The 140,829-nt window shown below is 51.0% G+C and overlaps 2 protein-coding genes and 1 long non-coding RNA gene across 7 annotated transcripts in view; 2 read left to right on the forward strand and 1 right to left on the reverse strand.

The window, feature by feature from the left end:
- Positions 1-1,302: 1,302 nt before the first annotated feature.
- Positions 1,303-5,492, reverse strand: LOC131821841 (uncharacterized). The gene is made up of 2 exons (XR_009349996.1): positions 4,218-5,492; positions 1,303-2,982 (listed from the first exon to the last, which is right to left on the reverse strand). It is a non-coding gene; the product is annotated as an uncharacterized LOC131821841 (long non-coding RNA).
- A 2,367-nt stretch (positions 5,493-7,859) lies between these two features.
- WWC3 (WWC family member 3) lies at positions 7,860-118,888 on the forward strand. Of its 4 annotated transcripts, none has more exons than XR_009349769.1 (23): positions 7,860-8,176; positions 47,055-47,164; positions 52,350-52,553; positions 60,837-60,913; positions 62,030-62,109; positions 72,921-73,050; positions 75,462-75,608; positions 78,387-78,460; positions 89,064-89,306; positions 91,926-92,015; positions 93,234-93,799; positions 99,106-99,226; positions 99,973-100,047; positions 100,406-100,492; positions 101,411-101,603; positions 102,700-102,867; positions 103,215-103,366; positions 104,202-104,367; positions 108,159-108,323; positions 110,933-111,025; positions 113,632-113,974; positions 114,408-114,535; positions 116,106-118,888. XR_009349769.1 is itself a non-coding variant. In XM_059156462.1 (23 exons), exons 1-23 carry the CDS (start codon positions 7,893-7,895, stop codon positions 116,170-116,172), a joined length of 3,648 nt encoding a protein of 1,215 aa, XP_059012445.1. In that variant the 5' UTR covers positions 7,860-7,892; the 3' UTR covers positions 116,173-118,888. The 4 variants fall into 4 exon arrangements, 3 of the variants coding, with proteins under 3 accessions (XP_059012445.1, XP_059012447.1, XP_059012448.1); XM_059156462.1 differs by having other exon boundaries at positions 113,747-113,974; XM_059156464.1 differs by having other exon boundaries at positions 99,109-99,226; positions 113,747-113,974.
- Positions 118,889-138,548: 19,660 nt separating this feature from the next.
- CLCN4 (chloride voltage-gated channel 4) overlaps positions 138,549-140,829 on the forward strand; it is a 59,373-nt gene continuing 57,092 nt past the window's right edge. Inside the window, exons 1-2 of one of the 2 annotated variants that reach the window (XM_059157312.1) lie at positions 138,549-138,629; positions 140,058-140,312. The gene's annotated coding sequence lies outside the window, so the exon portion shown is untranslated. Of the gene's footprint in view, positions 138,630-138,695; positions 138,858-140,057; positions 140,313-140,829 lie in introns of those variants that run through there. The other variant, XM_059157311.1, reaches the window with a different exon arrangement.

The raw sequence follows: 140,829 nt of genomic DNA on the forward strand, positions 1-140,829 counted from the left end.
CCAGGGCCACGCTCCCTCCCTCTGAAGCCTCTCAAGGGAGCGTCTGTTCTAGGTCTTTCTCCTAGTTTCTGGTATTGCCGGCAGTCTTCGGCATTCATTGCCTTGTCGCTGCATCACCCCGATCTCTGCCTCCTTCATCACATGGCCTTCTCCTTGTATATCTGCATCTTTTCTCTTCTTCTAAGGACACCAGTCATATGGGGTTAAGGTATGATGGTGTGATTTCATCTTAATTTAACTAATTATATCTGACCCTATTTCCAAACAAGGGGATGTTCACCAGGACCAGGCATAGGACCTGAACGTATGTTTTGGGGAGCATACTTCAACCCACAACACCAGGGAGCTCAGGGTGTACGAGCACGGGACGTTCTTCCTGCTGGCAATGTCATGCTGACCTTGGGGAGGTAATTGGCCAGGCAAAGAAGCCTTGGGGAGCAAGTGGTTTGATTTGCAGAGACAAGGTCTTCCTGCCCCCCAAACGATCTTCTGTGCTATAACCAAAAATTGGTGTCCCCACGGAATGTTCAAGGGACATGGCAGCTAGAAGGTATGGACAGGGCCCTGTGCTCCAGAGGACTTGTGCTAGATTTAATGCTCTACTCTCGCCATCTTGAAATTCTTCATATTTTTTTTTTTTTTCAAAGGAGGCATCTGCTATGGTCTGAATGTTTGTGTGCTTCCTGAATTCATATGTTGGAATCCTAACCCTCCGTGTGATGGCACCAGGGGGTGGGGTCTTTAGGAGGCATGGAAGTCATGGCGTTGGAGTCTCGTGAATGGGATCGATGTTCTTTTAAGAGAGACCCAGAGTTCCCTCACCCCTTCTGCCATGGGAGGACACAGAGACCCAGAAGACTCCACCATGCTGGCATCCTGACCTTGGACTTCCCAGCCTCCAGAACTGTAAGAAACAAATTTCTGTTGTTCATAAGCCACTCAGTCTGTGGTCTTTTGTGAAAGCAGTCTGAACGGGCTAAGACAGGACCCTACCTCTCCACTGTGCGCTACAGAACACAGACCACAAGGGATGTGGCCAGTTCTGGGTAGGAACACCTGGCGGGGAGAGGCATAGGAAACAAAGCAACAATCACACGTTGTTTACAGCATAGCTGGCTTGGGGCTGGCTTTCTGCCCATTTCTTCTTCTGTGTCAGGTAATTCTGGCTGGACTTCACGGAGGCATGGCCTGAAGTTGAGTGACTAACAGAGCCAGTTCTTAAATGTGTTTATCACGCAGAGAAAGTGTGAACGTGGCCGTGATCATACTTTGCTCACTGACTAGAGTAGGGCTTGGCACCTCTTCTTTTCTTTTTTTAAAAGATTTATTTATTTATTTCTCAGACAGAGAGAGAGAGAGCGAGCGCGCACACACAAGCAGGGGAACGGCAGGCAGAGGAGAGAAAGAAGCGGACTCCAATGAGCAAGGAGCCAGATGTGGGACTCGATCCCAGAACTTTGAGTTCATGACCTGAGCACAAGGCAGATGCTCAACTGACTGAGCCAGCCAGGTGCCCCTGGGCGTGGCACCTCTTAAATGATCCATAAACCCCTATTGATTATGAAGTTAGGGAAAACATTACCCAGATGGCTCTTGGAATCAATAGTGGGAAATGGCCCCTCCCCCATCCCATCCCCTCTGTGTGTGTGACACGGGGCTTGGCGCACCGACGGCTCTGGGCTGGGGGCTTCAGTGAGCTCCCCACGATGCTGCAGCAGCCGGCTTATGAACCACTCTTTGAGCAGAAGGAGTTGTGGGAACGCCGAGCAGCTGGGTGTAAAGTGGACAGATACGATTGCTCATTTCCACATTGACCTGACTGGACCACGCGGCGCCCAGATATCTGGGCAAGCGTTGTTCTGGGCGTGTCCGTGAGGTTGCTTCTGGACGAGCCGTGTTTGAGTCAACAGACTGAGGAAAGCAGATGTAGGTGGGTCTCCCGCGGTTCGTCGAGGGCCTGAATGATACAGAAAGAATGACTCTCCGTGAGTAAGGGGCAGCTCCTCCTGCGTGACCGTTGGGCCGGGACCTCGCTTTTCCTGCCTTTGGACTTGAACTGAAACATCAGCTCTTCATGAGGTTCGAGCCCGCTGGCCTTGGACCAGCTACACCATTGGCTGTCCTGGGTCTCCAAGCGCTGATGGCCGATCCGGGGACTCATCAGCCTCCGTAATCACATCAGCAAATTCCTTAATTCCTTAGAATGAATCTCTTTGTCTAGCTCTCTGTGTCTCTGGAAAACCCCGAGTAATACGGAGGTCAGCTGGGAACACTGAGCTTCCGGCTCAGGGCAATGCTTTATAGCTGTGGTCAGATCACACTCGACTCGTTACTTACGTTCTCTGAGCCTTGGTTTCCGCGCCATAAAAGCCTAGGCAGTGCAAGTGTCCCTCCCACTTTGCCCGGGGAGGGGTGTCTCAGCCTCGGCACTAGTGGCACGTGGCGGGGATCGCTCTCTGTGGCGGAGCTGTCCTGTGCCCCGTGGGGTGCTGAGCAGCCTCCCTGGTTTCTCCTCACTGGACGCAGGGCAACCTCCTTCCAAAACTGTCTCCAGGCACTGCTACGTGTCCCCCGGGGGCCACAGTCGTCCCTGGCTGAGAATCACGGGTACATAACAACCACCTTGTGGATTTGCCGGGTTGTCACTCTAGGATCTAGCGAGGTTAACTGTATTTCAAAACTGTTCCATTCATGTTGCAGAAGAGACTCATTTGTAACACTAGTGTTGTCAAATGGAAAAAAAAAAATGGTTCATGACCCAGAGGCTGCTCCTTTCTGTGTTGCATAAATCCTCCTTCTTGTGGGAGACTTCCAAGCTGCTCGGCTTGGCTCACGAGGCAGAGGTCTGCAGTGTAAGAATCTGTTTTTCCAAATACACAGGGGACCGGAGTCATAATCCTGAACCGGAGAATCCAGCCAGAAGGAAGTGTCCTGTAGTACGCTGGCTCACGGCGGCTGTGTTTTCCTAAAATTACGGTTTGCCTGGAATACATTTTCAGTTTACTCGTTAGCATTTTGTTGAACATAACCCACGGGCTGGGAAGGAAAAGAGGTAAAAATGTAGCCTTGGCGGGGGGGGGGGAGACTTGGAGAGGAAGGAAGTGGGTGATTCTGAGCGTTCTAAGATTGGGAGAGAAATCGGTCTAACATTTTTTTTTAATCTGAATTTTAATTACTCAGAAACAAATGGGGTCCACACAACAGCCACGATCAATCCCAAGAACACTGCTTGGGGCTGAGAAGCCGACACACAGCAGAATACTGCACTGAGATGGACCAAACACAGACTGCTTGGCTGTCTTTCCAGAATATCCTGCACGTCTTTGGAGTGGAAGATTAGGAGATGAGAAAACCCCGAATCTCCAAACTGGCCGCACTTACACTTTTGGGAAAAGCGCTGTCAGGCTCTCAGACCACATTCGAGATCTAAACAACAGCTTTTCTGATCACAGGTCAAGTAAGTGTCTAAAGTTAAAGTCATAAAGCCACAAAGTAAAACATCAGGGAATAGCCCCACCCTGTCCCCATTCCAGTCCCTGAGCCTGCAGAGGGTTCCCAGGTTAAGAGTTCTGGCATTTTGTCCCTTCCTCTGCAGTCCCTAAGCCCGCCAGACAGGAATTGGCAGGAACTCCATCTAATGTCCTCCACAGCCTGTGGATTTGCATTATTTAAATATATGGGAAGTGCCCATAATTGAGTAATCATTCCAGCATTTAAAGAATGCCAAACAATGAGCCGTTTCTTCTTCAGACCCAATCTTTCCCACTTCCGGTTTCCTCTCAGCACAATGTGCCGAATTAGCCAATGTGTCATTTCCTAGAACACTTGATTGTTTACACGAGTAAGCGAGACTCCTTTGGCAGTATTTATTTCTCTCATTTTGGATGCGATGATTGTGGCCTTCATGGTACTCCCTTTTCTAAAAGTTTCTCAAGCATCGAATGTGTCTAGCTGCAATTCCGCAGTTTGTTTTTTAAAATGAAGACTTTCCTTTGGGAAGAGGAGTGGGGACAGAGACAGACTCTAACGGGAAGAGCAGAAATCTTCGAGCTCTGTGTCGGCTCGTCTGGCATGCAAAGAGCGTGCTGCTTTTACTCCTTAGCAAGCATTTTAAGGAAAATCTTCTGCAAGCTATGCTTCGAGTGCATTTTAACCGTTTCAGAAAAGGGATTTCCCAGAAGGTCGGGGCAGCGAACAAGCATCTGCTCCTCACTTACCCAGAGCCTAAGTGGATTTTTCCTGAGCTGTTTTTCCATCAGAAACCTTGGGGAGCGGATAGGTCACGGCAACGTTGGCGCTCGGCGTTGGCGAGGCTGTGGTTTCAATATAGAGGCAACGAAGAACGTGTAATTGTGCCGTCAGCTCAGACCAAAGACTTCTTCCGCTCCAGGCTCCGGCGTGTGCCTCTGGTTTCAGTCCCACATGGAGAGCCCCCCTTGACCGTAAGGAAGGTAGGCCTTCTTCTCCCTAACGATCTGTACGCGTGAACCGTTCTCCCGGATTCCCGGCGGGGCTGGGGAGTCCAGCTTCCCTTCCTCCCCCACCGCCTCTCATCTGTCCCAGCTCCCTGCACGGGTCTTCAGGGACCACCAGAGGCTGCTGAGGGCAAACCTTACAAGTCAAAAAGGGCTAATGGTGCTGTCAACAGGCCTTGGGGGCCCTAGATTCTGGCCTCCTTTAGTTAGCTCAGTCGGGGAAGAGGAAAGCACTAGGCCTGCTGCAGGTCTCAAGTCACAGGGGTCCAGGGACCACGAACGCGTGTGTGGACAAGGCTTTTTCAGTGAAGGTCTCCCATCTGTCTTCACTGGCGCGCTGTGTCCCCCTTTTCCGGACTCTTCTCTGGTGACGTGCACATGGAATGAGGAATATCCGCGGGTGTTGTCATGATGGTCAAATGATTTATACTTGCCAAGTGCTTGGAAGAGAGCAAGCACATCTGACTCTCTTGGGTCAGGCTCCCTAGAAGCAGTGCCTGTGGGGACCATCGTCTTGTGAGGGACAGGACTGGGGGGGGGGGTGCGGACTGAAGGGGTTTGGGAGGCCGGTGAGGGTGGGGAATGGCTAGCAAAGCCACAGTAGCCCACAGGGAGCTCTGGAGTGTGGTGGCTTGGACTTTGTCTCACGAAGGCAAGAGGCAGAACTGTCCTGCTGCGGAATCAGTCCCTGGGTTGGGGGGTGGGGGACATAAACCTCTCAGAAGTCTGTCAGCCAAGGGTGAACCTCCACGAATGGTGTGTGCCCCAGCCAGGGAGATCTGGGTGGGATGTCACCATCTGCTACCAGAATCAAGTATTTGGGGTCAGCAGATCCACATGCCAAGGGGACAGGGCTCAGAACTGGGGAATCTGAAGACACGAGCCTCAGTTTCCACATCCAAGGTGTCTTCCTTTGAGTCTCAGGGGCCTCTCTGCATCCTCAGTTTGGGGTCGGAACCCGGACTTCATCTGTAGACAAATCACAGTTGTACGCGCCTTGTGGCCTGGGGGGCACACAGAATCTATCTTACTCTCTTCAGCATGCCCGTCCCCAGCCCGGGGCTTGTACGCAGAAGGTGTGCAGCGCGGTTCCACCGGTACGCCAGACCTCCCACCCGCAGGGGAAAGCCAGTCCACGCCTGCCTCTCAGCACCTAACTGGATGGAACTCCCCCCCACCCCCCACCCCTGCCCTTACGCTTTACCTGATGCTTTCTCTTGCTCTTCTTTGTATGAGTCCTTTGATGTGTGGGTGTTCTTCCTCTCTCTGGAGAGGCTGGCTTCACTCTCTAACACCCCGCAACCCCATTCAGGGCAGATTTGAGCGACGGTATCCAGATCTGTGAAATTCTGAAAGTACATGATGCCTGGGAAGGCGGGAAAGCAGCTTCAGCCCCGGCACCCTGGGTGGCAAAGTGACTGCGGGTGGGTGGGAAGAGAGAGAAAAGGCAGCGGCAGCTCCCTTGGCAATAACTCATGCCAGTCAGGAGGGAAGATGTCAGAGCAGGGAGACTTGGCATCTGGGTATCCTCTGGAATGTGCAAGATCGGGAAGTATTTGCTTTTCTGTTCCTCTCCCTGCCTTTCTCTGGAACATCCAACAATCATCCATGTTTCACTAAATGGACTCTAGTGGTGGGATTTCTGGCATGTAAGTTTCGGGTGCGGGCAGATACTTGGAGAGCAAGGAAGTTTCTGTGCAGTGGTGGGAGGAGGGGAGGAAACACCTTCCTTAGGTTAGGGTTGGGGTTAGCATGTCTAACCAGTCAGCAATCTCCATGCCTTCACAGTCTTTAAAAACATTTTCCCCTCATAAAAGTAACATTACCATTTTACAAACACTTTGGAGGGTAAATAGTTTTTTAAAAAACCATCTCACTGAAGGATTGCCAACTACTGTGAGCTGTTTGAAAGGTTTTCCTTTAGTTTCTTCTATGTATCTAGATTTGGATCGCTGTTTGACTTTTTACTAGCTATTTTTATATCATCATAACAGTGTTTTAAAACCTTCCTGATACTTTCCTGCATTTCCTGGCATTAAGTCTTGTGGCCAGGGAACTGGAGTACCAAGTAGCTGGGACACTTGGAGCAAGAGAGAACCCTAAAGTTGGACTTCAGTTTCTGTAGCTTGAGATGCGAGCGGAACGTAATTACCACCGAAGTTTCGAGGTTTCGGAATTGACCTGGCCACCTCCCCAGCAGTGGCCGACTTGGGTCTCTGCTCAAACTATCAGATCCCGCAGTCCGGAAGGTGGAAGAGCTCAAGGCAGGTCAGGTGGCCTGGTCCAGAGCGGGGACTCCGGACGAGCCCTTCTCGGGCTCTCCGGGCAGGGACGCATAAGCGCCCACCTGCCCAGTTCCCCGCTTCCAGGTGTGTCCTCCCAGCTCCACCCCAGATGCCGGGCCACGGGTACTTCTTCCAGCTACCCGAGCTCCCTCGGCCTCACTTACGGGGCTTTACCCCACTTCGCGGGACCATCTTGGGTATTCGGGAGACCCAGGGCACAGTTCCCCGCATCCCAAGTGGGCGCAGGGGGGGGCTGTCGGCGAACTTCCGAAGCCTGGGAGTGGGTAAAGTGAGGTGACCGCCCTCTCCCCCGGGAATTGTTTGGGTCCCAGGGGTCAGCCCTAGGCCGGCCGCGCCTGCTGCTCGGGTGGGGTGCCGTCCTCCCGGCCCTCCTTCCTCTCCGCGGTGGCCCGGGGGCGGACGGACGCGGCGGCGCCCATCCTGGCCCCCGCGCGGTTTCCCGGCGAGGCCGGAGGAGGGAGGTGATGGAATGGGAAGAGGGAGGAGCGCGCGGGGCGGGAGGGGAAGGAGAAGGAGGGGCAGCGGCTGCGGGGAGAAGGAGCCTCCGGCTGGGGAGCCGGAGGAGCAGCAGCAGGAGGAGGTGGGGGCCCGGGGGTAGAGGAGCGGGGAGCCGAGGAGCCCCGGGGGAGCTTGGAGGCGGAGCGGCGGAGGGAGACTGCAGGACTAGCAGGGAGCGCAGACAGTGCCGCCACGGGCTCCGGGCGGAGGGGGCGGAGCAGCGAGAGGGGGCGGGGCACGCGGGCGCCCCGCCCCCTCCCGCCCCGGCCGCGCGGAGGAGCGAAGATGGCCGGGTGCGCCGCGGGAATCAAGGGGCTGCTGGCAGCAGCGGCAGTGCCGGCGGCGGCGGCGGCTCCGGGGCTGTGACTCCACGCGTGGCGGCGATCCGAGCGACCCGGGCGAGCGGGCGGGAGACGCGGGCGACGACGCGGAGGGCCGGGCGGGCGGCGGGCGGACGCCGGTGCGCGGGCGCCGGGCGGAGGATGCACCGGGTGCGGCGGGCGGCTCCCCGCGACTGCCCCCGCGCCCCGGGCGCCGGGCCTTAGTGCTGGCGGAGGAGGCGGCGCGCGCGGGGCGGCCGGGCGGCGGCGGCGGCGGCGGGGCTCGTGCGGTTATGCCGTGGCTGAGCGGCGGCCGGCGGCGGCGGCGGGGAGAGCCGCGGGAGGCCCCGCGGGAGCCGCCGCCGCCCGCGCAGCCCCCTCGGGAGCCGCCGCCGCCCGCGCCCCCCGTCGCGGCCCCTGCGCCCCCCGCGCCCTCCGCGCCGCCGCCGCCGCGGGCCCGGGAGAGCGCGGAGCTGCCGCTGCCCGCCGGCTGGGAGGAGGCGCGCGACTACGACGGCCGCGTCTTCTACATCGACCACAACACGCGCCAGACGTCGTGGATCGACCCCCGCGACCGGTAAGGGCGGGGGCGCTGGCCGGGGCTGCGATCCGGGCGCTCCATCCCTTGGGCTCTGGGAGGGGATCGAGGACGCCCGGAGGCCTCCGGGTCCGGGCGAAGATCGCGTGTCTTCGGGGCCCCGGCGGGGCTCCGGGCGCCCCTCGCCCCCACCCTGGGGCCTTGGACGAGGATCGAGGCGCCCCCTCTCCGGCCTCGAGGCCCCGAAGTGCGGAGCCCCGGCCGCCTCCCGGCCCCCGCTGCGGGGCCCGCACAGTGACTTGGTTCCCTCACGTCACCCGCTGACCGGCGCCTGGAAGCTGGGCGCCTGGAATTTCCTCTCCCAGGGCTGACGGATGGCCCTCTTTTCCTTTTTCCGCCGGGGCCTCGCCCATCCCTCCCGGGCCTCGGCGGCCCACCGCCCCCGGCCCCGCGGCGGCCAGATGAGCTGTCATCTTGGAGCAGAAACGTGCGCTCCAGCTTCGTGGTGTGGGTTCCTTGTCTGGCGGGCTCAGCCTAGTTTCCAACCAAAGACTGCTGCCAGATGGGCCACTTGAGGGATTCCTAGTTCTTTCGGAGCTGCGAGAGCCTGCTCCCAGACCGTGCTGGTTGCTCTTTAGCGCCTTTTGAACAACCGACTTGAAATTCTGATTGAAATAGCCTTGCGTACTGCAGCCAGAATGGAATATGATTAGACCCATATGCTTTTGGAGTAATCGCAAAACAAAAGTTGAATTTCAGGTTTCCTTTTTGTGCAAGACGTGAATGGGGCATTAAGTTGTCTTATAATTCATGTGAATCTATCCCGTGGAGTAAAAAATGGATTCTTCTAAAAGCACTACCAGATTCCATTTAATTAAGTTCATGTAATGTGCTTTTCCTTAACTCTCTGTGTGATTGCTGCTTTCAGTGGTTCCGCTTTTTTGGAGAGATGCTTTTGTGCGGGGGGGGGGGGGGTTGGGGGGATTGGGAATTCTGTTGAAATCGAGTGTTTCTAGTGGTTACCTGATATCTTGTGCTGTTGGGAGCAACTTCTCACTGCACTGGGCCTGGGTGCTAGAAAGGAAATACTGCAGGCTTCCCAGTGATTTTAAGACTTGAAAAGGCTCAGTGTGATGACATTGCTCCTGCCTCCTCCTTACCTGCACAGGAAAGTGCTGCATGGCACTGGCCTTTGAAAATCAACTCTGGAGGAGGGAAGCTGTGGAATTACCGTTTGAAGAATCTCTCTGGGTTCAGATAGGGAAAAACAAAGCAAAAACGATCCTGTTTCCCCGACATTCTCCCTGAACGCAGCTAGCCTCTGGACTCAGAAACTTAGATAAATCCTAGCCCAGTTTTATGGGTTAAAAAGATGCTTAGTTATTTTGAAAATCAGGTGAGATCATATAATAATTTTAACCAAAGACTAGAGCCACAGCTGTCTGATCAAGCCTTGGATGGTTCTGGAATTGGTAGAACTGCTTGGAACGTAGCACCCTTTTATGCTGTATGTCTGTTAAAAACCGAAACAACTGGAAAATGTACCAATTAAAAATCCTGTTGGGCTCAGAAAAGGCTAAGGCTCATTTTATGAGGGTAATATAAAACAGTTGTGGTTGCCCTGGAGTGGGGATTCAAGATGAAAAATAGAAATGTGCAACTTTCCATTTTAATGGTAGGACCCAGGACATAGTTGAGCAGACCCTACAGGACTCAGCTTGTAGAATCTTCCTTTCTGTGTGTTTCACACACATTTCCTATGTTCTTTTTTTTTTTCCAGAAATCTGTTTGTGGTGCTGAATGACATTTTCACCCTTTTCAGACATCACTTACGTTATCGATTTGTTTTAAAGTCCTGTTTCTAATGCTAAAAGTGTCAATTGAGTGAGCAAAAGTGCATATTTTACATTTTTTGTAAAGTAAAAACATGTGTATACTTTTATGAGACATTGTTTTTATAGTGAGTGAAAATTCAGCAGGGGACAGCTTGCACTTCAGCTCCCATAATACCTTGCCCGAAATATGTATGGAATGCTCAGCAAGCCGCAAACATTTAAGTGGGTTCTACCGAGGGGTGTAAATGGCGTCTGGTGTAATAGCCACTCTTCTTCCTCTTTCAAAACAGAACCCTGCCGATTTTTATGGGTGACTGATTATCCTTGAAAGTTGTAATTGATTTTTATTATATGGAAAAACTGTTCGTTGGAGCACATTTTCTCCATGTGCATCTGCCACTTAAAACCCTTTTTGAGTTGTGTCTGATTCACACAACTGGAAGACGGTGTTCAAGGACTTTCTCCAAATAGCTTCCAAATAGAGAACTGACAGGAGAGTGGCAAATAAATAAATAAATAGGTCTTTAAAGAAAATGAAGTTAGGAAGGAAGGAATAAATGAAGGTAGTAGGCGAGGCAAAAATTGTTGTTGACTCAGAAGATTATTTCATATACCATTTAGTAAAAACTGTATCGCGTAAGATATGTCCCTCTAAACAAAGCAACTGAGAGCCAAGGGTTGTAACTGATCTCTTGTAGAGTTTTATAGTGATTCCGAAATTGTGTTGTGTTTAACGGCAATCTGTATTGGCAGCTCAGGGTGTGTTGGTGAATTAGTGGAGTTGTAATTTCTTCTTCTTCTTTTTTTTTTTTTTTAATTTTATTTATTTACTTGATATAGAGAGAGAGACAGTGAGAGGGAGAAGCAGGCTTCCCGCTGAGCAGGGAGCCTGTCGTGGGACTCCATGCCAGGACCCTGGGATCATGACCTGAGCCAAAGCAGGCTTTGAGCAGACGCTTAAACAACTAAGCCACCCAGGCACCCCTGGAGCTGTAATTTCTTTCTCAGGTCACAACCAAAAGGTTGTAAGTATAAGGAAATAATCTTTATAGATGTGGCATCAGATGTATAAAAAAAAATTTCAGTGTTTTCAAAACGGAGTTTTTTTGGTTTGATTTTCAACCCACCTTAGGCTTCAGTTCACTCTCTCTGCAGATCAGTACCGTCTGTATAATTTTCATAGTTTCCTGTGAATTTTACCTAAAGACCTTGTTAAAAAATACAGAGTTGATTGTTTCTGTGGGTCAGTCTTGCATGTTTTCTATTAGTTGCATGTATGTATTCTGTGTATATTAACTTGGAGTTCAATGACCACTGTACACAAAGATATTTGCTATTTAGGCAGAAAACATGGGAAAAACATTTTTGTCTCCTGTGGAAAAATTTAGTACCTTTGACAGTTGTGTATATGTGTGCTTCCTGCGTGATTGTGTTGATGTTATCCTACAGATGGACTGAGTGATTGAAACTTCATGTTCTGTTTCTTGGAGCTTAGTCGAGATTACAATACTGGAATGCCAACCTCGAGCAGCTTAGAGATGGTGGACCATATCCCATTTGAGATCAAAGCAGAATGTAAATAATCCTGACGATGGTAGAAGACCCAGATTATATCATGACATAAACTTTTAGGGACCCACTTGTTCTTGAGATGGGATTTCACCTGCTCCAACTGGAGAAATTCTGTGGTATATTAACATTCCTTTGAACAGGCCATTGTTTTTTGGGGAAAACAATCCATGGTTTGGGAATTTGCCAGGCCAGAGCCCCATATAACAGAGCCGGATGACATCATGCCACCTTCTTGCGACCTTTATCTAGCATTAATTAATAGGAGGTTTACTATATTTACTCCACAGAGTCTATTTCTGGATTATACAAACTTTTTGATAAACAGTGATTTCTCCATTTTTCATATTTTAAGATTATTGGTACTGTCTGCATGAACATGGACACTTAAAAGTGTCTTAAAAGACACTTAAAAGTGTCTTGCTTTTAAGGCCATAAGGGGTGGGCTCCTGGAAGAATCTTTGTTTAGATTATCAACAGTCATTTCTTGGTCTATTCTTGGCCTAATATCTTTCTTTTTCTTTCCTTCTTTCCTTCCTTCCTTCCTTTTTTTTTTTTTTTTTTTTTAAATGAATAGAAAAGTCATTTCTGAAAATAGAGCCCAGATGTTTAGAAATCTCAAAGTTGCCTTTCCTTCCTTTTCACTACACTGATTTCGGAAGTGGAAATAACATGTTCTACCTTCTCTGGTAGGTTTTGCTTCAGGAACGCACAGGTCAACTGTTGAGTGTCAGAAGGCGCCTGGCGATCCTGGTGAGCTTCTGCTAGCCCAGGTCTTTTTGCTAATGTTGGTTGCCTTTCTGATACATTCAATAAAATTACTCTGATAGAATAAGGCACCGTTGAATTCTCCTGAATTCAGTTATTCCCATTTAAATCCACTAAAATGAAGAAATATTTACAGAGATTCTTGGCCTCCTGCGTCCTGGGAAGGTGGATGGAGGCCCAGGTTTTCTGGGAGTTGGGAGACAGACATATAAAATGAATACAGTGGTCACAAGGTGGTCGTGGTTTCTGAGAAAAGGAGGGAGGGCTCATTTGAGCCTGGTGCTGGGGGGGGGGTGTCTTTATCTTCTTTCATTGATTTCCTCCGTTGAGGGTTTCTCCTTGGCTTTCTGGGAGCTGAGGAGGAAGGGGAGGAATGTGAAGAAAGTGCTGGAGGCAGGAAGTGCCTGTGGGCTATGGCTCCTCGCAATCAGAGAGGTCAATTTCACTGAGCCAGCCTCGTCTTTCTGTGTGAGGTGAGACTTGGACAGGACCGTGAGGGGCTTGGAACCCTCAGCTTGGGAGTTGGAAGTACTTGGACTGTCTCGTGCAGGCTCCTCATTTCGCACTGCAGGCCACAGCTATGGGGACGTCCTGCCGGCAGTTGGAAGGACAGGGACTCCAGCGGAGCCTTCTGGCGGGGAACCAGTGCTCCTTCTGGAATGTCACTCAGCTGCCCAAAGTCCACCTGCTTTTAAGCGTCCTACCTCTGTGTGTTCGTTCGTTCATGCCTTCCTTCCTTCCTTCCACAACTGTTGCACAGCCTCTCGGTCTCAGGTGCTCTTTCAGGGTTTGGGACCCCAGCGGTGAGCACCAGGAGTCTAGTCCCTGCCCCACGGGGCTGACACATCCCACCATGGTGAGGGTATCTCAAAAGGGTGCCTGCAGAGCTGTGGAATCTCCAGTGTTTTCGAAATGGCGGGTCCTCTTTTTATTTCTTTAAAGCTCAGGGGGCTGAGGAAGTGAGAGGGAAGGAGAAAGGGAGCAGGCTGGGGCAGCCCCCAGACAGCAAGCCCGGCACTGGGGTGGGTGGGCGGGCCGGCCATCACGCCCGGCTGGAGAGCCTCTGGGCAGCCGTCCCGTGAGAGCCAGCACTGCCGAGGCGGGAGCAGCCTTTCCGGGCGGTGTGGAGCTCGGTCAGGGCACCAGAGAGCCACCGTGCCCGGTGAGCTGTCGCTGCCGCTTGGAGCCCTGTCCCACAGGAACATGCCCGTGTCCACTGTGCGGGGAGGACTCGGAGCGTAGGGATCAGCTGGATTCGCCCTGAAAAGTGTCCTCACTTAAGAGAAAACAAATTTCCGTAGGATTTCCATATCACGAGGTGCTCCATTTGAAAGTGCACAGTGCAGTGGCGTTTAGTATATTCCCAGGGTTGTGCCAGCACCACCGCTATCTAATTCCAGAACTTTCCCGTCACCCCAGAAAGAAATCCTAGAGCTGCCAGCAGTCATTCCCCACTTCCCTGAGGTCCTGGCCACAGCTCTTGTGCTTTCTGTCTGTAGATTCGCCTCTTCTGGCCGTTTCCTCTCCGCGCAGTCGCGCAGTCGTACACTCTATGGCCCCCTGTAGCTGGCTTATCTTGCTCAGCGCAGCGCGTGGCGGTTCCTCCGTGTCACGTGTAGATCGGTGCTTCGTGCCTTTTCATTGCCAAGTGCTGCTTGGCTGTGTGGCTTGGGCGCAGTTTGGAAGCCGCCCCGAAGGGCCCCCTCATCCAGGTGTTCCCTGCCCAGCAGAGGAAGTAGGCGTGGCTTGAATTGCGTTGTGTCAACTCCAGCTGTTCTACTCACAGAGAAGTGGCCATTCCCATGTTCACAGTGACAGAATGTAAATGCGACCTCGTGTAGTCCTTGAGCAATGCGAGCTCTTGGACGAGCTTGGATCTGCTGTTGTCTGTTCCCATTGCTTTGCTGCTTGGTTTGGCTCCCCGATAGCTGGAGCCAACCTCTCTGGGGCGCTGGGGGTCCCCCGGGTCCTGGGGGCCTTTGCACACGGTGCCCAGGAAGCCCCGTGTTTTAGGCTTCAGATTCCATTCCCTAGCACGAGCCTCAAGTAGATTCCCGTTTCTGAAGATGGTGTCACAACTCAGTGCAGGTTCCTATGCTGACCCGAGGTGGACATTGGTGGTTCTGTCCCTGCGCTTGGTGTTTCAGAATTGAAACAGAAGCTCTTGGTGGCGGACTGTTTGGGAACTGCTCATCCTGCCTCTCGTGAGAATGTTTTCTTGCCTTTTTTCCCCAGCTGCCTGTTTACGTGGGGCAGTGGCCGCTATCCCGCGGATAGACGGGCGAGCTAGGTGAACCTGTGAGGGCTTGGAATGGGGGAGTTCGGGGCTTCGTGGTCTCGGGCCGGCTGGTGGACCTTGGCTAGCGGGCCAGGGCCCCCCGAAGTACCGTGGTGGGGCCGGGCCCTCGGAGACCAGGGCAGAGCTGGTCTGGCTGTAGCTGCACGCGTTTGCTCCCTGCCTCCGTTCTCTCTTGGCCAGACAGGCCCCTCACACACACTGGCCCGCTTCTTAGAGAAGACGGACATTTTTAAGGCTGGGGTGATGCTGTCCTGACAGTAGGCCCTTCTGCAGCCCCTGAGACTTGTTTGTGAAGGGATGTACTGCTTATGCCTGTCCACTGATGGGTGCAGCCAAAGCAGCGGGAAACGCCGTGCAAATTCATGGTTTGTCTTCGTCTCAACTCTCCGTCCTCGCTTGGCGCTCTGCTCCCCTGCGCAGCTGCCCTTTGAAATATTCAGGTCCGTGGGGACCTGGGTGTTTTTTCTATGACATGGGGAGCCCACTGAAACATTCTTGCCATATGAGAATGAAACAGCGCACAAATATGCAGAACACATGGAAATCCCCATCTGCCTCTTCCCAGACGGAACCTCCTGTAGCAGCTTGCTGTGAGTCCTTCTAGTCCCTTCTCTAAACCAACTAAATACATGTGCAAAAAGCTGGACCTTTGTCTTGGAGTGGGATTGTGCTATCCACTTTTTCCCCCCGTGACTTGACACTCTTCATTTAACAGTATGTCTGGGTTCTCTTTCCACTACTGGAGTCTACAGATCTACCACCATTCTTTAAAAATTTCTTTCCTGAGATAAATTTCACATAACAGAATTACTCATTTTAAAGTCAGCGGCTCTGTTCCATTTACTGCAGTCATAGCAATATGCACCCGCCCCCTCTGTCCAGTTCCAGAACATTTCCTTCAATCCAGAAGGCAGCCCTGTCCCCAGGAAGCAGCCCCTCCCCGTTTCCCCTGCCCACAGCCCCAGGCTGCTTTCCCTTCTCTGGCTTTGCCGGTCCTGGACATTCCATCTAAATGGAATCGTGTGATATGTGGCCTTTTGTGTGGGGCTTCTTTCCTCTAGCCTGATGTTCTTGAGGTTCATTTTAGGGGTCTGGTTTTATGCTTCTGCTTTTACTTTAATACAGGGACGTGCCCTCACGTGATCCTAACCGGGGCAGCTGGGCGAACTGAGCCCATGGGAGCAGCCAGCACGCTCTAAGAAAACTCAGTTGACCATTAAACAAAAAGAGTTTAGCTTTTCGTTTGTTCCTTAACTTAGTCTTTGATTTGTTACTTTGAGAAAGAAGTACAGACTCATCCGCATTTCTTTTTATCATTAGGGATGGGGAGCCAAAGCACTAATGTATGGTAAGACTTTTTAATAGTCTAGATGCTATGTCTGTGCTGGGTGCCACGGAGAATAACAAATGAACATCACCAGCCCTTCTTCTCAGGGAGCTGAGATGCCACCAGGGAAGCAGAGGGAACATCTGCAGAGTAAGAAGCCAGTGCCTTGTGGTTACCGGTGTGCTGCGGGGTGTCGGGGGGGGGGGGGGCAGACCTCAGGCCAGTGGCCAAGGCTCCGGCCCCAGCTTGGCTCCTGCCCGCTGCGCCATGCTGCCATGCAAGGTGCTGGTTGTCCCCGTGCCTAGATTATCTCACAGGGACAAGGAGGACCATGATACTTGTTGTTATTGAGTTGATGAACCAAGATTTCAGTATGAGTTGTTTCCCAAGCACCATGGCAGGCCCCAGGAGATCCTAGCCCCAGGGCTGGCCTCCAGTAACCCACAGGCTGAATCCAGCCCACCTGGTGTCTTTATCCAGCTTGCAGGAGAAGAATGGGTTTTCCATTTTTAAGTGGTTGAAGAAAAGTAAAAAGAAGCAAAGTGTTTTGTGAAATTTATGGGAAATTGACATTTTGGTGTTCATGAATAAAGTTCTGTTGGAGCTTAAGTCCACATGCTGTGGCTGCTTTCGAGCTAGAACTGACTATAAGGACAGAGTGAGGTTGCTGGACAGAGACTAGATGGCCCACCAAGCTAAAAATATTACAGTCTGGCTCTTTATAGAAAATGTTTGCTGACATTAGATCTTAGATCTTAGAATACAGGATCTTAGCATACAGGATTCATTAAGGTAACCGTTGGTCAGTGGGCATGTAGAAGGGTGGAGCACAGGAAAAGACCTGAAGGCCCCAGTGGAAAGTCTAACCAACTAGAGGAAAGGGGCTCAGAATCACAAAGGCCAGTGGGGAAGTTTTAGTCAAGGATCCCTTCCATAGAAACTTCTTCAAAAAAGGATGTTGTATCTGTCATAAGACAACCAGCGAAAGTTAGATTAGGTCATTTAAATAATATGTGAATTAAGACTAAGAAGGCAAGAGAATAACCACATTTAGAAAGATTTTCATTAGGGGCACCTGGGTAGCTCAGTTGGTTAAGCGTCCAACTCTTTTTTTAGGCTCAGCTCATGATCTCTGGGCTGTGAGATGGAGTCTGTGTCGGATGCCTGCTTCAGATTCATCTCTCCCTCTGCCCCTACTCCCACATGCACGCACTGTCTCTCTCTTCCTCTTAAAAAAAATGAAAGAAAGATTTCCATTAAAAATATGCATTTAATTCTGAGTATCTACTGTACAACATTGTGATTATAGTTAACTACTGTATTGTATCCTCAAATTGCTGAGAGAGTAGATCTTAAATGTCAGCACAGAAAGGAAGTGGTAATTATGTAATGTGATACTGGCTAGTGATAATCGTATTGCAATATAAGTATCAAATCGTCATGTTGTACACCATAAACTTACACAATGTTTTATGTCCAGTGTATCTAGTAAAGCTAGAAAGAATACACAGTTAAAAATCGAAGGTTTAGGGGCACCTGGGCGACTCAGTAAGTTAAGTGTCTGCCTTGGGCTTAAGTCATAATCCCAGGGTGCTGAGATCGAGTCCCATGTTGGGCTCCCTGCTCAGCCTAGAGTCCGCTTCTCCCTCTCCCTCTGCCACTCCCCCTGCTGGTGCTCTCTTTCTCTGTCAAATAAATAAATAAAATCTTAAAAAAAAAACAACCCCAAAACCACAAAACCCCCCAAACCCCCAAAAACGTGAGGTTTAAAGGTACAAATAGCTTTAGTTCCTAGGAGAATTTGAGTAAGGGACTCATTCTTTTGTGCTCCTGGGTAAATGGACCCCCCCGACCTGTACTTTATGAACTTCAGTGAGTTTTAAAGGCCCATTAAGGGAATTGTGTGTGTGCACATATGCGCCTGCTCAGAACATGCAGCTGGAAAGAAGAAATCCAGCTGTTCCCTACCCTTCCACAACCCCCTTTGCAGACCTTGGAGGTGCAGAAAATACCCTCTGGGACTGGTGTTATAGGGAGAGCCCTTCATTAGCCTGTTCCTTGTCAGAGCAGGCTGAGAGGCAGTCAAACCCCAAACCACCATACGATTCCAGGCAACACAACACACAGAAAGAAACTGGTATGATTCTGTTTATATAGCATTCTTATGGAGAACCGACTAGTGGTTGCCAAGGCTTGGGGATGGGAGGCAGGGATAGATGTGGCTCTAAAAGTCGCTTGAGGGAGGCTTGTAGTGGTGGGATATTTCTAGATCTTGATTGCGGTGATGGAAGCTACACGTGATGAAGTGGCACGGAACTAGTATGTAAGGCGTGCAGCTGCTCACGTACATGGCGACATATGCACACACGCGGACTCGAAGGGAGCTGTGCGGGGCGTACCAATGTCAGTTACCTGGTCGGGCTTTGTGCCCTAGTTATGTAGGATGTGCCCCCCAGGGGGGAAACTGGGTGAGGGACGCTCCCCATACATTTCTTGGCAACTTTCTGTGAATCTATGACTGTTGTAAAATAAAGAGTTAAAAAAGAAAAAAAAGGAAATCAGAGAATGAAGGGACCAAGCACTTATTTATAGTTTTTAAAAAAATTTAAACCATCTCCTTTCCTTTATTTAGATTTTTTTCCAGATCTTCCCTGCCGTTTTTTTTTTTTAAATAAATTGTTTTATTTATTTATTTTTTTTTATAAACATATAATATATTTTTATCCCCAGGGGTGCAGGTCTGTGAATCGCCAGGTTTACACACTTCACAGCACTCACCATAGCACATACCCTCCCCAGTGTCCATAACCCCACCCCTCTTCTCCCAACCCCCCTCCCCCCAGCAACCCTCAGTTTGTTTTGTGAGATTAAGAGTCACTTATGGTTTGTCTAGATTTTACTCTGCTTTTTCTACATAGTACCGAGCACATTGTGGGTCCTCAGTAAATGTTGAATGCAATTATGCATGTAGAAACAGATTCCACTTATATGTGTATTTGTGTATTTCACTTAGTTTTTTCCCTATATTCTAGACTTCTCAAGATCGGTCCCCTTTGTCAGCTGTCAGAGCCCCCATTTTGTTGGAGCGGCTACCCTTGCCTTGATTCAGGGGATGTGACCCTCTCTGCAGCTCCTGGAGAAGTCCCGCTCGCTCAAAGTCAGTGGCTCTCAACTAGGAGTGAATTTGTGTCATTTCCCACCCCCGTCCCGCCCCGGGGGCCATTTGGCAACCTCTGGACACATTTTTGATTGTGGTAACTGGGGGCAGGAGTGGGGTGCTCCTGGCATTTAGAAGGTAGAGGCCAGGGATGCTGTGAAAGTCCTGCAATGCTTAGGACAGTGCAGGTAGGTAACTCCGCCCGCTGCTGACTGTCCTGTCTCCATCCAAGCCTGGAGCAGGGCAGCTAGGTTTACCACAGAACCCAGGAGGGAGCTGGCCGAGAAGCCCAGGCTGGTAGAGGGGAGAGGCTGTATCCTTGGTGAAGGGGGGGCGGTGTGGCTGATTGAAGGTTCTAGAGCTCCTTGCCTGCAGCCCCTTTTCTTACACGAAATGTGAAATGACAGCATCTGCTTCTTCGAAGCCGGCTGAACTGGGGTTTCTTATTTGCAAGCAGTAGAGGTGTTGTCGCTCAGGGGCTGCTAGCTCCTGGTGTGCGCACCTCCCCCCCTGACCTTCTTACTGGGGGTGTAGGCCGCCACCGGGTAGCTGTGCCATCATTTATTAGATAGTCCTCTGTTTCTGACCATGTAGATTGCCTCTTGATATTTATGACTATACAAATACTGTAATTTTAGTGCTGCTTACGTGCAGTGGTTTTCTCTGTAGTGCTGGTTTTTCTATGATCGTTATAGGCATGGGATGAATGCAAACCAGTGGTTGGTTGGTTGCTTTTAATACACATGTATTTTGGAGCGTAGAATTACAGAAAAGTTGCAAAGATAAGACAGGTTTCCCCATTGTTAACATCTTGTATCAGCCTAGGATCTTTGTCAACACTAAGAAGCCAGTTTTGTTCTCTTCCTAGAACTCCAGACATTACTGGATTTTACCAGTCTTTCTACGAATGTCTTTTTTCTGTTCCAGGAGGTTTTTTTTTTTTTTTTTTTTTTTTTTTTTTTTTTTTTTTTAGAATTGTTGTGTTGTTGGTATTTGTAGAGCTCAAACCTAGTGTTTGCAGGTTTTTCCTATAGCTTTCTTCTGTGGGCATTCATTTATCGTTGGTGCATGTGACAGTCCTGTTAGAAGTGCTCTGAGGCTTCATTTCGTTTAGGGCAGTGACGTCCTTGGGCATTCGCTGAGTGGCGATTTGTGGAGAAGCCTCAACACTTTCTCGAGCTCTTCTCCAGCCTTCAGCTGTGGTGCGCAGTCACAGTGCCCGGGTACTGGCTAGATTTCACACAGAACGGGAGAGGCTAGATGGACCTCAGAGGCTCAAAGACACGCAGAACAACATAATGTCCCCCAAAGGCAAATCCATAGAGGGAGAAAGCGGACTAGTGGTTGCCCGGCGCCGGAGGTGGGAAAAGAGAGTGATGGCCAGTGGGCACTGGGGATGTTACCGAGGTGCTGGGAATGTTCTAAGACTGGATTATGTCTCATACAAGTTGGCAAGTTTACAAAAAAAAAAAATCATTGACTTTTACACATAAAAAGGGAGGATTTTATGGTATGCAGATTATACCTCAATAAAGTTGTTTTGTTTATTTACTTTAAAAGATTTGTTCATTTATTTTAGAGAGAGTGCGTCTATGAGCCGGGTGGGGGAGGGGAAGAGAATCCTCTCGCAGACTCCCTGCTGAATGTGGAGTCGGATGCAGGGCCAGATCCCAGACCCTGAGATCATGACCTGAGCTGAAATCAAGTGTTGGATGCTTAACCAACTGAGCCACTGAGGGGGTAGCCCCTCAGTAAAATTGTTTTTAAAAAATCTTTCAAAGTTGGGACGCCTGGGTGGCTCAGTTGATTGGACGACTGCCTTCGGCTCAGGTCATGATCCCGGAGTCCTGGGATCGGGTCCCGCATCCGGCTCCCAGCTCCATGCGGAGTCTGCCTCTCCCTCTGACCTTCTCCTTGCTCATGCTCTCTCTCACTGTCTCTCTCTCAAATAAATAAATAAAATCTTAAAAAAAAAAAAAAAAAAGAATTTAAAAAAAAAAAAAAAAAAATCTTTCAAAGTGAACTGTTCTTACATTCAGGTGGTTACCTTGCTTTGATGGTAGGACAGACCAGGCTGTGCAGATTGGATCTGGCAGCCTCTAGCCGTGCAGGAGGCTTCTGGGCTTCTCTGAATGTTTATACGATATAATCCTGTTTGTTAACTATACTTCCATTAAAAATAAAAAAAGTTTGGGGCGCCTGGGTGGCTCAGTGGATTAAGTGTCTGCCTTTAGCTCAGGTCACGATCTCAGGGTTCTGGGATCGAGTCCTGTGTTGGGCTCTCTGCTCAGAGGGAAGCCTGCTTCTCCCTCTGCCTGCTGCTCCCCCTGCTTGTGCTTTCTCTCTGTCAAATAAATAAATAAAATCTTAAAAAAAAAACAAAAACCCAAAACTTGGGGCGCCTGGCTGGCTCAGTCGGTTAAGTGTCCAACTCTTGGTTTTGGCTCGGGTCCTGATCTCAGGGCCATGAGATCGAGCCCCTGGTCAAAATCTCAAGAGAGATTTTCTCTCTCCCTCTGTCCCCCACTCTCTCTAAAGAAATCGAAAATCAGAAGTAAAAAAAGCTTTAAAACTTTTGGGCGGTCAGCAGGTACTCTTACCAGGAAGCTGTGTATTGGCATTGTCCGGGAGTTTTGCCCACTGTGAGGGGAGAATGTGATCACGAACCGCCTCGTGACCATTACTAGATCAATGAGATTGGTGGTTTCGTGAAGGCAGCTACTTCTTTTGTTCAGAGGAGTTTATCTTCTGGGGCAACTCACTGGCGCTGCTGTTTGTTTTAGAACAGTTGATGTGATGACTGATGATGTGGCAGTGTTGGGAGTGAAATGAAGTTTGTGGCTAAAGGGCCGATGGAGACTTGGGCCTTTACATATCAGCATTCTCACCTTTTGCACATTTTTTGAAGAACCTCTTAAAATTATAGGACATGCTTTTCGTTTCTTAGATATATTAAAATGTGACATTTTCTTGATAGGGTTTGGATGGGTGAACAGGGGCATTGGTATGTCCTGGAGTGTACCACCAACCATAGGGACCGCTCAGGAGTGGTGACCCCCAACTTCAGCCATAGACAGTCTGAAGTCTGACTCCTGGCTCTGCCATTGGATGTGTGCCCTAAGGCAGGATTTGGGCTCTCTGAGCCTCAGTTTACTCTTGCATAAAATGGGGGCACTTAGAGCAATGTCCAGGGCATAATAGACACGTTTTAGTTGTTTTTGTGATCATAGTGAATAGTCATTCCATGTTGTGAGTCTTCAGTGTCTGTTTTCTTTTGCCTATCAAACTTTCCTCCCTCTGTCCTATGACTTGTGCTTCTGAGTTGCTTCCTTATTTTCCTCGTAGCTCTGTGGCCCTGGAGGCCCACCAGCGGGAAGACAGGTGCTCAGATTCCATGATACCTGTTCTTCCTTTCTGCTTGAAGCTGTTCTTTGCATCCTCTTTGGTTTGGAGGCTGGGGAAGTGAAGTTGCTGGAAACGAAATGTTACTAAAGAGAATGAACAGATCGGAGCAGAGCCACCACACTTTTTTGGTAAAGGGCTAGAGAAAAAATAGCTTAGGGTTTACAGGCCACGGGGTCTCTGTCTCCACCACTCAGCTCTGCTGTTGTCTCCCAAAAGCAGCCAGAGACAGTCTGGAAATGTGGATGGGCCAGGCTGTGCTTCAGTAAAGCTTTATTTATAGAGATAGGAAGCAGGCCGGATTTGGCCCACGGACTCTACATGGCCAATCTGGGAATGACGTCATGCTAGTTTGTATACCATGTTAACACCCCCAAAGCTTTCGCATGTGTAACTTTCGTTAATGTCACGCTAGCTTAAGATACAAATCTGAAGGGGCGCTTGGGTGGCTCAGTGGGTTAAGCCTCTGCCTTCAGCTCAGGTCGTGATCCCAAGGTCCTGGGATCGAGCCCCGCATCGGGCTCTCTGCTCAGCAGGGAGCCTGCCTCCACCTCTCTCTCTGCCTGCCTCTCTGCCTACTTGTGATCTCTGCCTGTCAAATAAATGAATAAAATCTTAAAAAAAAAAAAAGATACAAATCTGAAAATACCCCAAATATGTACGGAATTACTCATTTCCAGGTTTTGGTATCGTCCGGTTCTGCAACTTGGTATTTGTAGCACCCAGTGATGCTGGAGATCTCGAAGAATTCACATCCTGTGATTAGACCTCATTCCGTAGTTAATGTTGGATACTTAATATTGGACAGGTGTTAAGAATAGGAGAAGTTGATTGAAGGCCAAGATGTTCAGCTACATCTTCTCAGCAACCTTGGGCAGTATCTGCAAGACAGTGTCTGTGTGTATGTTAATAGCTTTTGGCTGTACGTTGAATGGATGAACTTACTTTTGGGATGAAATTAAGTTTACACAAATCACCATGCTGTTTGGGCCCTGGAGGGGCTTCTCAGAGTCCGGGTCCACATCCATCCTGGCGCCTCAGCAAAGTTCTCACTCTTGCGGGGCTCACATGCTGGTGGGAGACGGGAAGGGGGTGAAACGGACTTAGGGGGAGGCAGTGAGAAACAAGTCATGTCACTTCCGCAGTTCAGGTCGATATTGTCCTAGCAGCATGTGGCCAAAGCTGTAAAAGCTATTTCCACCCGTACATTCACCAAGTCCACTAAAAGAAGCATTGTCGGCTAGGGGCGGCTTTGCCCTCTGGGGGACAGGTGGCGGTGTCCGGAGACAGGTGCAGTGGTGCCCGAACGTAGCGGTTGGAGGCCGGGCGGCGGCTCGGCAGGGCGGCTGCTGCACGAAGACCGATCCGGCCCATGTGTCAGCCGCCCTGGGGCTGGGAACCTGCCCCGGGGGGCACCGATAAACCTTCCCGGGACAGCCCTCGCCCCTTGTGGGGACCACACTGCGGTGGGGGCAAGTGGCAGACACCGACCCCATCAGTGCTCACTCTGGGTGAGGTGGCCGGACCGGGTGGCGGTCGGGGGGGGCCTCGCTGTTAAGGCACTTTGGGGTGATGCTTGCCAGAGGTGGGGGGAGCCCAACCTGTCGGGGGGCTGAAGCTTTCGGGGAGAAGGAAGCACAGGTGCTGTGGCACGGAGGGTGCGGGGAACGCTCGGGGCGAGGTGGCTCCTGATGGGTTTCCGGCACACAGAGGTGTGCCATGGCGGGGACTCTGGCTGGGACTCTGAGCAGGTCAGGGAGCCTTCTGTGGGGTAGACGTACCACTTTATTGGGGTCCCTCTGACTTCTGTGGGGGGACTGGGAGGGGAGGGAGCTGAAGCAAGAAGACTGGGCGGGAGATGGGGTTTGAGATGGGAGGTCGCAGTGGGGGTGCTTTTCGTTTCTTAGATATATTAAAATGTGACATTTTCTTGATAGGAAAAGCATCCCTGCTGAGCAGAGAGCCCGATGCAGGGCTCGATCCCAGGACCCTGAGACCCTGACCTGAGCTGAAGGCAGAGGCTTAACCCACTGAGCCCTCCAGGCGCCGTGGCCCGGCCCATTTAGCCCTGCTCTGGGGGCCCTCCCTCAGAGCCCTGGTGGGCTTGGAGAAGCAGGGGTCGGCTGGAATGGAGAGTGTAGCTGTCACGTTGGGACCAGCACAAAGAAGCTGGGCCTTTTGCCCGGCTTTGCTCCTGGTGGCTGTGAGGGATTCTGTGGAAAAGGGAATGTTGTGCAGCGGATGTGTTTTATTCTTGTTATTTTAGCAGTTGAGCTGTGTGTGGACTTAAAGAGTATGTCTTTAGAGAAGATTCCTCTGTGCTTTGGAAATGCCCATCTCATGTTACAGATTCTAGTGTTTGGAACCTGATATTTTATTATGACTTAAAAAAAGAGTGGTGGGTAGTTGCTTGCTAACGGGTGGATGGTTTGGGATCTCTAATAAGGCACGAGTCCACGGTGGCCAACTCCCAAGAGTTTCCCCGTCGGAACTTTTCTTTAGAAGCACTGTGGCGCCGTTTAGTTGGCCGGACGTAGGCTGCTTCGGGAGGCATCGCTCGGAGATCGGTCTGTGATCGATCTGGCCCAGGTTAGCCCAAGATCGCCATCTCCTTCGTCGCGGTATTAAAAGCCGAGACATCAGAAACCAAACCCTCCCTCCTCCAGTATTATAAACCTCCCAAATGTCACCATGCAGATGGCATATTGACAAAAATGTCGAGGATTACCAAGAATAGCTTCTTGCATTCACACGTGTATCTAGGGGAGAAAGGACAGAGCAGCATTTCCATTTTAAGTGCCGCCTCTGTGGCCAGAACCAATAATTCCTCTCTGAGCCGCTCTCAACACTCAGCTCTATCTTGGAGCTTTCGACATACTAACTTTCACCTTTGAAATACGAACTTGTGTACTTATTATGCCTTTAAAATTATGAATATTTTCCTTACGCCATATATCACCGAGCTCCTTTAAAAATATAAATCACTCTAAGGTTCGATATAAACACAGAACAGATAAAACACACGTTTTCCCTGAGTCATTGTCAGCATCTCAGTCTGAAATCTCCTGCCAGCGCAATAAATATCTGGGATCCACAGTCTGTGCTTCCTTCAGATGGGCTGAGAAACCGGTCACTTTCTTGCCGTCTGTTTCGGGGTGATCGGTAGCCACTTTTTCCTTGGTTGGAGTGGCTGTCATCCCTTTTTTATGGCAGTGAAAATAACAATCTGGCATGCCACTTTGGGGACAAAGGCTGTTTTTGTCATTTTCAGGGTTATAAAACCGTGTGGATTAATCCCAGCCAGGTGGTGAGGAAAGGAGCAAGAGCTAAACTGGTTCTTCTCCCTCCCTGAGCTTGGAGACCAGTTCCTGGAACACTGTCCAAACTCAGGGTAGTTCAGAGATGACTTGGATCGCCCAGTAGCTAGACAGTGTTGCTCGTGAGCTCTTCACTGGTCATGCCTCTGAGTCTTGCCTCTTTTTCCCATGGTCTTTTTTTTTTTTTTTTAAGGTTTTATTTATGTATTTATTTGAGAGAGAGAGAGTGAGTGAGTAGGAGGAGCAGAGAGAGGGGAACAAGCGGACTCTGCACTGAGCTTGGAGCCTGACATGGGGCTTGATCCCATGACCCTGAGATCGTGACTTGAGCTGAAATCGAGCCAGACGCTTAACGGGCTGAGCCACCCAGGTGCCCCTCCTGTGGTCTTTTGTATGTTTCACTGGGGGTTAGGCTGCTTTACCTCTCCACCCAGAGTTAAAGGAGGTGCTTTGGCACAATCCAAACTATGAAAACAAACGAAAATCGAAAATTTTCCATGAAGCCAGTGACATCATGGTACCACAGGCATACGAGTTACTGGAATTGGTTTTGTGGAACAGTTGGCCCGTCATGTTTTCATGTTTGCAAAGCTGGGAGGTGTAGGAAGTGGGTTTTTTGTTTTTTGTTTTTCCTCACCGAACAGGTAGCCCTACAGTAAAGTTGATACATTCTTATACTAATTAATGGGTTTCAAAGAAACTGAAGTTCTTTTTTCCTCCTGTGCAGGTAAAGGTGAGACAGAAGTGTGACCTTCAGGCCTCCGCTCTCTTGATAATTAGGTCTTACACTTGCTAGAAAGAAGTCTCCAGAAGCAAGGAAAAGAAAGTGCTGGAGAAAAAGTGTCCATTGCAGTGCAGTCTGTTTATAAAGGAGCAAAGGAATACTTTGTGCAGTGGTCCCTTAGGGTAGCTGCCTCCCGACTCGGGGAGCTCTGTAATGCAGCAGTGTCTCACCCTCTCCGATCAGCTTTCGCAAAACAAGATTTGGGAGCTACCCACAGTGCGCTGGACTGGAGCAGCCTAGGCTTGAAGCCACGGGCGTATTTCTGTTTCGAGCTGGCTCCTCAGCGTCCCTGCGGAGTCTCAGCCTGCGTGTGGCCATTGACCGTCAAGGGGCCCCGTCCCTTTCTGCCCGGCATCCTCTCCAGCCCAGGCTGGTTAGCCGGCTCCGGGGGAGAGGGGTTTGTCTTTTGCGAGGCCGGCCTGGGCCGCAGCTTCCGTCTCACCTACCCGCTCGAGTCCTGGTTGCTTCCCAGGAAAGCCATTAACACTTGCCCTTGTTCCGTGTTCATAATGAGCACACCACGCTCGGTGCATATTGAGGACACCCCCCATCCCTCCACCCCCCAGTTTGCATTCGTCTACGCGGTCTAACCTCTGGACCCCTCCCGTTGTTCTGGGGGCATGATTTTCCATCCACACTCAGCCCTGGTTATGTGGCTCTCGAGGGCTTCATAGCTGGGAATTTGGGGCCACTTTGTGTTTCTGAGTGTTACATACCTGTTTGTATTTTTAAAAAAGCATTGATTTTTTTTCTCCCCAGAGGAAGGGAGGACAGCATGTCATACTCTGCCTGTGCTGAGTGTAGCATCAGATGAAAGCCTGCGGTCTCAGCCGCAGGAGCGCGCTCATTTCTGCGCGAGTATAGAGCTGTCTGTATCTGTATGTAGTACCCTAACCCGCGGCTGTTCAGTCCTAGATGCCAGATTAACCTGGGAGCTATATGCGTGTGTGTATTTGCATTTACACGCACACAGACACACACATGCACACACACACACACACACACGCACACGGCCCCACCTTAGGAGACTCTGATCAGCAGGGCCCAGGAAGCCCCATTACCCATTTTTCTCCCATTTTGAAAGACCGAGGTAAAATTGACATAACATGAAATTAACCGTGAACCATTCATTTTAAACGGTTTAAGTCTGTGGCATTTAGTACATTCACAGTGTCGTGCAACCCCTGTCTCTGTCTGGTTCCGGGATATTTTCAACACCAGGAAGAAAACCTTGTATCCGTTAAGCAGTCATTCCCCATTCTTCCCTCCTTTCCTCTCCAGACTGCTTTCTGTCTCTCTCGTTTGCCAATTCTGGCCATTTCATAGAAACGGGATCACAGAATATATGGTCTTTTGCGTCTAGCGTGAGGTTTGCAAGGTTCATGCATGCAGTAGCCCGTAGGGGGGCTTTGTTCTTTGTGTGGCTGCTGCACATCATGCCGCTGTGTGGAAGGCACATCACCCCTTCATCCAATGATGTGCATTGGCTTGTTCCCACCTTGTGGCTGCTGTGAACACACGCTCTAAGTGTTGGTCGAAGCCTGCTTTCGGTATCGCTGCTCATGTACCTGCGGTGGGATTTGCTGGGTCGCGTCATAATTCCATGTTTAACCTTTTGAGGAGCCGCAGAACCATTTTCCGTTCCTCCCAGCCGCGTGGGCGGGTTCCGCGTTCTCCACATCCACTTCGATTCTTGTCATTTTCTGTTTTTTGTTTGCTTTTTTAAAAAATGGCCATCCCAGTGGGGGTGCAGTGGTGTCTATTGTGGGTTTAAGATTTTATTTACTTACTTGGCAGAGAGACATCATAAGCAGAGGGAGCGGCAGGCAGAGGGATGAGGGGAAGCAGACTCCTCTCACTGAGCAGGGAGCCCGATGTGGGGCTCGAGCTCAGGACCTCGGCATCATGACCTGAGCCACAGGCAGACCCACCACCCCCAGAGCCACCTCGGCGCCCCCTAGTGTGGTTTTGATGTGCATTTACCTGATGATTAATGACAGTGAGCATCTTTTCCCCTGCTTGCTGGACATTTGTATACCTTGGAGAACTATCTATTCCAGCCTCTTGCCTGTTTTTACATCGGGTTGTTTGCCTTTTTGTTGTTAAATTGGTTCTGTTTGTTTTTTTGTTTTTGTTTTAAGATTTTATTTATTTGACAGAGAGACACACAGAGAGAGGGAACACGGGAAGTGAGAGAAGGAGAAGCAGGCTCTCTGCTGAGCATGGAGCCTAATGAGGGGCTCGACCCCAGGACCCTGGGATCATGACCTGAGCCGAAGGCAGCCTCTTAACCGACTGCCTTCTTAACCGACTGCTTAACTGAGCCCCCCGAGGCACCCTGGAGTAGTGATTCGTGAGGTATCCTACAAGGTACCTAGAAAGCTTTCTAAAACCAAACAAAACCTCTCCAAAACGCAGCCCCCTACCCTCAAGCTACCCAGGGGTTCCAATAAGCTCTCTCCTCCCCCCCAAAACAAATAACTACGTGACAAAGCAGATGTTAGAGGTGACTGATGCCCTAACTGAATGGATAGGTGTCGTTAAAACAGACAGTCCAGCAGTCCTGTAGAGAATCAGCCAGCATCAGCTCCCTGCTCCCCCTCCTCCAGAATGTTCTAGGTAGAGCATTTGTTCGGTGTGCAGTAGGCCTTCCTTCACCATGCTCATGCGCGTCCCAGGATGGCTTGGGCCTCCTGAAGTGCCAGCGCCGAGGCTTGCCATGTTGTTTGGCCTCTCCGGGTAACACTCGTCTGCACATTTCTTCTGTGCCCAGGGGCAGGCTACCTCAGCATTTGCCTGTAGGCCATGGAGCTGGGCACTTAGTATTTCTTTTTACGTTTCATCTGATGGAGAGAGCCCCGTTGGTGCTTGGTTGAAACATCATTTTATTTTAAATTAATTTATTTATTTGTCAGAGACAGAGAGGGAGAGAGCACAAGCAGGGGTAGTGGCAGACAAAGGGAGCAGTAGGCTCCTCTGCTGAGCAGGAGCCGGATGTGGGGCTCACTCCCAGGACCCTGGGATCACGCATGACCTGAGCCTAAGGCAGATGCTTAACTGACTGAGCCGCCCGGGCATCCTGGAAACATCATTTGAATCATGTTAGCGTGGAATGTTGTATTCCACTCTAAAATATGTCATCAGCCTGTTTCCCCCCTACCTTGTATACACTGAATCCCAAAGGATGGCTGGAGGCTTGGCTTTTGATTCTGGGCCAGTTGGTGGAACTTTCTATCGAAAGAAGTTCTCATCTGATAGATCTGATAGGAAGCTGGGCGTGGGTGGGGAGGGCGGGATCCCCAGGGCTCTGCTTCATAGGAATCTCTTAAGAGAAAATACCTCCCGCTGATCTGGCCTGTGTCCTGCGGCACCCTTTATCACCCCGGGGGGGGGGGGGGCCTTCTCTTTCCTCAGTTGGTGGGAGCCAGGAGCGTGCCGTGTTCTGTGGGCTTGGTTCTCCCTGCCCGCACCTTCTGCCCCCGGCCGCCATCGGCCCTCTTCCTCCCACGTCTCCAGCTGGTCGGAAATGACTAACTTCCGAGCACACTTTGGGAACCACATAGGGGCTCCCAAGGATATGATTTTGATGAGTGGGAAAGGAAAAGAGAAAGATCGCCTCAAAAGGCTTCAGTGCCGTGGAACTGCCCGTGTTTTATGAAATTCCAAGTTAGGGCACAGGGTGGTTTTACTGGGCAGTTTTTATAGGGTCCGTATGTGCTGCATCAAGTTCAGCCTCAGAGGACGGTGGCCGCACCGTCTGTTTTGCGTAACTGCCTGGCCAGCCACACGTCGCCTGCCTCTCAGCGCGTGCTCTCTGTGCCATGTCCGACATCGGGGACTGTGTCAGAACTGCCATCTCCCTGCGAGAAAAGGAGAAGCCGGCCCTGTGCAGAAGAATGCCCTCCCAACGGCGATGGTCCTCATCGGCTTCAGTCGTCATTTGTCTTTGGGGACTGTGATCCCCTGTGCCAGTTCTTCAATGTTCAAGAGAGTTAGAAATTCCGGCGTTTGAAATGAGATCTTCTGAGTTTTAATGTTGGCAGCTCGCGGCGCCTGGGTGGCTCAGTGGGTTAAAGCCTCTGCCTTTGGCTTGGGTCGTGATCCCAGGGTCCTGGGATCGAGTCCCGCCTTCGGCTCTCTGCTCAGCAGGGAGCCTGCTTCCTCCTCTCTCTCTGCCTGCCTCGCCACCTACTTGGGATCTCTGTCTGTCAAATAAATACATAACATTTTTAAAAGAAAAAAAAAATCTTGGCAGCTCAAGGGGGTTTTGGTACAGCACTCCGAGGCCCGGCACTGCAAACCAGACAGACCACGTCTGCAGGCCCAGTTGGCCCCTGGCTTGCCCTTGTCCCAGGCAGAGAGGCGGGAAACCGAGCGGAGTGCGGCGGTGGCCACACTTGCCTAGATGGGTCGTGGGAAGAGGTGGGGAGACCAGGCTCTGTGGGATTCTGGGTAAACTCTCCCTTTAAAAAATGCTCTATTTGTATAAACGTACCACAATTCAGCCCAGCCCTCTCTCTACAAATACTGCTGTGCTCACTTGTCTTCTCTAGCATTTTTGCTTTTCGTAAACAAAGGAACCAAAATGTGATCATATATCCACTGATTTTATAGCCGCTCTTCCTCCCTGACCAACAGTCAAAGCACTTGCAAGTCACTGCAGTGTGTTAGTTTTTTAAAGATTTATTAGAGTTCAAAGATTTATTTTAGAGAGAGGCTGCACGTGCACACGCGAGCTGGGAGAGGGGCAGAGGGAGAGGGAAAGAGGGACTCCTCAAGCTGACGCCCCTGCTGAGCGGGGAGCCCGGTGTGGGGCTCCATCCCAGGACCCCTGAGACCACAGCCTGAGCCGACGTCAGGAGTTGACACTGAACCGACTGAGCCACTCAGGCGCCCCTGTCACGATGTTATTACGTATTAAACGTACTTTACAATTACCCCAGGTAGGCCTCACAAGGGCAGGAATTCCGTTTTAGTGATTCCATCGGCAGCGCCTAAGCAGAGTCTGGAATGGAGCAGGTACTCCGTGAACAGCTCTTGAATGGTCGTTGGTGTGCAGGAAGTTACTGGGTCCTATTGTTGACCATTTGGCTTGTTTCTTTTTTTCCTGTTACTGTGCATAGTACCGCCATGCGCCTTTTTACACATGACGCTCTTCACATATTTTAGGTAATTTTCATAGGCGGTGCTGTTGACATGACAGGCTTTGGGGTGGGGGCTGTCCCGTACACTGGAGGACGTTTAGCGGCGTCCCTGGCCTCTGCGCAGCCCCTGCCAGGTGTCCCTGGGAGGCAGAATGACTCCCGGTTGAAAGGCACTGGGCTAGTGGGATTAGCAAACCAAAGAGTGTCAATGGATTTTAAGATCTTGGATCTTAAAGTATATGCTGCTTGGAAAAAATATTTCAGCGAACTATTACTTGCCGCCTTTCTCTGCTCCCCCGTTGGACCCAGTCTCCTCCTCCCGAGAGAGCAGTGTCTTCCCGCTGCCCTTTGACCAGCGCAGTGCTTCGGACAGAACAGTCCGTGACGACGGATGTGGTCAGCGTCTGCCCTGTCCGGGATTGCAGCCACGAGCCACGTGTGGTTCTGGAGTACTTGAAATGTGGCTAGCGCAACTGAAGGATGGGGTTTTCATTTTATTGAATTTTCATTAATTTAATGCTAAGTAGCCACGTGCCGCTAGTGGCTGCCGCTGTGGGCAGTGCGGGAAAGGCTCTCTCCGGCACCCCCAAATTACCTGCCCTTCGCACAGTGGTCTGGCTGAAAATCCAATCAGTAACAAGTTTTGAGGCCACGTCTCTGTGGTCGGAGTGTGGTTACTGTTGAGTTCGGCTCCTTTGCTTCTGTTCCAGCCTCCCGGGCAGGAAAGCGATCTAAAGAAATAAAGCCCGATTGAGATATGGAGGAGCTGGGCTGCTCTCTGGCCTCCTGAGCCCGCCTGGAATGTGTTTGCCTGTAAATCCTGATGGACCTGGTTTGGGAATTCTGGCTTACAGTTCCCCTTAACTCGTACTGTTCACTTCTCCTTTTCAAGACCTTTCCTCCCCACTGGCCGATAGAGAGGGCTGTCTGTCTAGCCCTCCCTTTCTTCCTCCGTCCGTCCCTCTGTCCACTCATTTGTCCGTCCACCCCCATCCTTCCTTTCGTTCATGCTTTTCCTGCATCCGTTCCTCTGTCCATCCGTCCGTCCATCCATCCATCCATTTTTCTATCCATCCGTCCATCCTTGCTTCCACTGACCCCCGTCCAGCTGTCTGTCCGTCTCTCCATCCCTTCCTCCATCTTCGTCCGTCCTTCATTCGCCCCTCCCCCAGCTCTCCCTCTTTCCCTTCGTCCGTCTGAGCACAGTCGCTCCTGCTGTGGGGTCCGGGTCTGGGCTACGTACCACAGGGAAAGACCTCTATGATCCTTGGCTTTGCGGTGTACACGGACTAACGGGGGCCTCTGAAGACCCTTGTCCTTCAGTGAAGATTTAGAACAGAGCACAGTGTTGGGACCAAGATTGCCTGGGCTTGCGGTAAGGTAGCTTCTCCAGGAAAAGGGGGTACGGATGCTCAGAGTGAGAAGCTGAGTTAAGGGTGCCTGGGGGGCTCAGTGGGTTAAGCCTCTGCCTTGGACTCAGGTCATGATCCCCTGGGATTGAGCTGTGTTGGGCTCTCTGCTCAGCAGGGAGCCTACTTCCCCCTCCCCCCTCCCCCTCCACCTGCCTCTCTGTCTACTTGTGATCTCTCTGTCAAATAAATGAGTAAAATCTTAAAAAAAGAAAAAAAAGAAGACGAGTTAAGGTCATTTCAGGGTTTAGAGCACTGGGCTGGTTTGGGGGAGGATCGCGAAGACCAAAGGCCTGTGTCCCTGCAGTCTCATTCTCCGCCACCGGATTGTCGGGCCATCCTGTCTGACAGCCCCTTGGTCTTGCTTGTTTTCTGGTCCTGAGAATAGTTCCTTTTCTCGTGCACCCCTCTGACCCCACGAAGCCGACCTCAGGCACCCAAGGTTTGCTTCAGCAAAAGGACCTTGCTGTCGGGTCCTGGTAAGCAGTGTTTTGGGGATCCCAGGGGCCCCCGGCAGTTGTGCTTGTGTGATTAAGCAGGCACCATGTACCGCACCTGCGCTCTTCATTGACAGCACTGAACTCTGCGAGGGGCTGCGGCTCCAGGGGCTGGTGGCCTGGCCTTGGAGTTTGGCATTAAGAAGTTTGACAGAACAGATGTTTTCTTCTCCCGAAGAGCCGGTGGCTTGCTCTAAGCACTGCTTTCTGATTTGAGGACAGCCAGCGGCTGAGCTCTGGGGTAGCGGCCGGTCCTGCCCGGCTCTCTGGGCCGGTGTCCCGCGTGTCCTCCGGGAGGAGGAGCCCCTGCTGCTGCTGCCCGCCCTGCTGGCAGGGCCGAGGGATGATTCCACAGGCTTCCCAGTGGTGGCTTTAGAGCTGGAGGAAGCCTCGGAGAGGGCCCGGAGCGTGTCCTCCGAGGGAACTAACCCCAATCCCGTGCGCCCAGCTGGAGGGGCTCGCCCGGGGCTCCTCGGACCGGCCTGTGTGTCCCCGCGCCCGTGCCTGTGGACATGAAGGCTCTTCCGGAGGTGTTAGGGTGCAGAGGGTTTGGCCAGGGTGGCAGGGGCCATGAGGAAGAGGCACTGGAGCTGGTGGGCTTGGGGCGATGTGCCCTGGCTCGGGTCCAAGTGGCGTCGCATTTCAAGTAGTTGTCACGATGCGCCGTATTTCCTGTGCGTGTCCAGGTGGGAGACTTAGCTTTGTTCCGGGCTCATGGAGAACTGGGGGCTAACTGTGAAGCCACTTCGTGGTTGCTCGCAGTCCTGCCCTGAGCACTTTTTATTTTTTACTTTTTTTTTTTTTTTTACAATTCTTGCAACTCGGTATTTGAGCAAAATGGCAGATTGCCGACTGCAGTGCCTACTGTTCTGGGGGTAGCTTCTTATGGTGGAGGGGCACAAGCTGTCCTGACCCCAGCTCGGGTCACTCACTCAGTCACGGGGTTGCTGGCCCGTGCCCTGGGTCCCGGCTTGGGATGCTGTGCTCTCAGGGCTGCAGCGACTTGTTCCCACCTCTTTGGAGAGTGGGGGTGGGGCGCATTGTGGAAAGCTCCCCACTGTTGAATGAACCCTTGGATGGGGGTGTGCCGAAGACCTCAAACGCAGCACCTTCCCCACGTGACTTCCAGGGAGCCCTGCAGGGCCACAGGAGGAAGGGGAGGAAGGGAAGCAGCGGCCAGGTGGGCAGAGTTACTCGCCCTGTAGCACCTGGCCTCCGGGGGCGTGCCCTCCCCACCAAGGTCCGGGCCTTGGCACTGTCCACCCCCCCCCATTCCCCCTGCCCTCCTCCCCCCTACTCCTCCACTTCTTCATTTTCTGGTTTTCTGCCCGCCCCTCCAGTCCCTCTACCTGCTATCCACTTTCTCTGCAGCCCCGGGGATCTTTCCAGATGGCTGATCTGATGGTGGCCTGTGTGCCCCGCCTCCATTCCTCCTGACTTCCCACGGCCTAGAGACTGCGCCCCTGCTTTGTCAGGCCAGCCCTCGCCTCCTGGGAAGGCTTCCTCTTGCTGAACACGCCCTCGTGACATCTGCTGGGGGCCAGGGCAGGGCCCTGGTTCATCTGGCTCTGGCCTGTGTGGCTCTGGCAGCCTCCTGTGCCCTCCCGGGCTAGGGCAGAAGCAGCCTTGAGTGCTCCAGTCTTGGGCTTTGAACCTGCCGCTGGCGGGTGAATCTGGCCCTTCCCCCAGGAACTGTACTGCCTACCTGCTGCCTCTTCCCCTGGCTGGGGAGCCTTGGGAACAGGGATCCTGAAACTGGAAGGCCCGGACTGGCAACATTTCGCATACATCTGAGGGCAGTGCTCTGGGTGTATGTGTAGGCACATTTTTCTAGGGAGGAGATCAGTGGCTTATCTCTGATTCCCAAGGAGCTCCAAGGCCAGAAAGACGCACGCTCCCTGGGAACTTAACTATTCCCGGCATCCTCTCCTGGCCTGTGTTTCTTCAGAGGAGCGTGACGAGCGGCTGGATGTCTTAGATGTTCTGGCATTTCCCCCTTTGCTTCTGTCGTGGATTCAGTTGGTGATACATGCAAAGATGCGTTTAGAAAGGAATGAAATTCTCATGCCGAAAAGAAAGCAGATTGCAGGAAAGTTGGCTGTTTTGGTGGGGGGAGAGGTGATTAGTGCAAGAAAGAATGCACGATAAAATCCTTTTCCTCTTAAAAGCCTGGCGCGGGACCTTTGCAACTGGGAACCACCCAAAGGGGTGAGCTTGATCCGGGCGCTGTTTGCAAAGCTGAGATTGAGATCACAGAGCCCAGAGGACTGTGACGTCACTGCTGCGTGCTGCTTGTCTGAACTGATGGCCAGGACCCTCCCTGGTCGCCTCCCCCTGTGACGCCATTTCTAAAGAATGTTATTGTTGGGCCTCCTGGCTCTCCTCGGCCTTTGAGGCTTTCCTCTCCCATTTCAGTTGAATTTACTTCTTCCGTCAATTGTTACTATTTCTTTCCTTTTTTCCCCCCAAATCCTTCCTTAAAACCTCCCCTTTTGATTTTTAAATATCCCTTTCTGTCAGTCGTATTTGGTAATGAGTCAAGAATCAAGCTTCTGTAGCACTACATTTTATTTTTATTTTTTATTATTATTATTTTAAAATATTATTTATTTATTTATTTGTCAGAGAGAGAGAGAGAGAGAGAGAGAGCGAGCACATGCAGACAGAGTGGCAGGAAGAGACAGAGAGAGAAGCAGGCTCCCTGCTGAGCAAGGAGCCCGATGTGGGACTCGATCCCAGGACGCTGGGATCATGACCTGAGCTGAAGGCAGCCGCTTAACCAACTGAGCCACCCAGGCGTCCCACTACATTTTATTTTTAAAGGCGTAGGTTCCCTCCTCTAGCGTTTTGTCCATATTAAAAATAAGGCGGCCGTTTGCTGCCTAACTGCGCTCCCATTCGAGTCATGGCCACCAGAGATAAAAGTTACTTCGAACGGGACTGTGGCGCATGTATGCTTATAGGCACACCTTGGGTTGGGTTCTAGAACGCCACCGTAAAGCAAATGTCATTAAAAAAGTGAGCCAAGTGAGCATCTTGGTCTCTCAGTGTGCATAAAAGTTACATTTACACCACACTGTAGTCTCTTAAGTGTGCAGTAGTGTGATGTCTAAAAAACAGTGTATATACATTGATTATAAGATACTTTATTGCTAAAAAGTGCTAGCCATTATCTGAGCCTTCGGTGAGCTGTGATCACGGGTCACAGATCACGGTAACAAATACAACAATGAAAGAGTTGGAAATACTGCGAGAATTACTGCAATGTGACAGAGGCAAGAAGTGAGCAGACATCGTTGGAAAACAGGTGCCAACAGACTCATTCTGTGCAGGGCTGCCACAAACCTTCTATTTGTAAAAAACATGGTATTTGCAGGTATTTGCAAAGTGCAGTAAAAGGAGGTAGACCTGTATTCTGACGGCGTCTTTATTTCTAGCGTTTTCCCCAGGAATGGTGGTTGCTGCCTGATTGGCTCTTGGAGCCCTTTCGTTTTAGTCTGGACTCCTCCGAGCCCAGTGGGCCTTCAGGGGACCAGCTGGTGACCCGTAAGGGCTTCTTCCCAGTGCTGGGACCAGTCTGGCCACGTCTTAGGTGCACATTCCTGAGTTCAGAGTCCTGCTAGGTGAAATGGGGGTGATGATAATGGACTCAACTCTTAAAATTGTGCTGATTAAAGGAGGTTCTGCCTGCGTGGCCGGAGGGCCGGGTGGGTTGGCCCCGGCCCTGGTGGGTGTGGCCGCACACTTTCAGTTGTGTCTGCCAGACGTGCGAGGAGGTAGGCGGTAGCCCTCGAGGTAGCCCTAGACCGGCTTCACTCACCTCGAGGCGTGTCAGCGAGCACCGCCTTTCCAAGCACTGCCGATGGCTCAGAAGGGAAGGACAGTTGCCGCACACACAGAACTGGAAGAAAAATTTCATAACGTGGCACATGCCATGCTACCCCCATGAGGTGTGGTGCACTCTCCTCTTTTCTCCTTAAACTACAACACTGATCGGGACGCACTCCGTGGATTTCTGCACTCACGATAGCGTGAGGGCCCGATGCAGAGTAATGTGGCCAATGCATGCAGCACACTGGAAATGATTAGTTTAGAGACCGTGTCAGCACATGTCCCACTGTTCGGAGGACGCACTGGGACACTGGTGAGCCATAACTTAGAATCTGTGGATCCGGATCGCCAGATGTTAGTTCTGACAACCTAAGGTGAGGTGACAGTGAAGTGTTTCCGCATGTTTCATAGACTCGGACTCTTGAAATTGTTTCTTCCCACTGTAAGTGACCAACTTAGGAGGAATCTCAATGCATGTGTGTACACTTGTTTTTTTTTTTTTTAAGTTTTTTTTTATTTGACAGAGAGAGTACAAGCACAAGGGAATGGCAGGGAGGGGGAGAAACAGGCTCCCCACTGAGCAGGGAGCCCGAGGCGGGGCTTGCTCCCAGGACCCTGGGACCATCACCTGAGACAAAGGCAGTCGCCTAACCAAATGAGCCACCCAGGCGCCCGTGCGTGGATAGATTTTTAACATACTTATAGTGAGGTGTAACTTACATCCATCCCTCAGACTTCCCTATTTCAATGTTGTGCGATGCATTTTAGTAAATGTTTACAGCTGTGTGAGCATCACTGTGTGTTGGTTCAAATATTGCCATCTCCCATTGTTCCCACCCCCAGCCCGTGCCCCTTTCCTATCTAGTCCCTCAGAGTCACAGATCTGCTTTCTCTCTGTGCGTGGATTTTGGAATGCCAGCTTTTCTGGTTCCTCCTTGGAAAAGACAGATTCCAGAACCCAGACTCCAGGAAGTCGTCATCTGTCCGCCCTCCCCACCGAGTGAGACCTGCCGGGGCTGGGGTTTTCCCCGAGGACCAGCCGCCTGGTCTGGAGCCCAGGGAGGGGGGGCCAGCTCGGGTCCGTCTGCAGCAGTTGGGCACCAAAGGCTGGACTGTGCGGGCACAGGGTGGGTGCGTGGACTTTCAAGGCAGCCGGGGAATCTCGGAGGACCCAGAGGTGACTTTCGGTCCCCTTGTGAGGGCCCCTCAGTATGCACCGGCCCCCCTCAGTTAGCACCAGGGGTCCGGGATGCCATTTCTAACTCGACAAGCCCGCGTTTCCTACTGCACTAATAAACAGATCCTGAGCACCTGTTATCCCGTCCCCAAGAGGAAGAGAGGCATCCGCCACACGGCAGCCCACTCCCTGGGACCCAGTCTCTCAGGCCTGAGCGCTGTGCGCCTGCCTTGAGCTGGTTCTGCCGAGACAGAGACATCTAACAATGACTCTAGAGCTACAATAAACGTACACGCGGTGGCAGACTCCATTCACCATTGATCAGGTCAAGTCCATGACTCCCCCCATGTGCGTGTTGGTGGGGCACCTAGGGGACACTCCCTGGAGCTCTGTGGGGGCGGGTGAGAAAGGGAGGAGACACCGTACCTGTCCGGAAGGAACAGACACCCGGGGGAGATGCGACCTGACGTGAACAAGTAATGGCGTTCGGCTCGTAGTTTTAACAGGTGTCCCAGAGGGAGAGAGAGAGGGCTGCGGCTGGCCCCAGAAAGGGCAGCTTGCTTCCTGCTGGGCTGGGCTGGGTCAGGAGGCATCTGGGGAAGCGCTGGGAGAGAGCTGGACTTGAACAGGAGGGGATGGGAGGGAAGCACGGCGAAGGGAAAGCACCTTCCAAGGTGGGGAAGAGCAGCTCCTGCGGGTTCTGAGAGTGCCGGCGGACAGCGAGGGGCCGGGGGAAAGCAAAGAGTTCCCCGCATGAGGTTTTGCAGCCTTAGAAACCTCAGCAGTCTTTCCACACCCCACTAGGGGCTTGTGGAAGATGGCCTTTCAGGCGTGATATTTCTTAAGGACTCTCGGTCTCAGCAGGTGGGTCTTGCCGTGATCTTTCATAGAATCAGACGGTCACAGAGCGAGGTGAGACCCTGGAGCTGTGCCGACCAGCCCCGTGGACACAGCCACGTGGGAGATGGCGCACGTCCGTCGTCTCCAGCCTGGGATGAGATGCGCTGTGAGTGTAAAGCATAGACATTGTAGGAAACAATGTGAAGTACCTGCTTACGATCTTTCTAATCACATCATACGAAGTCGCTGTTACAGGTTAGATCCCATGTCAAGGTAACGGCCCCGCCCCAGAAGTCTGTAAAGCTCCCTGGGAGCCGGGTAGGTCAGAAAATTTGAAGGGAAGTCGTTTCAATTTCTTGAGGATGGATTTGGAACTAGAATGGAAACAAATGGTACCCCCTCTGAAGAACATACTAAAAACAAGCCCGGACTGGGAATACTGAGTTGAGCTTGCTCTAGGAACCTGGAGCAGATAGTGCAAGTGCCGTGGGGCCATCCTGCTCTCCCTCGCATGAGGAGAATGCGTGAAGATTCAGTGGTGAGATTATCCCAGCTATCTGGGGGGGCCCAGTGTCATCACGAGGGTCTCTGGAAGTGGGAGAGGGAAAACTGGAGAGGTGGCGTCCTGAGAAACACTCGACCAGCCGTGGCCGACTTCGGAGATGGAGGCAGCTGGAGAAGCCAAGAGAACACATTTCCTTCCTAGGGCCTCCAGGGGGGAGGCCACCTCCTGACGCTTTGGTTTTAGGTCTGTGAAACCAAGCTGCACCGGTGAGCTCCACGCCTGGAAGATAATACACGTGTGTTGTTTAAAGCCACCAAGTTTGTTGTGACTTGTTACAGCTGCAAAAGGAAACAGATACAGTCTGAAGCAGGTCTGCTGGAGAACCGAGAGGGAGGTGGGAAGGGGAGTGGCCGGAGCCGGTCTCTGCGCTCCGACTGGAGAGGCCACGCGTGGCTAGCACCACCCTGGCAGGTGTGTTGGCTCATCCTCATTTTGCAGATTGGAAAATGGAGGCCCAGAGAGAAACAGAAGGACTCATCCAGGGTTTCACGGCAATAAATGGCTCTCTTGGCGTTGGCACTGACTGAGATGGTCCATGGCCACTTTCTAAAGAGCCCTGCAGGATGCGACGGGCAAATGGGCTCCGAAAGAAGCCAGCCTTGGTGCCACGCATCGTCTCTCACTTCTCGCGGACCGACTCTGGTAAGACTGGCCCGCAGACCGTGTTCATTTCCTCAGCCAAGGCCAAGGAGAGCCGTTCGTTAAGGGGAGACTCTGCATTGGGAATCTCTGTGAGGGGGGCTTGAGGGCACCTCTCCTGGCTGGGGTTGCTCAGGTCAGGGGATGGTGAGGGTTCTGGCGAGAGCTGGCACTGTGAGAGCATACTTTGAAGCATGGGGACAGTGGGTACCCCGCTTCTCAGTTCATCACTGACCATGTTTCCCCGGCTCCCCTGCATTCGGAGAATGCTATTAAACTTACCCCGTACTCCCTACCAGTGTGTTCCTCGAAAGTAAAGCACGCTTGTGCCGTATGGATTTACTCTGAGCGCTCAAGCAAGTGCACTGAAGATATCCCCAGGGAGTAGTGAGAAAGGCCATCTCTTACTTCACTGTGTGCAGGAGGGTAACTCACTTTGGAAGTTGATGTTAAGTGCTTCCTGTGAGCTCATACTCATCCTTCACAATGAAGAGCAGAAAATCGGAACATACCTCAAGAGCTGACCCGAGGTCCTTGGTAGATGAATTATGATTTACTGCAAATGATGGAAGATGCCAGCGGGACGGAAAGTGGTGCCGACAGGAGGCGAAGGGCATGGGGAAATATGCAAATAAAACAAAATCACTGTATGAAATTGTATGTAGTATGATATCAGCTGTGGAAAAATGAGCTGTAGGACAAAGGAGAGAAAAACAAAAACATGAATCCAGGGCTCTGGGTTTTAGGTGATTGTATTCCTGTTCCCTACACTTGACTGTGGAGGTTCCACATTGACTTGGAGATACGAAGAAAGGCTTCGTATTCTTCAGACTTGCAAATGTACTTTGTGGACCCTTTCGAGGAAGATAATTGTAAATACAGATTATGAGCTTTATAATAAACAGAGATGTTCCTTTCATCATAGTTCTAAAAATTGGGATATGATTCACATGTAGCACTGGACTCAACAGTTCAAGCATACAGTTCATTCGTTTTCTGCACATTCCCATTGGCCAGGCATCACCACTGTCTCGTGTCAGAACATTTCTGTCCCTCCCAGCAGAAGCCCGGTGTCTATTAGGACTCGCTCCCCTCCCCTCTCCCCCAGGCCCTGGCAACCACCGGTCTACTTTCTGTCTCCGTGGCTTTGCCTGTTCTGGACATTTCTTAGAGATGGAGCCGTGCAACACATGGCCTTCTGTGTCTGTTTTTTTTCGCCTGACACGGTGACTTCAAGGCCCGCTGGTGTTGGAGCCTGTGTTGGTACTCCGTTCTTTTGTAATGGTTGTGTAATATGCCATTGTGTGGGTAGACTGTATTTTACTGATCCACTTGTCAGTTGATGGCCTTTGGTTGTTTCCACCTTTTGGCTGTCGTGAGGAGTGCCAGTACGGACATTCGTCTGTGTGGACATAATGTTTTTCATTTCTCTTGGGTATGTACCTAGTTGTAGAATTACTGGGTCATATGGAAACTCAGTGTTTAACTGTTCTTTTTTTTTTTTTCCTTAAGATTTTATTTATTTGAGAGAGAGAGAGAGAGCGCGACAGAGAGAAACCATGAGCTGGAGGCAGAGGGAGAGAGAGTCAGACTTCCTGCTGAGCAGAGAGCCCCATGCGGGGCTCGATCCCAGGACCCAGGGATCATGACCTGAGCCGAAGGCAGACGCTTAACCGACTGAACCACTGAGGCACCCCAGTGTTTAACTGTTTTGAGAAATTGCTGCACTGATTTTCCAAAGCAGTGCTTTTGAATGTTTTTATTAGCAGAGATTGGGAAGTAATGTAGGTGTGTCAACAATAGGAGAGCGCTTAGCTGAATTTTATCAATCCCCTTAGCAAGCTGTTGGTAAAAACGCAAGCTCTTATTCTGAGATCACCTCCTAGGGCTCAAAGGCAGTTGAGACAGGGTAATTGTTCTCAAGGAGCTTAGCCTATTTAACTGTTCCAGGTGATCTTTACAGAGAATTTATGAGGGAGGCAGAATATTTAGGCCATAGTGTTAGGCCATCTCCGGGAATTTTGGAGGAGACTCAAGGTATGAATTAATCAGTATCTGTGTTACATCGTTAAGTGGAAAAGACAGGATAGAACATTGTATATACTGTGTGATCATGATTATGTCAGAAAAAAAATTAAAAGAACACAGAAAAAAGATGGAGGAGAATGCATCAAAATAGGAATGATGGTTGTATTTGAGTAGTGGTTTGAATGGACATTTTTCTCCTAGGTAGGTGTAGTTCCTAAACCCTCTGTAATGGAAACAGAAATGCCTGAGTTGCATGTGAGCGTGAGAAGAAGTTAGTTGGAAAAAATCCAACGTCAGATTTCTGGAGAGAGGTGCCTGGGTAGTTCAGTTGGTGAAGCCTCTGCCTTCGGCTCAGGTCACCGTCCCAGGGTCCTGGGATCGAGTCCCGCCTCAGGCTCCTTGCTTGGCGGGGAGCCTGCTTCTCTCTCTGCCCCTCACACTGCGCGTGCTCTCTCTCTCTCTTGCTCTCTCTCAAATAAATAAAATCTTAAAAAAAAAAAAATTTCTGAAGAGATGAGGACTCAGGAACTTGGGCCGGCATACCTATGAGTGGGGACAGAACCCCGGGCTTGCCTTGGGGAGGACTTGGAACAGCAGCCCTGGGCTTTGCGCCGCATGGCCCTCAGCGCTGTGCCACATGCTCTTGAGGAAGAGTCCTTGGTCACCATGTCTCCCCCCAGCTGGAGGGATGGCCACTAGCAGCACAAGGGGATCGTCCAGGAGGAAGCCCAGCACTGTGCTGAGGGTCCTGGTTGTCTCTGGCCGTGGCTGGGATCTTGTCCAGGCGGCTTCCGGCCGCAGCCTAACGTGCAGGAATCCTGCTTTTTAGCCAGCAACAACCAGAAAGCCCTTCTTGCTGAAAAACTAATACCCAAAGAACTCCACTGTTCCAGACTCCTTGCCCTTCTCACCATGAAAAGGGAACCAAGAGTTGTCCAGCTCTCGTCACCGTAGCTGTGTGATCAGATACCTTCGAAATCGGAACAGCTCATTTGAAGTGATTTACTTGTCACTGAAGCAATTGTTACCCACCAACACCTTTCTTGGGAGAAAAACATCATTTTGATATTGGTACAGTTGCGGATGTTCGTGGTAGCCTGAGCTGAAGTCTTTGTCCCGTAAACATGTTGGAATGATAATTAGGACAATAAATGTAGACATTCTCAATGCTGTGATTGAAAGTCATGCCAAAATGTGTGTCTGCGCAATGAGGTTGCAGCTCTCTGGAATCTGATGGACGAATCGGACGGGCAGTGTGCATGTTTCTTCTAACGTTCTCAAGAAGGATGAAGAAGCCTTCTCTGTATTTCACTGCCTCCTAACAGAGGACAGCCTGGGCTGTCAGCACAAATGTCCACTACAGTATCTGGAAGATTCGGAAGGGACGTGAGAGCTTAGGATTTTATTGGTTACCTGTTGTTGCACCATGAAGTACTGACATCTGGTGCCTTCAGATGACAGGGGGCACATGATTTCTGTCGTGCAGGAATTGAGTAGTTTATCTGGGTGGGCCTTGCTTGGGCCTTGTGAGGCGGCTTGGTCAAGATGCCGCCTGGGGCGGCTGCCTTCATCTGAAGGCTTGACTGGGGCTGGTGGGTCCGTTCTCGAGGTGGTTTACTCATGGGGCTGGCAACTCGGTGCTGGCTGTTGGCACGAGGCCTCCGTTCTTCTCCACTGGGGTCTCTTCCTGGGGCTGCTTGTGTGAGCTCCCAACACGACTGCTGCTTTCCCCCAGAGCTGGCGATCTGAGAGAACGTGGTGGAAGCAGTGTCTTCTATGACTCCCACCTCGGAGGCCACGCACTGTCCTTTCCACAGTATCTGGGGCATCACAGGCTCAACCCTATTCAGCGGGGAGGGGAGCACACAAGGCTGTGAGGAACAGGAGGCAGGAAGCGCCGGGGGCCCTCTTCGGAGCCGGCCGCCATGGGGTCCTGCCGCAGGTGTGCGTGTTTCACCGTGTGATGGGTGAAGCCGGGGAGTGGGTGCTTGTGCTTCTCCTCTCTGGCCTCTGGCCCCTTTGCTGCGTTCGGCCTGCCCAAGCAATCCCTATATTTGCCTCCTGTTTACCACTTCTGTCCTTTGGGAGCTGGAACACTTACTTCATCGTTGAGCATGTTGAGACGACTGTCAGGTGAGTAGATGGGCTCAAAGTGTGAGGCGCTGGGGCTCGATGAGCCCAATAGCAAGGACTTGGTAACTTCTCTGTGGGCATAGAGACCCTGCTTCTGGTGTGAGCTGGACCGTGACAGCCGTGCCCTCTCATCGGGTGGCTTTGTAGTACAGATTCCTGGGTAACCGTGCAGACTCTGTGCTCTGTCTGGAGAGAGTAGAATCTGAGACATACAGCTTCTGTATCGAGCCCAAATAAAATTCACCAAGGGGCGCCTGGGTGGCTCAGGGGGTTAAAGCCTCTGCCTTCAGCTCAGGTCATGATCTCAGGGTCCTGGGATCGAGCCCCACATCAGGCTCTCTGCTCAGGGGGAGACTGCTTCACCCCCCCCGCCCCCGCCTGCCTCTGCCTACTTGTGATCTCTGTCTGTCAAATAAATAAATAAATAAAATCTTTTAAAAAAATTAAAATTAAATTCACTGAGACAGTAGACGTGTCCTTTTGTTCATTTTTGGAACGCCAAGTATGGAAGTGTTATTAGAATTACCTGCATTGTTTATTGGATCAAAAATTGAAAATAGGAGCTCAAAATCATTTTGTAACAGTTCTGAATTACGAAGTGAATTGGGCTCAGTAGGGCAGGAAGGTCAGGTTTCCCAACTCTGCTGATGAGATGAGGTCATAGATGTGAACATGCTTAAAATGTTCTTTTCTTTTCTCTAAGCTTATTATTTTTTTTCCTTGAAGCTTCTATGTGACTCTAGAATGGCAGAATCTGTGTGACTCTAAATAGCAGAGATGTGCTCAGGACTCCGTTTATCTTAAAATAGCACTGTTCTTGTTGTGGTTCGGTCCCCTTCGGGACTGGACTCACACACAAGACCCTGCTGTTTACCTGCTTGACTTGGACTGTGCTGCCCTTGCACCCTTCACAGCCCGAGGAGGACTCCTGCCACGGACGGTGGGGTTGCCGGTGGGGTGGGCGGCGGGCCGTGTGCTCATCGTGTGAGGTCGTGCAGTTCGGAGTGCATTGTATTTGGTGGGCTGTCGGCAGCAGATTTCACCTTCGGCATTTTCCTGTTTTGGTATTGACTCTAATGTCTTATAACTATTTGTAAAATGAAGACAAGTTATAATCTCTGCCATTCTGATGGTGTTTACTGGCTTCTAAATGCTCCTGGGAGGGACAGAGGCTGGTTGTCCAACCAGTTTGGGGAAATAACATGTTCCGCGTTCATACTGGTCTTGTGAGGTTTGGCTGTGGTTGTGGTATCTCGCTTTCCTGGGGCCGGGGACTTGAACAGAAGATGGGGAGGACTGAGTTAGTGAAATTTAGGTTGTCAGATTCCCGTGCATACCGGTCAGTGTGCATTTATAGAGACAGCCGAGGAGAGAACTGCCCAGACTCAGACAATTATAGGGCGTGGCCTATTTTATACAACAGCTGTCTTGTCAATCAATGTGATGGTGGGACGTGGGGGAGGGAGAGGTGCTCCCTAAAGACACCCATCTGGAAACCCTTTATCTGTGTCAAGCTGAGGTTTCCTTAGTCACGTATGCTTCAAGGGGAGAGGTCTGTAGACAATGCGCTTTTGTTGTTTTTCTCCAGAAAACAAAAAGGACCCTTTGCAATCTCAGACTCTTACAGTCTAAGGACCAATTGGTACCTCCTTGTCTGGGGGCTGGGTGCGCTGGGCTTTTTGTCTTTGGTCAGTGGTTAATATTTAGCTCCTTAACTGATGACCTCTGGTAGATGAAACTCACCAGTGTTTTCGATAGATTCACGCTGTCCTGCCTGCAAACAGACCCGGGGGCAGGGGCCGGGGGGTGATGCGGGGTGGGGACATGTGTCAGGGAATGGGAACAAACCACGGCTGTTCTGTTGCGGAGGGTTCTAACACCGTCACCCCATTAAACGTACTGCTTGGAAGAAGATGCTCCTTTTACCTGTTCTGTAACTGTCCATATCTATTTTCGCTGCTATTTAAAGTTGCACTTTGAGATAGGAATGCTTTTAACTGCAAGTGTACTGATATTGTTGCTGAGTATTATTCAGACAAAGCCAGTGAATTAATTTCCCAACTAAGTAGTTGGAGCAGAAGCAGTCACTTAGATGAGATAATATCTAATTTCGCATTAAGACCTAATTCTAGAGTCGATTCCGCAAACTTAATGAAATTGACCTTTCACATTGGCTCTCATGATTTTATTTTGCAGGATAACAAAGCCATTGACCTTTGCCGATTGTGTTGGGGATGAACTTCCTTTAGGATGGGAGACGGTATACGATAAACAAATTGGAATTTATTACATGGACCACATAAATAGTAAGTAGACTCCCACATTTGAGTTATATGTGAATGAGTTTTCATGTTGATCTCAAAGATGCTAAGAACTCTCTTTGTAGGGCTAAGACAGTCGTTACTATCCACCGCAGCACTAAGCTGGATTTTACTAACGTAACCTGAGGTTGTCCTTTGTGGGGTTCTTCAAAAACTGAAGCCGTTGTGGGACACCTTACCTGTGTGTTGCCCAGGACTGGACGGAATATGTTTAGTGGAGGGTTTTTTTTTTTTTTTTTTTAAAGATTTTATTTATTTATTTGACAGAGAGAAATCACAAGTAGATGGAGAAACAGGCAGAGAGAGAGAGAGAGAGAGAGAGAGAGAAGCAGGCTCCCTGCTGAGCAGAGAGCCCGATGCGGGACTCGATCCCAGGACCCTGAGATCATGACCTGAGCCGAAGGCAGCGGCTTAACCCACTGAGCCACCCAGGCGCCCCTAGTGGAGGGTTTTAATGCCTAGTAAAAGGAATACGTTTCCCAGGCAGTCTAGAAATAGAAATATCTTTCATAATGAGAAGGTTATTTATTGCAAAGCAGAGCTTACGAGTTCCTGGAACAATAAATGCCCCAGTGATTGCCTTAACTTCATTTTGTCTTACACATTCAGCTTCAACCTTAACATACCAGCCCTTTTCGATCTTTGTGAAGGGAGAAAGCTGGGTAGACTGCAGCTAAAATAATACAGTGGGTCCTGAGCACGCCGGCTTTCTTGGAAGAATTGGGTAGAGCTGTGGCTCTCGACCAGGGCTGATTTTGCTTCCCAGGACCACTTGGCAACGTCTGGAGGCATTTTCTGTTGTCACGTCCGGGAGAGGAGCTGGTGGCATCTCGTGGGCAGGGCCTCGGCCTGCTGCCGAACTTTGTGTGCAGCTCGAGACAGCCCGCCACAGAAGACGAGCTGCCGCCCGAATGGCCGAATGGCCGTGGGGCCGACCTTGGCACCCTGGTTCACGGGCTCCGTTCTGCTCTCTGCCCCTCCCTCTTGGCTTGCCGCCCCGTCATCAGCCTTCCTGGTCCCACTGGGGGCTCCCTTCCCTCTCAGATTCCCACTTTTGCACTCACTCCCATTTTCATGCCAGTTATGCCCAGTGTTTCTGTCGTTTTCATTTTTCACTCCCGGCGACATGAAGCGTGGCTTCCCCTCCGCGCGCTTTCCGTCCCTCAGTGTATGCAGTGCAGGGGAGGCTGGAGGTCCCGAGGCCGCACAGTGCCCGCCATGTGAGTGATCTGAAGTTCTTTCCTCACGCCAGTCCCACGGGCCCTCCCGTCCCCTCAGTGCAGGCGACCCAGGTTGGTGTCTTTGGGGCCGATTCCTGCATTGGCACTTCCTAGCCAGCCCCCCGAGTCGGCGCTCAGAAACCTGAATGGCAAGACTTCTGTTCTCCGTCCGGGGCAGTGGGATTTCTGACACCGGCGGTCAGCCTTGCACTTGATGGCGGCCCTGACCCGAAGACTGGGCAGTGGGGCTCATCGGCCTTCCCAGGCAGTTGTCTCAGGGGCAGGAGGGCTTCTGGATAAATCCTCCAGCCACTGGGCAGAGCGCGGCGCTCAGTGAGGCTCCCGCCGAGGCCGCCCTCCCTAGTCCACCCTCCCTAGTCCAGCTGACCGCATGCCTCACGACTGAGTGTGTTCGAGGCATCCTGCTGTCCGGGCCTCCCTTCCCGGCTGCCGGTGGGCAGCTCCCGCGGGGGACGGCTGCTGCCCTGCGGGCCTGGGCACATGTGTGCCGGGGCTTCACCCCTAGGCTTCGGCCTCTCCGAGACCGGGTGGTGATACTGAATGGCAGAGGCATCTGCCTTACACAGCCTTTCTGGAAACTCTGCCTGCCACTGAAGCCGTGGACTGTTCCGGCTTTTAAAACCAAGACTCATCCCTCTGCACCCGCCACTTTGCTGTGGGCGTTCCTTGCTCACCTGTTTGCTGTAACAGGGAATGTTCCAGAGCGCCTCTCTGTGCTGGCCACTCTTTGGGCTCTGGGGACCCAGGGAAGTGAGACCCAGCGTCTACCCTCAAGGAGTTCACATAATACTCTAGACGTGGCCATGAACCCAAAAACTGAGTAATCACCAAGGACTTTGTTCCAGCCACTGAGTATAAGCGGGATGACTCAGCACTGCGGGTGATAAAGACATCCGAGAACGCAACTCCCTCTCTCTCTCTCTTTTTGGGGGGGATAAGAAAGGTTATTGCTGTAATAAAATGTATGTGGGGGCCAAACACTGCATTCCAGAAAACTTGCTCCCGAGAACCCAAGCCTTCATAGCACAGCTTGAAAACTCTCTGAAGGCCTGACCCTGAGGAGTCAGACGTTAGATTAGAACTGTGCAGGTCGACCAGAGGGACCCTGGGTCGACTGCCTTCGAGGCCCCCCAAGAGACTCCAGTGTGTTGACCAGCGTGTAGGCCACGTCCGCGGGCCACGGCGGGCCTCAGGGCTGTGTACATGGCAGTGGCTCTGGTGGCCACAGCCGTGACTCTGCCCCGCCCCGGCCCACGGAGTTTGAACTGGGGCTAGCTCAGAACCCTGACTGTTGTTATATTTGGTTTCTTATTTCCTGGTGAGACCTTGGAGGCCTGGAGGGGCTTTCCAGTGCCGACCTGGGGTGGCAGTGTGAAGGGGGTAGGGGATGTCGGCGGAAGGCGGTTCAAAGGGAGGACATCCTTGAAACATCCTAGCAAGCACTCGTGTGTGTGTGTGTGTGTGTGTGTGTGTGTGTGTGTGTGTGTCTATAGTAAAGAAAACATGACATTCCTTTCTCAACCACTTTGAGGTGAAATCTATAGAACGTAAAATTAAGCCTTTTGAATTGTGGAGTTTGGTGACATTTGGTATGTTCTGTGTTGTATGCCCACTACCTATGTCTGGTTCCAGAACACGTCATTGCCCCGAAGTCAAACCTGGCACCCATGAGCGGTCACTCCCCACTCCCCTCCAGCCTCCCAGCCCCTGGCTGCCGTGAAATCTCCTTTCCGTCTCTCTGGATTTGCTTCTTCTGGACATTTCGTAGAGACGGAGTCATACAGTATGTGGCCTTCGGTGTCCGACTTCTTTCACTGTGCGATGCGTGTGAGGCTCTTCGTGTTGTAGCATGAAGCGGGACTTATTCCCCGTGACGGCGGAATGCCCCGCCATCGTCTGGGCAGACCATGCTTTCCTGATCCGCCCACCAGCTGCTGGAGTCAGGCTCGTTTCTGCCTTTGGCTGTTGTTAGAGGGCTGGTCCCACGCACGGAATTCAATGTGCGAGCGCGCGTGCGTGTGAAGACCTAACCAGCTTTAGGAACTGGGTTGTGAGTGAGGTAGCATCCCATCTAGCAAACAAAGGAGAGCTCCTGGGTACATTTTAAAAGAATTATGTTTCTTTCTTTCTCTCTTTCCAAATTTTATTTAAATTCTAGTAAGTTAACATAGAGTGTGTTGCATATTTATTTACAGTTTGGGCTGGGGGAATCGTGCCGGCATGTCTCTGAGCTCTCCCTAATTTCGTCTGGGCTGCGGGCGCCCGCATCTATTTACCAGCACGTCATCGTTATGGCGGCCGCCGTGGCCCGGGCTCTCGAAGCTTGGAGCGGGCACGCGGCTTCGCCGTTTTCACTTCCTGGAGGCAGCACTTGTGTTGAAATCTCCCCCAGGAGCTCTGTCGCGGTCAGGAGGGGAGCCTTCTCCGAGTCTGGCTGTCTGGCCCGTTTGCTCAGTCTGCCGCCTCAGGGTCAGGACCAGCTTTCGGGCACGTGGTCCCCTGCCTGTGGAGCAGACTGCCCCGTCCGTTCCGCGATCAGTGAGCTTGCGGCCAACAGTTACCGATTGCTTCTGGCTCTCCGGCGACTGAACGGTCCCGAGACTGGAACGCTGACTGAGGCCGTGTGCCTGTCTTTGAGGCGCTTGGGAGTGTAGTGGGGGGAGGCAGAAACACGGGAGCAGTTACGTGCCCGGCGGGGAGCACTGTAGCCCTCCCCATCGCATAGAGGTATACCTGCTTGTGGGGGCCGAGGGGGCTTCAAAAAGGAGGTGCTTTCACGGAGGGACTTGGAAGACAGTAGGGCTTCCCGGGGGGCAGAGGAGGACAGAAGCAGCAGCACTTTGGAAAAACTTGTCCTGGGGAAGTGACAGAAAGGACTTAAGCTGGTGAGCTAGTTCCAGCACTCCTACGTCACGTGGAGGTTGTTGCTTTAAAAGACACTCGTGGGCTAAGGAATTGCGAGCAGAGTCACGAGGGCGAACTTGGTGAGCGCACTGAGCGTGGCCTTTGGTGGGATGCGGCGGCGGGAAGCCCGTGTGGTTCTGGAGAGGGGTCCTGCGGGTCTGAGTGAACTTAGGGGAGCGGGAGTGAAGGGTATGTCGCCAGCCATTATTATATATAGGGGCAGAAATCACCCGTTCTTGATGACCCATACGGAATGTTCTGGGTGAGGGAGAAGAGCAGGCGTTCTCTGAGGATGAGTCCCAGGTGGGCTGAGCGGGTACATGCAGATGCTGCTGCTCGCTTCGAGAAGGGAGGCGGAAGGAGAAGCACGTGATGGCGCCGCCACTGCTGTGCTTCCAGTTTTGGTGAAGAGGGACACTGTGCGAGAATGAGTTCCACTATGGATGAACGACTCAGAATCGCTCTGGGTCCGTCCAGGTGGTGCCGCATCTAGGGGGCAGTGGGGACGAAAACTGGAGCCCAGGAGAGAGCCTGGGGCCGGAGGGAGGCATGAGCCTCCCTTGCAGAGTGAGGAAGCCGGAGGGGGGCAGGGGCAGGGGCAGGTGCCACAGGTGGGCTGCAGGCCCGGTGCCGAGGCAAGGAGCGCAGCCTGGGTCAGGGGGTGCGGCCCGAGCCACAGAAGTCGGCGAGAAGGTTGGAAATAGCCACCAGTTTGACCAAGACCAGCTCATTTGGTTTCGTGTCCACCCGTGTGCACGCGCGGTGTGAGAGGTTGTGTGGCGGCGTCTTGGGCCCCGCTGCAGCCAGCGTCTGCACGGCCGTCGGGGCTCCTGCTCCTCTCGCCGCGCCCGTGTGGACGGAAGGCGTTCGTCCCGCGCTCCAGGAGGCTTCGTGGCGCAGATGCTCCCGCGGCGCGCGTCCTGGCGATGAACGACGTCCGCGTCTTCTCATCGCGGGGCTGCGTGACCGCGGCCAGCGGGAGGGTTTTACTCGGACGCCGCTCACGCACGCCCTTTCCGTTGCAGAGCTCACGCAGATCGAGGACCCCCGCGAACAGTGGCGGCGCGAGCAGGAACGGATGCTGAAGGAGTACTTGATCGTGGCCCAGGAGGCGCTCAATGCCAAGAAGGAGATCTACCAGATTAAGCAGCAGCGGTTCGAGCTGGCGCAGGAGGAGTACCAGCAGCTGCACAGGCTGTGCGAGGACGACAGCCGCTCCCACGCCAGCTGTGAGTCCACGCCTCCCGGGGCGCCCCCGCGTGACGCTGGAAGCCCCCCCTGCCCCAGCCCCCTCTAGGTCACCCGCAGACACCGAGCTTGACTCGGGCGAGGCCGACTCCCGGGGTGTCTAAGCACGTGCTCTTAGGGAGGGAGCCCTCTCAGTTTTAGAGGCTGCCGCGTGCGGACCTCTAAAGCAGCAGCGGGTGCCCCGGTGTTGGAGGAACCCGCTCCCCTCTCAGAAACCTAAGCGTTTTGTTACGGATGCAGCCAGTCACCGCTGGAGCCTGTCCCCTCCCCACAGAGTTGTCACACTGAACCGCCCACCAGGGTTCACAGGGCCGTGACTGTTGGGGGTGCCACTGAACCTGGCAAGAACGCGTGGGGGTGCTACCGCTAGGTCTGTGTTACAACGGCCTAGGTCCACTTGAGACACGGACAGACTTACCTGGGACATGACTGCCACTGTGCCAGATATTTGGCTCTGGTGACACAGCCTTGAGCATTAAAGACATGGTCAGAGCTTTACTCTGTGTTGCAAGTCAGAATGCAGTTAAGGCCGAGGGGCTAGAGGTCTTTCTTTTTGCACCTGCTGTTGAAGGCGAATATGCCTTTCAAGCTGTGGGGAGGAGAGGGGTGTGTGTCCCCAGTAACAGGAACAGAAGAGCGTTCTGCTGTCAGTGTGCCCTGACAGAAGGTCAGGACTTGGGTATAATGGTATGTTGTTTCCAGGTTGTCTTACCTCTTGTTCTTCAAATATAGGTAACTGCTAGATTTTTGTGGTTTTTGGTTTAAGTATCCATCAGAATGCAGTGGTCAGCTCAGTGCTAATTTTTAGAGTCTGGTTTTTTATCTCTAGTTTCTTTTCTTACACTGTCTTTCTCTGATTCTTGTATCAGGCCTCACAGAATGAATTGGGAAGTGTTGCCTCCTCCTCTCTTTTCAGAAAGAGTTTGTGTGGGATTGGTATTTGCTAGAACTTGATAGAATTCACCAAAAAAGCCATCTGGACCTTGAGTTCCTTGTGGGAATGTTTGTAACTATAAATTCAATATCTTTAATAGATACAGGGCTATTCAGATATTCTGTTTCTTGAATCAATTTTGGTATTTGTGTGTTTCAAAGAATTTGTCTATTTCATCTAATCCAAAAGTCTGTAAACTTTTTTTTTTTAAAGCAAGTCTTAGAAAGTAAATACTTTAGGCTTTGTGGGCCATATGGTCTCAGTGGCAACTACTCAACCTGTCTTCATAGTGCAAAAGCAGCGAGAGACAATACATAAACCGATATGTGTGGCTTGCTCTGATCAAAGTGTAAACACAGGTAACAAGCCCGATTTGGCCTGCAGGGAATTTGCAGACTGCTGATCTAAGTTGTCAAGTTTTTAAAGTTGTTTGTAGAATTTCCTTACCCATTCTTTTAGTATCTAGACACTCTGAGGTGGTGTCCTGTCTTTCATTCTAAATGAATACTAAATACTAAATACTAAAAATTTGTTTGTTTGTTTTCTGAATCAGTGTAGCTAAACTTTTATTGATTGTATTTATCTTTACAATAAACTGGCTTTGGTTTTTTTTTTTTTCTTTTCCCATTTCTTGTCTGTTTCTATTTTATTGATTTCTCTTCTTTATTATTTTCTTCCTGCTTCTTAGTTTGGCTTTACTCTGTTCTTCCTTTTCTAGCTTCATAAAGTAGAAGCTTAGATCATTGATTTTAGTTCCTCACATAACCTCTGAAGGTAGGACTTCTTCGTTAAGTGCAGCTTTAACTACCTGCCACAAATGTTGGTATTTTTTCAGTCAATTCAAAATGGTTTCCCATGTCCTTTGTAGTTTTTCTTTTGAGCCATGGGTTCTTTAAAAGTAAGTTGTTGGGACTTTTTAAAGATGTCATGTTGATTTCTAATTGAATTCTGCTGTAGTCAGAAACTACACATTGTAAGATTTCAGTCTTTGGGAATCTACGATTTAGCGCTCAGCATTTGGTCTCTCTCAGGGGCCTTATGGGATTAGAAGCCCATGGACTTGGTACCTCGAGGTCACACCTAGCTGTGGTGGTGACTTATAACTTTCTGAGAGCATATGGTTAGGGATTTGGAGCCTTTTAGAAAGTGCCTTGATAGAAGCTGGCTTGAACCATAGGAATTTATTTTTGTAGCTTCAGGAGGACTGCATACTGGCGGTCTCATGTGAGTTTGCCTACTAGAATGTCTCTTCCCAGTATCCTTGAGGGACCTTATCTGTCTCCTGGTTGGGTTTGGTTAGGTCTCCAAAGGCTCTTCCATTGGTTTTTCTAAGAGTGGAATGGGAGAAAGACATAGCAGAACAATTTGGCAGGAAGTTTCTTGCCAGTGAACATGGCTCTAGTGTTGACTTGAGAGTCTGACACGCTCATCAGAATCCCGACCAGCCAAGAGGTCTCTGTACACGTAGTCTCTGCATCCACTTGTCTGAGTGGCCTCGGGGGCCAGACTGGGCCTGCCTGTTTTCACGAAGGGTGGGAGACGCAGGTAGATTTTGCTGGGGCCTATTGGCTCATCTGGGAAAAGACTCTGAATGGAATCTAGGACTCACTCTGAGTGCTTTACCAAAAGGTTGCTGCTGTCTGTCCCTGGGGTTCCGACGAAGCTTTCAGCTTGCCATTTAACCTGAACTACCCATTACGATGAGGAAAGCTCTGTTAGATGACTCAGAGGAGTTCTTTCTGGCCGCACGGGTCTCCCTCAGCCCAGAGTGCTGTCAGGGCTAGTCGTCTAAAGCAGGGAGGCGCCTTCGTGCTCTGGGACTGGGAACAGAATAACCCTTGGACGCAGTTCGCATTACTTCCTTCATCGGCAATGACTTGAAGCAAAAAGAGCCAGGATTCAGTGGGCTAGTGTTATTATCTCTGCATTGTTGGGATTGCAACGTTCTGAGGTACATGAGGCCGTCTGTCTTTGCTGTACATGTGAGAAACGGTGTCGGGAAGGCTAAGTTACTTCTTCAAAGTCACATACCCAGTAAATGGTAGAACTTGGCTTCGAACCGAGGCCTGTTTGTATGTGTGGCCTTCGATGCCTTGTACTGTGTCCTAGACATGGGAGAGGCAGCACCTAAGAGCTAATCGTGTTTTTGAAACATGTTGCCTTCCTGTTGTTTGAGTAATCCGGAAATAAAGACCTATTATAAACGGACAAGTCACCTGGCAGTTTTGAAACTTTTAGGGGCAAGTGGAAGGCAGAGCACAATCTACTTCTGAGCACCTGCTGTTGGTATATACTAAATGTCGGGGACATGATTTATCCCTAACGGCTGATTGTAGGGAAAAATAAGACCGTGATGGTGAACAGAGGAATGAACTAAAACAGCCATTTTTAGGGGTGCCTGGGTGGCTCAGTGGGTTAAGCTTCTGCCTTCGGCTTAGGTCATGATCTCGGGGGCCTGGGATTGAGCCCCACATTGGCTCTCTGCTTGGTGCGGAGCCTGCTTCCCCCGCTCTCTCTGCCTGCCTCCCTGTCTACTTGTGATCTCTCTCTCTGTCAAATAAAGAAAGAATTAAAAAAAAAAATAAAACAGCCATTTTTGATACTGAGCAGAAGGGCGAGGCTGGGAGGAAGGGATGTGCATTTCTCCCACACCCAGCACAGATTTTCCCCGGAGTTATGGAAATCACCAGAATAAACCTCCATTCACTGGGGAGAAAAGATTTTGTGTCAATATTGGGCCATCTGGTATCTAAGAATATCCACGCCTTGACCTTTTTAAATTTTATTTTATTTCATTTTTTTTGGTCCCTGAGCAAAGCAGATTCAGATGCTGGCTGGATTTGAGCATACATGTCCCCACGAGACCAAGAACCCTATTCTGCTGTGTTTCTGGCAGCTGCTTGGTACCCAGACCAGTTTTCTGCTCTGTGGAGCACGGGCACAGAGCTTCTCGGGAGCGGATGCACTCTGACGCGCACCCACTACTTCCCTGCAGCCCGCTTTGTGGTGTTCTCGCACTTTCTTCACGTGTTATCTTGTGTTGTGTTGCTGGCAAAGGAGGTTTATTAAAGCTGTTGTAGTGAAGGAATTTATTGCAGCTTTCAGGAGCACTACAAAAACGGAAAACTGAAGTACTTCCTGACAGTTGGAGACCTTTGTGTTTCTTGACCTGGGTGGTCACATTTGTATTGGCTTTGCATTAAGTCCTTTTCTTTACGCTTTTTTTTTTTTTTTTTTTTTTTAAAGATTTTTATTTATTTATTCGACAGAGAGAGATCACAAGTAGGCAGAGAGGCAGGCAGAGAGAGAGGAGGAAGCAGGCTCCCTGCTGAGCAGAGAGCCCGATGCGGGACTCGATCCCAGGACCCTGAGATCATGACCCGAGCCGAAGGCAGCGGCTTAACCCACTGAGCCACCCAGGCGCCCTCTTTACGCTTTTCTTGATGGGTGTTATTCCCCCACCCCAAAGGAGAAAGAAAAATGAGGGGGGGCTGCATTAACTTGTTAACATTGGCTCATATCTCGAGGTGGAAAGAGGGAGGTCTTTTTCTTTCTTTAAATTTATTTTAAAATGTGTCTCCCAGTTCTATGTGTTTCTTTCATATGGTGAGCTGATTCCTCATCTAGAAAAAGATACCCTGCTTTCTGCATTGTTACGCGGTCTTCTCTTTGCCTTTTCCACTGAATACCTTTGTTGTGTCCGAAGCTTTCATTCTGGAGCTAATCGTTCAGTTTTCCTGAGAACCTTTAGCTTCTGGATGCATTCGGATGAAGCCTGTGACCATTTGCAGGGTCAATTATAGTCTAATCCACAGGTCAGCAAATGTTGTATGGCCTCTGGGCTGACTCTTGTCCACTCTGGCTGTTTATAAATAAAGCATTATTGGAACACAGCCACGTGCCCTCAGTTACCTATTGTCTATAGTAGCTACGGCAGCAGAGTTGAGAACGAGGCAGAGACTGTATATGGCCCACGTTGCCATAAGTGTTTACTGTTTGGCCCTTTGCAGAGAAAGTTTCCCAACACCAGGTCTACACCAGTAGCTCTGAACTCCGGCTACAGGGTATAATCGCCTGAGGGGCTTTTAAAAACTGCTGCCTAGGGCGCACTCCCAGAGATTTTGATCTGCTTGGCTTTGGGTGGGGCCAGGCATTTTTTGGTAGAACTTCCCAGGTGATTCCCAGCATTGGGAATCCAGTAGTCTGGATTGATTTGTGATGGTCTCTTCCAGCAGCAGGCGCCTGACTTTGATACCCTGGCTCTTAGGAACTACCAGAAGTCTGCACCAGAAGTCTGTCTCTTCGGATAGTTCGGAGAGTTGGCCTAACGTCCCGTGAGAAAGTGCTGACCCTCCCTGAATTCCTCGGTTGGGTGGTGGTGAAGCTGGACCTTATCAGTTCTCAGTTTGGCCGGCATTCTTTCTGAGGCTTTACGCCCATCCCACAAAGACTGTCTTGCCCGGGTTATCCCCACAGAGGGTTTCTCCCCTTCTCTCTAGGTTAGGGTCATGGCCACAGTCCATCCATTCAGCCCTTTGTTTTCCTTCCTGCAAGCATGTTGGAGCCGGCAGGAGGAGAATGGATCACGCAGCATTTTTCACAGGTGTTAGTTGGCAAGACACAGTCTCGAAGGTGCTTGTGGAGCATACGTGTCTGTTGAGAAGTAACCCCCTAGCCTGCCCCAGAGAACATTTCCGAGAGAATTCTTGGTTTGAATTTGGTGGCATCTTGTGTTACTTCTGTGGGGACCTCTGAGTGGGCCTGTTTAATTTTTTTCTTCCATTGCTTATGGCACCTTTAAAAACCAATGTCATGCCCTCTGTGGGCCTGGGTTGTGGACATGCGTGCCTTTGTTGCTGCTCTGGTAATTAGTACCTGTCAGCACGGGAGCTGTCGGGGCTTGCCAGCCTTTCTGCAGCCGTGCTCTTGGCTTCCTTGAGCCCTCCCTGCAGTGCTGACCCCTGGAGGCGCACACCCGGTCCTAAGGCGCAGAGTGCCCTGAGCACATCTTTGGGGAAGGACTGCTGCTCTTCTAAAGCATGTCGTCCCCCTTGGGTGACCTCAGGTTCTCACAGCACAGAGGAGGCCGGTGTGGAACAGAGCAACAGGGAGGCAGAGACAGACACACGAGCGTACATGTTTTCCCTTTTCAATGCCCTATAAAATCCAAATCCAAAATCAGTACTGGGGTCTGCAGCATCTCGAGTGCTAAGGACACAGGTGACATTCACCTGTTGGACAGTCGGCCCTGGGGAGCCGGAAGTCTGTGCCTTCGCCCGATGGGGAAGCGAATCTGATTAAAGAACCTTGGGCAGCTGGCCCGTAGGAGCCCAGGCTTCAGACGGAAGTCCCTTTTTGACTGATGTAGAGCGAGTCACTACAAGCTTAGGCTTTGTCAAGTGGGGAAGTGTAATCATCATTTCTCAGAAGATTTTTTTTAAAAAGATTTATTTATTTGGGACGCCCAGGTGGCTCAGTTAGCTAAGCCTCTGCCTTCAATTCAGGTCATGATCCCGGGGTCCTGGGATCGAATCCCACATCAGGCTCCCTGCTCAGCAGGGATCCTGCTTCTCCATTGCTCTATGAGGCCATGGCTTTCCGGGCTCCCTCTCCAGGGCTGGGTACACGCTGAGTGTCCGGGGGAGAGGTGCGTACCCGACAAGCTCAGGGTCCCGTTAGCTCGGCAGGGTAACTGGGGGCCAGTTGCTGTATTTGTCCTGCTCAGTGCTGGTGTTTCAGGTGTCCGCTTATTTTCCCTGTGGAATCGCAGAGGAATTTCGTGGCAACGATTTCAGACCGTGGTCACTGCTGTTTAACTTTGCAGTTAACACCGCAGGGCTTGGGTGACGGGGCTCCTCTCTGCCCCAAGTGGAACAATCCCAGGTGATCACTGTGGGCACCGTCTTCCTCAAAGGCAGGCTGACACACAGGGAGGTGAGGAGCCTGCGAGCCCGGCCCTCATTGGCTTCTTATCCGGGGCCAAGTGACAGTCCCTTCGGCTCTGGTTTGGGAAGCCTTTAAGTCCCAGGAGTTTGATGTAGAGATGTTACAGAAATGATTTCTAAATCTTCAGGGCTTTGTCTAAGGTGTGGCTTTCAGTGCTGCTCTTCCGTGAGGCCGAAGAGGAAACTGTAGGCCTGGAGATAGATACTCATTGTCTAAGAAGGAAATCTGTTTTAGAAGTATCTCACTCTGTGTCTTCAAGAGATTATGATTCTAAATCTAAGAACATTTGAGATAAAGTTGGCAATTGCTTGGTTCTTCCAGATGCTTATTTCTAGTAGATTCTGGTGGTTTGAAATTCTGACTGATAGGGACTTGAATAGCAAATGTCTTCGAGAGCTGGTTTTAAAGAGGTGTCCAAACCGCTCAGATGAACGTCGGACTTGCTGTGTCAGCTGCCTGATGACTTGAGCCATCCTCTCTGTGACAAAGTCAGAAAATGGATTTGAGCTAGTCTCCGGCCATTGGCACCCTAGTTATCCCAATGACAGTCACCCTCCAGTCCCCGGATCACAGGAGTCTGGGAAAGAAGCTGGGCTGCAGCTGGGCCTTCTGAGCAGGTGACATGACCGCCAGGGCCCCGGAGGCAGGTCACACCAGGGCGGGGTAGCCACAGAGGAGGACAGGGGAGCGCCCCAGCGGTGAGGGCCAGGCTGGACCACGTGGTTGCTGTGCACAAGCTCGTGGCTTCTGGAGCCTAAGAGAAAGGAGACGGAAGCAGCGAGAAAAAGCAGTGTGGGGAGGTGAATGGGGGCACTAGCCACAAGACGCAGCCACTCACCGCCTGAGCAGCTGGCGCACCGGCATGGGCTCCCCGCTGACCGCGCCACTGGCAGTTGGTCCGCTGTGCCCGGCGCACAGCTCGGCAGCCCTCCGGCTCGCGTTCACCCCCACGTGCGGACCCTGCACACTCACGATGCCGCAAGCCTTGCCAGGAGTTTGGACCCCGGAATGGATTCGTACCGCATGTACTATTTTCAGAGTGAGAGCAGTTTTCCAGCCCACAACCCCCACCCCACCCCCGCCTGCCGAGTGTCTCTGTGGTTTTTGATCCTAGTAATTTTGCAGTCGAAGTGAACACAGAGTTTTGTTTTACCGACAGCCATGGATTTTTCTCATGTGGAATCACGAAGGAAGGCCTCATGCAGAAATCCAACATCGAGATTTGAGGATGTGAAATATTAATTCCTTAGGAGCCGGTGCTGACTTGTAAACTGATTATTGACAAGAGATTTAGAATTGAGTATTGACTCACAAGTTCCTGTCTATGTGTATTGCCTTATGTTAAAGGATCCATTATAAAATAAAATATTTTCCTTCTGTTTAGCCTTCTCTGGATATTCAGCCAATACAAAGTACGACCCATACCAAATTAAAGCAGAAATAGCAAGTCGTCGGGATAGGGTGAGTAGAATGAGCGCTTTCGTAACTAGAAGCCCCATTCGTGTTTCTGTGTAATGTTACTTATCGTGGCTCATTTAATGCCGGTCAGTGTGACTACCACTCAAATTTTGGTTTGAAGATTTTCACTTACATGGATTATTATTACATTTGGTTTTACTCTTCACGTTTTTCTAAGAGGACGGGCAAAGTTTCTTTTTGAAACAGCAGCGCATCTAACAAAAATTCGCCTGTATCCCTCTGTGTTTTTCATAGAGCTAGACTCCTCCTGCCCAATTTGTTACGATTTGGTGACATTAAGCCCTAATCTCAAAGGACTGCTTCCCTTTATTAGTGGGATGCCAGCCTTGACCGTCGGCAGCTGGTTGCTGTATTCCTAGGGAGAGCCTTCCTGTAGTGCTGTTTGACCAGAAGGTTCTGATGGCCCTTGTGAGTGACACTGGAGTTCGTTATGTGCTGCCCCGTTTCATCCCTTCAGCCCCATCTTGGGTGTGAGGGAAAGGGGACCGTTGTGTCGCAGTTGCAGCAGCAAAGCATGGCAGACACCTTGGAAACGAGGCCTCCTCTTCTGGTGTCTCGTTCCCGAAACCAGAATGTCTCAGCGCAGTGGCTCTCAAAGCCTAGCGCACCTGAGAAACACACGTGGGGTGTCGGTGAAACGTGGGAGCTGCCAGGCCCAGCGCCTGAGTCTTGACACGGGCCTGCAGTGGGTGCTGGAAGCTGCCAACGGTGGCACTCAGGGGACTGACTTTCCCTAGCGGGACAGCATGCTTTTAGCGACAGCGCTGCAGGGCGGGATCTAAGCAGTAAGCAGAGGGAAGGTGAAAAAAGTGTGACGTAGTTTACTGTTGGTGACGGGTAATCAGTGCCTTGAAAAAGAGAGCGGTGGCGGGTTCCGCAGAGGCAGGACCCTGTCGGGGATCCGGGAGGTTCGCATCTCCGCGGGACACTTCTTCCAGGATGGCCACTGGGTGTAAGCCCGGGAGAGAAATCCGTGGACGGGGGAGGCGACCCGGTGGGTTGTCAGCTAATCGGGAACGTAGGTGACAGTGCGGACAACTGCCGGCGTCATTTTCACCACAGCTTTTCTTTGAGAAAAAAAATGTCATTTGTCTTCAGCTTTCCAGACTGAAACGCGAGCTGACGCAGATGAAGCAGGAGCTGCAGTCCAAGGAGAAGGGGGTGGAGACCCTGCGAGAGTGAGTTGCCCTGATTGCGGGAGGGGCGCCCTTCCTGGCGCTTCCTCCTGTGCTCCCCTGGGCGCCGCCTGCCCTGGCCCTCCAGCCAGGCCCGCGTTCCCTTTTATGCTTTTCTTTATGCTCCTTTATTTTCCAATCCTGAAGCCTCAGAGTCCTTTTTTTCCTCAAGGGTACTCGGTTCTTTTAAGTGGAGAAACGTGGGAAACAAGACCTTTATTTTCTATTTATGCACGTTCTCTGTATCTGCGCTGTCCAAGGCATGCAAGGCTGTTTAAATTTGAATTCCACTCTTGTTCGTTTTAGTCTCAAAGTTTTTTATTCTACAATTCCAATATCAATTCATTAGAATGAAATACAATTAAATATTCATAACCATGTCACATAGCCGCATTGGAAGTGCTCAGCTGTCACTTGGCGGCTGGTGTAGATTTTCTCTGCCTCGGCGTGATGGACATTTTGGACCTGGTGACTCTTCGTGCATCATAGGGTGTTTAGCTCTGACCCCCTGGATGCCAGTAGTACCCTCTCTCCCGGTTGTGACAGCCAAGACTACCTCTAGATGTTGACGCTGTCACATGTTTCCTGGAGGGCACATGAGCCCCTGGTTGAGAACCACTGGGCTGGAGGCCACTGGCTTGAAAAGCACAGATAATCGAACATTCCCACTGTCCCAGAACATCCTGTTGCACAATCTGGTCTGTAGGTCTTCCTCCTGTCAGCATCTTTACAGTTAGAACTTTATCCCCACTAAGAGCTTGGGGTTGAATTTCTTTTTGGGGGAGCTATGTTAAGTCAGCAAATTCAGTGAACAAAAGTGATTTTATAAATGGTGCCACTGTTCTTTCGATAGAATTGATTTTCTTGAGAAAGGGTGGCGTATGCCTTTCGGTCAGCCGAGAGTCCATTCTGTCTTGATTCCGAGCCCGGCTTCACTTGCCGAACTTGAGCATGACCTTCACGAAACCTTCTGTGCCTACTTTTCTCATCAGTCAGTGGGGGTGGTTTTCGCTCAGGCTGCTCTGACAAAATACCGGAGACTGGGGGCTTAACCAGCAAACATTGACTTCTCACAGTTCTGGAGGCAGGAAGTCCAAAATCAAGGCATTGGCAAGTGGAATCCGGCGAGGGCCTGCTTGCTGACTTCTTGCCCTGTCTTTATGTGCTGCTGCTGGTGGTGGTGAGCTCTGGCCTCCAGGGTCTCTTCTTTTAAAGACACTCAATCTGTCATGGGAGACCCCACTCTCATGACCTCCTCTGTTACGGCCCCCCCCCCCGAGGGCCTCCTCCATATACCATCACAGTGGGAGTTAGGGCTCACCTTGTGAACTGTGGAGGGCCAGGCACATTGGGTCTGGAGCAGCGGACATTGGGCCGAATTGTCCAGAGGGCAGCCCCAGGCCGAGCCTGCTCTGGTCAGCCTTCAGCAAGTGGCAGGGGTCCGTGCTGCTGCCTTCTCAGGAAGCGTGGGCCTCATGCCGCTCTCTCGAATCCTGTGTGCGGAGGCAACGACAGGGTGCCGCACCTGACGGAAGGATTGCTCTTTATAGGGGAGGGACACGAGAATGTCAGTGTTTGACAAGTGTAATTATCTCAGCCTCATATAAAGGCTGATTACCGGGCGTGTCAAACCCTGTTGTTTAATACTAGGTTGAGATTCGCTTTCTTAATCATCCAGGATTGTTTTGGTTGATGATTTGTTTGCCCAGTTTTATTTCTGGGCTTATTTATCAAGGACTTACTATAGGCACCAAAGGAGTCACAGTAGAAAGGGGAGCTGGCTCCTGCCTGAGGGGACTTGGACTTGGCTCTCTCTGGCTCTGAGACCCAACCGTGCCTTCTGCAGGTCGTGGCACATGGCGGACTTCAGTAGTCCTGTCCACAGACTTAGTGTGACCTGGACCCTGTCAACCCTGCTGTCAACTTTCTGTTTCTCTGCGGTTCCCCGGCGGCGTGTGCGCATGTGTGCGAGTGCCCATGCGCTCTCCTGTGATTCAGTCCGCCGTGGGGGTTCCTTTTGTTAGTCCTGGTCAGTATAGCTTTTGAGAAAAGTTTTGCTTGGGCAGAGCCGTCTTCTTTCTAGTATCGGCTCCTGGTTTTGTGGCCCATCTTGGCCCTCTGCTGCGGTGCCTCCCAGCGCGCCGATACGGGTCCTGTAACTACCCCGGCCTCCAGATGCTAAGATGTGTGTGAGGCGGCATCTGGATGTGCTGTGGCCACACTTGCCCGTGTCACTTCTGCTCACGGGCCAGGTATGATGTAGGCAGAAGCAAATCGTTAAATTTGGGAGGCCTTCTCAGGTTTCTAGGGCTGTCTGCTTGAACTGGAGATTGACTTCCTCCTCCCCTTTGGCCACACAGTGGCTCTCTCTCATTACCGGGGAGGAGGGCGGACGCTCGGCAGGGTCTTCGGATGACACGGCGCAACCGAACGTGAGCCTCGTGCCGGCTGCACATTGCAGTTACGACCCTTGTCCCTTGTAGAAGCTCTGGGGAAGGTGATGGAGGTTCGGCGTGCTTCGGAAACACTCTGAAGCCACACAGGACCCCCAAGCCCCGGCCCGGTGCCTCTCCCTGCCGGCTCTGGCTTTGGTAGCAAGATTGAAGGCCCCAGGGCCCGTCCCCTTGGCCTCTGCCACCCTGGCTGTGGCCATTCCCTTCTGTGAACACAGAGGTTCCGACACCCCGGCAACTGAAGGCTGATCGCTAGAAAAGCAAAGGTGCTGGGGCTTGGGGCGTTGGGGGGAGCGAAGAAACCCCTTCTCTTGGCACCTCTAGGAAGTCAGTTCATTGCTTGTAGTGGATCTAATTTCAAGAAGGGGAAGAGGCAGCCTCGGGTTGTCCAGATTTATGGGATGGGAGGCAGCCAGTGCAGGGACAGCTGTGACCGGAGACCTGTGGGGGTAAATGGGTCCCTGCCCAGGGACCCATCCTTTCCTCCCTGCCAGAGCCTGTGGGGATGCCCGCCCCTCTCTAGGGGAGGCTGAGGAGGGGCATAGGAGAAGGTTCTGGACCCAGCCTTGGTCCTGGGTGACTCACTGCAGCTTTCCAGCTAGAGCCACCTCGAGAGGCTGTTTAATTGTACATGCTCACTCCGTCTTCCCAGGAAGGAGACAAAGCATGGGCACGCATGCCATGCTTCAAAATCTTTGCAAGTGAAAAATAATCTCGTAGCCTTCCCCTGAATTATACAGGCTATGTAGGAGACGGAAACAGCCTTATTATTTTTCTGGTGTTGAAGACTGGCTGTTAGGCTTCCATCGAATCTTGCAGGTTGGCGTTATTATTGAGGAATTTTGAAAACCTTCTGTGAGCATGGATGATGTGATTACCTTTCCCCTACTGTGAAATCCTAACTCTAAGCAGATAATACACGAGCCGTGGCATGGAGAAGGGCTTCTTGGATGTTGTTACCAGCATTGATTTAAGGCAGAGACCCTAGGTTTTCCTCCAGAAAATTTTCTGCTGTTCTTGCTTCCCAGAATATCCAGGATATTCTTTTCCAGAGCTCCTCGCCAGGAGTTTAGCCGCTTATAACATTTTAAACTCTTACTTGTTTATCTTGGTGAGCTTTCCTGGCTAGCAAGGAAATCCATCATTACGCTTGGGTCCAAGTGAAGTAAAAAGAACCTTTTGTATTTTTTTTTTTTTTAGGTCTATGTGTGTTGTTAATTTTTGTAAATGGGAGCTGGCCATGGACACAGTCTCTGGGTTAGTGGTAGAATAGGGACGTGTGTGTGTATGTGTGTGTGTGTGTGTGTGTGTAACGTATATAAACTTCCACTGATGGAAAATGTCAAGTACACACAAAAGTAGAAAGAACAGTAGCGTGGAGCCCTCCTGTACCCTTCTCCACGCCTCACCACCGAGCCACATGGGGGCCGGTCCTGTTTGGTCTGTCAGCCGGCCACGTCCCCCAAACCCTTACTGCCCTATCGAGGCAAATCCCAGAATCATATTGAATCCACAAATAGCTCTTCTAAAGTTAGGGATCCCTTGTGAAGACATAACTATAATGCCTGTACCCCACTTAATAGTCCAGCAAGTTTCCCCATTTCTCCGGCGAGTTTGGGTCCAGCTTCGGACGAGGCCCAGGCCCGCACAATATGCTTGGTTGGTGTGTCTCTGAATCTCTAGTCCCCTATCCCTTTTTTTTTGTCTTCCCCTTTCTGACAACTTATTTGTTGAAGAAACCAGCTTGCTTGTCCTGTAGAATTTCCCGGACTCTGGATTTCGCTGCTTTCACGTGTGTCCCCCGCCGCCCTCCCACCCCCAGCTCACACAGGTGAGTGTGGTTAGCTCGAGAGGCCTGATCTGATTTGAGTTCAAGTCCTTTTTCTCTTCTTTTTTGGGGGAAGGGGCAAAGTCTGTTTCGTAGCTGATGGTAGCGTTACTTCTGTCGGGAGCCGCAGACTCTCCAGTTGACATGGGGAGTGTCCACGGCTTCCGGTGCGGTCAGCCACATCCGTCCGTTCCTAGTGTTTCCCATCAGCTCCACACCTGATGCTGGGCACGTGCACATTCGAAAGCGCTCAGGATACGTTCCCACAGCGGGGTTTGTAGGGTCAGAGGGCAAATGCATGGGTCATACTGAGGAGATGTTGCCAAATCCCCCTGTTGTCTTCTTACCTCTAACCGACGAGTTTCTGTTCCCACGGCTGTGCCAGCAGAATGTGTTGTCAGTGCTTCTGTACTGCTGCCAGTCTCACAGGCGAGAGATAGGATCTCAGTGTAGTTGTAATTTGCATTTCTCTTGAGGCCTTTTATAAACATCTTCGGAGGAGTAGGAGCAGCATTTATGAGTATGAAAGTCTTTTGAAAATCGAGATTTTTGCAGTGAAAATGCTGTTGGGCTCCAGTGCCCTCAAGTTTGTGAAGGTTGTTTAGAAAAATGATCCTCCTGTAACTTGTTAACCACATCCAGGGCCAAGGGCGGGGGACTCAGGAGCAGAACGTGCACGGTTTCCCTAATGGGTGACGGACGAGAATGTGCTGAGTGTGCCAGTAGGTGTGGGAGATTTCCCTCTTGAGTTATTCTAAGATCTCCTGGAGATAGGGAGTACACCTCGTGTCCGGTTCCGAGTTGTCCTGCGGCCAGAAAGCTCATTTAACATTGCTTCAGCCCGAGTTTCCCGTGCTTACGTGCCGCTGAAGCCTCCTTCCGCCAGGACACCCGTAAGGTCCCTGTGTACCAGCGGGATGGCCCGAGATGCCCTGGGAGGGAGGCACCGTCCTGCCTGCTTCTTAGCATCTGTTTGTTGTTCATGGCATGCTGGTGCCGCTCCTGGCTCCCATTCCCTTCTTGTCTCTTCTGCCGTGGTCACCAGTGCAGCTCACCATTCTCATGCCCAAGTCATGGGGACTCTGGGTATCTCCCATGCTTGTGGCTCCTGGGCTTTCTCTCTTGCTTAGACTACGGTCCCCAGTACAAAATGAGTTGAACCCCATCCTGACCTCATTCCCCCACCTCCGGTGTCACCCCCCCACCCCCCGCTCACCTGTGTCTACCCCTGGCCACCCTGTGACTCTCCCCACTGGAACTTTTAACTCCCTGTGCCTGGGACACCCTTTTCCCACATTCCACACACCTGTTCCCTCCCTGCTGTCGTTTTCTGCTCATATGGTGTCTCACCGAGATCCTCGCTTAAATACTGGCCCGAAAAAGGACTTCTTTCCATCACACTCTGTCCTGGAAACTGGATTCCTTTTCCTCAAAACACCAATCACCGCCTGCCCTAGTGAGTTACTTTTTGTGGTCTGTCTTCTTGACGGGCACACCACACGAGAAGGACTTTGCATTGTGCCCAGCGCGGTCCTGGGGACGCAGGTGGGTTGCAGGCAGAGGGCAGGGCTGAGGGGCGCGCATGGACGCTGCCCCAGTTGCTGGGCCGAGGGGCCGGGGTCGCGGCTCCTGGCTGCCGGGAGCCGTTGTGCGGTCCGTGTCCCTGCTGGACACTGGCTGCCCCGTACCACAGGCGGGGGGGTGGTGTCCTCTGTAAGTCGGCCCCGTCGTCGTCTTCTGAACTGCCCTCTGGTACTCCTCTTCTGCAGCTTGCGCTCCGCTGTGGTGTAGGAATCCTAGTCCCTGTTGCTGCTGTGCAGATCCTAGAAAGGGGTGTTGGCTAGATGTTCCGATATCCAGTGTCCGCACGGCGCTTTCCTCGCCACGAGGCCAGAGCCTCTGTGCTTCGAGCTCGCCGCTGCCCGCGGCCCCTCTTCCCCGGCCGCCGGTGCGAGGAAGCGGCACCCGTGTGTCTCCTCCGGCAAGAGCGGCCTCCCTCTCCCCAGCAATTCGATCTGGGGCTTAGCGATTTCTGTGCCAGGGGGTTTCGTGCTTTCAGGAGACAGTGGGGCTGCTAACTGTTGGGACAGGCTCGGACCCACGGTATCCCAGGCCCTGGGCCTGCCGGGTGCAGCTGGGCCGTGACCCCCCGCGCTGCGCCGCTGACTCTGGGGCCTGGGGCGGTGGGGGCAGGAGGGGCACGAGCACTGTTCTGGCTGTGGGTCTGCTGCCCCACGCACGACGACCTGCTGCTGGCAGAAGCTGCTGGAAGCTGCCTGAGGAGCATTCAGGGCCGCCTGCCAGAGCTGGTGGGGTAAAAGATAGAGTCGGAACCAAACTTCGCATTCTTTTGGGTTGTCGTGTGTGGTGTTAGTGCGGGCTAGCTTTAGACGCTTGCTGTGGGCTTATGGAGCCGTTTGGTTTGGGGGCCTTCAGGGTTTGACGTGGTGTGAGTTGGGAGGCCTTGGCTTTGAGTGTCTTGCGAACCCGGTGAGGAAGAAGTGAGTGCCAGTGTGAGGGGCCTGGCTGTGTCCCTGACTGGCTCTGTGACCTCGAGCCAGTCCTGGAGGACTGCTTTGCTTTGAAAAGCAAAGTGCCTTAGTCCCCGCGGGCTCTTCTAACCAAACACTACAGACTGGGTGGCTTCTAAACAACAGAAATTTATTTCTCGAAGTCCTGGAGGCTGAAAGTCCAAGATCCAGGTGCCTGCGTGGCCGGGTTCTGTGTCTGCGGACGGCCAGCTTCCCAGTTCCCGAATAGCTGTCTTCTCGCTGTGCCGTCACGTGACGGGAGGGGCAGGGACCTCTGAGGGGTCTGTCTTATCACAGCACTGATCCCTTTCATGGGGGGCTTCTCCCTCATGACCTGAGTACCTCCCGGAGGCCTCAGCACCGAGCACATCCACACGGGGAGTTAGGGTCCCAGCGCGTAGCCGGGGGCCGGGGGAGCTCAAGCGTCCTGGTCGTAGCGCACTGTAGAATAACCTACATTTTTATTGTACTGCCTTTTGTTCAGCGGTTATCGCTTTTCTGTCATTTTATTTCAGATGTACAAGCACTCGCTTGGGCTCTTAGTTAAAATTAAAAAAAAGAAAAGACTGTTCTTTTGGCAGTGACAGATGTTACTGTTTTCTTTATGAAATGGAATATATTGGTATTTTAGAAAATACCAGATCCCTGACAAGATCCTCTGAATTTGATCAAAGCTCTAGAGGGAATTCTCTCTCTCTCTCTCTCTCTCTCTCTCTCTCTTTTTTTCTTTCTCTAGAGGAAATTTGAGCAAAGGGAGAACGTTCTCAAAGAAATGAATCTTGCAGATATAAAGGAAGAGGCTTCCTACCCTTTGCAGTTTTTATTAGGTGAAGATTTATCACAGTTGAAAATTGAAGTGGTGTGATTTCTGGGAAACATTGCTTGTCCGCGTAGAAGCATGCGGGCCCGACCTTGGCCGCTGTGAGCAGGTGCGCACCTGCAGCGTCTAGGGCCATCTCTGCACTTGGCTGCCCAGTGCTGACTTGAGAACTGGGGGATGGGGGTTTGAACCCGGGCAGCTCTGCCAGATCTTAGCTTGTCATCCTGGGCCACTTAGTTCAACGCTCTGAGGCTCAGGTTCTTCATTATAAAATCTGAGAAGGTCCTGCTTATCCCATAAAGCTGGTGAGGGGGTTCCAGGAGGCGACAGATGCAAAGCACACAGCCAGACCCCAACGCCCAGTAGGTGCTTCACACATCGAACTATTGTAATGTACTCTTTATACAAATAATTATGTAATATCAAATAGTATATGCTATATCAAATGTTTACGTAAGGTTATGTTTAGTACATAATAATCTTTTTGTAGGAGTATATTCTCATATAACGTAATAGTAATATGCAATATTATTAACGTAATATGTAATGTATACATATATAATGTAACAATAATATATAACTTTTAAACAGCAGTATTCTGTCTGAAATACCAGGACTTCAAGATCATGTTTCCTGGTAGCTTTCATACTTTGTAAACAGGGGCATCTTCTCCCCTTTCCTTTCCCGCAAACGACACCTTCTGTGCATCTCAGACGTCCCCTGTCCGAGACAGAGCAAACAGAAGGTGCTTGCCCTAGCAGGGGTAAGGCTCTCTAGGGGTCCCCAAGCCGAGGCCAAGGCTCTCCCTTTAGCTGCTCCCGACACCAGGGTGCCCTCAGAACAGAGTGGAAACAGCTGTTCTCGGCCAATCTGCTTTCTCTTCGAGGTCTCAGAGCCACTTGGGTAGAGCTCAGAGTGCAGGTCCGTGGCCTTGAAGTTGAACTGTCGTCCTCCGAGGTGCTCTGCGGTGTCTGCTGGGCAGATGAACGACGGGTCTGCTGATCCCCCCTCCCTGAGGGGATTTGGGGCCCAATCGTAGAAGCTGGTGGCTTGACAGGCTGCTGCCTCAGTCCCTGGGGTTGCTGGTGGCCACACTTAGGCTTTATTGCTGCCAAAAGCCAGAAGGAAGCCACGACACCGAGGTGGGACGCTGCAGCTGACACGTGTAGCGGCTCGAGCCACAGCCTCAGCACCACCTGTGTGTGTCTGCCCTTTTCTGGTTGTTTGATTAGCCTCGATTTTCAAGCAGTTGAAAACGTTTTGCTCTGTGTAGTGGAGTTCCTCTTCTCTGCGCGGGGGGCAGTGTCAGATGATGATCTGTTGGCTGTGATCTTCGCTCTAGAGGAGCAATAGACCTGTTAGCAGAGGGGCTGGTCCTTGACCGTTAGAGAGGAATCCGCTTTCTCTGTCCCTGGGATTTTTGTCTAAGAGTGATGTAAATCGTTTTCTACTGACTTTATCAGCCTTTGTGGGTTGTCGGTTGTGACATTAAATGAGACGTATTGGAAAGCCTTTTATCAGAAGATGAATACAGGGAGGCATTATTACATAAACGAGTCTGAATTTTCTCTGCAAGAAAAATTGGGCCACTTGTTTGGCTGCTGGGCTATGAGCTAGATGACCTTCAATGTCTGCCTTCTGTTAGATACTCTCGGTTCTCTGTGAAACAGCCAAAAGGGGAAAACATGTGGCCCGGCCATGTTGGGACGTAGGGGTGTCACGGTGGCTTGTGTGGGGACCCATGAGGCACCTGCATCCAAGCCACGGAAGAGGACTTCGGACCAGTTTTCATAAATACATCATCTGTAGCCGATGCAGGCCCAGCAATGCTCTAGAGCCCTGGGGTCTGACTCCAGAGGGAGGGCACGGGTTCTTGCCGGTTTCATTTGTCCTCGTATTCCACGGGGGCTGATGGCTCAGATCAGCTTGGGGTTTTGAGTACCGGAGCTGGTGAGTTTTTGACTTTGTGTCCCGTGAGTACGCAGCTTTGGCGTTGTCCTGACAGGCAGAATAGTCCTCGTGGACATTACATGTACGGTGCCCGGGTAGGCCTTCTCTTGACATTTTGTCCGTAAACGGGAAGAACCTTAAATGGAGGTGTGAAGGGTTGAAGTGACTTACTTGCCCAGGACCCCGCTCTAACGCTGGAATCTCGCTGGTACTCAGCAGCCTGCCAGGATGCTTCCGTGAGTGGAGAATCGGGGAGTGCGGTCAGGCCATTGTCAAGGACCCAGATTCCCCGGTCACGTGGGGGAAACAGTTTCGTGTAAGGACCTGTGGAATAGGGATCTGGAATCTGAAAGGCCTGCTCATGGCTTTGCAGAGGAGGAGCTCATGCCGCTTGTGGACCAAAGTATTCCAGCCTCCCGAGCCCTGAGGGCCTCCAAGGCTCAAGATTTGGTGGGGAAGGTGAGACAGAGGGCGCGCTGTAGGAGGCTGCCGGCTCCGTGAGGGCCCGAGCCAAGCCTCGGCTTGGTCAGCAACCACTTCCACCACCCAGACCCGGCCTCGTGTGCGCGGGGGCAGATGGGTCGGAAGGAGAGAGGGACGGAGGGCGGGAGGAGGTTGGAGTGGATGGAAGGAAGCGTGACCGGGTGTGGGATGGAAGGAAAGAATTGGAGAGGTGAGTAGGAGGGGGCGAGAGAGAGAGAGCAACTGGAACCAGAATGAGGTAGAAGAAAGGTAGAGGAGACAGGGAGTTCGCAGTTTTATATGCGGGCCTCATATTGCATCGTTCACAACTTTTCTTCTGTCCCTTATGTGCTTGCGCGCAGATGTCCTTCGTATGTTTGTTTAATAAACATTTTTGACCACTAACCCAGGTGCTGGGACTAAACAAATAAGACACGATCCTCCGCTCAGAGAGGAGTTTAAAATCCCAGGAAATTACTCAAGCCACTGTTGGTTGCGTAATCATTAGTAGAGGTCGTGAGAACCGGACCGGCAAGGCCTCACCTGTGCTGACTGTTCTGGAGCAAAGAAAAGTCGTCCGCAGGTCGAGCCTCATCTCTGTGTATTACCACAAGCAAGGAAGGGTTCCTGGGATCTTTAATTTTCTCTGCCAAACCAGTGTGTTTAACTTGTGTCCCATCTTTCTAAAAAGCTTCTGAGTTTTTCACTGTTGTTCAGCCTATCGCTGGACTCTCGCACAGAATAACTCTTGTGTTTTCGTTTTAAACCAGGATTGATCGGAAGATGTCAAGCACTCACACCAGCTACAAACCGGATGAGGCGCAGGCGATAATGACTGAGCTCCGGACCATCAAGAAAGCCATCTGCACCGGCGAGAAGGAGAGGCGGGACCTGATGCAGGTAGGGGCTGGCCCTCTGTGCACCCTGTGTCCATCCGTCTGCCTGCCTGCGTGTCCATCTGTCTATTCGGTAACATGTTAGGAAACTCTAGGTTTGTGATATATATTGTGTATTTGTCATGTATACAATTCATATATACTTTAAAACGTACGTACATCTCATACATGTATGTATGTTCTTTATGTGTGTGTATGTTTCTGCATACTGTGTATTAAAATATTTAGAAGTATGGGTGTTAGTTTCCTAGGGCTGCCATGACACCGTGCCATAGACTGGGAGAGAGCACCTGAAAGGCATTCTCTCAGAGTCTGGAGGCCAGAGGTTCATGGTCAAGGTGCTGGCATGGCCACGCTCTCTCTGAAGGCTCTAGGGGAGACCCTTCCTCGCCTTTTCCAGCTTTGGGAGCTGCTGGCGATCTTTGCCGTTCTTTGGCTCATCGATGCCCTGCTCTGATCTCTGCTTTCATCGTCCCATGGTGTTTGCCCTGTGTCTCTGTGTCTACATGCTTCTCTTCTTATAAGGATGCCAACCACAGGATTCAAACCCACTCTGATTCAGTATGACTTCACCTTAACTTGATTCCATCTGCAAGGATTCTCTTTCCAAATAAGCTCACTCTCACGGGCTCTTAGCACTTGGATGTATCATTGCGGAAGACACAGTTGAAGCCATAACGATGGGCAACACAGATTGTTCAATAATCAAAATAATTTAAAAAGTCTGATGAGAGATTGGCTGCCACCTCATTCACTCATCCCCAGTAACTACTTCTGTTAGCTTCTTAGGTGGCCTGCCAGCATTTTTACAGACACGGGAGAGCATGAGCACATGTTCCACTGTCCCCACAGGAAGGTGGGGCTTCCTCACGTGACCCTAATGTAATGCCCTGTCCCCTTTTCCGCACGTGTCCGCATGAGCTTCTGCCTTCCTCTATGTAGTATTCCAGCTCATGGGCAGATTTTAGTTATGTGGCTGGGATCGTTGGAGCTTTCTACTGCTTTATTTTTTGGTCCCTTGGACTTCTGGGGATTTGGGTATTTTTAGAAAAAGCTTGATTTTTTGCATGTGGAGGTGCACTGGTGTTTTGACTTGGTCCTGGGGTGCACTCCGGTGCTTCTGTTACGGCTTTCATTTTTTGCTCAACGCCCCGAGTGCCTGGTAGGCGCGTGTCTGGATTCTGCCGAAGGACATGTGAAGCAGAGCTCGGACTTGTGGCCCAAAGGAGACAGGTGCGCACATAACTGCCTTGCACGGCAGTGCTTCCGAAGTCAAGGTCAGGAGACTTGTGGAGTGTCCCCACAGTGGTTGTTCAACTGCCCATTACTGGGCACTACACCAGGCCTGCTAGATTAAGGCTCTGGAGGTACGACCCACCAGTCGGTATTTTCAGGTGCCCTCCCAGGTCACGAGAGGTAAATGGTCAACGGTTCAATTTTCTCTAGGCGCTGGTGGCAGGAAGAGCTCCTGCCACTGACTGCAGCCTCTGAGGGCAGCGTTGGACAAGGTGCGGTGTGGTCGTCCCCCATTTAATCTAAGCCCAAACTCCGGGGCTGAACCAGGTGGTAATCCACCGTGGGGGTTTGGAGGACTTGCCCCAGGAGGTTGAACTAACTTTTCTGCCTTGGCCTTTCCAAGTGTGCTGAGCTGGGGCAAGCCACCCACTTGTCTCGAGTGGCTCCCCACCGGGGACACTTATAGAATTTCCATAAGAAGCTCCAGACCCCAGCGTCCTCTTTGAGAAGCTCCTGGGAGAGGCCTGGGCAACATCTTCTCTAGGAAAATCCAAGAAGTTGTTCTGTCTTTTATGACCTTAACAGTACTGGCCCATTTCAGCATGCCTCCATCTGGATCCAGAGCCAGCTATGCATGTCATGCTGCACCTGTGCGTTCTGGTGTCTATGGAAACGTCTGCTGGAGAGAGATATATTCCAGAGTCTTCTAGAAAATTGTAGAAAATTGTAGTTCTTTTTTACTTCCACCCAAAGGAGTTACGTACACAAGGAGATACAGTTACTCTAGTTTCTGGTACACTAACATCCATATGCGAGGACTCTTGACCATGTAGAATTACGACTGAAAAATCAGGCTCTAAAAATACATAAACCTCACCTGGGAGTGGTTTTCCTTTTGTGTGGTGTATTGAAATCTCAAGGCGGCATTCATCTCTGTCAGACTCATTTATCGATGCAACATTTTGGATGGCAGTGCTCCGCCCATTTTATCGAGGTACAGTTGACAGATAAAGTTTTAGAAATTTAAGGCGTTCCACCTGATGACTTGCTATACACATAGAAGGTGGAATGATGACCACGATGAGGTTCGTTAACACACCCATCGCCTCACATCGGTTAGGGTTAGAAAGTTTCTATCACACACAAAGAACTCAAGTAACTCGTTTCCTTCTGTTGCAGAGTCTGGCCAAGCTGACCGATGGCTTCAGGAATAGCTTTTCTCTCAGCGACCCTCCGCAAGACTTCCCTCACAATCCAGGTGTGCCCGGCGATTCCTTACCTCAGCAGTTCTGCGATGCTGGGTCTCAGACTGACATCATTGGAGAGGTACGCCAAGAACGGAGCCACGAGCCGAGGGTGCCAGGACAGAAAAGAGCTGGTTTTGTGCTGCCATCACTCATTTGTTTGATTTTGCCACTTTCTCTTCAGAAATGTTTTCCCTTTTGTGCCATTACATTTGAAGGAAAAATCCAGCTGTAAAGACTCCATGACCTGGAAGGCAATTGAATTGCTTGTTACCTCTGACCTTGTGATTTGGGTTCTTTAAAACAGCAGACTCCTGAGAATTGAGTTTAGATGTGTGTGTGTGTGTGTGTGTGTGTGTGTTAAGATTTTTTTATTCAGAGAGAGGAGGAGTGTGGGGGTGGGGGGCGCAGAGGGAATGGAAAAACTTAAGTAGACTCCACGCTGAGTGGATCATGACCTGAGCCAAAGGCAGTCGCCCAGCCAGCTGAGCCACCCCAGGTGCCCCTCCATGTCCTTTCGTTAGACGAGGGGATAGAGGTGCCAAGTTCCCAGAGGTCATGTGGCCAGGGAGAGGCAGGTCTTCCTGGGTTTGAATTGACATCTCTGAAGCCTAAACACCTGTGCTTTCTTCTGCATCACACACTTGTAAAAAAGTGTATTGAAAGGCTGAACTGGATTGGTTGGCTATTGCTGCATAACCAATTACTCCAGAACCTAGCATCTTAAAGATTTTCTTTACCTATTTGACAGAGAGAGATCACAAGCAGGCAGAGAGAAAGAGAGGGAAGCAGGCTCCCCGCTGAGCAGAGAGCCTGATGCGGGACTTGATCCCAGAACCCTGAGATCATGGCCTGAGCCAAAGGCGTGGCCCAACCCCTGAGCCACCCAGGGACTCCAGAACCTAACGCCTTTATTATTTCAGACTTACACCATAGCTCAGGAGTCTGGGCAGGGTCCTCTGCCTCAGGGGCTCTCCCAAAACTGCCAGTGAGGAGTCACCCGGGGCTGGGGTCTCATCTGAGGCCTCAACTGGGGAAGGGGCCACTCTGAAGCTCACATGACTGTTGGCAGGATTCACTTCCTCATAGGTTGCTGGACGGAGGGCTCTGCTTCTTTACCGTACAGACCTCTCCGGCACAGTAGCTCGCTTCATCAAAGTGTGCAAACTGAGAGTCTGTTGGCAAGATGGAAGTTACTATCTTTTATAATGGAATCACAGAAATGGCTTCCCGTTATCTTCCCATCATGTGTTGTATTCTACTGGTTACAGTCAAGGGCATTCTCAAGGGGATTTCACATGGGGTGAGTCCCAAAAGGCAGAGACCATTGGGGACAATCTTAGACACTTGCGCAACTGACTTCGTTCTCACTTCCATGCTATATGACTATACTGGAACCTGTTGAATCCATTGGGCCGTAGGTTTCTCCTTTTTTGACCAAGATGTCCATTTTGTTCTCAAAGAAGAGTGCAAACACAGACCTTAGAGATCTATAGACAGCATTGAGAAGAGTGGTTTTTTTTTTTTTTTTTTTAAAGATTTTGTTTATTTATTTGAGAGAGGGAGAGAGAGTGAGAGCATGAGAGGGGAGAAGGTCAGAGGGAGAAGCTCTGCAGAGCGAGGAGCCCAATGTGGGACTTGATCCCGGGACTCCAGGATCATGACCTGAGCTGAAGGCAGTGGCTTAACCGAGCCACCCAGGTACCTGAGAAGAGGTTCTAAGAAACGACATTTCTTGGTCTTGATGAGCTCAGGGTGATGAGGTGACAAGTAGCCATTTCCAGTGTAGACAGTTTCTGGAGGTGTGATGTTATAGCCTAAAGATATTTATGTTAAGGAAACCGTGGAGAAGGGCTTTGGACAAGGCTGTTAAAATGTGCACGATGGTGACCCATCTCACTGGAGAGCACTTGCTCCACCCCTCATTCAAAGCAATAAAGATGTAGAGAAATTCCTATTGACTTATATCAAAATTGGTATCAATAAATTTAGCACTAGTCGTTCAAATAGAATATTTTCAAATGTTTGTTGACATGAGGTTACTTAAAAAAAAAAAAAAAAAAGACTTAGTGGCTATAACATGTGGTCTAGGTAAGGTCAGATCTACAGAGATAATTGATTAATGAACTAGTGTTATATGTTTCCAGGAATGAAGGGAGAGGTAACTGAGGTGAACTATAGTTACCTCCCATACAGGTCTTTTTGGTTTTGTTTTAGGAATTGTTTAGTTCAGCATAATTGGTATGAAAATATATAAGCACAGCTAGTGATCACGTCAGAGTGCTACGTTTCAGTTCCAGCTCCTGGGGTGATGGGCCCCATCAGACTCTTCCACATGCTGCTTTCCTTCCTTTTGACCTTCAGTTCTATAACATGCTACGTAACATTCCGAGGAGGCCGGTAGCCCATGTCTCATCCAGCTAGTCTGCCTTCTTCAGATCTCGCGACTTCGCACAACATTCTTCTGCATTCATTGAAGAACAAGAGAACGTACTGTACAAAATGGGATGAATATTTTTGTCTTTGTGTCAACTTCTACTGACTAATTCCCCATTTTTTTAAAACTTAATTTGTTGTTGTTGTTAAGAATTACACAATAGATGAATACATTTCCACTGTTAAAAAAAAATCTACCAGTGTTGGGAGAGCAAAGTCTTCCCAGGTCCACTCGCAGCTTCTGCCAGCCAGGGTGGTGGGCGAGCCCTGTTGGGTGTGTTTCCTTCCAGACCCTTGAGAAATGGAAATGCAAAGACAAATAAAAATATTCTCCACTGTCGCTGAAAGTTTAAATGAATTCTCTGTTTTGAAAATGTGTCTTTAATATGTCTCTTCCCCCTTTTTTTCCTTCTGTTCCGGAAAGTTTGTCTTTGATGATAAAACAAGACTTGTGGATCGTGTCAGGCTTAATTGGCAGTATGAGGAGGCCAGAAAGAGGTAAGAAGCTCCTTTCTCAAACCTCACCTTCTGCCTCCTTCCTTTCTCCCCTGGAAAGAGGTTTTGTGGAGCTCCAGGCTGGACTGTCCACTTTTTATCAGAAAGCAGTGTCTGCTAGAATGCAAAATCCACGATCTTCCTTTCTGGGTAAGGCTCTTAATGCCCGTGACAAAATTTCATGTGCATTTAAGATGCGTAATTCTCACTATTGTGGACGGTTCTGAAGCCATGACTGAAAAAAGACGGAGACTTCTCAGCTTCCGTCTCCACCCCCCGCCCGCCCTGCCTCCCGCCCAGCCACCGTCCCTCAGATCTGCTTCAACAGAATTGCCTTATCTTTTATATATGTCGTTTCTAACTGCAGAGGTTAATGGAAACAGTCACATATCTTGGTTTAAAAGACAGTTTAATAAGGACCAGGTCAGCAGGTGCTCGCGGTTCCTCGGCCGCGGGACTCGGGTGGAGAGCATCGCAGCCTTTTCTGTTGACTTTCGCTGTAAATCATCCGCCTTTGGAGAATGGAGACTTGAGCCTGTCTGTACATGTTCAGAATTTGTCTTCTGTCCCCCTCTCCCAGCCCTAAGCATCGGACAAGGGCAGAATGGATGCAGCGCGGAGCGCTCGCGGGCAGGCTGGGTTTGTGGCACATCCTGTTCCTCCCCGCCTCTGCAGGACCCTGGTTCCCGTATTCTGACCCTGCCCTAGCTTTCGGGTCCCCTTGCTAGAAACCCTCTCTCTCTTTTGTGTCTTCTGGAAAGAGCCTTAAAACCAAATTATTTCCACATATGTGCTTCAGGAAGCTATGAAGCATGTCTTTTCAAAAAAAAGTCTTTTAGTCACATGTGAACTATTTTCTGAGAGGCTGGGGGAGAAGGAGCGCAGTGCCAGGTGGGGTCAGGGGGTCCTTTCTGGAAATGAGATAGTTGGGTCGGCTGCAGATCCTGTATCGTTCATGATGTCTGGAAATCCACTTTGTTGCCTTTTTAGAAAATGTAAAAATAGCAACAAAAGCGGATCAGATGACTCCGTGCTGGAGGGCCGGCGTGAGCGGACACGGGCTTTCTCATTGCTCGGAGCTTGAAGCTCCGCTTCTTCCTGGCTTCTCACCTCGTATCTGGGCTGGGCCTTCCGTTTCCACACGGACCACTGCCAAGTGCAATCAGCCGTGCCGCTGATCACTGTGGTCATGTTCTCCATGTGCCCCGCGTGCCTTCTCCTGAGCTCGAGGCTGTCTGTCGGGCCGTGGTCTGCTTGGAATACGCCTCTGCTCATTCTTGCGTGTTTCTGCTGGGCCGCACAGTGTGGGTGCGGGAATTTGCTGTGTCGTATTAAAATGCAGAAAATAGTTGGTTGCTATGCTTTGCGACATAATTGTTACGTGTTTTGCTGCGACATTTACTAAACATAGCAAGCGATTTCTTTGTTTTCTAGAGGTACTACGGGTACACAGTGAGTAACCTTTTAAATGCTGAGACAGCGCTATTTCAGGATGCCCAGGACCTTGTTAGGAATTGCACGCAGCTGCGGGGGTGGAGGGGGCAAGACCCAGGTGGGCCAGAAATGCCGTTCTGGGCTCCATTGGCCACATTTAAATATCAGGTACCCACGTGGAGATGTCCTGGATTGGCTTGCACAAGCACGACGTTTCTTTTTCCCATTAGCACAGTGGTTCCCACCGGGCAGAGCGGAGGAGAGGGGACTCTATCCCTAGGGGACTCTGGCCGCGTCCTGAGGCAGGTTTGGTTGTTACAGCTCTGGGGGACCTGCTCGGCCGCTGCTTGGCATATTACGGCGCACTGGCTGGCCCCACACAGAGAACGAACCCCCGTATATCACCAGTGCCGAGGCCGAGAACCCCTGCTCTGGCTGGAGGACTGTGGTGCCTCAGCGGGGCCATCCCCACAGGATTTCCTGCTGGCCTCCATGTATGGGTGACCCCACTAGATTCATCCGCACCCCCCAGCAGTGGGCAGAGGAGCTGCTGGGAGAATGGGAGATTGTACTCCTGTCTGTGCCGTATCTAACCTTGTTCTGGACATTTCAGAAAAGACAGTGTGCTTTATGCGATGCGATGACGGATGGTCTTCAGCCTGTTCGGGAGATAAACTCCTCCCCAACTAACAAGAACATGTCGGTCTATCAGTGGCTCTGCCTGCGGGTGACGACCTCTCGCTACCCCACCCCAGGACCTGCTGGGGCTGTGCGTGCGCGTGTGTGCGCACTTTTGTTTTCCTCTTCGTCTTTATTATAAAAATAGTACATGAGTACATTGTTTTTGTCGCAGGCGCGCACAGCGGAGACCACCCACTTCCCCTTCTCTGATGCCGCTTCCTACCCTTCGTGGTTTGGTGTGACACCTTCCAGGCTTTGACCTAAACATTTGAATAAAGGAAGCCCATGTAGTTAAACGGAGGATGTGATGGGCATCTGGCTTAGAGTGCACAGCCCTCCCTCCGTGCACAGGCATCTTAGACGGGGTGTAGTTCCTCCCTTTCACAAACAGCGCACATCTCTTCACAGGCCCCAGCCTCGCAGAAATGACTGTTTCCTCGGACTGATACTTAGTGATGAAATGTACAGATCTTAACGCGCATATGTTGAAAGGTTTCGGAGGGGCGCCTGGGCAGCTAAGTTGGTCAAGCGTCTGACTCTTGATCTCAGCTCAGGTCTTTATCTCAGGGTCCTGAGTTCGAGCCCCACGTGAAGCCTATTTTTTAAAAAAAAAGAAAGTTTTGATAGATAACCCCACATTGCCTTCCAGAATGACTTAGCCACGCTGCACTGCCACCAACGCCAATTAAACATCTTTATTCTTTGTCAGTTTTACTAGAGTAACAGGCAGAGACCTTCTCTCAGTTGTCATGTGCTTCTCCCTTGTGTGAGTGGTGCATTTCCTCGTGCTGGTCAACATAATTTTGTGTGATTTTTGATTCTTTTAATTTCTGGGTCTGAATTCTTTTTTCTAGACAAGTGATCCTTTCAAAACATGTTAGATGCTGTCATTCCCCTGTTCCACATGGCCCTCGAGCCTTGAAGGAGGCTGCTTTTGCTCCCCAGGGAACAGTTTCGGTCCTCAGGACTAGCGACAGGGCACTGCCGGCAGCCAGTGGGTGGAGCCCAGGAGGCTGCTGACCAGCCCACAATGCACAGGGTGGCCTCACAGCAAAGACTTCAGCCCCCCGGGGTGTCAGTAGTGCTTCAGCTGAGAAACCTTACTCTTGGCCTTCTTCTTTTACTTCTAAAGCCCTACTGTGAGGAGCCAGTTTTCCACTAACCCCGGGCATTAGCCCGCTCCCTTCCGTGTTCTCCCTTGCCTGGTTGTGGACAGACACACTGGGTCTCCAGCCTACCAGGCACACTCCTGACTTAGTGCCCAGAGTTGGCAGAATCACGGCCCCCTCAAGGTGTTCACGTCCCAGTGCTCAGAACCTGGTGGCTGTGTTGCCTTCCGTGGCAGAAGACACTTTGCAGATGGGATTACGTTAAGGACCTCGAGATCGGTGATAGTTCCGGAGGACCCAAGGGGGCTCAGTGTCGTCACTAGGGCCCTTAGAAGAGGGACAGTCTGGAAGGAGATGTGAGGAGGGAAGCAGAGAGCAGAGAGGCATGGGCCACAAGCCAAGGCCTGGGGGCAGCCCTGAGAAATGCCAGTGCCATGGATTCTTCCCTGGAGCCTCTAGAAGGATCACAGCCCTGCCCACCCATTTTGGCCTTTGGACTTCTGAGCTCTAAGATGATGGTGTGTGCGGTTTGAAGGCACCGGGTCTGTAGGCTTCTGTTACAGCAGCACGAGGACACCCGCACCGTGCTCTGGGCCTTCGCTGTTTCCTCTCCTACGGGTGGAATACTTGGTCTCAAGTCGGTCAGGTGGCTTCTGCTCTCCTCTTGGTCCCCTTGTCGGAGATGCTTCCTTGATTGTCCGGAATGAAGTAGCCTGCCCCATTCCCGCCCCCATCACCCCGATGCTCCCAGAAGATGTGACCACCTAACCCATTCTCTGCGTGAGTGTTTTCTCTTTTATCATCTGTTTTTCCCTCCGAGAGCGTAAACCACACAAGGGCCGGGAGTTTTGTCTGTTTAGGTCATTGCTGTGATTCCAGTAGCTGAACACCACTGAATAGCTATTGGATGAGTAGATAAAGGCCCCGTCCCGACGTACTTGCTGTCTGGCCCTTGCTTCCGGCAGCAGGCAGGCGGAAGGCGTCCTGGCAGCCCAGGGCAGCTCCAGGTGGACGGCGCTGCTCTTGGGTCCCTTCCCCAAGGCCCACGTCCTGATGGGAGCCTTGAGGTACTTCTCCTTGAGCTGAGGAGAGAAAAGGCATCAAGACGTGCCTGTCTCTAGGGATCTAACAGGTGGGGAAGGTCTCTCCATTTCAAGAACCGTGCTTGCAGGATCTGTAATCACACCAGGCTCAGCTTACAGCTCTTGGGCCTTCATGGACATTTGAAGAGGCTTGTGATCTTGACTCTTTCTATAATGATTTCTCTTCCTGGGTGTTGGAGGAGATGGCATTGGCACTACACCCTGAAGGATGCTGGGATTCTGGGTGCCTGTGCATTTGGGGAGCAGGGAGCAGGGTGGAAAGTTGTGCGATCGCAAGTCTCCGAGGAGGTGGGGGGTCGGTCTGCGGCAGCGGGACAGGCTTGTCGTTGCAGAACGAAGGCGAGCGGGGATGGGGACGGAAGAGGCTGCGAGCAGGGAGGCGGGACCGCATCATGGCAGACCACTGGTGCCTTGGAAAGGAGTTGAAATTGCTGGGCATTCTAGGACCTTTGAGTCGGGAATGTTCAGTGTGAGCCGTCCCAGTGGGGAGATGTCCAAGAGGGCAGTGGGAGGTACCGTCTGGGAATCTTCGGCATCTAGGTGATACTGATGTCGCAGGGTGGCAGAGCTCACCTTGGGAGAGAGCGTGCACTGGAAAAGGAAGAGAATTCACGGTTGAATCGTAAGAAAGTCCCATAGCTATTGGCCTAGTGAGAGTGAATTTGCCGGAGAGGGGAACAAAAAGTCCTAGAGAGCCTGGCTAGGAGTGAGCAGAAGAGAAGAAGAGGTAAAACCTCAGAAGATACTCCCCTGCGGGGACCCCCAGCGATGGAGGAGATACTGGCAAAGGGCGAAGGACAGACCGACGACCTCCTTCCCAAGCACTGCTCCGAAGTGTCCCTGTTCCACCGCGGTCCACCGTGCACAGGGCAAAGGAGCGCAGTGACGGGTTTTTATCACGCGGATTGGCTTTTTTTTTCCATTTAAAGAACTCTTGTTCTGATCATTTTTTTCCCCTGTTAAAATACCTTCCTCTTACAAAATGATGATGATAGTTGATGTGAGTAGGTTTTTTGCAAAATCTCTACTTGGGAAAATAAAAAGTCAGCTGCCCTTCATCAGCCCCTCCCCCCGTGTGACGTGGATGGCGCTCCCTGGAGCCTAAAGGAGGCGAACAGCCCCAAAGAGAAAGTTCTCAGAGGCCCACTTCGTGGCCGAGGATCACTTAGAAGGTGGATCTGGAGTTTGGATGATGAGTTGCTGTTCTCATTGGACTTGAAGCTGCTTTAAAATGTCTGTGGAGCGTTCTTGTCAGCAGAGCCCCCCCTCTGTCCAGCAAGGCTGTTGATCGCGGTGCCCTCTGTGGGGCACCTGTGGTTCTGCTCCCCTGAGGTGGCTGCAGGGCACCTTTCCAGACCCCGCGGAGTAATTCGATTTTGCCTCTAGTTACTGAAGTGAGTTTTTCTAGATCTGGCTTGATCTGGTGAGCGAGTGAGCGCCTGCCTTGTAACCTACTCGGCTGTTGGTCACACAGTTGCCCGCTGCACCTGGGAAGGCGCTCTGCTGGCCACACCTTGGAGCCGTGGTCAGGACAGCCTCACGTCCCCACCCCTCTGTAGACATGTGACATTAGGGAGGTTCATTCCTCCACGAGAAGTTCAGCTTGCCTACCCTCCGCAGAACCTCCTGGGCTTTACCACTTCTAAGCTGGGAGTGTGTGGGGGGGTGTGTATTTCAGAGATGTCTCCCTTGCATGTCTAGATTTGAGATGGTTTTTCAGAGTCGTGAAATTGTCAACATGCAGTGTTCTGGACAACGAGAAGTATCAGGATGTATTCAGATCTAAAGGAAGTTTGTGGAAGTGGGACTCATAATTCCAAGTGGTGGTGATTCCTAGAGAATTCCCTCGACCAAACTGCCACTCTCGTGATGACTGGTTTTGTGTTTTCAGCCCCGGCTCATGTGAAATGTACCAAACAAGTGCTTCTTTGTTTCCCTTCGGGAAGTCACTTTGGATTCTCAAGGCAGACCTTATGATTGGAATATTTTCACATTATTGGTTAAAAATTTTAGAATTTTTCTTTTTTTTTTTTTTTTTTTTTTTAAAGATTTTATTTATCTGAGAGAGAGTGAGAAAGAAAGCATGAGAGCAGAATGAGGAGCTGGTGGAGAAGCAGGCTCCCTGTTGAGCAGGGAGCCTGATGCGGGGCTCGATCCCAGGACCCCAGGATCTCTTGACCTAAGCCGAAGGCAGACACTTCATCAACTGAGCCACCTGGGCACCCCAAAATTTTTTAGAATTTTTCAAAGCCAGTTTGGAAGAGCAAGGCTTGAACCAATCCCGGTGACACAGATAGTTCCTTATTTTTAACCTAAGAGCACTTGTTCCAGAACTGTGCACAAACTGTAGCTGTTTCCATAGCAACACTCACAGTCCAGCTAGGAACAAAACATATGGCCCATCCAGTTTCTCTGTGTCTTAGCATGTGTTGCCAGGATGGGTCCTGCTGTTCCTCCGCTGTCCGGAATCAGTGTCCTGTTAAGGTTCCAGTCGGCTCGACATTTAACTCAGTCAGTAATTTTATCACCCACCTGACCTCAATCTTAGCTGAGGATTTCTTAAACTTCTGCTGTTCACTTACATGGATATTTACAAAAAGAAAACTAAAGAGAGAAAGCATAAGCAGTATCAAATCTGTAGCTGTGATTGAAATCTGAAGGCACATGTCTCGAGGCTGACACCGTGTCCCAGAATGTGGCCGTGCCGTCCTGCCATGTCTCATAGCCATCAGATGGGACCGTGGCTTGCCTGGAGTTCTGTCTCCCTTCCAGAAAGCAGCCATATTTTAGGAACACGCAAAATTATATGGTAGACTGCAGACTTTAGGTATAAATTTAAATAATTAAGGATTATTTTAGATATATAAAATATATCTCAAAACTGTGTTATATTAGAAGTGCATTTTTTACAGTAAAAATGCAAATCACATTTAGGATTTCCGTGTGAATTGTGAGGGTCTCAGTAGTTTCTGCAGCATCAATGCAGGTTTCCATTCATGGTTGAATGGTGCCTGGGTTGTAGCAGGAAACCTGTTCAGGGAAACACAGTGAGGGAGAATGATTCCTCTTTTACTTCTGCCTGCATCAAAGCTGCTCGGGGGATCGAATTTGGAGATCACATAATAAATATGAAACCTGAATGCTTGATTTAAGGATGTGCTTTTGCTTCTTCTCTGTCATGAGCACACGGACATACATTTTAAAGCTTTTAAAGGCATTTGCAAGAGGTTATGTATCTTCTGCTAATCCTGATGCACGAAGTGTCGTCCTTACGGATGGCTTGTTTCCAGGCCAGCAGCAGAGTAGACGAGGCACACGGCGTCACAGGCAAAGCCGGCTTGTCTGTCCCATGGTGAATGCACGAGAAGTCACTGAAGGAATCCTTCTAGAGCTTTTGGCTTCCAGTGCAGACAGACAGGACGTATGTGCCTCACCCCCGAATGTCTGCATCTGGAGTGTGGCTGTACGGAAGGAAATGGCACTTGGCAATATCTCTCTGTGTTCTTCTAGAGTCACAGCTCTGGGACGACCATGCACTCATTTGCATCCTTGTGAGATTTAATTATGTGAACAAGCACTCCTCTTCAGCATAGAAACGCTTACCCCATGATCAGCACAGCCCGAACAGCTTTTCCGGGTGGGCCACACGAAGTCGGTTTTGTCCTAATCTTGTCTGTTCTGCCAAGGTGGTCCCTTGCCGTGTGTCTGTGCGTACTTGTCCCGTAAGCCGTGCACTGTCACGGTACACTGGGTGTCACTTGGGCCACTGTGCTATTTGTCTTGTCCTTCGGTGGACAGACCTTTTGAAGTTGGCCCTTCGCCTCTCTTCCCACCTATAATTCTTCTCTTCCTGCATTCTGTTTTTCTGGTAGCGGATATGACTTGAAATTTGCCTGGGAAGAAGAGGATTATCTAGGGCTGCATCTCCTGCCCCCCTCGGCAGCTTGAATGCTTGTAGAACGGCAGCTGACCAGCACCGGGCCGGCTCACGTGAAATCTTGATCACCTCCCGTGTACACCTCAGAAAACTCACAGGGAGTGCTTTTAAAAACGTGGGCGCCTGTAGCATGTGAATGAGAATTAGTATATGTTACAGAATAATACCACCAATGTCAGCCGGGTTCAGAGAGGCTTTCCTGCGGCTTGTTCGGATAAATGACATGAAAAATTATGAGGACACAATGGATTTGCTCAGTGTTGTTCTTCTCTTTCACATTCATTCCTTACTCTTGACTTGTCTTGATCTCCAGTAGAACGTTCCAGAAATTTCATTGGGTATAATGTCTGATTTGGCACCAACTTATTTATGGGCCGACTCGGAGTATGTTTTCGTTGGGCTTCAGTTATATGACCACCATAAATTTTCATTACACTAATTAGACATAGATGGATGTTCCAGCCCGCTTGGATCCCCAGTCCCGGTGAGCCGCCTCTGCCAGCAGTATTTTTCAGTGACATGATCTGGCATCATTTTCCAACACATTTTCAGGAAATTAGTTTTAAGTTGGAAAAGAACTTGCCTAATAAAGCTACTGACGTTCAACTGTTTTCGTTACCTTCTTGGGGAATTGGACTTGAGTAAATGTGCACATTTAAACTATAACTTGTATTTTTTTTTAAAGATTTTATTTCTTTGAGTCAGAGAGAGAGAGAGTGTGCAGAAGCAGGGAGGAGAGGCAAGAGGCAGAGGGAGAAGCAGGCTCCCCTCGGAACAGGGAGTCTCACGCGGGACTCGATCCCACAACCCCAAGATTGTGACCTGAGCCAAAGGCAGACGCTTAACTGACTAAGCCACCAGGCTCCCCTACTCTTATTTTTTTATTTTACTTTTTTACCATTGGTGTCCTCGATGGGTTTGGTACTTGAAGAAGGTGTCTTACCCAGCGCTCCAGCCAGGCTGCCCAGTCCCCATGCTCCTGTCTAGCTCGAGAGGAGCCTGAGCTGCTGCGGGGCTGGCCCCCAGGCTCCAACACGTGGGCCAGCACCCGCTGATTGCTGGTATCTGCAGGGAGCACAGCACTGAGAAGGATTCTGAGGTCCGGACCTAGTGGGCAGGATGCCAGCTTCGATGAGTTTGTGTGTCTGGCGCAGGGGACACGGTGGTGGCAGGAGTGCTCCCGCCATTCCTGTCGTAGTGAGGATCGTCAGCCGGGAGCCTAACGCAGGCCCCTAAGAGCTCTACGGTCAGTTAGCACCCAGCAGGCCAGGCCGGGCTGCCTGAAAGCAGAGGGTTTTCAAACCGAAGTGAGGGTCAGAAGTACCTGGTACTTGTTAAAGCCCAGGTTGCCCATCCCCATCCCCAGAGTGTTGCGTTCAACAGCCCTCGAGCGGTACCCCACGTTTCCATTTGTAGCAGAGGTCCTGGTAACGCAGAGGCTGCCTGCCGGTCAGGGATCGCACTTTGAGAATCACTGTCTTAGAGGCTACAGGGCCATGCACCCCTGCTGCTTCCCTGTCTTCACAGCTCTCTGTGGCCCGAAAGGAGTCCCTGGGTTTTGTTTTGGGGGCACATACGCCAGCATCTGCCCTCCATAGCGCCGGGCTCAGGGGGAGTCTGGCGTCCCTCGTTTCTGTCTGAAAACAGATAGCCCTCCTAGACAGCCCCACTTCAACTTGAAGGGCTGAAACCATTCTCCTCCACCCGTGAAAGGCTGCTCTGAAAATATAAGCCACATCCATCTCATTTAATCTGCATTTGGCAACAACTCAGGACACAAAGCCACGCTGCCTGTGTGCCAAGCAAACAGACAGAAGGTAGCGTGGGTCACCGGGCACTCCGGGGTTTCTGTTCCAGAGCCCTGTGCTGGGGGCACTGCTCTCCCGTCCAGGTGCTGTTGCCAGTTAGGCCCGGCAGAGCAGGCAGGAAGCCAGAAGCATCCCTCGGGGATCCAGCACTGTGTTTAGCTCCTGATGATGGCAGGTGGGGAGAGAGGAGATGCTTCCGTCCTGCTCTGCGTCAGTGCGGTGGAGGAAAGCACGGATTGGAACAGCACGGGGCCTGGGGTGTGGAGGAGCCGAACTTCCCGTCCGTCCTTTGAGGCAGGCCTGCCATGCTTACTGCCATCCCTAGTCTCCTAGACCGGGGCAGGCGATGCAGAGGGTCTACACGTTCCTTTTATCATCCATCGTTTCCAGATGCTTTCTTTTTGTCATTTAGGGTTCACTCGGTGCAGTAATTTCCGTACTTAGCACAGGGAGTTTCCAGAATCCGTGCGATGGTGTGGAGAACGTGTGGTGCTATGTTGGCCTCATGAATCTTTCTGGGCCCGTCTCTTGCAGAGTCTCGACGATCCAGCAGCAGCTGGCCCAGCTTGAGAACGAGTCGTGGCCTGGCCTGGCGGAGGCCGACAGGGACCGGTTGCAGCTCATCAAGGAGAAGGAAGCCCTGCTCCAGGAGCTGCAGCTCATCGTCCAGCAGAGGAGGCCGGCGGAAGATGTGGCGCGGCTGGAGGCGGAGAGGAGGCGCCTGGAGGAGGAGATCCAGCGCGCCCGGGCCACGTCCGTGCAGGGCGCCACGGAAAGGTGGGCGGCCTTGCGCGGTTTCGGGAGCAAGCGGGACTCAGCACCCGGGCAAGGTCCAACCAGAAATGCGAACTCGGAGAACTAGCCCATGACCCTCGATTGGTCCTGGTCGTTAAGGCGCAGGGCATCGACTGCCTGGTGTGTTTCCTGGCGGAGCAGGTGGAAGGCGGGCGCTGGAGGGAACGCGCGCCCTCCCTGCTGCGGGAGGTGCCAGCTCTGCCCGGGCGCCCGCGGTTCCCGTTCCCTGTTCGGAAGCAGGAGGGCTTGCAGCGAGGGGAGCTGGGAGCCCCTTGCTTAGCGCCCCCCCTTCCAGCATCGGGGTGCATTCCCCTTGTCTGCGGGACGGCCGGCAGCAGGCTGGGAGGCAGGCTGTGGGCTCCGGAGAGGGAGCCCCGTTGCTGGCCCGGCCGGCGTGGCGGCGAGCCACCCCTTCGCCTCGTCTGCCACTTGGGTCTCCCCCGGGAGCTGCCAGCGGCCTGGTGCCTGCCCGCTCCCAGAGGCGTCTGTCCGCGGACCGTCTCGGGCTGTCTGTGGGCGTCGGAGGGGTGAGGCCGGCCGGCAGCCCGAGTCCTCATTGCCCGGCCTTTTGGCGTGTGCCGGGCCACTGCCTTTCATTTGCCGCGCGCGGTCCGGGGCCGTGTCGGAGGCCGGTTCTGTTCTGTGTTTCGCAGCTGTCAGGAGGGTATCTGCGGGGACCCACTGAGCTTTGGAGAGCACCCCCGGGCGATCACCCATGTGACCGTGTACTAGACCTTCACATGCGGTGTGTCAGGAGGGCTGTATGCTGTGTACATATGAGCCCTCACAGGTAGCGTGTCCCAGCTGAATCACTGCGTGCGGACCGACGCCCTCAGGGCTGTCATCTAATCACACAAGAGTTTACCCAACCGAGGTACGTGTTGGGGTTATCGATGCTTGGATAGTCATCATTAATGTCTGTGTGGTGACATTAGTGGCTGATGTCATTGCTGGCGGGAAGTGGTGGCCATGGGAGAGCCTGGCTCAAAGGAATTACAGGAGTGAGTTTTAGTTTGCTTGAGGCGATTGCATGCCCTGTCACTTCACTCAGAATAAACGCGGAGTTGATTTTGACCCTGGAAAGGGACCATGAACTGAAGTTTCCGCCTGTGCGCCTGCGCTTCCGCTCTCCCCTGGGTACTCTGTGGTGTGTGTGGGTAGGCGGGCCTGGAAGTTCGTTGGCTGGTTGTCTCTGAAGGAGGGTGGACTCTGTCCGGCAAATGCCCCCTGCTGCTCAAGACCCCACATGCATGCACCCTTGACTGTTTTGGCCCTCGCCACGTGGAAATCCCAGCACACATGAGTGCCGGGGTCCCAGGGTACAAATCCACAGAACCCCATGGAGCTGGTGGGACTCTCGGTGCCCGGGTTCAGGGACTGGGTTGGCCAAGCTCATCCAGCTGATGGAGTCTCTTCCGGGACCAGGCCAGGCGCTGAGTGCTGGGATGCAGAGCCCTCACCACTGGAACTGAGTTGGCCCACGTGTGTCTCCTGAATCTGCCGCTGAGTGGCCTTGGGCCGGGAGGGGTGTCCCCTGCTGCTGACAGGCACTTCCACGGCGGCCATTTCTGCCAGTGGTCACTGTCTGCGACCCACGCTGTGCAGCGAGGTGGGGTTGGGGGGGGCTAAGTGCCCCCCCCCCCCCCCAGGGCTCCTGCTGCCGAGACCTTCTGGGCCAGGTGGAGGCAGGCCTGTTTCTCTGTGCGCCTCCCTTCATTGGATGCATGCTTGAATTGGGAGTAAGGACCCGGAGGAGGGAGGCTTTCCCCGGAACAGGCTGAGGGCTGTTAGACCCAATGTGGAGACGGAGCAAAGTGGCTGAGGTCGGCGTCTTCCGGCTGAGGTGGGCTAGTGAGTATCACTGGGGATTGGGACGGTGTCAAGCCTTTTCCCCATCAAAGGACAGACCTGTTTTAAGGGTGCCTGCTTGGTCACATGTTAAATGCCGTGGTTTGATTTATAAACAAGGACTATTTTGTTCTGAGGCAAACACATTCATTCATTCATTCAGCGTTGAGTGCCTGGATGTGTCGGGTTCCATTCAAGGCGGTGGACTGAGTGCAGTGGACAGAGTTCATTTCAGAAACCCTAAAGTTAAAGATAGTGGAAAGAAGAGAAAAAATGCCCTCCAACCCTGTTTCAGTTGCTGTTTTGTTTTATTTGTGTCTGATCTTAATTCTATGGATTTTAGAATCACATGTGTTTTTGCCCAGAGGGGGGCTTAAGCAAGGGACTCTGATTCGTTGGCAGGAATTCCAGCGGATTACTGCGTGCTGTGCATGTGAGGCCGTCTTCTAGTCTAATCCAGGCTCTCGTCCTTTCTGTCTGTTAGTGCACCTGCCCAACCCCCCATCCGTTCACCCACCCACCCATCTCTGGAGCTTCTGCGGTGTATCAGGCACTGTTCAGGGTGCTGGGGGGACAGCGTCAAGCAAGACACAAGCAGTCTCTGTTATCGTGGTGTTCGTGACCTGCAAGTGTATTCTAGAATGGAGTCATTCAGACCTAAATCATTTCGGAGAATTTACAGTTGAATTTCTTGTTGGGAAAGTAAACTCACCCTCTTTGAAATCCACCAGTGGACTGTTTTCTTACCTACAGGATTCTGCTTCAGGAAAAAAGAAATTGTCTCCTTATGCAGCTGGAAGAAGCTACCCGCTTGACATCCTATCTCCAGTCCCAGTTAAAAAGGTTGGTAACTTTATTTATTTTTATTTTTTTCAGCAGGTTGCGGGGGTGCAGAGGGAGAGAGAGCATCTCAAGCAGGCTCCACGAGATTGTGGCCTGAGCTGAAATCAGGAGTTAGAGGCTTAACTGACTGAGCCACCCAGGTGCCCCTAAAAAGGCAGATAACTTTATTTTATCTTATTTTTAAAAAAATTTTTTAAGACTTTGAGAGAGGTAGAGAGAGAGCACAAGTAGGCAGAGTAGCAGGCAGAGGGAAAGGGAGAAGCAGGCTCCTCAGCAGGGAGCCCAATGTGAGGCTCGATCCCAGGACCCTGAGATCATGACCTGAGCTAAAGGCAGAGGCTTAATCGACTGAGCCACCCAGGTGCCCCAAAGCAGGTAACTTTAAAAGAGCAAACTATGCCTAATTATCATGTTATGAAGGCATGTCCATGAACTTCATCATTCCCTTGAACGTGTTTTTCCTCCTATCAGAATTTAGAACCAGAAGTGGTTGTAAACACAGAGGCGGGAAGTGGCTACGTTGTATTTTTAAGAGGAGCCGCTGATGCAGGGGGCAGGGAGTGGGAGGAGAACCAAGCTTGGCTGCACAATAGAGGGTCTGAAGTCAAATTGGCCTGGCGATTTTATAATTTACAGCTTCTGAGGTGTATATATCCATCTCCATATGCACATGGATAGTTTCAATTTTTTTTTTTTTTTTCTCAACGATATGAATATTTTTAAAGTCAGATTTGATTGCTCAGTGGTAGCTTCCTTTTCAAGTACACACACATATATATATATATATATATATTACAGGCTTTCCATGTCTTATTTTCTCAGTAATTCCCCCTCACACCACCACGAGGTAGGCATGATTATCTTGCAGCCCCCAGTGAGAAAGCGGGGTGGGGGGATCCCGAAAGGGCAAGTCACTTGACCCGGTGGGCTCGGCTGGTCGGCCTTGGGAGCTGGGACCTGAAGCCAGGCATGAGTCTCCGATGTTACCTACCGCTCTCGACTGACAGTCACAAGAAGCAAAGGAAATACTAGTGGAGGTGCCTTACAAATGCTTGTGAGTGGTTAGAGTCACGCTCTGTTCCAGGGCAGGGGACGGGGGAGCAGGATTCTGTTCCCCCTGGAACCGACCAGGTGCTGCACTTCGCAGTGGACCGCGGCGGGGTTCAAGCACGGGTCTCCGGGGCGCTTTTCTAAGAGTGTGGGCATCTCTCGTTGCAGCCTGTCCGCCAGCACCCTGACTGTGTCTTCCGGGAGCAGTCGCGGGTCCCTGGCCTCCAGCCGGGGCTCGCTGGCCTCCAGCCGCGGGTCCTTGAGCTCCGTCAGCTTCACCGACATCTACGGCCTCCCACAGTACGAGAAACCCGACGCCGAGTGTGGCCAGCTTCTGCGCTTCGATCTCATTCCCTTCGACTCCCTGGGACGAGACGCCCCCTTCTTGGACCCCCCGGTGCCCTCGGCCTTCCACAAGCAGAGGCGCTCCCTGGACACGCCGCAGTCCTTGGCCTCCCTGTCCTCCCGCTCCTCCCTGTCCTCTCTGTCCCCCCCGAGCTCGCCCTTGGACACGCCCTTCCTCCCCGCCTCGCGCGACTCGCCCTTGGCCCAACTGGGGGACGGTTTCGAGGTGCCCGGCCTGGGCACCCTCGACAGACTGCGGGCCCAGGCCTCTGCTTTGGGGGGTGAAGACTTGCAGGGCACGGCTGCCCTTCAGCCGCACGGGTTCCCCGGGGATGGGGAAGGACCTCGCGAGCGAGGAGCCCAAGCGACCGTCGCTCCCACGGCTGCCCGTGAGTACTGAGGAGTGCTGCGGGTTTGCTCGTGCTGGGGAAACGGCGGGTTCGGGTTTGGGGACGAAATCGCGTGCAGTTGCGCGGACGTCAGCCGGCTCTTCGATTCCATAGCGAGCTTTGGTTTCAGACGGTTGGTGGGGTCACGCCTGCCGGCTGCATGCTTTCCTCCCGGGGCCCCGGGGTCTGGGGTCTGGAGAGGTCGTGGAGCTGGTCAGGTCGCCTTCCCCAGGAGTTTGGCTTGTCTTCAGAATGCGCTCCATTGTCAAAAAGGATGGTAAGCACCCCCGCCTCCCGCAGTCCGAGGCCGCTCAGGAGGTCCTGGGGCCTCCGTGAGCTCCCCGGGGTTCGTACCCCCCAGAGAGCAGCCCTGGCCTGGGTCTGCTCGTAGCCCCAGGGGAAAACTCTACTTCCGGTGAACCTGTGACTTCATCTCTTCAGCCTTTGTCCTCCCAGTTTTCAAAGCTGTAATTTATCAAACGTGGGAATGAAAATAATTGGTGTCGTTTCAAAAGACACGCCCATAAGCATCCGTCATTTCACCCAAGCGATGTCTCTGGTGCCCCTCAGATGGAGCCAGGCCGACCTTGTGCATCCAGTCAGTTACCTCAGCTTGTCCTTGGTGCCCGGGCCTGACCAGTGGTAGCCCCCATAGAAAACGGGTCTGGCGCTCCAGAGAACATTCCAACCGATGGCTTATGCACAGAGCAGGGCCTAGGCTCCGCCCCTCCTCATCTGAACCCCGTGTGCTTTTCTGAGCCAAACTGCAGCAACTTTAACTCCCTTAGAGTTCCGAGAGGACCAAGAGCAAGGTCTCCTTCCTCAGGTTCGTGAACTTTTATATGCACGGCAAGGTTTTACACCTTCCATTTAGGCAGACACAAGATATTTGTGTAGCTTAGTGGGTCTCAACCAGGGGAGTATTTGAACCCTGGAAGGTACTGGTCAGTGGCTGGAGACAGGTTTGTGTTGTCACAAGTGAAGGCTGTGCGAGGGGGCACTGCTGGCATCTAGTGGGTGGAGGCCAGGGGTGCGGCTCCCCATTGTCCAGTGCCCGGCACGGCCCCCGTCACAAGGAGCCGTCTGGCCAAGAGGTCGGTAATGCTGAGGCCAAGAGGCGTGGTCTGGCCGTGCACCGCTGAGCGGTCCTGCAGCAGGGGGCAGAGACGACACGTGAGGACAAAGCCAGGGCGGTATGGTGGTAACAGCTTCAGACACACAGCTTCGAGGCCCAGACTCTGTTGCCTGGCCTGCTGGCCGGCTAGCTGCATGACCTTGATTGAGTGCATGTGCGGACTCGGCTGAGGCTTGGCTTCCCTGCCCACGAACAAGGCGGTCTTCACTCACCACCGTTGTGTTTGCCTGAGTTTTACATATGTAAGCACGCTGGTTACTGTGGCTCTAATCAAATGATAGGCTCTGTTAGCACCTGCCTGCTGGACCAGGGATGTGTGAGCTGGGGAGGCCGCCCTGTGGCTTTGCGGCACCTGTGACTTTGCTGTCTCCTCTGTGTTTACAAGCATGCCTTTCGCATCCCCAGGCGTATGGTTTCTGGCATTCATTCACGTGTGCAGGTGCCCTTCGTCCCTTTGTTCTTTATAATCACAGGTTCAGCGTTCCATGTTTACTCCTTTAATTCAAAAAAGAAAACACAAAATCGGGACCAAATGGCACATCTGTTGTTGCTTAAGCTGATTGCCCTCAGTGCCTTGCCTCCCTGCCAGCCTGGCTTTAAAGGTTGAGGCACGAGTATCAGTCTTGTTAGGCAGAAAGTCCCAAGGCCCAGGGGCCCTTTTGGGCCAGGGGAAAGACAGGGTGAGAGGGGAGAAGAGCTGATTGAGTTTCCGATCCTGATTATTTTTTTCTTCCCACTCTGGCTAATGTTGTGTAATTCAGTCCCTAGACTGGGAGGTATTTGGTTATGCTGTGTTCGGGTACTGCGACCTTGTGGTCAGTTCTTGTATGACAGTGTCCCTTGACTTGGGTCTTTATAGATTTGAAATCCTTAACTCTGTGAATGCATTGGTCCTAGTGGGTGCCCCCTGCGAAGGCTGGGTTGGGGAACCAGCTCCAGGCGTGGACACTGGGTGACTTCTGGCCTCTCTTGATGTTTGTGGGAACACTTGAGCCTAGAGTCATCGTAGCTTCGTAAAGATGGCAGGGATCTTGGTCCTGCTTGTTACTCTGCCTGCGTTTATGACGCCCGCGTTTATGACATAGTTCCCCCCGACTTTCTAGTTTCCTTAGGAACAGGACAGCCTAAGTTTGACCTCCGGCACGTTTAGCTGTTCGAAAGATAAAATTGTGGTATGTGGAAATTCAGAATTGCCCAAACCTATAAAGCAACCTCTAGGAGTCACTTCTTCCATTGTGTGTTTTAAATCAAGCTGAGGAGGCAGAAGGTGAGCAAGGGGAGTGGGGGAATAGACTCTAATCTTCAACGTTTTTAATATTTTTACTACACTTTTATCTTTCTGGGATTTCAAAAGCCAACTGTGTCGGCACACCCGGCTGACTCAGTCCATGGAGCCTGTGACTCTTGATCTCAGGGTTGTGAGTTCAAGCCCCACGCTGGGTGTAGAGATTACTTAAAATCTTTTAAAAAGCCAAATGTATCGTGACTTTTGAAGTTTTTTCCTGTTTTCTTTTCCCATTAGTATTTGCTAATCTAAATCTGGGAAACCTTGATTTTATTCATCCGCTGATTGACTTTTTAATGATACTCATACTCTGTTTAAAACTGTTGGCTTAAATTCTGCAGTTTTTTCACGTTGTGCTTTTTTCTTTATCTCCTTTCTCATGCGGCTCGACAGAAACGTTCACTGTAAGTGACCTTGGAATCCCTCACCTTGTTGGTCAGGCAGTGGGCACATCTTTGTGCGATGAATCTGTGTAGTTAGCGTGGGAGGGGTGTGGCCAGGAGGGGCATACCGCATAGCTATGCCTTAAAGAAGCTTGCTAGTTACCGTTATCATTATTATTAATATTATTATTATTATTTCAATGTTAATATTTATCATGGCTACTAAAGTTGCATAAGAACTTATCTAAAAGCTTGAAGTACATATTCCTGTGTATTTTTCCCACATACCAGTGGCTGTCATTATTTTACTAATAGGCCACCTGGCAGCTTTGCCCACAATGTGACTTTCATTGTATTTGCTTTTCATCAAGCAGTGCTGATGTCCTTAGGTCTCAGTGTCTGTCTGTCTGTCTTTAATGGTAGAAAGGTCGGTGATGTTCACAAGGAATGTCGGGAGGGCCGTCGGTTCCTTCCTTCCCTGGCCTTGCGCCCCGCGCCCCGTCGCGCCGTCTGGAGGCCCCGGAGCAGGTGGCCGCGGGTGTAGCGTGGGAGCTGCTATGCGCTTTTTCTCAGCCCCGGCCACGACTGATCTACTTCCTTCCGACACCTGCTGCCAGTTGCCAGTCGCTCTGTGAATGCGGTGACTAAGCCCGGGATCACTGAGGATTCATTCCTTCGTTTCCTTTCTCTCCTCCGAGACTGGCGCTGCAGTGAGAGAGAAGCGGTGTGAGCGCTGCACTGGCGGCTTCGCCGGAAGGGCCCGGGCTCCTCGCTCGCGGGCTGGCCTGGAAGGAGCGCGAGGCTGTGCCCGGGAAGCCGAGCGCAGTGCCGGGGCGCGGGGCGCGGGGCGCGGGGCGCGGGGTGCAGGCAGGGAGCGGCGCAACAAAGGGCTTCCGTCTGGATTCCGACCTGAGGCCTTTGGCGCCTCCCGAGGGGCAGGAGTGACGAGAAGAGCTGGGCTCCGAGAGTCCGCGCCTCCGGCCGCCCCGGCACGGAGCCGGCTTCGGTCCCGGGCCGGAGAGGCTCCCGGAGCTGCCCGGGCCCGGCACTGCAGACCGCCGGAAGGACAGCCTTCGTCTGCGGCCGAGAGCTGCGGCCCGAGCCGGCCCGTCCGTCTGGGCGCTGTCTAGCGTGTTTGGCCTGGCTCGGTGTGCGAATGACGATTTGGGTGGAAAGCGAGCTGGTGCTCAGTGGCCTGGACACTTCCCTCAACGTAGGGCTGCGCAGGTGCCTAGATTGTCGTGTTCAGAGCTGAGATGGCCGAAGGGAAGCACAGAGAGGACGGGGGGCGGGGGGGGGGGGGGACCCGCGCTGCTAACAGGAGGCATCGCGATGTCAGAGGAAGGCCCCGTTCGGGGCTCCGTGTTCACTTCCCGTCTCCTCACCAAGTCTGCCCCCCTGGAAGGCGCTGACACGCCCGTGTGCACGTTCACACCTGGCACAGGAGGGTGGCGGCCCGGCTTTCACTGGCTTTGTGAAAAGGAACTTGTGAGGGAAGGAGCAAAGACAGGGCATGAAGTGCTAAAAGGAAGAATGTGGATGGTTGCTTTCGGCTCTTGATTAAGAGAGAGACAAGGCAAAAATAAGCCGCCTAGTACCAGTAGCTTGCTAACCCCAGGAAAGCAATTTTAGAAAGAAGCAGGTCTGGCCCCTGGGTGGCCGGGAGGACGTGGCCATCAGAGGAGCTGTTTCCAGAGGCTGAGTCTGGGGCCGGCCGTGTCCTCTGACCTGAAAGTCACCACATCTTGTTAGGGTTTATTTGGATAATTTAAAAAAATTTTTTCTGGTTGTGAAATACAGAGTATATGTTTATTGTATAAAATATGGGAAATACCAAGCATCGTAAAGAAGGAAATGAAAATCACCCCGTCCCCCGTTCACATGTATTTAAGGAAGAGGTGCTGTCCGCATTTGGGGTAACCTTTCTTTCCTGGTCTTTCAGGGATGATGGTCTTTCTCAAAGTGTGATACGAAGGGGCATCTTCTTCTGTTCTGTGTGCTCATTAAGGAGGTGAAGAGAGATTTGTGACTGTTTTAAAGAGATTTTAGGAGAGCCTGGGTGATTCAGTTGGTTAAGCATCTGCCTTCGGCTCAGGTCGTAACCCTGGGGTCCTGGGATCAAGCCCCGTGTGGAGCTCACTGCTCAGCGGGGAGCCTGCTTCCTCCTCTCCCTGTCCCTGACGCTCCCCCTGCTAGTGCTCTCTCTCTGTCCAATAAATAAATAAAATCTTAAAAAAAAAACAAACAAAAAAAAGTAAAGAGCTTTTAAAGAAGTAGCCAAAAGTTTATTTTTTCAGTTTTTCAATATTAAAAAAAATTTTGAGTGCAGCGAATTTAAACATATGCATGTCTGTTTGATGATGTCTGTGTATAGAATGGCGTGTCTTTGGAACACTCTGTAAGTCTGTATGTGCCCTAACATAGGGTGCTCATTTCTTGGCATCACGGTCCCTGGCCCCCCGGTGCTGTCACCTCTGACCCCAGGTGTGTCTTTTGTTTATAGCAGTGACTCTGCGAGAAGACAGTGCCAGGAGGCTGGAGAGGAGAGCGCGCCGAGTGTCCGCATGCCTGTCGGATTATTCGCTGGCGAGCGATAGCGGGGTATTTGAGCCTCTGAACAAAAGGTGAGAAGCTGATCTCCTTCCTCAGCAGACTTGCCACAGTGTTACTGTCAGGCACAAGACGTGTGCCTACGGGGACTTGTGCAGTGTCGCCAACGTGTGTCTCCAAGGCTAGCATCTCCTCCGGGCTTCTCTCCACTTTGGAAGTTGGGCCTTAGCAACCCACCGAGAAAAGTCCTCCGGCTTCTGTGTGGCGGCTGGAGGATGGCCCTCCTTCCGTGGCCCGAGCATGACTTCCTCCTGTCTGGCCCTGGTCAGCTGGAGGCCCAAGCCCCTGCTAGCTGGAAAAGGAGAGCCAGTGGACAAGAGAGACCTGACCTTCTAGAAAGGGCCTTCGTTAGAAATGAATGTTCTCCCTCCTTCCCCTCTTTCCTAAGCTAGAGGAATCCCTTCGTAACGACAGAACACCTCTTGGGATTCTGGGCTGTGTTTTGATTTGACACGTTTGACATCGTTGTTTCCTTCCCGGTGTCTGTCACACATTTTACTTGTCACAGATGGTGTAAGAGTTAGTTCGGAAGTTTGCCCCGAGTAGTTTGCTCAAAGACAACAGCACTTTGTAGGCAGGTCCCCACAGAGGTATGTCGTGGGCCTGCTGTGTCCTTTCAGTCACAGTCAGAGGTCATTTAAGTCACAGTGTAAGAAAGCCCCTGGCGGTAAGAAGCGCCCGGAGCACCAGAGAGCTTCTGGCGAGCCCGCGGTCACCTGCTCCCTGGGCGGTAATGCCGGGGACCCTCTGCTTTGTTCAGGAGTGAAGATGCTGACGAGTCTGTGCCCGGAGACACCTGTGGGAATGAAGGGCCCCAGATCCACGTGGGATTCTTGTGAGTACGGGACACTCCTCCCCTGTCACTCCTGGAACTGATCTGTAGACCGGCGCCCACCCGGTGACCCACACTTCCAGGCCGGGAGGGATGTGGGGACCCCCGCCGTCTGGGCGCTGCTCCTGGCCTGGCCCCGCCTGGCCCACTTCAGTGGCTCCCGGGAGGGGACAGAGGTGGCGGGAAGGAGGGCTGGGCCAGAGCAGCTCCATGGTCGTCCTCCAGTACTGAGCGTTGTGGCAGGGAGCTGTCCCCTCACGGGCCAGGACGCCCAGGGAGGTGGCCGCAGCAGCACAGGCCCCCGGAAGGTCTCCACCCCGGGGGCTGGGGGTGCCAGCTCGAGCTGCTCTTTACTTCCCAGGCTCGACAGCGCCAACGAGTGTCTTCTTGTGAACGTGCTCCAGCTGAAGAACGTGGCGGGGCTGGTCCTGAAGGAGGACAGCAAGATGTAAGCCAGCTTGGCGACAGCGCTTCTCCCCGGGGTCTGGGGACCAGGGACCACCCCACCGGCAGTGGTGGCCCCCTGTCGGGGGCCAATAAAATGCCAGGCAGCGTCTGCCCGGGAAGGCTCAGTGGCATTCAGAAGAGTGGGTGAGGTGACGCGGCGGCGCCCCAGGCTGTGGTCGTGCAGAGCAAACGGAGAGGCTTTGGGCAGGAGCCGGGGCCCTTGTCGGAGCGAAGGACAAGGGAGAACGCAGGGTTGTGCCAGGCGGGTGCCGCCACCGGGAGCCCCGTGGCTCGGACTGGCTGCGCGGCGGGGCCCCTCACCCGGTGGCCGAGCGCAGCGCTCACAGTTTCCTTGAGCCCAAGGGTGCAGGCCCTCCCAGGAGTCTTTAAAGCTTGTCTTCTGAAGGCCTCGGGAGCAGCCCGGTTGTCAGTGGCCGCGGGCTCACCCTGGGGTTTTGCCCACCGTCATGCTGTACTTTGCAGCTGGTGTTTGCGCTTCTCGTTTGTTCCGTGCTGGGGGTGGACAGGGCGGGAAGCCCGGGCTGGTGTGAGCGGTCTTGGAGGCCAGGCACGCGGAGCTTGAAGAGGGAGCCAGGAGGCCGGGAGAGATCAGTGCAGGTGGCTTCCCAAAAAGCCGGTGAAAGCAGGACCTCTGTTTGACTCCTTCCAAAGTCGTAGCTCCTGACTTGTAAGCCTTTTTCTTCGAGAGCGTTTCTCCCCCTGGTCTCAGGGGGCACGTCAGTCCTTGGACTTACTCTTAGTTGAGAAAGGACCTTTTCCAAAAGACTTAAAAATTCTGCCCTTGGGCATCCGAACAGGGGAATGCGTATACACATACATGAAGTTTGTGCACTGTATCACACAGACCTGTCCGGAAGTGTCACGTCTCTGTTTTTTTCTTCCTTCTCTCTGGTTCCAGACACATCCGAGTCTATCTGCCGCCGATCGACTCTGGCACCCCGAACACTTACTGCTCTAAGGCTCTGGAATTCCAGGCCCCCCTGGTATTTAATGAAATTTTCAGAATCCCTGTGCATTCAAGCATGTTGACGTTGAAGTCACTGCAGCTGTACGTGTGTGCGGTGACTCCGCAGCTGCCGGAGGAGCTGCTGGTGCGTCCTTCCCTCCCTCCGCCGCCCCTCCCCTGCCTCTCTTTGTGTCCCGACAGTCTTCGTCTCTCTCCCGCCCCTTCTCGTCTTGTCTTTCTGCCTTTCTTTTTGGTCTTTCGATCTTTCCTGTTGCTCCATCTTTTGTCCTTTCTTTGGTTTGTCTTCTTTGTCTGTCTGTCCACCCTTCTCTCTCCTTTGTCTCTGTCTCTGCCTCCCTCCATTCCTTCCCGGCTCCCTCCTACCCCCCTTCCTTTTTCCGGTGGTGGGCTGCTTAGAAATTGCCCTGTGAAGTGATCTCTGCAGCTGGGAGTACAGAAAGGGATTTGTCTTGCCAAGTATGCTTTAAATATAGTAACTTTAAATATATTATCTCAACTAACCCTTGCAAGACTTCTAGAAGACCCCCATTTTCAGTTGAGGGAACTAAGTAGGGTTGAAAAATTGGGCAAATAAAAAATAGAGGATGGTCGGTTAAACATGAATTTCAAATAAGCTGTGGATTCTTTATTAAGTATGTCCCATGCAGTATTTGGGACATACTTACACTGTACAGAAATCCATTGTTTATTCGAAATTCACATTTACAGGCTGCTCTAGGTTTTACCTGGTCCTCCTTGAACTAGGAGTACGAGCAGCTTGTGTTCAGTACCCCAACCACACCCTATCTGGGGCCGTGACCCGGCAGCCGGGATGGTTTCTTTGTGAGGTTGGAATTTCTCCCCTTGGTCTCACCCCTCGGCAGTAGAATTAGATGGTGGAGTTCAGCCAGCCCTCTCTTGTTTCCGAAATCTCCGAGTGATTCTGCAGCTCATCAGTGGGTGGACCCTGAGCCTGACCTCCCCTCCCCCAGGTTGTCCACTCTCGGCCCCCATCCCCCTCCCGGCACCTCCCCACGGGGCTGAAGCAGTGGCCCGGGAGCCTCCCTCAAGGATACCCTCTGTTACCACTTTCATTTCACTGCAGTCCTTTGGAGAGCAATGACACATTCTGTGTTTCCGGTTACAAGGTTACAATCGAAGGGCAACCCTGATGTTTTATGAGATTCCCCTTGGTTGTTAAGGTGAAATCATTCTGCTTTTTTTTTTAAACACCCTTGCAGGGCATTGCTCAGATCAACCTGGCCGACTACGACGGGTCCAGCGAAATGCAGCTGCGCTGGTACGCGGTGCAGGTGTTCAGCAGCTGCGGGCCACCCAGGGCAAGGGAGAGCGAGCGGCTGGGGGCTGCTGCTGGGGACCCGGCACAAGCTGCCACTGCCGGGAAGACGGTACGTGTGCCCTGTCGCGCTGCGGGCACCCACTGTCACAGGGGCTTTGTCTCTCACGAGCCTCTCTGCGCGCTTAGCATGGAAGCGCAGCAGTGCCCAAGAGACAGGTTCAAGGGAAGGCACAGGAATGGGAGGTTTCGGTGTGTACGGCCGTTCACGGCCGTGGCTTTAATGTAGACGAGCTAGTGATGGGGGGGTGACGCGTTGGTGGTTTTAAAACTTGAGCCCTCAGAGCTGCACGAGGTGGCCCGGCCCTGTCCCGCTGGCACGGTGGGCACCCCTTACCCCTGGAGAGTCGCGGAGGGTGGCCAGCCCGGGCTCAGGCGCTGACCTTGTACCCCCTGCAGGATGCGGTGACGGCGCTGCTGGCCAGAACCACAGCCCAGCTGCAGGCCGTGGAGCGCGAGCTGGCCGAGGAGCGGGTGAAGCTGGAGTGCGCGGAGGACGAGATCCTCGAGCTGGGGCGGAAGGAGGAGCTGGCCGAGGCCGTGTCCGAGAGGTACCGGAGGCGGCCCATTGGCCAAGCCTTGACTCGGCGGCGGCCGCTGTGCAGTGGGGGCGCCACACAGTAGATGGGCCACAGTAGATGGGCTAGTGCCGCGAGGGAATGGACTTCTGTCCGATCCCTTCTGGAAGCACCTTGGTACTGCTTTACTTCCACATTTTCCACGAAGAGCGTCCCATTTCCAAAGCTTCCTGCTGCTTCTGAAGGGCTTTGCCTGAATTTACTGCAGGGAGGGAAGTGCACGGCCGAGGGCTAGAGTGTGGTACTCAGCGGCTGGCTGGATGCCGGGCGGGGGTGGGGGAGGCTGGGAGCGGGGGCTCAGGGTGCTGACCTTGGGTGCTAGAGACGCACAGGCCCTCTTACTGAAAGGCCTCCTCACGTCGTAGCCCCTAGAGAACAGGCCCTTTGACCTGATGAGAAGAGTGCCTGTGTGCGACCACCGACAGCGCGTAGGTCTCGCTGGGTGCGTCTGCGGCAGGGTACCTGGTCCCGTGATGTCCTGTTTCCCCAGTTTTGTAAGAAGTAGTATCTTTTGTTTTTGTGACACGTCCGTCCTGGCGAGAGGTTTTTACCAAATTCAACGGTGGTTACACAGAATGTTTTATGTATGGGATGGGGAGGAAGGGGAAGATCCACAAAATGCAAAACAGGAAATCCTGGAGAGCTGTTACCATCGGTTCCACTCACCCCACACTAGTAAAGTTCACAGGAGAATCCCTGATAAAGGACAGAGGGCAGGGCGGCCGGAGGTAGTTGGGGAAGAAAAGAGGAAGGGGCAGAAGGCCACCTTGACCCACACGCTAGGGGCTTCGGCAACGTCTGTCTGCAGGAGCTGGCAGGCCGACTCGGTGGACAGCGGCTGCAGCAGCTGTGCCCAGACCAGCCCCCCACACCCGGAGCCCTGCTGCGTGGGCGGCGACCCCCTCCACGGACATGCATTTGCTGGCCAGGCCGACCCTTTCAGCCCCGAGAAACTTCAGCCCCCACCTCTGAAGGTGAGTGGAAAGGCTCAGGGACCTTTTGGGGCCCCCCCCCCCGGTGGTCTGCCGCCCAGCCCCGGGCACAGCCCTGGAAGGAGGGCATGTGTGCCCCCCACCCCCACGAAACGGGAGGGGATGGGTGGAGGAGAGGGACCAGATGAAGCTGAGCGGCTCCGACCTGAGAGCAGAACGAGCAGAACGCCACGGCTTACCTTCAGTCTCTCCCTGTGACGGTGGCTGTGGGGGCGCTGTGGCTGTTGGATCAGAGGGCTGTAGCCCAGGGGCATTTCTCGGAGAGCCGAGGGAGAGAAGGGAAGGGCCTAAATCTGTAGATGGCTTAAAATGGGCACAGCAGGTACCGCAGAAACGTCCCCGACTCTGAGTTGAAAAGAAAGAACAGCTTCAGCTAGAAAGGGCAGATCGGGGCTCCGTGTCGCCCAGTGGTGACCCGCTCCCGTCTTCAGCGCCCCACACGGCTCAGGGGGTCTCATGTGTCATCGCTTGGGCTCGTCTCCTCTCTTTGCTCCCCTTGCGACGTTAGGCACTGTGAAGTGGCCCTTGGCCCGTCGCCCCTTCTGTTCACCCGATCTTAGCTGTGCCCAGGGACATGTTTTCAGTGAGGATGTCTTTCACGTTTGCCATGACAGATGTCTAAGGAAGCCTGTGAGGTTGGGCGACACTACCTCCGTGCTCTGGGGACAGTTTTCTCCCAACCCTTCAACTCCTCGAACCGTTTCATCATCGTGCCCCCCACTGTTACCCCAAAGCACAAGTCCCAAGAGACATGGTGTCCGCTTCCCAACTGCACACATGCGGCCGCTCTACACGAGCGGTTCTGTGGCCCGGTCTCCCAGTGGTTGCTGGGGGTCAGCGTTTTAAGACCCTTTAAAGTGCGGGCTCGAACGGGGGAGGAGGCTGTGGGCGGTGAGTTTGGTGTGCGGTCGTCAGCCCCGCCGCCCAGCCCCGATTTTAATTTTGAAATACTTCAAACCTACAAACTGCTTGAGTAATGGAACAAATACGCATACGGCCTTCACCGGAACTCCCTGGCTGTTCGTTCTTGACCGCATGCTCTCTCTGCATGTGCACGTGGGCGGGCGCGGGGCAGTGTAGATGCGGCCATGAAGAAAATGAATGGGAAATCCTGCCCTGGTTGGGGGTGGGTGGCAACGCCATCACTCAGCAGACACAGCCGTGCTTGAGACGAGGGCTGCTGGGGGACGGGATGGTAGGCAAGTGCGGTTTGCGTTTTTACAAAGATTTCCTATTTTAGAAGGGGTTTACATTTAGAGATAGAGATTTGCGGGGCGCCTGGGTGGCTCAGTCATTAAGTGTCTGCCTTCAGCTCAGGTCATGATCTCAGAGTCCTGAGATTGAGCCCCGCATCGGGCTCTCTGCTTGGTGGTGAGTCTGCTTCTCCCTCTCCCACTCCTCGTTCTGTGTTCCCCCTCTCGCTGTCTCTGTCTCTCTGTAAAAAAAAAAAAAAAAAAAATATATATATATATATATATATATATATATATATACACATACAGATTTGCATTTATATTTTATCTATTTATTTTTAAAAAGATTTTATTTATTTATTTGATAGAGATCATAAGCAGGCAGGGAGGTAGGTAGAGGGAGACGGGGAAGAGACTCCTTGCTGAGCAGAGAGCCCGATGCCGGGCTCCATCCCAGGACCGTGAGATCATGACCTGAGCCGAAGACAGAGGCTTAACCCACAGAGCCACCTAGGCGCCCCTGCATTTATATTTTAGATCAGGATTGTGAAATGGTGCAGCCTGTATGGATAAAAGTATGGAGGTTCCTCCAAAACTTAGAACTGCCGTATGATCCAGTAATCCTACTTCGGGATATGTATCCAAAAAAGTTGACCTCAGGGTCTCCAAGAGATGTTTGCACACCTTTGTTCCTAGAGATAGAAGGAGCCCAGTATCCATCGTCAGATGAATGGATAAGGAAAAGGTGGTCTGTCCAAGCAGTGGAGTATCATACAGTCTTCAAAAAGAAAGAAATCCTCTTAGATTCTACAACACAGGCAGACCTTAAAGACACTGTGCTCAGGGAAATGAGCCAGCCACGGAAGGGAGGATACAGTACGATTCCACTTACAGGTTCATGTGGACAGGAAGTACAAAGGTGGTCACTAGGGGACAGGAGGGTGGGGAGTTGTTTAATGGGGACAGAGGCTGTTTGGGAAGATGAAGAATTTCTAGAGTTCTGTTTCCCAAGCACATGAATATATTTAACACTACTGAACTGTACACTGAAAACCGGTTAAGCTGTATTTTACATGTTTCGTACAATAAAAAAGGATGAAAGGTCGTGGAAGCCTCACGGAGAATGCAGTTTTTGAACAGAAGCCTCAAGGCAAGAGACCCCAGAGCCTTGTGGGGGGCTGGGAAGAGCACTCGGGTGCAGGGAGCTGCGAGTGCAGGCCCACGAGTGGGGGGCTTCAGGGGGCTGATGACAGGAGAGCAGTGAGACCAGTGTGGGGCAGGGGGGCAGGGCGGTCGTCAGAGCCGAGCACAGAGGGAGGCAAAAGGACCAGATCATGCAGGGCCCACTCCGGACTCTCCCTTTGCTCTGAGATGATCGGGAACGTGATGGGTGGTTCGAAGCACAAGGTTGACATGATCTGACTTAAGGTTTTCTGTGGATTTTTTCTTCTTTCTTTCTTTCTTTTTTTTTTCTTTTTAAATTTGAGAGAGTGTGCGTGTGAGGGGGTGGGGAGCAGGTGGGGGCAGAGGGAGAGAGACTCCCAAGCAGACTCCACACTGAGCGCAGAACCCGGCCCAGGGCTGGATCTCATGACCCTGAGACCATGACCTGAGCTGAAATCAAGAGTTGGCTGCTTAACCGACTGAGCCACCCAGGCGCCCCATGATTTTTCTTTTTCTAAAATTGGCATGAAATGTACAGAAGATGAAGGGAACTTATTCACAGTGAACAGTTCAGAGGCATTTAGCATGTTCACAACGTGGGCAGCCACTGCTCTGTCCAGTTCCAAAAGCTTTCCATCATCCCGACGAAAAGCCTCGCACCTGTGAGACTGTCGCTCGCCAGCCCGTCTCCCCCAGCCCCTGGCAACCCCCGGTCTGCTTTCTGCCTAGGAATTTGCCTGTTCTGGGACCTTCCCTCTGTTCCGTGACTGAGTAGTATTTCCTTGATGGGTGTTCGGCTCTTTGGTCATCCGTCCATCCATGCACGGACGCTCGGGCTGTTTTTACCTTTTGGCTACGTGAATAACGCCGCGGTGATTGTTTGCGTGCAAGTGTTCGAACACCTGTGTTCCGCTCTCTCTGTGAACGTCTGGGAGTGGAGCTGCCGCCTCTAACCAGCTTTACCAGGCTCTCCCTCTTTGCTGGGCTGAGTGGAGACTGGAATGGGGAAGGAGTTGTGGAACCAGGGAGACCGGTCAGAAGCTTGGGGTGCCGGTTAGGCACGAGATGATGGTGACCCAAATGGAAGGCTGGTGACAAGTGGTCAAAGCATGCATCTGCACGGGGCACCTGGGGGGCTCAGTCAGTGAAGCGTCTGCCTTCGGCTCAGGCCATGATCCCCGAGTCCTGGGATCGAGTCCCACATCCGGCTCTCTGCTCGGTGGGAAGCCTGCTTCTCCCTCTCCCACTCCCCCTGCTTGTGTTCCCTCTCTCGCTGTCTCTCTCTGTAAAAATAATAAGTAAATATTCTTTAAAAACACAAAACAAATCTCTAAGTGGAGAAGGCCAGGGCCATTCGTGTGAGGCTTATCACTCATGTCCTTAAACAAGTCATGGTAATAACAAACCACTCTCTAGGTCGATAAAGAAACCAACACAGAAGACGTCTTCCCGGACGAAGTGGCGAGTCTCCCGAAGGAGAGGCCCGGCCGCAGGGCCCGAGGGTCGCCTTTCGTTCGGAGTAGCACAATCGTGCGGTCGCAGACCTTCTCCCCTGGAGCGCGAAGCCAGTACGTTTGCAGAGTAAGTTGAAATTCCTTTGCCACTTGTCTGAGACGTTTTCTTTTTTCTTACCCGCTTTCGTGTCTCGTTTTTACTGTTCATCCTGAAAGACCTGTGTGTTCCCCCAAGTGCCGGCGACCAGTGCGGCACACGGGAGCCGTGGGATCCGCGTGGCCGCTCCTTCTCGCCCCTTTCCTGTGCCTGTCGCCCTCTGGATGTCCTCAAGATTCTCACACATTTCTCCCCGGATTTTCATTTCGTGTGTGCACCGTCTCATGGTCGGGAAGCCCGGAGAATCGTTTCCACAGTGGCCTGCGGGGTAACGGGTTGGAACAGGGCGTATCCTGAATTGGGTTGAGGTTGGGAAATCAGGTCACTGAGCGGTCAGGAGTCCTGAAGTGTCGCTCAGCCCGGTCCCAGGGCGGACAGCAGCACTGAAGTCTCAGGACTCGGAGGCCGGGTTCAGAACCCCCAGCACGTAAATTCTCTGCTTGAGGGGACAGCAGGAGACAACGGTGGTTCTCAGCCAAGGCTGTGCCCTGCAGTGAAGTCATGTCGGTGCCATTGAGGGTGGAGGTGGGGCCTCCCAGAATGCTGGTGCCCAGGTCCCACCCCCAGGATTCATGGTGGTTCTTGGTGCGGCTTGGGGAGGACCCCTGGTGCTTCTGATGTTGAGAACTGCACTATGGTCCTTGCAGATAGGACCACATGTTGGAGCTTGGCTGGCAGTGGTGGTGTGACAGTGACAGGACGGATTAGGAAAGAGAAGGGAAGTTGAAGGATAAGTGGTCACGACACAGTGGCCTGATGGGGCTGTTTGGATCAAGGAGAACTTTGACCCTTCCCACCTCTGAACTGGGGTTGTTGAAGCAAAACACCTTCCCTTGACCGGGACTGCTGGGGAGCCGGCCGCGTCTCAGTCCCGCAAGAGAAACGAGCTCGGGCATGTGTGGGAGATGAGACACCGCGAATGTGGTTCCGGGGTCCCCTCGCCCACACTCAGTTTCCGTAACTTACTAGGACCCACAGAACTCAGCCAAGCGGCTATGTTCACAGTTGTGGTTTATTACGGTGACAGGATCTAGACCAAGGTCAGCAGAGGGAAGAGGCACATCCGGCAGCGCTCAGGGAGACCTGGCGCAAGCTTCTGGGTCTCTTCGAGCGGGATTGTGCGGACGGCTCCGGTCACCCGTCCCTGCTGGGAGAGGCCGCCCGCATGGAGTGTTGCCAGCCGGGTTTTGTGGGAGGGGGTCACAGTGCTGATGGCCTGCATTCCTGACCTTCATCTCCAGCCCCTCCACAGGTCAAGCTGATGGCCTAAGGCCCCCACTATAAATCACATTGTTGGCAGAGACTGGCCTGGCCCGAGGTCCTCAGATAAACAGAGACACTCAGGACATTCCAGGGGGTTATCGGTCACTTCCCAGGAGCTGGGCAAGGACCAGACCCTTCTTGGAGCAAAGTTAATCCTTTACCTTGAGGCATAGTGGGGCGGGGCCCGGGGAGAACAGCAGGGGGCAGGGCCAGGTGGCCCAAGCTGCCCCGGGGCCATTTGCAGGACCTGCCTCATTTATCCCCGCAGAAGCAAGGTGTCCCGGCGTGGCTGCCCAGGGTCCCATGAGTCAGGCTCAGGCACTCTGGCCCCATCAGGCTGTAGCTCTGTGGAGGCTTGGGCTCAACCAGACACCTGCCAGGAGGCTCTAGACCCAGGGCTGCCTTCGCGCCCCTTCCTCACCGTAGGCTGTTGCCGACCCAGCACAGAGCAGGCCGGGGTCTGCTGTGTGGCGGAGCAGGAGACCTTCCCCAGAGGAGGGTGTCCAGCTCCTGTGCTGGCTTCCATGCCCTGCGTACAAGCATTTGCAGTTGCTGCTTTTAGAGGCTTCGTCGTTTTTCTCTGTTGCTCGCGATCGAGTGAGGGGCACGGACGCTGCCGGGGCACGGCCTTCCCTGGGTCTCTGGGCTTAGCTGGCGTGGGAGAGCAGCCACGGAGCCAGGAGCCGTGGCTGTCACACAGATGCACGCTGACCCCGAAGCAGGAACCCGCCACCGGCTGTCTTGGCTCCCGTGAAGAAGGTGTTATTTCTTGTTCTCTTTAAAAGCAGACCTTTTCTCTTGATGGGCAGAGTGGCTGTTAGTAGTGTTGGCTTGTCTTACTACCAGCAACGGGTCTCTTTTTGGAAAGTCCTTTTTTCCCCAGCTCTTGGCAAAGCCAGGAATAGAGCAAGCTAGAAGGACTGAGAGCAAGTGAGAGGCGCCGAGGCCACTTCTGGCTCGGTGAGGGCTGCAGGGCCCGGAGAGTCCCTGCTGGTGCTGGCGGGGCAGGAGGCTTGTTGATGCCACCCCCCTGGAAGCTTCCCACGGTTCGGGTGACATGTCATGTGAGGGACGGTGGGGGGTCGGTTTGCTTACTTGGTTTGTTCAGGTTTGTCTTTGATCTTACTTGGTACTTGAAGTAGATTTCGTCCTCGCTGAGCCCAGAAGGCTGGGTTCAAGTACCCACCTTATCAGTGCATTCGTGCCCCCCCCCCCCCCCCGTGAGGCGACGGGGAATCACACAGTTTGGATACACAGAGAGCATGAATAGTGCATTTCTGAGAAAGTGTTTCTAAACATCATTCTTTTTGGCACAGCTTTACCGTAGTGACAGCGACAGTTCAACGCTGCCCCGGAAGTCCCCGTTTGTCCGAAATACCTTGGAAAGACGGACCCTTCGCTATAAGCAGGTACGTGCCATGTAAACCCATATGGAACCTGTCCTTACCCTGGGAGTTGTATTACAGAACTTATATGGTAAGAGTTTACATAACATTAATTTAAAGGGAATATATTTTGTAAAAAGGCATTTATTTTCTTGTTTACCGAGGTATGATTTTCAGGAGCATATATAATGTCCAAAATGTTACCAATATTTCTTAATTTCCTAGGATAACATCATGATCTTAGATAATTCATGATCTTTACATCTTTAAATATAATAAACTAACAGCCAACCAATCTATATGAAAGACCCTCTTTTCGGGGTGCCTGGGTGGCTCAGTGGGTTAAAGCCTCTGCCTTTGGCTCGGGTCATGATCCCAGGGTCCTGGGATCGAGCCCTGCATCGGGCTTTCTGCTCAGCAGGGAGCCTGCTTTCTCCTCTCTCTCTCTGCCTGCTTCTCTGCCTACTTGTGATCTCTTTCTGTCAAATAAATAAATAAAATATTTAAAAAAAAAAAGACCCTCTATTCTTTTCCAACAAGGGGGTACGTATAGTTGAGAAATTAGTTTTTCAGCATAGGGCGGCCTTCTCCGTGGGCCTGTCCTATTGTTTCCATTTCCTTTACCCACCGAGTGTTTTCTCCCCAAGGCGTCAGTTTACAGTTTTGTTGCTTTTTGTTTGTAAGCAAGCAGTTCCTTGTCTTTTTTAGGCTAAGATTCTTTCAAAGAAATAATAAATCCAGATTTCCTTGTGGTGCCTATATTTAGAGCAGCTGCCGACTGGGAACGAGAAGAAAAGACAATTCAGCCACAAAAGTGTTTCTCAGCAGCAGCGCTGTTGACACTTTGGACTGGGTCATGGTTGTGGGGGCTGCCCTGCGCTCCCCACCCCCACTGGTGACAGCCAAACTTGTCTCCCGAGGCTGCCCAGCGCCCCCTGGCGGGCCAAGTCACCCCTGCTTGAGAACCGCTGAGCTCTAACTAGGAACTGAGCAGGGCTTTTTTTTTTTTTTTTTTTTTTTAAAGATTTTATTTATTTGGCAGAGAGAGTAGGCAGAGAGAGAGGAGGAAGCAGTCTCCCTGCTGAGCAGAGAGCCAATGTGGGGCTCGATCCCAGGACCCTGGGATTATGAGCTGAGCCGAAGGCAGAGGCTTCAACGCACTGAGCCACCCAGGCACCCCTGAGCAGGGCTTTTTAAGTAAACTTGGTTTCTTAAGTCAGATCATGAGTTTGCGTTCCAATTCTGTATGTGTGCTGAATAGTGTTACGTGCATGTAAAAAGCCTACAGCTATCCAGCCCACTGAACAGCGCTGGTGTGGGTTAACTGCCTTTCCTGGGGTCGTTTCCCATTGGGTGGGAAGTACTGTTCTCAGCAGCACACACAAAATTCTTCTCTCATCTTAGGACTTTTCTTAAACATGGCAGGTTTGCTTACTTGAGGCTTATATGGGAAGGAAAGTTTTGATAGCTTGCATGTGGGTATGTATAATCTTTTTTTTTTTTTTTTTAAAGATTTATTTATTTATTTGACAGAGAGAGATTACAAGTAGGCAGAGAGGCAGGCAGAGAGAGAGAGGAGGAAGCAGGCTCCCTGCTGAGCAGAGAGCCCGATGCGGGACTCGATCCCAGGACCCTGAGATCATGACCTGAGCCGAAGGCAGCGGCTTAACCCACTGAGCCACCCAGGCGCCCCAATGTATAATCTTGTAAACAAAGGCACCCAGATGATTTATGACATGCTTTTCCCCCTTTATACCATGGATCAGTTAAGATTTTCCAGTATATTTTTTTGACTTTTTACAGTGTGGCTGTATTTTCTGCTGGCCTTATAATTTACTTAATCTGTTTCCTCTTGTTACGTATTTAGGTTTTCTCTATCCTAAACTTTAATTGGATCCCTTCTGCGCATTATGAGTTGTGCCTTTCAAATGCAAATCAAAATGAAATTTCAGAACCAAAGAAAATGTACGTTTTATCGCTTGATGTGTATTGGCAAGTAGAACTTCAGAAAGATTGTACCCATTTTTTTTAAGATTTTATTTATTTATTTGAGAGAGAGACAGTGAGAGAGAGCATGAGAAGGAAGAAGGTCTGAGGGACCTCCATGCCCGTGGAGCTGGGAGCCCGATGTGGGACTTGATCCTGAGACTCCGGGATCATGACCTGAGCCGAAGGCAGCCACTTAACCAACTGAACCACCCAGGCGCCCTGTACCCATTTTTTATTACTTATTTCTTTTTAAAATCATACCCATTTTTAAAATTTATTTTTATTTTTATTTTTATTTATTTATTTGACAGACAGAGATCACAAGTAGGCAGAGAGGCAGGAAGAAGAGAGAGAGGAAGGGAAGCAGACTCCCTGCTGAGCAGAGAGCCCGATCCAGGACCCTGAGATCATGACCTGAGCCAAAGGCAGAGGCTTAACTCACTGAGCCACCCAGGAGCCCCTGAAATCATACCCATTTTTGACCCCACCAGCTCCGTATGAGAGGGTCTCTTTCTTCACACTTGCAAATGCACAGGTCACCATTAAAGCAGACCGTTGGCATCACTAACTTGATACTGCACTAGAGACTTAAATTAATCTCGCCCAAATCTCTGTTTGTCTGACATCGGCTACGACGTCAGGGAGAAACACTGTCCCCACCCATCATGGAAGGACCTTACCACGGGCTGAGGTTGCTGGTTCCGCCGCACCCCCCCCCCCCCCCAGCGCGTGTGCTCACAGCTGTCGTCCCCGCAGCCCTGCAGGTCCTCCCTGGCCGAGCTCATGGCCCGCACCTCCCTGGACCTGGAGCTGGATCTCCAGGCTTCCAGAACGCGCCAGAGGCAGCTGAACGAGGAGATCTGCACCCTGCGGGAACTGAGGCAGCGGTTGGAAGACGCGCAGCTCCGAGGCCAGACCGACCTCCCACACTGGGTGCTGCGGGACGAGCGGTTCCGGAGCCTGCTGAAGGAAGCCGAGAGGCAGGTAAGAGGCCCGGGCCCCGCCTGGCGAGGCCCGCTACGGAGTCCCTCCGGCATCCGGGGCCTGCCTGGTCATGATGATGAAGCGTGCTTTGAACACTCCCAGGGCTCCTCTGAAGGGACTGGGTTTCTCCCTGTGTGGGCCAGGCAGCTGGTGTTCCCTCAGGTGGGGGGGGGGGGGCTGCTGGAGGGCAGGATCCCCAGACCCTCCTGCTGGCATCGCCACCCTCTGCTTGGTAGTGGAATGTTCTGGGTCCGTCTGCCAGGCACGACCCCAGGGACCCCGGGAGCGCCTGTGAAGATCCGCTGTTGCTGGGGTGTGTGTGGATGGGGCACCCTTTCTCCCCTCTGGGAGCCCGGAGCCGGGAGTGGCTTTATTCCTTCTTCCTCAAAACTAGAAGTAAAAATATCTCGTTCATCCAATGTTGCCGTTCCAGACAAGACAGACCAAACTTGACTTCCATCAAGAACAGGCAGCTGAGAAGATGCTGAAGAAGGCCTCCAGAGGGGTGTGCCAGCTGCGGGGCCAGAACCACCAGGAGCCCATCCAGGTGCAGACCTTCAGGTAGGGAGGGCCACGACCCACCTTCTTGCTTGCTTCTTACTGTCCTGCCATTGTCATTATAAAAAGTAAAGTAAATATTAAAAAATAAAGCCCACAGGCAGTTAAGAATAAAAGCGAAGTCCCCACTGCTATTAGCATTTTGCCTTTTGATCCTTTTGTCTCGATAATAGTTTTGTTCATGCTGCCCACCATCGTCATGGGTTCAAGTGTGCATTTAGCTTTTTTTTTTTCTTAAATAAAAATATCCTGCATTGCCACATAATTTGTCCTCTTTTTTGGCTGTAATGTTTCACCTAAGATGTAATTTGTCTAACTACTCTATTTTCGGGTTTTTTTTTTTTTTAAATTTAATTTATTTATTTAACAGACAGAGATCACAAGTAGGCAGAGAGGCAGGCAGAGAGAGAGGGGGAAGCAGGGTCCCTGCGGAGCAGAGAGCCTGATGCAGGGCTCGATCCCAGGACCCTGGGATCATGATCTGAGCCAAAGGCAGAGGCTTTAACCCACTGAGCCACCCAGGCACCCCATAACTACTTTATTTTGTAACCTTCTTTCCAAATATTTGTTATTGTGAACAGCACAGTGGTTTTACACACATATCATATATTTATATGCACACATATCAGCTTTGCCTTTTTACTTAACTTTAACAGAAGCGTAACAGACATTTAGAAAAGCATGCATTTTGTTTGTATAAAACAATGGTAAGATGTCACAACCCCACGTGGCAAGAATCGAACATTATTCTCCACCACCCCCCTGATTTCCACACCAGAATAACCAATAGTGATTATAAGACAATAATGTCTTAAATTTGAACAATGTATGGTAGTTTTCCCTGTTTTTGTTTCTCGTATGAAGAGAGTTACGGTGACATCTATATTCTTTTGTGTCTTTTGAAAAAATCGAGGCAAAAGTCACATAGCGTACAAGTCAGCATTTTAAAGTGAGCGGCTCCATGCCATTTAGTGCAGTCACAGCGATGCGCACCTGTCCCCTCTGTCCAGTTCCAGAACATTTCCTTCACCCCAGAAGGAAACCCCGTCCCCATGAAGCAGCCCCTCCCCGTCTCCTCCCCCGCCCCACAGCCCCTGACCCCGCAGGCTTTGCCGGTTCTGTATGCTCAGTGTAAGGGGGGTTCCTACTCTGTGTGATCCTTTGTGCTTGGCCGCTCTGACTTGGGATAATGTGAGGCTTCATACCTTGTATTAAAATGTAGAGAATCGGGTGCCTGGGTGGCTCTGTGGGTTAAAGCCTCTGCCTTCAGCCCGGGTCATGATCTCAGGGTCCTGAGATCGAGCCCTGCATCGGGCTTTCCAGTCAGTGGGGAGCCTGCTTCCCCGCCTCTCTCTGCCTGCTGCTCTGCCTACTTGAGATCTCTGCCTGTCAAATAAATAAAACCTTTAAAAATAAAATAAAATAAAATAAAATTTAGAGAATCTGTATAGAGACAGATGTGTTGTGGAACAGAAGTTCAGTTTTCTTGTATGAGTGAGAAAAGCTGTCATCGATCTGAGAGCTTTTGTTGCATTTGCATCCACTCCTAACCTGTAATCCTTTCCAATCCCAGGGAGAAGATAGCATTTTTTACAAGACCAAGGATTAATGTGCCTCCTCTGCCTGCGGACGACGTTTGACATAGTGCTTTGTACACATGAAGTATTTATCCGCCTGTTTTATTTTCATGACGTCCTTAGACTAGCTGAATTTGTCCTTAAAATATTTGTGCAAAGCTATTAATATACACACTTTGTAAAAAAAAACACACACATATATCTATACGTATATATTTTATAATAGTGACGGCAACAGGGCTTGGTTTTTCCTTGTTGTGAAACTGACATCTCTGAAAACAGGTTATTTTGTAAAAGAACAGCTGTCGTGTTAAGAATGTACAGTTTTTACGCTGTTTTATTTGACTTAAAGGCTGGAAGACAGAAACAAAGTGAGTTCAGGCAAATTCACTGTATTGTAATTTATTTATAATACTTTTTTTTCCTTGAAGGAAAATACTGACTTTAAGATGTATTTTAAAGACTAAACTTTTGTGCTTCAGTATTTGTCATGCGGTTACAATGGAGCTTTGGGGCCGGTTCTGTTTCTGCCACCCAAACCGCAAACACTCTGTGCTGAGCGCGTCACTTGTATCCGTTTCCCGCGTGTACCTACCGTGCATCTCGCACGCTCCACTCTCTGCCTTCACTCACGGTTGCACGCGCTGCGGCCCTGCGGGCGGCCCACGGGCCGTGCGAGCCGAGCTGTCCCCTGTGCAGACGGTGCACCGGCCACCTCTCCTGTCGTCTGCGTGTTTGTGCGCTCGCTGTGAGTCTGGGGCAGATTCCCGGCCCCCGCAGCCCGGCCTCCGGCCTGCCCGTCCAGGGTGGCCGTCTGCACCGCCCGCCCACAGCAGACCGCCGGCAGCCCCCCCGGGAGCCTGCCCCATCCGATGCTCATGACCGACGAGGCCGCGTGGAGCTCCCGCACTACGGCTCTGTCAGGAAGGGACGCCACGAGAGCTAGGAGCGCGCGTTTTCGCAGAATCCGTGAGTCCGCGGGTGGACAGAGTGCTATGACACAGACGCGACGGCCTTTGAAGGCGCTTGTCTGGGGAAGGCAGCGAGCACATGTGGGGAGCGACGCTTGCCCAGGGAGTCACTTATAGGAGAGTATTTGATTTAAATCAAAATCTGCCCCCCACCCCCCCAATACTGGAGTCTGCCCAGTATTTCTTAAGAAATCTTAGAAAGTAGTTCATGAGCAAAAAAAATTTTTATGTAATAAAAATATACCAATATTCTTCTAAAATGTCAAATGATCTGAATGTTTTGCCGAATGCCTATTTATTATATAAGAACTGTACTCTCCTTCCCGAGGCCTCAGGCACGTAAGCAAGGCGGCGCACACGAACCGCAAAGAAGACAGAGCTCTCGTTCTGCATCTTCCTCCCCATCCCTGGGAAACTCGCCCCTTGACTTGGTCTCTCTCTCTCTCTCCTCGTTAGTCTGTAACTGGCCCCTTGCATAACCTGCCTGCCTCTTTCCATTGCTAAAATGCATCTTGTAGAAGCAGTTCATGGACGTGAGACCTCTGACGGACGGTGGGGCCTGTCACTGGCGCGGGGACTGGAGACGCTGTGCTTTCACAGCACGGCCCTTGCTCCAGGCGCGCTGCGTTTGTTGTTGGCTGATTGCCCCGCGTCCGGAGCCCGCGGCGGGGGAGGGGGACGCGCCGAACCTCAGTCCCTGCCAGACCTGCCACCGCCACCCCCCCCCCCCCCAGCAAACCGCACTGGCAAGCAGGTGACGACAATGACAGGCCTTCCCTGTGCCCCCAGCTCGTGACACTTTGAACTCCAACGAAGAACTGTCCGCCACCAACTTGGGTGTCTTGGGGGCCCTGCTCCCGGGCTGTAGAGGAGTCCCCGGGCTGCGGTGCCTGGCGGCTGTTTCTCAGCACCTGCCGCACGGAGCGCTCCTCGAGGCAGCTTTTCCTCCTGCCCCTGCCAGTAACGGTCACTCCAGAAGGCCCTCAGCGTGGGGGTTTCGGTTAACTTCACTGCCCAGTAGATCTAGGCTTCTGTTTGGGGTGCCCCCCATACACACCCCAGAGTTTAGTTGGGTGGGTGCGTGTGTGCGTGTGCGTCCGTGTGTGTGTGTGTGTGTGTGTGTGTGTGTGTGTTTAAAAAGCGCTTCACCCCCTAGAGTCGAATACAGTCCCTACTCCAGTGTCTGTCCAAGGAGCGCTTGGATTTGCCACCAAACTTCTCCCGCCTCCCGGCCAGGGTCTCCCTCTGCACCTGAATGGGACCAGAGTGAGCGGGAGGGAAAAGCCAGACAGATGGGGGAGGGGGAGGGCAGGGGGCTCCGCGCTGCTCCGGCCGGGCTCTGTGAGCGACAGGCCAGCCGAGCTGGCGGGTGGACAGGAGGTCCCATGATTGGCTTCTCTCTCCTGACCTGGTTTTGCAGCTTCTTTCTAGTGAAGACTGCCCCCCACACTCACACACATCGGGAAAGTGAAGTCCTGTTGTCGGAAGGGCTGTTTCCATCTTCTGCTTGAACTTGCCCATAACCGTGCCTTGGGATAAGAAAGCTGCCGTGTTTGACCAGCACTTCTGGCCCAGAGACAATCCCAAGTCCGCCACCAGGATTCTTTAGAAACGGTGCGACGAGAGGAAGGGAATTTGGTCTTCACGTCCTGCCATCTCTGAATTGTCACTGCTGAAATGACCTATCCTGGGAATACGTTAGACTCAGTATTCATCTCTGTTTTTGTCACTCTTCCCTCATTGTGTCATTTGTACCGTTTGAAAGTATTCCTTCTATAAAATTAAACTAACCTGCCTTAAGAACAGAATGGAAATGTGTGATTTTTTAAAAGAAAAATGTAATGACATGGGCTTAAATATATAAAAATACACTCATTTTTTCGGGGCTCAGTCAGTTAAGCGTCTGACTCAGATTTAGCTAGGGTCATGGTCTCGGGGCCCTGAGGTCGAGCCCCGTGTCGGGCTCTGTGCTCAGTGTGGAGTCTGCTTGGGATTCTCTCTCTCCCTCTGCCACCCCCCACCCCTCACTCCAGCCCCAACCCATCCACCCCCCACGCATTCGATTTCTCTCTCTAAATAAATCTTTTTCAGGGCGCCTGGGTGGCTCAGTGGTTAAGCCGCTGCCTTTGGCTCAGGTCATGATCTCAGGGTCCTGGGATCGAGTCCCGCATTGGGCTCTCTGCTCAGCAGGTAGCCTGCTTCCCCCTTTATCTCTCTCTCTTTCTTTTTCTACCTGCCTCTCCATCTGCTTGTGATCTCCCTCTGTCAAATAAATAAATAAAATCTTTAAGAAAAAAAAAAAATCTAGTGAAGCAATGCAAAATTTATAGATGCAACACCAGCAGACCAACTCCAAAGCCCACGGATGTATATGTATTGTGACCAAATGGAGTTTTTTTTTTTTTTTTTTACAAAAGTTCTCTATTAGGAAATCCATTAATACAGTCAATATTTTTAAAGCTCAGGAAAATCATATGATCATTTTAGCAGATGGAGAAAAGGGATTTGAAAAGCACAATACCCATTCATGTTGAAAACACTCAAGAAGGGCGCCTGGGTGGCTCAGTCGGTGAAGCGTCTGCCTTCAGCTCAGGCCATGTTCCCAGGGCCCTGGGATCGAGCCCGACGGTGGCCTCCCTGCTCAGGGTGGAGTCTGCTTCTCCTTTTCCCTCTGGCCCTGCTCTCTTCTTCTCTGTCTCTCTCTGTCTCCCTCTCGAGCACTCTAGCAAATAAATAAAATCTTAAAAAACAACACTCAAGAAAATATTGATTGACAGGTTCGTCCTTAACATCATAAATATGTGTGTGAAACTGACCTCCTGAAGCCAACACTTTATTTATTGGGAAACACTAGCTTTTTCACTGAAGTCTGTAAAAAAGGTATATAGCCTTGTCTGCATAGAACTTACCTTTGTTTTCAGTCTTTATGTGGATAAAGGCAGAAAACAAAATAGGCCAAAACCTCTCAAGAAATGTCTAAAATATAAATGAGTAAAATTGCAAAGCATTCCTGAAAGAACAAATGTAAATATATAATACATTCTCAGATGAGAGGCTTCAACATCATAAAGATGTCAGCTCTCTCTACTTTGTAAATTTAATGCATTCTGGTAGCAATGCCATAATTTCCCTCCACTCCTGGGCTAGACAAGTTGAGGATAAAGTCCATTTGGAAGAAAAATAATCAAGAATAGCCGAGAAAATGCTGGAAAAAGGGAAAAGGGTCAGCCCTAATAGATACTAGAGCATATCAAAAACTTCTATGATGAAAGCCACCTTGCACATATTTAGACTCTGCAGAGGTATCATTTCTCATCTCTGGAAGTGGCAAACATTCACAAGGGGACAAGGTTTCGCTGCTGACCTTGCAGTGGAACTGTGCCCACAGCGCTAGTGGGAACACAATATGGCGCAGCCCATGCGAGAGAAATGTGGGCATACCCAGCAAAACCCCATACGCCTTGACCCTCTGACCCAGAGCTCCCACTTCTAGGGATCTAGCCCACAGCAACCCTGGGAAAAACTAGAAAAAAAAAAATGTCTGCAGAAGGTTTTCATGGCTGAATTATTTTTAATAGCATAAGACCAGAAACACAAAGGGGTATTGGATAAATTAGGTCAGTGGGAATGGAGAGGCCTATCCCTGCCGCTCTGGGGGGTGTGGGGGTCGGTGGATGGATCTCACATGCGGAATGGATGTGAATTTGGGGGAGCCAGAGGGCAGATGGTAGTGGGTTGAACGGTGACCCTCTGAAAGAGAGGTCCCTCTTTAACTCGTGACCATGATCTTATTTGGAAAAAATGAGTCTTTGCAAAGGTGATTAAAGATAGATCTTTAAGTGCCAAAAGCCAGGTGGAGACGTGCGTTTGGTGTGCTGCTGTTCTTCCGAGGGGGGAGCGAATACACACACATATTAAACCGTACTTGCATGTATTGCAATATGATAGCCACAAGAATGAAAAGATTCCAAGTTACTTTAAAACACCCTGCATTTGGGCCCCTGAGTGGCTCAGTTAGTTGAGCGACTGCCTTCCACTCAGGTCACGATCCTGGAGTCCCAGGATCGGGTCCGAATCAGGATCCCTGCTCAGCGAGGGGTCTGCTTCTCCCTCTGACCATCCCCCTCTCATGCTCGTTCTCATTGTCTCTCTCTCAAATAAATAAAATCTTTTTTTAAAAAACCCTACACTTGAGTACGTATTCCTAGCGAGACACACCTCAGAAACTAAAAGAACGGAGAGAAAAATGGTGGTCTCTAGTCCTTCGATTATTGGCGCTCACGTTGGTTCTGTTATTCTGGAACTGTGGTGTGTATGTGTGATATGGGATAAAGCGAATGAGTAATTATATGACAGTCTGTCATCCCTTTATCCTGGGGGAAGAAAAAAAGAAAGTACTATCTATCTAAAAGGCCTAAAAACAATGACAAGGCCAGTAGCAATGAGTACCAACCCTCCTTGGAGAAAGGCCCACTTTCAGGTCAGACTCATGAGGTCACGCGGGCTAGCAAGGAAGTCAGCTAAGATGCTGGGAACACACAAGTAAGAACCCAGGAGCCAACCAGAAGAGGTTCCCCACAGCCAAAGGCGGGAGAATTCAAGCATCAATAAGGACAAGGCCAATGGGTCAAAGCACACCAAACGTATTGTGTTCATAATGATGATAGCAAAAAAATTGTTATTTTTTTCAAAAACCAAAACCAAATTTTTTACCACTGTGCAGTGCTAGGAAAGTAATTCTTTATTTTTTCTTTTTAAAAATATTTTTTTAAAAAAGATTTTATTTATTTATTTGACAGAGAGAGAGAGAGTGCACGCACAAGTAGGGGAGCGGCAGGCAGGGGGGAGAAGCGGGCTTCCCGCTGAGCAGGGAGCCTGATATGGGGCTCTATTCCAGGACCCTGAGATCATGACCCGAGCCAAAGGCAGATGCTTAACAACTGAGCCACCCAGGCATCCCTATTATTATTTTTAAAAGTGGTTAGTAAAGGAAAAAATGAAGCATCTCTTTTGCTTTACCCATGGGAACTGTACCACTAGGTAACCAAATGGATGGGTTTCTTTTTATAAAGGTATTTCAAGGTAAGTTTTAAAAAATTAATAGAATTAGAGTATCATCACTGTGCAACCTTAGTGAGTTAATGGATCTAGCCATTGCTTACCAACAGTTTCAAGCATTAAAAAAAAAAAAAAAAAAAAAGACATTGTAAGCCACCTGGTAGATAAATATGATTCTCACCGCCTGTTCCTTGCCCCCCTTCCCGCCAAAAGGAGAAGGAAATGGACTGGAACCTGGTCAAGCTTCTAGATTCAACAACAGCTTTTTCACCAGTATTTATTCCTTGACCGTAGAATTAACAGGAACGCGTTAAGCTACACCACAGGGATATAATTAGCAAAACCCAGAACAGGGGAGGCTCCGAGAACATGAAATGTCGTTTCTTCAACAAACTACCCTGCTCTGCTACTGGGGGGAGATAGATTCTGTAGATTAAAGACAGACACAACTACGATGAGCCATCACTTCACACCTACTAGGACAGCCACGATCAAAATGACATAATGGTTGGCCAGGATGTGGAGGAATTAGAGCCCTCGTGCACTGTCAGTGGGGACTGGAGAAGGTGAGACGTTGAGTGACAGCCTGCTCCGACAATTCCACCCTTAGCTTTAGGTCGAAGAGAGATGAAAACACACGTCTACACAAACACTTGAACGTGAATGATGGCAGCAGCATTCTTCATATTAGCCAAGTAGTGGCAACAGCCTAAATGTCCTTCGACTGACGGAAGGCGGACACAAGATGTGCTCTACCCACACAACGGGATATTCTTCAGCAACGACAAGCAATGAAGTCTTGACACCGGCGACAACATGGACTAATCTGGAAAACCTAATGCTGGGTGAAGGGTGGAGGAAGCCAGACCCAAAAGCCTACCTAGAGCGTGATTCCGTTCATCTGTGATATCCAAAACAGACGAATCCGCACAGCCAGAGAACAGGTTAGAGGTTGCCAAGGAGTTTGGAGGGAGAATTGGGGGTGACTATTAATGGGTCCAGGGGTTCTTTCTGGGGTGATGAGAAAGTTCCACAATTGATTGTAATGACACCTGCATAATTATGAGTAGCCCCAAACTGACAGATTACACACTTTAAACAGGTGAACTATATGGGATGCGAATTCTACCTCAAGAGAACTGTTACCAGATAAACCCCCACAGGCACAAAAAAATCCTAATAAATATGTATTTGGATTCTATTCGGTTAAAAAATGATGTATAAGACATTTGGAAAAGTGAATCCTGCATATTGAATGACATTAGACATTATTAGATGTTAAAATGCGATAAGGATACCGTGCATGCCTTTCTCTTTAGCGGAACATCCTGAAAATATGTACAGCTCAACTGAGAAGGCGTGCAGGATTTGCTCTGACACACGGCGGGGAGACGAGTAGAGGTGTAGACCAAACAGCCCCCGGTGACCAATCCATGCTGGGGCGGGGGAGGGCTGCGTGTGTGTTCCTTTTCTTATTCTACTTACATACCTTTGCTTTTATGTTGGAAAAAATACTTTCTGAAAAAGATTTATTTATTTATTTATTTATTTTTGGTTAAAGATTTTATTTATTTATTTGACAGAGAGAAATCACAAGTAGGCAGAGAGGCAGGCAGAGAGAGAGAGAGAGGAGGAAGCAGGCTCCCTGCTGAGCAGAGAGCCCGATGCGGGACTCGATCCCAGGACCCTGAGATCATGACCTGAGCTGAAGGCAGTGGCTTAACCCACTGAGCCACCCAGGCGCCCCCCTCCTTTTTTTTTTTTGTAGTGCAGGCTTTGCCAGGTTGAGGGTCAATGTCATCCTTTATAAAGTAAATACGAAAATTCTTCTTTTTCTTGGCTCCAAAAGGGGAGGTTTGGAAGCATTTGGCTGAGGAGGCTTTTGGGTGGGCTCCGGGCTTTTTATCACCGGCGCACTCTTGAAATCATTTACTCTATTTCTTCCGTGGAAATTGAGCTTGTTAGACCTGTCCCTTGAGGTCAATTTCAGTTGAGTTGTATTTTTCTTAAAAATGACCAATTTCACCTGTTTTCCCGTCTGTCAAGAGTGCACAAGAATGTTTGGGAGGGCACTGCCTTCCCTTCCAGATGGTTCTTCCCCCTTGCATTTCCTACTTTCTTTCTTTTTTTTTTTTTTTTTAAGATTTTATTTATTTATTTGACAGAGAGAGAGATCACAAGTAGGCAGAGAGGCAGGCAGAGAGAGAGAGAGGGAAGCAGGCTCCCCGCAGAGAGCAGAGAGCCCCACTTTATGTATTGGTCTGCTCAGGCTGCCGTAACAAAATGCCATGGACCAAGGGGCTTAAATAACAAAAATTAATTTCCTCACGGTTCTGGAGACTAGAGGGCCAAGATCAAGGTGCCAGCAGGGCTGGGTTCTTCGCCTCCTCCCATGGCCACCCCTTGGTGCCCTAAGCCCGGGTATTTCTTCCTCATCTTGTAAGGACACCAGCCATGGGGTTAGGGCTCAACCTAATGAGCTCCTTTAAATGTATGTCACCTCTTTAAAGACCCTATCTCCAAACGCACTCACATTCTAAGACACTAAGGGTGGGCGGCCGCGTACTAGTCTGGGAGAGGACGCAGTTCGGCCCCTAACACTGTGTTTCCCCATCACCGGGGCCTTCTCTCGTTGGAGCGCTGCCTACTGTCGATTGGAAAGGCTCGTTTCATGGCTTTCTCCCCAGAGACCAGAAACTCTGAGCTCAGAGGCACCGGGTCAGTCCAAAGCATGGCTTCCGGGGCGCTGCGCACCCTGGGTGTGTTCGAGCAGAATGAACTGGGTGACTCAGCAAGTCAAGGCTCTATTAGGTACCTATCGCCGCTGTAACAAATGTCCATAAACTTAGTGGCTAAAACAACACAGATTTACTCTCGTACATTTCTAGCTGGAAGTCAGAAGTCTAAAGGCTGCGATCCTTCTCGAGGCTCGAGGGGAGAGTCTGTTTCCTTTCTCTCCCAGCGTCTCCGGGTCACTTGTATTCATGGCTCCCGGCCTCTCCCTCCATGGTCAAGGCCTACAGCTCCGTGTCTCTGACTTCGACCCTTCAGGCCTCCCTCTTGGGTTGACCTTGGGCCCCTCCCCGCATCAACTAGGGGCCACCTCCCATCTCAGGAACCTAATCACAGCTGCCAAGTCCCTTGTGCTGCGCGAGGTGACCCATGGAATCAGGGAGTGAACATCTTCGGGAGGATCAGTATTCAACTGACTACAGAAGCGCTTGTCTCTGAAAGCCCTGTTTCTCTGTTCTCAGGTGCATGCCCATGTCAGGCACCGAAATTTCTGCTTTGAAACAAGTGACCAGACACTGTCCTCTCACTTTGGAACAAGATTTGCAGGCCCTGAGTGAAGTCCGACGGCAGAGGCTGCACATCCTCGCATTTGGGACCCGCTTGCCCAGGACCTGCGGCGGGAGGCACCGAGCCTTCTGGAATCCGTGCTTTTCTGTCCTTCCCACAAACAGACACTCTGGCCAGGTTGCTTTTCCTACCCTGCAATTACAGGCTGAATGCCCTGGGTAATAAACGTAAATTGCCTTGTTCAAACAGAATTAGTTTAAAAGAAATGCTTTACAGCACTATCTAATAGAACCATCCGTGATGGTGAAACTGTTCTCTATCTGCGCTAAAATGGTGTATCCATTAGCACTTGTGGCTATTGGGCAGTTGACAAGGGGCTAGCGTGACTGAGGAACTGACTTTGACATTTTGGGGGGAAGGATTTATTTACGTATTTATTTTTAAGATTTTATTGATTTATTTGACAGAGAGAGAGTACCCGCGCAAGCAGGGGGAGTGGCAGGTGGAGGGAGAAGCAGACTCCCCGCTGAGCAGGGAGCCCGATGTGGGACTCGATCCAGGACCCTGAGATCATGACCTGAGCCGAAGGCAGACGCTTAACCCACTGAGCCACCCAGATGCCCCTGACTTTTAAATGTTATGACTTTAATATAAAAGTAAACAGCACCTCGAGGCTCTGGGCTCCCATACTGAAACAGTCCAACTGACGAAAATCACCCATCTGATCTAAAGCCCTCAAAAGAGGAACAGCTTTTCTCGAAGACCAGGTCCTAGGTGAGAAAAGCTGTCCCTTGCCCAGGCGCAATAAAACAACTTGCTCGTATCACCCACATAGGAACAGTGTAGACGCTGACTCACACTCCGGGCGCACCCTCGGTGACTGCAAGCTGGCTGTGGCAGGAAGACTTTGGCCGTGGAATTTGCAGGCGCTGCAAATTAGGGCACCGCACCCCCCATCTCCACCCGCATGGGGCTGCCTTCCTGAACCCTGGCCAGCACACCACTGTGTATACGCCAATTTGAGGGGACAGTCCTACCGAATTGTCCGAGCACCATCTAAGGTTCCTGGCACCCAAAAAGAAAAAAGCATACCCTGCCAGCTACACGGTCCCCACTGGAGTGATTTCTCAGGGGACAAAGCAAGGATTCTCTTAGCTGCACGGGATCTACTCTCAGGCTTCCCAGAATGACAACTGCCTAGACAACTGCCTTGACAACAGCTCTACGGCAAAAGCGCAGAGAGCTTTCACCGTCGTGCTTTGTCACATCATCCGAGGTTATCCCTTTCCATAGATGTCAGGGGAGTAGGGTCCACATTTGCAGCTTTCGGATGCCCACTGGGAGCTATGACCGCAGCTCGGAATGCCAGGGAGAGGCTGGAGGGCATCTACTTAGAGTCTACACAGGTCACTTTTCCTTCTCATCTGTTTTTTTTTTTTTTTTAATTTTTAAAAATTTTATTCATTTATTTGACAGACAAGAGATCACAAGCAGGCGGGGGGTGGGGTGGGGAAGCAGGTTCCCCGCTGAGCACAGAGCCTGATGTGGGGCTCGATCCCAGGACCCTGAGATCATGACCTGAGCCGAAGGCAGAGGCTTAACCCACTGAGCCACCCAGGCACTCCTCATCTGTGTTTTTTTTTTTTTTTTAAAGATTTTATTTACTTGTGTGTGTGTGTGAGAGAGAGAGGCAGACAGAGGGAGATGTAGGCTCCCCACTAAGCAGAGAGCCTGATGCGGAGCTAGATCCTAGGACCCCAAGGTCAAGACCTGAGTGGAAGGGCGCCTGGGTGGCTCAGTGGGTTGGAGCCTCTGTCTTCGGCTTGGGTCATGATCCTGAGCTCCTAGGATCGAGCCCCGTGTCAGGCTCTCAGCTCTGCGGAGAGCCTGCTTACTCCTTTCTCTCTGCCTGCTTCTCTGCCAACTTGTGATTTCCTTCTGTCAAATGAACAAATAAAATCTTTAAAAAAAAAAAAAATAAAAAAGACCTGAGTGGAAGGCAGATGCTTAACCGACTGAGCCACCCAGGTGCCCGTCCGTCTCATCTTTGATGACACTGACCATGTGTGTAGCCCTGAGCTAGGTGTGAGGGGACACAGTCTTTCATTCATTCATTCATTCATTCATTCATTCATTCGGAGAAGGTGTTTGGATGCATTGTAGCTCAGGACATAGAGACAGGATGAAACAGGGTCCTCAGATCCAGGTTTTATCAGACCCACCATTTACTGAATAGTTTGCCAGTCACTCAGGGCTGGAATTCGGAGGAGAGGAAGGGACTTGACTCGGGTACAAAATTTAAGTGGGCACCAAGAAAAAAAAAATTGATGATCAAGATAATATGTATAAAAATCAAAAGTAATGCAAAAAACACAAGGAGCAAAATCTCATAATTAAAAAGTGAAAACAGGCTGTTGTTCAATGCCCCCTCATTACAGTGGCAGGGGAAGCGAGAGGTCATGCGCCCTGCTTGGCCCCACCGGGTGGGTTTATCTAGATTAACAAAGGTGTGAGAAGAAATTGGGCCACGTGGGCTTTAGAGATAGCTGTGGATGTGTGTGTTTGATTGTACACTTTCTGTGCAGCCTTTCCCCTGGGCTCAAAATATTGAAGGCTCGTTTGATGAGCATTTATAGGCAAATAGTTTTCTTTGTGTCTCTGGTTCCAATGAGGCTTTGCAAGGCACTGCTTACACATTCCAGATCCCTGACTTAAGTGTCACAGCGCCCTCAGATGGTGGATACTATCATTACTGTCTGCTCCTGCTGCCCACTTTACAGAACGGAAAATCAAGGCTTGCAGGCACTTGGCAAAATAGCACAGGCGATTGTAATACGGTCATGTAATCCCTCCAGATGATGGTGCTTGACAAAAGGTGCTAGTCTTTTACTGAGGATATTCAGAGACATTTTTGGTTCTGGGATAACACTGTATCCCAGAGATAGTCCTCAACACCGGCCCTGCAAAGCCCGGTAGATAAATCCAGCTCTCTTCTCTTCCTTCAGGAACTCGAGGCGAATGGGGGCCCATGATTTGGGTATAACCTGAAACGCGCTCTGTAGAAAGACTCAGGGAGCCTGCCTTCTTACCCTGCCAGCAGCCTGCTGCGACAATCAGATGACATCCTCAGACCAGTGTGCAGCCACTGAACACTCATGTCATTAATATAAGGAGGCTTGAAAACTGCTTTTTAAAAAATTTATTTATTTATTTATTTATTTATTTATTTATGCTTTATTATTATTATTTTTTTAAACCATGTAACTAATGTGTTTCCGTGTCTATGAAAACTTCCCTTCACGGCGTCTGGGTAGCTCAGTCTGTTGGGCATCTGCCTTCGGCTGAGGTCGTAATGGCGGGGTCCTGGGGTCCTGGGATCAAGCCCCATGTCAGGCTCCCTGCTCAACAGGGAGCCTGCTTCTCCTTCTCCCTCTGCCCCTCCCCCTGCATGTGCTCTCTCACGAGCTCTAGCTCTATGTCAGATGAATGGATAAGATCTTTAATCTGTGTGTCCCAGACTCCAGGGTCTCCTCCTCAGACAGAACTACCTCCTGCAGTTTCCCTCACATCCGTTCCAAAATAATATGTGAGTATATGCAGGCAATAATAGTTCCCATCTGCCAGAACAACCACATTTAAGGGACTAAAAATGAAGCAGTTTCCAGCATGTTACACAATGGTGGACTTTTTTTTTTTTTTTTAAGATTTCATTCATTCATTTTACAGAGATCACAAGTAAGCAGAGAGGCAGGCAGAGAGAGAGGGAAGCAGTCTCCCTGCTGAGCAGAGAGCTCGATGCAGGACTAGATCCCAGGACCCTAACATCACGACCTGATCCGAAGGCAGAGGCTCAACCTACTGAGCCACCCAGGCGCCCCACAATGGTGAACTCTTAAAAGTGGCTGGGAAACGGAGCATTTTTGGCATCAGATTCTACTTTGTAAGTAATTTCAAGCCAGGGTTTCCTGTGGTGCTGTTGAGCCGCATCTCCAGCCTTTCGCCACTAGATGGCAGTAGCGCTCCTCTCACAGAGCCAGGCAGCAAAACCGTCCTTGTCGCAGAAAGGAAGGAAAACGTCAGGGATTCAAAGGAATACAAAGTAGAAATCTGTGAAGACAGAAAGTCAGAATTTGCTACACAAGTATGTGGAGGATGTTCTCCAGAAGGCTGGTAACGGCTAGCTTTCTATCTCTACAGGAAGCCGGACAAGAAGGGAATTTATATAGAAGAGGAATTGGGACTGACCTGCAGAAGATTAACAGTAACGCTGGCTTTGGGTTGGCATCTTCTTTCGTTAAGATTTTTATGAGCAGAATCATCTAGGGTGACTAGGAATTGTTCTCTTGGGGCTTTGCAGTTAAGTTGTGAGAACCTGGGGCTCCTGGGTGGCTCAGTGGGTTGGGGTCTCTGCCTTTGGCTTGTGGTCCCAGGGTCCTGGAATCGAGTCCCGCCTCAGGCTCTCTGCTTAGCGGTGGGTCTGCTTCCCCCTGTCTCTCTGCCTGCCTCTCTGCCTACTTGTGATCTCTCTCTGTCAAATGAATAAATAGAATCTTAAAAAAAAAAAAAAAAAGATGTGAGAACCTTTGAGTAATGAAACCTGCATTCGAAAGCAGTCAAAAATGTTTATTCCCGGACCATCCTGTCTACTACTGTGCTTTTAAGAGAGCAAGCAGTAGCTGTTTCTTGTTATAAAAGTAATATGTGGTAATCGTCGAAAACTTGGGAAATATAACTAAGCTAAAAGGAAGACAAATGTAAAATGCCCCTAATTCCACTAGCCAGGGAAATCTCACGGTTGGTTGAGAATTTAGTGGTTTTGCCTGTTTTACACGTTCACTTATGAAGGAATTCATGTAGATACAAATATAGTACATTGTAGGGGCAGAGAACTTCGCCCGCTTCCCTTCCCGGTTCTTCGGTTCTGGGGCTGGTCTAATCATGACACGGACAGGAGACAGATTCACAGGAGAAAAACAGATTTCGTTTTGTACCTACGGGAGCCCACAGAAAGACGAGACCCCCAGAAGTGACCGAGGCAAGCCGTTTTTATACCTTTTAGACAAAGAAACCATAAATCCACGAAGAATTGACAGACGTTGGGGCTTGCAGTAACAGATGAGTGCAGTGGCCGGTTTGCTTACACGACCTTCTAGGCCTTGACTTCCCCATCTCTGGCAAGAAGGACGTCTGCCTTCCTCCCGGGACAGGCCGGGGACCTTCACGGGGGACACTATGTCCCGCTTCCAGGGCACAAGGGAGGTCCGAGCGTCCTCACGCTCGCTCTTTCTCACGTAACTTCAATTCCAAACAGTCGCTCTGTCAAAGTGGCGACGCCGCGAGCGATGACGTGGGTCCGCGGTGCTCGCCGGACACAAGCGCCGACGCGTGCGGAGAGGGAGGGCCGCCCTGGGCCGGCACAGGGGACCCGCGGGCTCCCGGCTCTCCCTGGGGCGCCCGGGGGACACCGTCCCGCTCAGCCACCATTTCCCGCGGGCACCGACCCGCCCTGAAGCCCGAGAGAGGGACGGCCCGGGCCCCCTCTTGCCCCCGCGTCACCCCGTCTGGTGGCGGAGGGCCCCTGCCCCACGCGGAGCTGCGCCCGGCTCATTCCAGCATGTCACGCAGACCGGGCTACCTGGGCCCCCTTTCCCCGGCGTGATAGATGCGACGTGTAGTTTCACGTGGACCTCGAAGTACAGGAGAAGTGACGTCCTTAGCTGTTGGGATCGTAGAGGCCGGCCGGGGAGGGGAACCGGGGATGCCGGGGCTGAAAGGCTCATGTCACCAGCTGGGAGACCCGCCTGAGGGACAGGAGGGGAAGCCTCTAAAACACAAAGTGACCTCAAAAAACAGTTCTGAAAGGATCTTGACAGCATGCAAATCAAAATCTTTAGTAAAAACTTCGGTCATCCGGGGGGCACCTGGGTGGCTCAGTCATTAAGCGTCTGCCTTCTGCTCAGTTCATGATCCCAGGGTCCTGAGATTGACACCCCCCATCCATCTCTCCCTGCTCAGCAGGAAGCCTGCTTCTCCCTCTCCCACTCCCCCTGCAGTGTTCCCTCTCTTTGTTCTCTCTCTCTCTGTCAAATAAATAAATAATCTTAAAAACACACGCAAACACACACGAAACTGGTCATCTGAGCATGTAGCCTTAACTTAGTGTATCTGCCAGAAACACAGTTTGGATCTAACTATTTTTTTGAGTTTTTGTAACTGAGACATGGCTAAACTTTTTAAAATAAAAACTGTAAGAGCTCTGTGTTTTTTCGTATGTCTGTGTCGTCTGTATGTCTGTGTGTGTACATTATAGACGTGTGATGTTTTTCTATCTCTGGATGGTATTAACGAATTTTTAAAGAGCTCTATTTTAATTGGCTTAAGGAAATTTGTTTATATAGATCAAGTATACTCTCAGAAAGGAACCCAAATACTTTTTTTCAAGTTCACATGATTTGTGATAATCTTTGATAAATAAAAATTAATTTAAATTCGTTGGTTTAATAAAAGCAAGCATCTCTTCAAATTTGTCAACAAAAAATAACCAAGAAAATAGTTAACTATTTGATGTCGAATCCAACATCATTGTTATTAGAAAGAAGTAATTTAAGGGGGCCTGGCTGGTTCAGGTGGTTGAAGGTACAATTCTATCTTGCGGCTGTGAGTTTGAGCCCCATACTGGGTGTAGATTACTTAAAAATAAAATCTTAGGGCGCCTGGGTGGCTCAGTTGTTTAAGCGTCTGCCTTTAGCTCGGGTCATGATCGTGGGGTCCTGGGATAGGGCTTCCTGCCCAGCAGGAGGCTGCTTCTCCCTCCCCTCCCCCTCCTGCTCTCTGTTTCTCTCTCTCAAATAAATAAAATTTGAAAATAAGTAAAAATAAAATCTTTTTTAAAAAGAGCGATTTAAACAAGCATAAATAAGGTCAGAGTTCGTGCTAAGTTAAATGAAATGATGGCTATTCAGTGAAACTGTGACTCATTTCCAAGTAAGGTGACCATTATATGTGAAACCTAAGTTTATCTACTTTTGTTCTTTTACTTCTTACAGAGAAACAAATACGCGGGCCTATTGATAACCATGTCTTAGGCCACACTGAGAAGAAATTATTACGGGAAAGAATACACTTCCGATGATTTTGAAATGTATTTATTGGTTTGCTCAGGTACCACAGGATCCTGACTTATGCTGGACAGCTCACGGCGGCCTGCTTTTCGGTTTCCGTGGAAAGCAAAGATTACGACCAGTTTAAAAAGTTAGGAGAAGGGCTGGGACTGCAAAATGAACCAAAAAGAGAGTAAGTCAGAGCACTGGGAACAGGAAAGAACTGCGCCCAAGCCCGGGCTTGGAAGCCGGCGCGCTCCGTCCTGCTGTGCGAGGCTTCGCTGTAACTTCCTGGTTCCCAAACTGGGCTTCCAGACCCAGGGGGAGTGAGCATTAGCATTCAGTTAAATAGAAAAGACACCTGGAATTTGCATCTCTCTAGATACATGGATAACATATCTCTTCAATTTTATCGACAATTTATTGAGATTTATTATAGATGGATTTATTAGCTGCATATAGATAAAAGTATCATTTCACAAAGTACAAAAGAGAGAGCTTGCGTGGCATATACTCAAAATGGGAGATACGTGTCTGCTTTTCTTCCGGTAACTCACGTGGTTTTATCGGTGCAACTTTGTGCTGGGCCCTAACGCACCGTCTTTCTGGCTGTGGAATGATCCAGTGTTTGAAGGCCGCCGCGCTTCTACCACAGAAAACTGAGCAACAGACAGACCGGGTCTGTGCGGCCTTGCTGAAAAGGCCAGTACAAGAATCACCACCCTTGGAGGAAAAAAATAGAAAGGAAAAGAAAAGTAAAAGAAGAACAAAAGGTGGGGCGGGGCGGGGAAGAAGGGAAAAATTTATTTAAAAAGCATTTCCCCCATTTCCTGTTAACTGCTGGCGACGCTGGGGATTCTGATGGCGGCTTCGCAGCAATTTACAGCCCCGCCCTCCGTTGGGACCTTGCTGTTCTACCTTTCCAAGTTTTATCCCGTCTGCTTAGCTCGGAGCAAACGCCTTTAGCAACAATCGGGGGTCCCGTCGCCCCTGCCCGCCGTGTCCCCCGCAGCCTCCCAGAGCGGTGTCAGGATGAGCCTGGACGCACGAGTAAATCTCGTGCTGTAAGTTTTAAAAAGCATATGGTTTGTTTTAAGTGCATTATCCAGAAGGGAGGTATATTCATTTAACTTAGTGCAGAGGTGACTTTGGCGCCCTCTCTGAGTATGTCTGTGATGATCCCCTAGTGCCGGCCTTGGGCCATTCATTTATTTCCAAGATAAGGTTTGTAAGTTTTTGAAATTGAGAAAACAACATTTGAACCGATCAAGTGGAAGTTGTCAGAAAAAAAGAGGGTTTCGTTTGCTTGGTTTGGGGGTTTTTCTTTTGGTGTTTGGTTTTACAAAACTACTAGAAATAAGGATGAAAGAAAGTGACGGCGCACCGAAAGGAGGAGATGTATTTTGGGTCAAAGAAGGTTTGAGGGACGGAGATACATTTTTGGTAAGGGGGAAAAAAGCAAGTAATTTCATCCCAAAGGAAAATCGTTATTCAAGAATAAGAAGGGAAAAAGATAGGACAAAACCCAAATGGATAGAGAAAGCTGTAGAAGGCTTACAGAAAAGGGATCTTGAGAAAGGAATCCTATGTGTGGCCAGGCAGACCAAGATTAAAATGGATTTATTTAAATTAAAAAAAAAAAGGGAAGAATTTTAATATCAAAAGTGCAGTGGCGCACAGTTAGAATTTGCTTCTCTCTTAGTTAAAAGGACGAAGTGTTCTTAGATTATTGCTCTGCTCTTAATAAGAAATCACAAACAAAGGTTTTTCTTTACCTTTTATGTAATCTGCCTCAAAAACAAAGATTCTGTGTTTTGGCTTTATCAGACTATTAAAGGAAACTGTTTTCTTTATGTAAAAAGCTAAGAGACAAACCATGCGAGACTGTGGACTCTGAGAAACAAACTGAGGGTTTTGGTGTGGTGGGGGGTGGGTGAGCCTGGTGGTGGGTATTAAGGAGGGCACGGATTGCATGGAGCACTGGGTGTGCTGCATAAACAATGAATTTTGGAACATTGAAAAAAAATAAATTTTTTTAAAAAGCTAAGGTTTTTTCTCAACGAACTTTTTTTTTTTTTTTTTAAAGGGAGGTTTCTTTCTTTTTTCTTTTTTTTTTTAAGATTTTATTTGACAGAGGGAGAGAGACAGCGAGGGAAAGAACACAAGCAGGGGAATGGGAGAAGGAGAAGCAGGCTTCCTGCCAATCAGGGACCCCGATGTGGGGCTCCATTCCCAGGACCATGGGATCATGACCTGAGCCAAAGGTAGCAGAGGCTGAATGACTGAGCCACCCAGGCGCTCTCAACTAACTTTTTAATATTATGTTAAATTTCATGGGAAGCATTGTCAAATAAGTGATGCTAAACTTTAAGTTATTAACATAAATATTCCAGAAATTATAGGAAGTTCATGGGGATCTGATGTACTGACACAGCGTTATCTGTCATGATCCTGATGAGGGAGCAGAAGCCTGGCTGAAGACAAAGCAAAAGCTGGCGCCTTGCACCCCCTCTCCACCCGCTCCCCTCTGTAATATGTGTAGCATCCCTCAGGCACCCTGACTGCCATAAACGATAAACAAATAATTAACTTGCAGAGATCACAATCCTGCAAGACAGGAATCTCCCTTGCTCTACAAATGTCCTAGAGATCTACAAAGAAGTTACCTTATCAATAGCACAAATTTCCAGAGGCAAATAACTCTCAGTTCCTCAAGCCCTAATGTCTCCCTCCCCATCATAAACGAAACTGGAGGAGACTGAGGTAGAAGGGAAGGTAGATGATAGCAGGATCTTAACACCCCACCAAGAATTTCCCAACTATCTTGATGTTAATGGCTGGCCTAAAGACGACATTGATCAAGCCACAAGGGCAAGGCCTCCTCCCGGCACCTGGTAGGCCCTCTTTAGCATATGAAAACTCCGTTGAAATCTCCCTTCCCCTCACCTTCCCCCAACCGCCGGTATATAACCTGCCATCCCTCACAACCCGGGGCAGCAGGTCTTCCTGCCCACGGGTCCTGTCCCCGTGCCTTAATAAAACACTATTTTGCACCAAAGATGTCTCAAGTTTTCTTTCTTGGTCATCGGCTCTGGACCTCAGCCCACCAAACCTCACGTAGGTTCTAGAACTTCATCAATCCCAGCTATGGTCTTAAAATATGGTATATCGGAGAAGGAATCAAATTTTCTTGTCTATTGCATTATAACGACTTCTCATCCGAGCTTTGACCATTGCCAATTTTTAGGCCTTTTATCATTTACAGAAGTTACTGTTTTATTCTGATGCTTTTGCAAAAAATGTTCCCGCAAAAATGCTTTATTTTGGAGAAGATTCATGAAAAAGACCCCTTCTTCCCACAAGTACTCTGTAGAATACAGGTTTCCGATGACTTAAAGATCATAACACAGAACTGTGTAAGAATTTCTAAAACTTTCATGGAAAAGTGATGAATTCTTCAAACTAACAAAAGATAGAGATCAAGAATTGATTACAGGAGACCAAATAAATTAATGAAGATAGTTAGAATTTTTCTGACTTCATTTCAAATCTTGCTGGTTCTTTAATGTTTTGTTTGCAGATTTATTTATTTATTTATAAAAAGATTTAATTTATTTATTTGACAGAGATCACAAGTAGGCAGAGAGGCAGGCAGAGAGAGAGAGGGGGGAAGCAGGCTCCCTGCTGAGCAGAGAGCCCGATGCAGGGCTTGATCCCAGTGGGATCAGATCCCATGACCTGAGCGGAAGGCAAAGGCTTAACCCACTGAGCCACCCAGGCGCCCCTTATTTATTTATTTTTAAAGATTTTATTTATTTATTTGACAGAGATCACAAGTAGGTAGAAAAGCAGGCAGAGAGAGAGGAAGGGAAGCAGGCTCCCTGCTGAGCAGAGAGCCCCATTCGGGGTTCGATCCCAGGACCCTGGGGCCAGGACCCAAGCAGAAGGCAGAGGCTTCAACCCACTGAGCCACCCAGGCATCCCTGTTTGCAGATTTAAAAGGAACGGAAAGAACATGATCAATCACTTTTCCTGCTTACTTACATAAATAATCAGGCCAAGTTTATTAAAAGTCAACTTAATTCGCAAAACAAATTAGTCTTGCCATGGTTGTCTTTGGAAATGGAAATGATTATGGAGAGAAATTTATGTTTCAGTAATATACTCCTGTGGATATTAGATTCTAGGGCTGTTGATCATCTCTCTCTCTCAGAGTTTATTTTCTACTTGTAAACTGGCCTGGATCTTGAGCTCTAGCTTCCTCCAATATCTGGCTAAAACTCCCCAGACCAGCATTATCAATTTTCTCCCACTACTTTCACTTGGAATCACTACGAAACTAAACCTGCCCCCCCCCCCCAAGCCATGCAAGCTGAAACTGGACAACTTGAAATAAACATCAAAGAAATCACAGCAGCGCACTGCGGAGGATGTTTGTGCCTGCTTGTACGCGGCCACTTGGAAAGATACCGGGGACCTTCACGCTGCAAACAGGAAAAATCTGTCTGATTGCCTGACTGTCCTGCTTGCACTCTATGTAAAGATACTTCGAAACCAACTTTTTGAAATCTCAACTGACGGCTCTCCCAACTCAGAAAACGGAATTTCTAATTTGCTTGAACTATTAGTCTTTGGTTTTCTTTTGTTTCCGTAGGTACACTGCTCATTAAATTACCTGATGGCTCACACCATATAGATGTTCTAATTCAGAGGGAAGCCCACGTGCATCGGCATCTCCTGAAATACATTTTTTCAATTCATCCCGCCCCGGGTCATCATGAGGATATGTGCTTGCTGATAAATCATGTTATGCTTATGAACATAACTTAAAAAAATTTCTTTTGTAGATTGACTTAGTAAAGGGAAACCTGAATCTCATTACAACGCATTGGATTTATTGGGTTCCTTAAACGATGGCTCCTGGGTGTCTCTGCTCCAGGGAAGTCTTCAATGTTTGGCTGTTGTCTTCCCTACAATCATCCTATTGACCTTTCTAGGGCATTGTATATTCTGGAAGCTTTAAGTGCTTGTTGGCTGCTAATCACACGCAGACAACTCGATGAAATCAACAATAATCACATGAACAACGAAGCTGATGCTTACATGGCCCTCTAGCCCAATGACTCAGCTAACGGAAACAGCAAACCTGCGATCTTCCTGCCTGACCCCATCAATGGTGGTAACCGAGAATCAGGCTCCAATGGCTGGTCCTACTGTGAGGGTGACCCAAAGTGGGGGGGTGATTGTTAAATTTAGAAACAAAGGGAGACCAACCTTGAAGGGTTCCTGAGCACACATAACCAGTTTGGTCATGCAGGTGAAGCTTAATTTGGCTTATCCTGCAAGCCTAATTGAACGTGGTCATTTCTTCCTTGTGTCTCTGAAAATGATAAAACTTGAGCTGCTTCCGAAAGTTGATATGACTGGTAACTACTGAAAATTACAATATTGTAACGAATCACTGGGAAGAATGAACAGTCACAGCTTTATTGCGGGAGAAGCTGCGTTGTAACAAGGTACCCGCGAGCCTCATTCGATGTGTTGGTTCGCGGGCTCCCCGTTTGCAAACTTTCTGGGGCGTGCACAATAATTTCTCACTAACTGCTACTTCAGTGATTCATTTGGTTTTCTTTTGGCTGTTTTGAACGTAGAACAGAAGGTATCTCATTCTGTTGCAAATGAGATGGCGGGTGTAGGCCTTTCCTGAACCACTTGTTTGCTGTAATGTTCTTTACACTTGAGCAATCAATCCCCTGCAAAAGAGAAGGCGAAAGTAACCTATGGGCAACAAAATCGCCCCACGGTGAGGAAGGTGCCTGTACTTGAATCATTTCTGCCCAGCTGGAACCCCGAGCAAGTCATTTTGGGCCGCAGGAGGCCACCTTGCAGCCCACTCCCTCCTCCCCCCTCCCTCTCTCCCCCGCCGGGTGAGTCCAGACTCTCCGCCGCAGCCGCCGGTGCTGCCCCCGGTGCAGCCCCGCCTCTCCGGGCAGGGCGTCCCGAGTCGCGGCGGTTAGGTTCTCTCTGGCCGGGAACGCACCGCGTGTAGGAGGCGAACGAGATCGGAAGGGCAGGCCTCCAGAGCCGAGAGGTGACCCAGCTGGCTGTGCGGGACTGAGTGGCTGGGCCCAGCACGTGACCGCGCAGCCAGGCTCCGCGGGGGGTGGGGGGTGCCCGGGCGCCGGGGGCTGAAATCGACATTTGCCTGGGGCAGGAAAGTGAGCCGGTCCGATTCGGTCCCCCTCAGACCCTCCACCCACGGGAGCGGGGGATTGCCGTAGCGTTTTAACTTTGCATGTCAGGAACCTGAAAGGAAAAGGTAAGTTACTTATCACCTAGAAAAACAAGCTGGAGAGGAGTGACCTAGAAAACCACACGGCCGGCCACATTGTTGGGTTTTAAAACCCGGTGCAGAAAATAATAGATCGATGTGAAGGGCAAGGGCCCTTATTTATGTCCCAAATTGAGGCTGACCTTCTGCACGGAGATTTGGTTAATATGGAAGGAGTGGTGGCAAAAGGGCCCAGGTTAAATATAGAAGGACACCAAAGCGGCTGGAATAAATAGCAAGTAGGTAACTCCTGCCTGCTTTTAAAACGATCTATTTCACATCTTTCTGGGCCAGCAGGCGAGGCAATGTTAAAATTGTGACTTAAACTCTGTCGAAAGTAAATTAGTAGATGAAACTGGAATACAAGTAAGACCAGTTTCTGCTTTTGTCCCTTTCACGTTTCAAAACCGTTTGTATGGTTTGGCAGAAGAAACCTTGATGGGTTCACCGCTTAGGTTTGAAGTATGCCATTTCAGGTTTCCCTGATTACTGCTGGAATTTCCCTAAGGCTTTCTAGGCAAGGCTGTTTCAGTTGTGAATGAGAAATGTTGACGTCGTGTATCTTTTCTGTAACAGTAAGATGACTCACTTCTGCAGAATGTGATAAATATTAAAAAGCGTGAAATAATGAGTTATTGTGAATTAACTCTTTCATGTCTGAGATATCAACTTCCTTGCCAGAAGATTTAAGAAAACACAGAAATAAGTACAACCATGCTCATGCAATAGTGCTTTATCTTCCATAAGCAAATATTCCAGTATGTCATATGAATATGTGGTAACCCTTTTTCCCCCCCTTTGGCAAATGCAAGTTAATACTACAGTGTAGCTATTGAGAGTAAATAAAAACATTATTCATCAGTGCAATTAGCATAATATTCCATAATGAATATGCTTCAAACCAAAGTATTTCAGATCATATTTGATAAGTGATATGAAACACTGAAACTCTGTGCAAAGTTGTTTCCATGCACTTTTTTCCCACGCACTTTATATTTTAGTTGTGATTTTGACTTACACAAAATATATTTCTCCGTTGTATTTGATAAAGACTTTTAAAAATAAAACCTAAATTGTTCCCTTTCATGACTAATCCCTTTATTGCTAACTCTTTTGATAATCCTATTACATGCTTGGAGCCTGTAATCGTTGGGATTTCTCTTTCTGTGTCCTGCCCCTTTCCCACAGTCGGTGAAAGGCCGGGAAAGCTGCGCACATCAAGCAGGCGGCCCAGCAGGGAGGCAGGAGCCGGGGACTTCCAGGGTCTTCCAGGGTCTTCCTCGGCTTCCCACCCCCGCCTCCCCGCCTAGGCCCGAGGAGTCACGTGGCGGCGTGGGGCCCGCCTCCGGTGACGTCACCGCGCTCGCAGCCGTCGCGCTGAAGAAAGGATGCTCTAGGATGCTGTGCAGGTGGGCGGCGGGGATGCGCCATGCGGCACTGCAGGTAAGGGACGCGCGGCGCCCACCCTGCAGGTCTGCAGCCCCTCCGCGCCCCAGAAAGCGAAAATGGGGGGGTCTTTGGCCGCTGCGGCTGCTGCACGCGCCGGGCGGGGATGCCGGGGTCGGGGGTGTTGCAGGCCCACGCGCGAGCTTGGCATGCCTGTCCGGGTAAGTGGGCAGGGGCCAGACGGGAAGACCGGGGCCTCTTGCTCAGGAGAGGAGAAAAATCTGGAATGATCACCGTACACGCATGATAAAGACAGAAAGGGGCTTGTCATGGATAACTGTCAACTGTTTGCCAGCTGTCATTGTGCTTCTTAAATAATGACACATTTACTAATTCTCCTTCCGGGGGTTTGTCCTCAGTATTTAGCCTGATTTCTTTTAAAGCAAAAGCTGCTTTGCTCTGAATGGAATGGAAACTTACTGGTTAGCAATTTAAAGAGCTGAATGTGCAATATAAATCGTTTTGCTTTATTTTTGCAAGGTTCCTGCGTTTGAAGGGGATATGTTGGAAATGC

Source organism: Mustela lutreola, chromosome X (genome assembly GCF_030435805.1).
Source record: "Mustela lutreola isolate mMusLut2 chromosome X, mMusLut2.pri, whole genome shotgun sequence".
Taxonomy (NCBI): Eukaryota; Metazoa; Chordata; class Mammalia; order Carnivora; family Mustelidae; genus Mustela; species Mustela lutreola.

Bases quoted from the DNA above. Each gene is read 5' to 3' on its own strand.
- WWC3 (XM_059156462.1), top strand. From the start codon at position 7,893: ATGCCGTGGCTGAGCGGCGGCCGGCGGCGGCGGCGGGGAGAGCCGCGG. The intron at 102,868-103,214 runs GTACGTGTGCCC...TACCCCCTGCAG, and splicing joins CTGCCACTGCCGGGAAGACG to GATGCGGTGACGGCGCTGCT. The intron at 114,536-116,105 runs GTAGGGAGGGCC...TTCCAATCCCAG, and splicing joins ATCCAGGTGCAGACCTTCAG to GGAGAAGATAGCATTTTTTA.